Raw genomic sequence first — 142757 nt, 5'->3', positions numbered from 1 at the left:
AAGTCAAAGCAAAATATAACATTACGACTATAGAAGCTCACCCCAGGAGCCTCTCTGAGGCAGCTGGTTGAATTTCTGACATTTCAATTCACTCATTCTCTTTCTTCTTTAAGAAAAAAAAATCCTTTTTTCATTTTACCGATAAGCTCTTACTGAGCACTAACTGATTTCTGAGCATTGTGCTAACTGCTGAAGATATAGAGAGAAACATAAAATCTTTTTATGTCAAAACAAGTGAAATGTAATGAGAATAAGCACTACGTGCCACAAGGTGAAGAAAGTGTGTTCCTAAAGTATAGTGAAGTAAGTAAGTGTGTTGCTAAAGCAGAGTGAAGAAAGAAAGTGTGTTCCTGAAGCAGAGTGAAGAAAGAAAGTGTGTTCCTAAAGCAGAGTGAAGAAAGAAAGTGTGTTCCTAAAGCAGAGTGAAAAAAGAAAGCATGTTCCTAAAACAAAGTGAAGAAAGAAAGTGGGTTCCTGAAGCAGAGTGAAGAAAGAAAGCATGTTCCTAAAGCAGAGTGAAGAAAGAAAGTGTGTTCCTAAAGCAGAGTGAAGAAAGAAAGTGTGTTCCTAAAGCAGAGTGAAGAAAGAAAGAGTGTTCCTAAAGCAGAGTGAAGACAGTGTGTTCCTAATGCAGAGTGAAGACAGTGTGTTCCTAAAGCAGAGTGAAGACAGTGTGTTCGTAAAGCAGAGTGAAGACAGTGTATTCCTAGAGCAGAGTGAGACAGTGTGTTCCAAATGCAGAGTGAAGACACTGTGTTCCTAACGTAGAGTGAAGACAGTGTGTTCGTAGAGCAGAGTAAAGACAGTGTGTTCCTAAAGCAGAATGAAGAAAGAGTGTTCCTAAAGCAGAGTGAAGAAAGAAAGTGTGTTCCTAAAGAACAGTGAAGAAAGAGTGTTCCTAAAACAGAGTGAAGAAAGAAACTGTGTGCCTAAAGCAGAGTGAAGAAAGAGTGTTCCTATAGCAGAGTGAAGAAAGAAAGTGTGTTCCTAAAGCAGAGTGAAGAAAGAGTGTTCCTAAAGCAGAGTGAAGAAAGAAAGTGTGTTCCTAAAGCAGAGTGAAGAAAGAAAGTGTGTTCCTAAAGCAGAGTGAAGAAAGAGTGTTCCTAAAACAGAGTGAAGAAAAAACTGTGTTCCTAAAGCAGAGTGAAGAAAGAGTGTTCCTAACGCAGAGTGAAGACAGTGTGTTCCTAACGCAGAGTAAAGACAGTGTGTTCCTAGAGCAGAGTGAAGACAGTGTGTTCCTAACGCAGAGTGAAGACAGTGTGTTCGTAGAGCAGAGTGAAGACAGTGTGTTCCTAGAGCAGAGTGAAGACAGTGTGTTCCTAGAGCAAAGTGAAGACAGTGTGTTTCTAGAGCAGAGTGAAGACAGTGTGTTCCTAGAGCAGAGTGAAGACAGTATGTTCCTAAGCAGAGTGAAGACAGTGTGTTCCTTGAGCAGAGTGAAGACAGTGTGTTCCTAGAGCAGAGTGAAGACAGTGTGTTCTTAGAGCAGAGTGAAGACAGTGTGTTCCTAATGCAGAGTAAAGACAGTGTGTTCATAGAGCAGAGTGAAGACAGTGTATTCCTAGAGCAGAGTGAAGACAGTGTGTTCCTACAGCAGAGTGAAGACAGTGTGTTCCTAGAGCAGAATGAAGACAGTGTGATCCTAGGCAGAGTAAAGACAGTGTGTTCCTAGAGCAGAGTGAAGAGAGTATGTTCCTAGAGCAGAGTAAAGACAGTGTGTTCCTAATGCAGAGTGAAGACAGTGTGTTCCTACAGCAGAGTGAAGACAGTGTGTTCGAAGAGCAGAGTGAAACAGTGTGTTCCTAAAGCAGAGTGAAGAAAGAGTGTTCCTAAAGCAGAGTGAAGAAAGAAAGTGTGTTCCTAAAGCAGAGTGAAGAAAGAGTGTTCCTAAAACAGAGTGAAGAAAAAACTGTGTTCCTAAAGCAGAGTGAAGAAAGAGTGTTCCTAAAGCAGAGTGAAGAAAGAAAGTGTGTTCCTAAAGCAGAGTGAAGAAAGAAAGTGTGTTCCTAAAGCAGAGTGAAGACATTGTGTTCCTAACGCAGAGTGAAGACGGTGTGTTCCTAGAGCAGAGTGAAGACAGTGTGTTCCTAGAGCAGAGTGAAGACAGTGTGTTCCTAACGCAGAGTGAAGACAGTGTGTTCCTAGAGCAGAGTGAAGACAGTGTGTTCCTAGAGCAGAGTGAAGACAGTGTGTTCCTAATGCAGAGTGAAGACAGTGTGTTCCTAATGCAGAGTGAAGACAGTGTGTTCCTAGAGCAGAGTGGAGACAGTGTGTTCCTAGAACAGAGTGAAGACAGTGTGTTCCTAGAGCAGAATGAAGACAGTGTGTTCCTAGAGCAGAGTGAAGACAGTGTGTTCCTAACGCAGAGTGAAGACAGTGTGTTCCTAGAGGAAAGTGAAGACAGTGTGTTTCTAGAGCTGAGTGAAGACAGTGTGTTCGTAGAGCAGAGTGAAGACAGTATGTTCCTAAGCAGAGTGAAGACAGTGTGTTCCTAGAGCAGAGTGAAGACAGTGTGTTCCTAGAGCAGAGTGAAGACAGTGAGTTCCAAGAGCAGAGTGAAGACAGTGTGTTCCTAATGCAGAGTAAAGACAGTGTGTTCATAGAGCAGAGTGAAGACAGTGTATTCCTAGAGCAGAGTGAAGACAGTGTGTTCCTAACGCAGAGTAAAGACAGTGTGTTCTTAGAGCAGAGTGAAGACAGTGTGTTCGAAGAGCAGAGTGAAGACAGTGTGTTCCTAATGCAGAGTGAAGACAGTGTGTTCCTAGAGCAGAGTGAAGACAGTGTGTTCCTACAGCAGAGTGAAGACAGTGTGTTCCTACAGCAGAGTGAAGACAGTGTGTTCCTAAAGCAGAGTGAAGTCGATGTGTTCCTAGAGCAGAGTGAAGACAGTGTGTTCCTAGAGCAGAGTGAAGACAGTGTGTTCCTAATGCAGAGTGAAGACAGTGTGTTCCTAGAGCAGAGTGAAGACAGTGTGTTCCTAGAGCAAAGTGGAGACAGTGTGTTTCTAGAGCAGAGTGAAGACAGTGTGTTCCTAGAGCAGAGTGAAGACAGTATGTTCCTAAGCAGAGTGAAGACAGTGTATTCCTAGAGCAGAGTGAAGACAGTGTGTTCCTAGAGCAGAGTGAAGACAGTGTGTTCTTAGAGCAGAGTGAAGACAGTGTGTTCCTAATGCAGAGTAAAGACAGTGTGTTCATAGAGCAGAGTGAAGACAGTGTATTCCTAGAGCAGAGTGAAGACAGTGTGTTCCTAATGCAGAGTGAAGACAGTGTGTTCCTAGAGCAGAATGAAGACAGTGTGATCCTAGGCAGAGTAAAGACAGTGTGTTCCTAGAGCAGAGTGAAGAGAATATGTTCCTAGAGCAGAGTAAAGACAGTGTGTTCCTTATGCAGAGTGAAGACAGTGTGTTCCTAGAGCAGAGTGAAGACAGTGTGTTCGTAGAGCAGAGTGAAGACAGTGTGTTCCTAAAGCAGAATGAAGACAGTGTGTTCCTAAAGCAGAGTGAAGAAAAAGTGTTCCTATAGCAGAGTGAAGAAAGAGTGTTCCTAAAACAGAGTGAAGAAAGAAACTGTGTTCCTAAAGTAGAGTGAAGAAAGAGTGTTCCTAAAGCAGAGTGAAGAAAGAAAGTGTGTTCCTAAAGCAGAGTGAAGAAAGAAAGTGTGTTCCTAAAGCAGAGTGAAGACATTATGTTCCGAACGCAGAGTGAATACGGTGTGTTCCTAGAGCAGAGTGAAGACAGTGTGTTCCTAGAGCAGAGTGAAGACAGTGTGTTCCTAGAGGAGAGTGAAGACAGTGTGTTCCTAGAGCAGAGTGAAGACAGTGTGTTCCTAGAGCAGAGTGAAGACAGTGTGTTCCTAATGCAGAGTGAAGACAGTGTGTTCCTAATGCAGAGTGAAGACAGTGTGTTCCTAATGCAGAGTGAAGACAGTGTGTTCCTAGAGCAGAGTGAAGACAGTGTGTTCCTAGAGCAGAGTGAAGACAGTGTGTTCCTAGAGCAGAGTGAAGACAGTGTGTTCCTAAGCAGAGTAAAGACAGTGTGTTCATAGAGCAGTGTGAAGACAGTGTATTCCTACAGCAGAGTGAAGACAGTGTGTTCCTAAAGCAGAGTGAAGTCGATGTGTTCCTAGAGCAGAGTGAAGACAGTGTGTTCCTAGAGCAGAGTGAAGACAGTGTGTTCCTAGAGCAGAGTGAAGACAGTGTGTTCCTAGAGCAGAGTGAAGACAGTCTGTTACTAACGCAGAGTGAAGACAGCGTGTTCCTAACACAGAGTTGCTGTGTATGTGTATGGAGCAGAGTGAAGACAGTGTGTTCCTAGAGCAGAGTGAAGACAGTGTGATCCTAGGCAGAGTAAAGACAGTGTGTTCCTAGAGCAGAGTGAAGAGAGTATGTTCCTAGAGCAGAGTAAAGACAGTGTGTTCCTAATGCAGAGTGACGACAGTGTGTTCCTAGAGCAGAGTGAAGACAGTGTGTTCGTAGAGCAGAGTGAAGACAGTGTGTTCCTAAAGCAGAGTGAAGAAAGAGTGTTCCTAAAGCAGAGTGAAGAAAGAAAGTGTGTTCCTAAAGCAGAGTGAAGAAAGAGTGTTCCTAAAACAGAGTGAAGAAAGAAACTGTGTCCCTAAAGCAGAGTTAAGGAAGTGTGTTCCTAAAGCAGAGTGAAGAAAGACAGTGTGTTCCTAAAGCAGAGTGAAGACATTGTGTTCCTAACGCAGAGTGAAGACGGTGTGTTCCTAGAGCAGAGTGAAAACAGTGTGTTCCTAGAGCAGAGTGAAGACAGTGTGTTCCTAACGCAGAGTGAAGACAGTGTGTTCCTAGAGCAGAGTGAAGACAGTGTGTTCCTACAGCAGAGTGAAGACAGTGTGTTCCTAATGCAGAGTGAAGACAGTTTGTTCCTAGAGCAGAGTGTAGACAGTGTGTTCCTAGAGCAGAGTGGTGACAGTGTGTTCCTAGAGCAGAGTGAAGACAGTGTGTTCCTAAGCAGAGTAAAGACAGTGTGTTCATAGAGCAGAGTGAAGACAGTGTATTCCTAGAGCAGAGTGGAGACAGTGTGTTCCTAGAACAGAGTGAAGACAGTGTGTTCCTAGAGCAGAATGAAGACAGTGTGTTCCTAGAGCAGAGTGAAGACAGTGTGTTCCTAACGCAGAGTAAAGACAGTGTGTTCCTAGAGCAGAGTGAAGACAGTGTGTTCCGAATGCAGCGTGAAGACACTGTGTTCCTAACGTAGAGTGAAGACAGTGTGTTCGTAGAGCAGAGTGAAGACAGTGTGTTCCTAAAGCAGAGTGAAGAAAGAGTGTTCCTAAAGCAGAGTGAAGAAAGAAAGTGTGTTCCTAAAGCAGAGTGAAGAAAGAGTGTTCCTAAAACAGAGTGAAGAAAGAAACTGTGTTCCTAAAGCAGAGTGAAGAAAAAGTGTTCCTATAGCAGAGTGAAGAAAGAAAGTGTGTTCCTAAAGCAGAGTGAAGAAAGAGTGTTCCTAAAGCAGAGTGAAGAAAGAAAGTGTGTTCCTAAAGCAGAGTGACGAAAGAAAGTGTGTTTCTAAAGCAGAGTGAAGACATTGTGTTCCTAACGCAGAGTGAAGACAGTGTGTTCCTAACGCAGAGTGAAGACAGTGTGTTCCTAGAGCAGAGTGAAGACAGTGTGTTCCTGGAGCAGAGTGAAGACAGTGTGTTCCTAATGCAGAGTGAAGACAGTGTGTTCCTAAAGCAGAGTGAAGACAGTGTGTTCCTAGAGCAGAGTGAAGACAGTGTTTTCCTAAAGCAGAGTGAAGACAGTGTGTTCCTAGAGCAGAGTGAAGACAGTGTGTTCCTAACGCAGAGTGAAGACAGTGTGTTCCTAGAGCAGAGTGAAGACAGTGTGTTCCTAGAGCAGAGTGAAGAAAGTGTGTTCCTAAAGCAGAGTGAAGACAGTGTGTTCCTAATGCAGAGTGAAGAAAGTGTATTCCTAAAGCAGAGTGAGACAGTGTGTTCCTAGAGCAGAGTGAAGACAGTGTTTTCCTAAAGCAGAGTGAAGACAGTGTGTTCCTAGAGCAGAGTGAAGACAGTGTGTTCCTAGAGCAGAGTGAAGACAGTGTGTTTCTAGAGCGGAGTGAAGACAGTGTGTTCCTAGAGCAGAGTGAAGACAGTGTGTTCCTAAGCAGAGGGAGGACAGTGTGTTCCTAGAGCAGAATGAAGACAGTGTGTTCCTAGAGCAGAGTGAAGACAGTGTGTTCCTAATGCAGAGTGAAGACAGTGTGTTCCTAGAGCAGAGTGAAGACAATGTGTTCCTAGAGCAGAGAGAAGACAGTGTGTTCCTAGACCAGAGTGAAGACAGTGTGTTCCTAGAGCAGAGTGAAGACAGTGTGTTCCTAGAGCAGAGTGAAGAAAGTGTGTTCCTAGCACAAAGTGAAGACAGTGTGTTCTTACAGCAGAGTGAAGACGGTGTGTTCCTAACGCAGAGTGAACTCAATGTGTTCCTAATGCAGAGTGAAGAAAGTGTGTTCCTAAAGCAGAGTGAAGTCGATGTGTTCCTAGAGCAGAGTGAAGACAGTGTGTTCCTAGAGCAAAGTGAAGACAGTGTGTTTCTAGAGCGGTGTGAAGACAGTGTGTTCCTTGAGCAGAGTGAAGACAGTGTGTTCCTAAGCAGAGTGAAGACAGTGTGTTCCTAGAGCAGAATGAAGACTGTGTGTTCCTAGAGCAGAGTGAAGACATTGTGTTCCTAATGCAGAGTGAAGACAGTGTGTTCCTAGAGCAGAGTGAAGACAGTGTGTTCCTAGAGAAGAGTGAAGACAGTGTGTTCCTAGAGCAGAGTGAAGACAGTGTGTTCGTAGAGCAGAGTGAATACAGTGTGTTCCTAGAGCAGAGTGAAGACAGTGTGTTCCCAGAGCAGAGTGAAGACAGTGTGTTCCTAGAGCAGAGTGAAGACAGTGTGTTCCTAGAGCAGAGTGAAGACAGTGTGTTCCTAAAGCAGAGTGAAGACACTGTGTTCCTAGAGCAGAGTGAAGACAGTGTGTTCCTAGAGCAGAGTGAAGACAGTGTGTTCCTAACGCAGAGTGAAGACAGTGTGTTCCCAGAGCAGAGTGAAGACAGTGTGTTCCGAATGCAGAGTGAAGACAGTGTGTTCCTAACGTAGAGTGAAGACAGTGTGTTCCTAGAGCAGAGTTAAGACAGTGTGTTCCTAAAGCAGAGTGAAGACAGAGTGTCCCTAAAGCAGAGTGAAGAAAGAAAGTTTGTTCCTAAAGCAGAGTGAAGAAAGAGTCTTCCTAAAACAGAGTGAAGAAAAAAACTGTGTTCCTAAAGCAGAGTGAAGAAAGAGTGTTCCTAAAGCAGAGTGAAGAAAGAAAGTGTGTGCCTAAAGCAGAGTGAAGACAGTGTGTTCGTAAAGCAGAGTGAAGACATCGTGTTCCTAACGCAGAGTGAAGACAGTGTGTTACTAACGCAGAGTGAAGAGAGCGTGTTCCTAACACAGAGTTGTTGTGTATGTGCATGGAGCAGAGTGAAGACAGTGTGTTCCTAATGCAGAGTGAAGACAGTGTGTTCCTAGAGCAGAAGGAAGACAGTGAGTTCCTATAGCAGAGTGAAGACAGTGTGTTCCTAGAGCAGAGTGAAGACAGTGTGTTCCTAGAGAAGAGTGAAGACAGTGTGTTCCTACAGCAGAGTGAAGAAAGTGTGTTCCTAAAGCAGAGTGAAGACAGTGTTTTCCTAGTGCAGAGTGAAGACAGTGTGTTCCTAGAACAGAGTGAAGACAGTGTGTTCCTAACGCAGAATGAAGACAGTGTGTTCCTAAAGCAGATGAAGACAGTGTGTTCCTAGAGCAGAGTGAAGACAGTGTGTTCCTAAAGCAGAGTGAAGAGAGTGTGTTCCTAGAGCAGAGTCAAGACAGTGTGTTCCAAAGAAGAGTGAAGACAGTGTGTTCCTAGAGCAGAGTGAAGACAGTGTGTTCCTAGAGAAGAGTGAAGAGAGTGTGTTCCTAGAGAAGAGTGAAGACAGTGTGTTCCTAGAGCAGAGTGAAGACAGTGTGTTCCTAGAGCAGAGTGAAGACAGTTTGTTCCTAGCTCAGAGTGAAGACAGTGTGTTTCTAACGCAGAGTTGCGGTTATGTGCATGGAGCACAGTGAAGACAGTGTGTTCCTAGAGCAGAGTGAAGTCAGTGTGTTCCTAGAGCAGAGTGAAGACAGTGTGTTCCTAGAACAGAGTGAAGACAGTGTGTTCCTAACGCAGAATGACGACAGTGTGTTCCTAGAGCAGAGTGAAGACAGTGTGTTCCTAGAGCAGAGTGAAGACAGTGTGTTCCTAACGCAGAGTGAAGACAGTGTGTTCTTAGAGCAGAGTGAAGACAGTGTGTTCCTAGAGCAGAGTGAAGACAGTGTGTTCCTAGAGCAGAGTGAAGACAGTGTGTTCCTAATGCAGAGTGAAGACAGTGTGTTACCAGAGCAGAGTGAAGACAGTGTGTTCCTAGAGCCAGAGTGAAGACAGTGTGTTCGTAGAGCAGAGTGAAGACAGTGTGTTCCCAGAGCAGAGTGAAGACAGTGTGTTCCTAGAGCAGAGTGAAGACAGTGTGTTCCTAGAGCAGAGTGAAGACAGTGTGTTCCTAACGCAGAGTGAAGACAGTGTGTTCTTAGAGCAGAGTGAAGACAGTGTGTTCCTAGAGCAGAGTTAAGACAGTGTGTTCCTAAAGCAGAGTGAAGACAGAGTGTCCCTAAAGCAGAGTGAAGAAAGAAAGTTTGTTCCTAAAGCAGAGTGAAGAAAGAGTCTTCCTAAAACAGAGTGAAGAAAAAAACTGTGTTCCTAAAGCAGAGTGAAGAAAGAGTGTTCCTAAAGCAGAGTGAAGAAAGAAAGTGTGTGCCTAAAGCAGAGTGAAGACAGTGTGTTCGTAAAGCAGAGTGAAGACATCGTGTTCCTAACGCAGAGTGAAGACAGTGTGTTACTAACGCAGAGTGAAGAGAGCGTGTTCCTAACACAGAGTTGTTGTGTATGTGCATGGAGCAGAGTGAAGACAGTGTGTTCCTAATGCAGAGTGAAGACAGTGTGTTCCTAGAGCAGAAGGAAGACAGTGAGTTCCTATAGCAGAGTGAAGACAGTGTGTTCCTAGAGCAGAGTGAAGACAGTGTGTTCCTAGAGAAGAGTGAAGACAGTGTGTTCCTACAGCAGAGTGAAGAAAGTGTGTTCCTAAAGCAGAGTGAAGACAGTGTTTTCCTAGTGCAGAGTGAAGACAGTGTGTTCCTAGAACAGAGTGAAGACAGTGTGTTCCTAACGCAGAATGAAGACAGTGTGTTCCTAAAGCAGATGAAGACAGTGTGTTCCTAGAGCAGAGTGAAGACAGTGTGTTCCTAAAGCAGAGTGAAGAGAGTGTGTTCCTAGAGCAGAGTCAAGACAGTGTGTTCCAAAGAAGAGTGAAGACAGTGTGTTCCTGGAGCAGAGTGAAGACAGTGTGTTCCTAATGCAGAGTGAAGACAGTGTGTTCCTAAAGCAGAGTGAAGACAGTGTGTTCGTAGAGCAGAGTGAAGACAGTGTTTTCCTAAAGCAGAGTGAAGACAGTGTGTTCCTAGAGCAGAGTGAAGACAGTGTGTTCCTAACGCAGAGTGAAGACAGTGTGTTCCTAGAGCAGAGTGAAGACAGTGTGTTCCTAGAGCAGAGTGAAGAAAGTGTGTTCCTAAAGCAGAGTGAAGACAGTGTGTTCCTAATGCAGAGTGAAGAAAGTGTATTCCTAAAGCAGAGTGAAGACAGTGTGTTCCTAGAGCAGAGTGAAGACAGTGTTTTCCTAAAGCAGAGTGAAGACAGTGTGTTCCTAGAGCAGAGTGAAGACAGTGTGTTCCTAGAGCAGAGTGAAGACAGTTTGTTCCTAGCTCAGAGTGAAGACAGTGTGTTTCTAACGCAGAGTTGCGGTTATGTGCATGGAGCACAGTGACGACAGTGTGTTCCTAGAGCAGAGTGAAGTCAGTGTGTTCCTAGAGCAGAGTGAAGACAGTGTATTCCTAGAACAGAGTGAAGACAGTGTGTTCCTAACGCAGAATGACGACAGTGTGTTCCTAGAGCAGAGTGAAGACAGTGTGTTCCTAGAGCAGAGTGAAGACAGTGTGTTCCTAACGCAGAGTGAAGACAGTGTGTTCTTAGAGCAGAGTGAAGACAGTGTGTTCCTAGAGCAGAGTGAAGACAGTGTGTTCCTAGAGCAGAGTGAAGACAGTGTGTTCCTAATGCAGAGTGAAGACAGTGTGTTCCCAGAGCAGAGTGAAGACAGTGTGTTCCTAGAGCCAGAGTGAAGACAGTGTGTTCGTAGAGCAGAGTGAAGACAGTGTGTTCCCAGAGCAGAGTGAAGACAGTGTGTTCCTAGAGCAGAGTGAAGACAGTGTGTTCCTAGAGCAGAGTGAAGACAGTGTGTTCCTAGAGCAGAGTGAAGACAGTGTGTTCCTAGAGCAGAGTGAAGACAGTGTGTTCCTAGAGCAGAGTGAAGACAGTGTGTTCCTAGAGCAGACTGAAGAAAGTGTGTTCCTAAAGCAGAGTGAAGACAGTGTGTTCCTAAAGCAGAGTGAAGACAGTGTGTTCGTAAAGGAGAGTGAAGACAGTGTGTTCGTAGAGCAGAGTGAAGACAGTGTGTTCCTAATGCAGAGCGAAGACAGTGTGTTCCTAACGCAGAGTGAAGACAGTGTGTTCCTAGAGCAGAGTGAAGATAGTGTGTTTCTAGAGCAGAGTGAAGACAGTGAGTTCCTAGAGCAGAGTGAAGACAATGTGTTTCTAGAGCGGAGTGAAGACAGTGTGATCCTAGGCAGAGTGAAGACAGTGTGTTCCTAGAGCAGAGTGAAGAGAATATGTTCCTAGAGCAGAGTAAAGACAGTGTGTTCCTAATGCAGAGTAAAGACAGTGTGTTCCTAGAGCAGAGTGAAGACAGTGTGTTCCTAGAGCAGAGTGAAGACAGTGTGTTCCTAGAGCAGAGTGAATACAGTGTGTTCCGAGAGCAGAGTGAAGACAGTGTGTTCCTAACACAGAGTAATGACAGTGTGTTCCTAGAGCAGAGTGAAGACAGTGTGTTCGTAGAGCAGAGTGAAGAGAGTGTGTTCCTAGAGCAGAGTGAAGAGAGTGTGTTCCTAGAGCAGAGTGAAGACAGTGTGTTCCTAATGCAGAGTGAAGACAGTGTGTTCCTAGAGCAGAGGGAAGACAGTGTGTTCCTAATGCAGACTGATGACAGTGTGTTCCTAGAGCAGAGTGAAGACAGTGTGTTCCTAGAGCAGAGTGAAGACAGTGTGTTCCTAATGCAGAGTGAAGACAGTGTGTTCCTAGAGCAGAGGGAAGACAGTGTATTCCTAGGGCAAAGTGAAGACAGTGTGTTTCTAGAGCAGAGTGAAGACAGTGTGTTCCCAGAGCAGAGTGAAGACAGTGTGTTCCTAGAGCAGTGTGAAGACAGTGTGTTCCTAAGTAGAGTGAAGACAGTGTGTTCCTAGAGCAGAGTGAAGACAGTGTTTTTTTAGAGCAGAGTGAGGACAGTGTGTTCCTAGAGAAGAGTGATGACAGTGTGTTACTAGAGCAGAGTGAAGACAGTGTGTTCCTAGAGCAGAGTGAATACAGTGTGATCCTAGCTCAGAGTGAAGACAGTGTGTTCTTAGGCAGAGTTGCTGTTATGTGCGTGGAGCACAGTGAAGACAGTGTGTTCCTAGAGCAGAGTGAAGTCAGTGTGTTCCTAGAGCAGAGTGAAGACAGTGTGTTTCTAGAACAGAGTGAAGACAGTGTGTTCCTAACGCAGAATGAAGACAGTGTGTTCCTAACGCAGAGTGAAGACAGTCTGTTCCTAGAGCAGAGTGAAGACAGTGTTTTCGTAATGCAGAGTGAGGACAGTGTGTTCCTAAGGCAGAGTGAAGACAGTGTGTTCCTAGGGCAGAGTGAAGACAGTGTGTTCCTAATGCAGAGTGAAGACAGTGTGTTCCCAGAGCAGAGTGAAGACAGTGTGTTCCGAAAGCAGAGTGAAGACAGTGTGTTCCTAACGTAGAGTGAAGACAGTGTGTTCCTAGAGCAGAGTGAAGACAGTGTGTTCCTAAAGCAGAGTGAAGACAGAGTGTCCCTAAAGCAGAGTGAAGAAAGAAAGTGTGTTCCTAAAGCAGAGTGAAGAAAGAGTCTTCCTAAAACAGAGTGAAGAAAAAAATTGTGTTCCTAAAGCAGAGTGAAGAAAGAGTGTTCCTAAAGCAGAGTGAAGAAAGAAAGTGTGTGCCTAAAGCAGAGTGAAGACAGTGTGTTCGTAAAGCAGAGTGAAGACATCGTGTTCCTAATGCAGAGTGAAGACAGTGTGTTACTAACGCAGAGTGAAGAGAGCGTGTTCCTAACACAGAGTTGCTGTGTATGTGCAGGGAGCAGAGTGAAGACAGTGTGTTCCTAATGCAGAGTGAAGACAGTGTGTTCCTAGAGCAGAAGGAAGACAGTGAGTTCCTATAGCAGAGTGAAGACAGTGTGTTCCTAGAGCAGAGTGAAGACAGTGTGTTCCTAGAGAAGAGTGAAGACAGTGTGTTCCTACAGCAGAGTGAAGAAAGTGTGTTCCTAAAGCAGAGTGAAGAGAGTGTGTTCCTAGTGCAGAGTGAAGACAGTGTGTTCCTAGAACAGAGTGAAGACAGTGTGTTCCTAACGCAGAATGAAGACAGTGTGTTCCTAAAGCAGATGAAGACAGTGTGTTCCTAGAGCAGAGTGAAGACAGTGTGTTCCTAAAGCAGAGTGAAGACAGTGTGTTCCTAGAGCAGAGTCAAGACAGTGTGTTCCAAAGAAGAGTGAAGACAGTGTGTTCCTAGAGCAGAGTGAAGATAGTGTGTTCCTAGAGAAGAGTGAAGACAGTGTGTTCCCTGAGAAGAGTGAAGACAGTGTGTTCCTAGAGCAGAGTGAAGACAGTGTGTTCCTAGAGCAGAGTGAAGACAGTTTGTTCCTAGCTCAGAGTGAAGACAGTGTGTTTCTAACGCAGAGTTGCGGTTATGTGCATGGAGCACAGTGAAGACAGTGTGTTCCTAGAGCAGAGTGAAGTAAGTGTGTTCCTAGAGCGAAGTGAAGACAGTGTGTTCCTAGAACAGAGTGAAGACAGTGTGTTCCTAACGCAGAATGACGACAGTGTGTTCCTAGAGCAGAGTGAAGACAGTGTGTTCCTAGAGCAGAGTGAAGACAGTGTGTTCCTAACGCAGAGTGAAGACAGTGTGTTCCTAGAGCAGAGTGAAGACAGTGTGTTCCTAATGCAGAGTGAAGACAGTGTGTTCCTAGAGCAGAATGAAGACAGTGTGATCCTAGGCAGAGTAAAGACAGTGTGTTCCTAGAGCAGAGTGAAGAGAATATGTTCCTAGAGCAGAGTAAAGACAGTGTGTTACTTATGCAGAGTGAAGACAGTGTGTTCCTAGAGCAGAGTGAAGACAGTGTGTTCGTAGAGCAGAGTGAAGACAGTGTGTTCCTAAAGCAGAATGAAGACAGTGTGTTCCTAAAGCAGAGTGAAGAAAAAGTGTTCCTATAGCAGAGTGAAGAAAGAGTGTTCCTAAAACAGAGTGAAGAAAGAAACTGTGTTCCTAAAGTAGAGTGAAGAAAGAGTGTTCCTAAAGCAGAGTGAAGAAAGAAAGTGTGTTCCTAAAGCAGAGTGTAGAAAGAAAGTGTGTTCCTAAAGCAGAGTGAAGACATTATGTTCCGAACGCAGAGTGAATACGGTGTGTTCCTAGAGCAGACTGAAGACAGTGTGTTCCTAACGCAGAGTGAAGACAGTGTGTTCCCAGAGCAGAGTGAAGACAGTGTGTTCCGAATGCAGAGTGAAGACAGTGTGTTCCTAACGTAGAGTGAAGACAGTGTGTTCCTAGAGCAGAGTTAAGACAGTGTGTTCCTAAAGCAGAGTGAAGACAGAGTGTCCCTAAAGCAGAGTGAAGAAAGAAAGTTTGTTCCTAAAGCAGAGTGAAGAAAGAGTCTTCCTAAAACAGAGTGAAGAAAAAAACTGTGTTCCTAAAGCAGAGTGAAGAAAGAGTGTTCCTAAAGCAGAGTGAAGAAAGAAAGTGTGTGCCTAAAGCAGAGTGAAGACAGTGTGTTCGTAAAGCAGAGTGAAGACATCGTGTTCCTAACGCAGAGTGAAGACAGTGTGTTACTAACGCAGAGTGAAGAGAGCGTGTTCCTAACACAGAGTTGTTGTGTATGTGCATGGAGCAGAGTGAAGACAGTGTGTTCCTAATGAAGAGTGAAGACAGTGTGTTCCTAGAGCAGAAGGAAGACAGTGAGTTCCTATAGCAGAGTGAAGACAGTGTGTTCCTAGAGCAGAGTGAAGACAGTGTGTTCCTAGAGAAGAGTGAAGACAGTGTGTTCCTACAGCAGAGTGAAGAAAGTGTGTTCCTAAAGCAGAGTGAAGACAGTGTTTTCCTAGTGCAGAGTGAAGACAGTGTGTTCCTAGAACAGAGTGAAGACAGTGTGTTCCTAACGCAGAATGAAGACAGTGTGTTCCTAAAGCAGATGAAGACAGTGTGTTCCTAGAGCAGAGTGAAGACAGTGTGTTCCTAAAGCAGAGTGAAGAGAGTGTGTTCGTAGAACAGAGTCAAGACAGTGTGTTCCAAAGAAGAGTGAAGACAGTGTGTTCCTAGAGCAGAGTGAAGACAGTGTGTTCCTAGAGAAGAGTGAAGACAGTGTGTTCCTAGAGAAGAGTGAAGACAGTGTGTTCCTAACGCAGAGTGAAGACAGTGTGTTCCTAGAGCAGAGTGAAGACAGTTTGTTCCTAGCTCAGAGTGAAGACAGTGTGTTTCTAACGCAGAGTTGCGGTTATGTGCATGGAGCACAGTGAAGACAGTGTGTTCCTAGAGCAGAGTGAAGTCAGTGTGTTCCTAGAGCAGAGTGAAGACAGTGTGTTCCTAGAACAGAGTGAAGACAGTGTGTTCCTAACGCAGAATGACGACAGTGTGTTCCTAGAGCAGAGTGAAGACAGTGTGTTCCTAGAGCAGAGTGAAGACAGTGTGTTCCTAACGCAGAGTGAAGACAGTGTGTTCTTAGAGCAGAGTGAAGACAGTGTGTTCCTAGAGCAGAGTGAAGACAGTGTGTTCCTAGAGCAGAGTGAAGACAGTGTGTTCCTAATGCAGAGTGAAGACAGTGTGTTCCCAGAGCAGAGTGAAGACAGTGTGTTCCTAGAGCCAGAGTGAAGACAGTGTGTTCGTAGAGCAGAGTGAAGACAGTGTGTTCCCAGAGCAGAGTGAAGACAGTGTGTTCCTAGAGCAGAGTGAAGACAGTGTGTTCCTAGTGCAGAGTGAAGACAGTGTGTTCCTAACGCAGAGTGAAGACAGTGTGTTCTTAGAGCAGAGTGAAGACAGTGTGTTCCTAGAGCAGAGTTAAGACAGTGTGTTCCTAAAGCAGAGTGAAGACAGAGTGTCCCTAAAGCAGAGTGAAGAAAGAAAGTTTGTTCCTAAAGCAGAGTGAAGAAAGAGTCTTCCTAAAACAGAGTGAAGAAAAAAACTGTGTTCCTAAAGCAGAGTGAAGAAAGAGTGTTCCTAAAGCAGAGTGAAGAAAGAAAGTGTGTGCCTAAAGCAGAGTGAAGACAGTGTGTTCGTAAAGCAGAGTGAAGACATCGTGTTCCTAAAGCAGAGTGAAGACAGTGTGTTACTAACGCAGAGTGAAGAGAGCGTGTTCCTAACACAGAGTTGTTGTGTATGTGCATGGAGCAGAGTGAAGACAGTGTGTTCCTAATGCAGAGTGAAGACAGTGTGTTCCTAGAGCAGAAGGAAGACAGTGAGTTCCTATAGCAGAGTGAAGACAGTGTGTTCCTAGAGCAGAGTGAAGACAGTGTGTTCCTAGAGAAGAGTGAAGACAGTGTGTTCCTACAGCAGAGTGAAGAAAGTGTGTTCCTAAAGCAGAGTGAAGACAGTGTTTTCCTAGTGCAGAGTGAAGACAGTGTGTTCCTAGAACAGAGTGAAGACAGTGTGTTCCTAACGCAGAATGAAGACAGTGTGTTCCTAAAGCAGATGAAGACAGTGTGTTCCTAGAGCAGAGTGAAGACAGTGTGTTCCTAAAGCAGAGTGAAGAGAGTGTGTTCCTAGAGCAGAGTCAAGACAGTGTGTTCCAAAGAAGAGTAAAGACAGTGTGTTCCTAGAGCAGAGTGAAGACAGTGTGTTCCTAGAGAAGAGTGAAGACAGTGTGTTCCAAGAGAAGAGTGAAGACAGTGTGTTCCTAGAGCAGAGTGAAGACAGTGTGTTCCTAGAGCAGAGTGAAGACAGTTTGTTCCTAGCTCAGAGTGAAGACAGTGTGTTTCTAACGCAGAGTTGCGGTTATGTGCATGGAGCACAGTGAAGACAGTGTGTTCCTAGAGCAGAGTGAAGTCAGTGTGTTCCTAGAGCAGAGTGAAGACAGTGTGTTCCTAGAACAGAGTGAAGACAGTGTGTTCCTAACGCAGAATGACGACAGTGTGTTCCTAGAGCAGAGTGAAGACAGTGTGTTCCTAGAGCAGAGTGAAGACAGTGTGTTCCTAACGCAGAGTGAAGACAGTTTGTGTTCTTAGAGCAGAGTGAAGACAGTGTGTTCCTAGAGCAGAGTGAAGACAGTGTGTTCCTAGAGCAGAGTGAAGACAGTGTGTTCCTAATGCAGAGTGAAGACAGTGTGTTCCCAGAGCAGAGTGAAGACAGTGTGTTCCTAGAGCCAGAGTGAAGACAGTGTGTTCGTAGAGCAGAGTGAAGACAGTGTGTTCCCAGAGCAGAGTGAAGACAGTGTGTTCCTAGAGCAGAGTGAAGACAGTGTGTTCCTAGAGCAGAGTGAAGACAGTGTGTTCCTAGAGCAGAGTGAAGACAGTGTGTTCCTAGAGCAGAGTGAAGACAGTGTGTTCCTAGAGCAGAGTGAAGACAGTGTGTTCCTAGAGCAGAGTGAAGAAAGTGTGTTCCTAAAGCAGAGTGAAGACAGTGTGTTCCTAAAGCAGAGTGAAGACAGTGTGTTCGTAAAGGAGAGTGAAGACAGTGTGTTCGTAGAGCAGAGTGAAGACAGTGTGTTCCTAATGCAGAGCGAAGACAGTGTGTTCCTAACGCAGAGTGAAGACAGTGTGTTCCTAGAGCAGAGTGAAGATAGTGTGTTTCTAGAGCAGAGTGAAGACAGTGAGTTCCTAGAGCAGAGTGAAGACAATGTGTTTCTAGAGCGGAGTGAAGACAGTGTGATCCTAGGCAGAGTGAAGACAGTGTGTTCCTAGAGCAGAGTGAAGAGAATATGTTCCTAGAGCAGAGTAAACACAGTGTGTTCCTAATGCAGAGGAAAGACAGTGTGTTCCTAGAGCAGAGTGAAGACAGTGTGTTCCTAGAGCAGAGTGAAGACAGTGTGTTCCTAGAGCAGAGTGAATACAGTGTGTTCCGAGAGCAGAGTGAAGACAGTGTGTTCCTAACACAGAGTAATGACAGTGTGTTCCTAGAGCAGAGTGAAGACAGTGTGTTCGTAGAGCAGAGTGAAGAGAGTGTGTTCCTAGAGCAGAGTGAAGACAGTGTGTTCCTAGAGCAGAGTGAAGACAGTGTGTTCCTAATGCATAGTGAAGACAGTGTGTTCCTAGAGCAGAGGGAAGACAGTGTGTTCCTAATGCAGACTGATGACAGTGTGTTCCTAGAGCAGAGTGAAGACAGTGTGTTCCTAGAGCAGAGTGAAGACAGTGTGTTCCTAATGCAGAGTGAAGACAGTGTGTTCCTAGAGCAGAGGGAAGACAGTGTATTCCTAGGGCAAAGTGAAGACAGTGTGTTTCTAGAGCAGAGTGAAGACAGTGTGTTCCCAGAGCAGAGTGAAGACAGTGTGTTCCTAGAGCAGTGTGAAGACAGTGTGTTCCTAAGTAGAGTGAAGACAGTGTGTTCCTAGAGCAGAGTGAAGACAGTGTTTTTTTAGAGCAGATTGAGGACAGTGTGTTCCTAGAGAAGAGTGATGACAGTGTGTTACTAGAGCAGAGTGAAGACAGTGTATTCCTAGAGCAGAGTGAATACAGTGTGATCCTAGCTCAGAGTGAAGACAGTGTGTTCTTAGGCAGAGTTGCTGTTATGTGCGTGGAGCACAGTGAAGACAGTGTGTTCCTAGAGCAGAGTGAAGTCAGTGTGTTCCTAGAGCAGAGTGAAGACAGTGTGTTTCTAGAACAGAGTGAAGACAGTGTGTTCCTAACGCAGAATGAAGACAGTGTGTTCCTAACGCAGAGTGAAGACAGTCTGTTCCTAGAGCAGAGTGAAGACAGTGTTTTCGTAATGCAGAGTGAGGACAGTGTGTTCCTAAAGCAGAGTGAAGACAGTGTGTTCCTAGGGCAGAGTGAAGACAGTGTGTTCCTAATGCAGAGTGAAGACAGTGTGTTCCCAGAGCAGAGTGAAGACAGTTTGTTCCGAAAGCAGAGTGAAGACAGTGTGTTCCTAACGTAGAGTGAAGACAGTGTGTTCCTAGAGCAGAGTGAAGACAGTGTGTTCCTAAAGCAGAGTGAAGACAGAGTGTCCCTAAAGCAGAGTGAAGAAAGAAAGTGTGTTCCTAATGCAGAGTGAAGAAAGAGTCTTCCTAAAACAGAGTGAAGAAAAAAATTGTGTTCCTAAAGCAGAGTGAAGAAAGAGTGTTCCTAAAGCAGAGTGAAGAAAGAAAGTGTGTGCCTAAAGCAGTGTGAAGACAGTGTGTTCGTAAAGCAGAGTGAAGACATCGTGTTCCTAATGCAGAGTGAAGACAGTGTGTTACTAACGCAGAGTGAAGAGAGCGTGTTCCTAACACAGAGTTGCTGTGTATGTGCATGGAGCAGAGTGAAGACAGTGTGTTCCTAATGCAGAGTGAAGACAGTGTGTTCCTAGAGCAGAAGGAAGACAGTGAGTTCCTATAGCAGAGTGAAGACAGTGTGTTCCTAGAGCAGAGTGAAGACAGTGTGTTCCTAGAGAAGAGTGAAGACAGTGTGTTCCTACAGCAGAGTGAAGAAAGTGTGTTCCTAAAGCAGAGTGAAGAGAGTGTGTTCCTAGTGCAGAGTGAAGACAGTGTGTTCCTAGAACAGAGTGAAGACAGTGTGTTCCTAACGCAGAATGAAGACAGAGTGTTCCTAAAGCAGATGAAGACAGTGTGTTCCTAGAGCAGAGTGAAGACAGTGTGTTCCTAAAGCAGAGTGACGAGAGTGTGTTCCTAGAGCAGAGTCAAGACAGTGTGTTCCAAAGAAGAGTGAAGACAGTGTGTTCCTAGAGCAGAGTGAAGATAGTGTGTTCCTAGATAAGAGTGAAGACAGTGTGTTCCCTGAGAAGAGTGAAGACAGTGTGTTCCTAGAGCAGAGTGAAGACAGTGTGTTCCTAGAGCAGAGTGAAGACAGTTTGTTCCTAGAGCAGAGTGAAGACAGTGTGTTTTTAACGCAGAGTTGCGGTTATGTGCATGGAGCACAGTGAAGACAGTGTGTTCCTAGAGCAGAGTGAAGTCAGTGTGTTCCTAGAGCGAAGTGAAGACAGTGTATTCCTAGAACAGAGTGAAGACAGTGTGTTCCTAACGCAGAATGACGACAGTGTGTTCCTAGAGCAGAGTGAAGACAGTGTGTTCCTAGAGCAAAGTGAAGACAGTGTGTTCCTAACGCAGAGTGAAGACAGTGTGTTCCTAGAGCAGAGTGAAGACAGTGTGTTCCTAATGCAGAGTGAAGACAGTGTGTTCCTAGAGCAGAATGAAGACAGTGTGATCCTAGGCAGAGTAAAGACAGTGTGTTCCTAGAGCAGAGTGAAGAGAATATGTTCCTAGAGCAGAGTAAAGACAGTGTGTTCCTAGAGCAGAGTGAAGACAGTGTGTTCCTAGAGAAGAGTGAAGACAGTGTGTTCTACAGCAGAGTGAAGAAAGTGTGTTCCTAAAGCAGAGTGAAGAGAGTGTGTTCCTAGTGCAGAGTGAAGACAGTGTGTTCCTAGAACAGAGTGAAGACAGTGTGTTCCTAACGCAGAATGAAGACAGTGTGTTCCTAAAGCAGATGAAGACAGTGTGTTCCTAGAGCAGAGTGAAGACAGTGTGTTCCTAAAGCAGAGTGACGAGAGTGTGTTCCTAGAGCAGAGTCAAGACAGTGTGTTCCAAAGAAGAGTGAAGACAGTGTGTTCCTAGAGCAGAGTGAAGATAGTGTGTTCCTAGAGAAGAGTGAAGACAGTGTGTTCCCTGAGAAGAGTGAAGACAGTGTGTTCCTAGAGCAGAGTGAAGACAGTGTGTTCCTAGAGCAGAGTGAAGACAGTTTGTTCCTAGCTCAGAGTGAAGACAGTGTGTTTCTAACGCAGAGTTGCGGTTATGTGCATGGAGCACAGTGAAGACAGTGTGTTCCTAGAGCAGAGTGAAGTCAGTGTGTTCCTAGAGCGAAGTGAAGACAGTGTGTTCCTAGAACAGAGTGAAGAGAGTGTGTTCCTAACGCAGAATTACGACAGTGTGTTCCTAGAGCAGAGTGAAGACAGTGTGTTCCTAGAGCAGAGTGAAGACAGTGTGTTCCTAACGCAGAGTGAAGACAGTGTGTTCTTAGAGCAGAGTGAAGACAGTGTGTTCCTAGAGCAGAGTGAAGACAGTGTGTTCCTAGAGCAGAGTGAAGACAGTGTATTCCCAGAGCAGAGTGAAGACAGTGTGTTCCTAGAGCAGAGTGAAGACAGTGTGTTCGTAGAGCAGAGTGAAGACAGTGTGTTCCCAGAGCGGAGTGAAGACAGTGTGTTCCTAGAGCAGAGTGAAGACAGTGTGTTCCTAGAGCAGAGTGAAGACAGTGTGTTCCTAGAGCAGAGTGAAGACAGTGTGTTCCTAGAGCAGAGTGAAGACAGTGTGTTCCTAGAGCAGAGTGAAGACAGTGTGTTCCTAGAGCAGAGTGAAGAAAGTGTGTTCCTAAAGCAGAGTGAAGACAGTGTGTTCCTAAAGCAGAGTGAAGACAGTGTGTTCGTAAAGGAGAGTGAAGACAGTGTGTTCCTAGAGCAGAGTGAAGACAGTGTGTTCCTAATGCAGAGCGAAGACAGTGTGTTCCTAGAGCAGAGTGAAGACTGTGTGTTCCTAGAGCAGAGTGAAGATAGTGTGTTTCTAGAGCAGAGTGAAGACAGTGAGTTCCTAGAGCAGAGTGAAGACAATGTGTTTCTAGAGCAGAGTGAAGACAGTGTGATCCTAGGCAGAGTGAAGACAGTGTGTTCCTAGAGCAGAGTGAAGAGAATATGTTCCTAGAGCAGAGTAAAGACAGTGTGTTCCTAATGCAGAGTGAAGACAGTGTGTTCCTAGAGCAGAGTGAAGACAGTGTGTTCCTAGAGCAGAGTGAAGACAGTGTGTTCCTAGAGCAGAGTGAATACAGTGTGTTCCGAGAGCAGAGTGAAGACAGTGTGTTCCTAACACAGAGTAATGACAGTGTGTTCCTAGGGCAGAGTGAAGACAGTGTGTTCGTAGAGCAGAGTGAAGAGAGTGTGTTCCTAGAGCAGAGTGAAGACAGTGTGTTCCTAGAGCAGAGTGAAGACAGTGTGTTCCTAATGCAGAGTGAAGACAGTGTGTTCTTAGAGCAGAGGGAAGACAGTGTGTTCCTAATGCAGACTGATGACAGTGTGTTCCTAGAGCAGAGTGAAGACAGTGTGTTCCTAGAGCAGAGTGAAGACAGTGTGTTCCTAATGCAGAAGGAAGACAGTGTGTTCCTAGAGCAGAGGGAAGACAGTGTATTCCTAGGGCAAAGTGAAGACAGTGTGTTTCTAGAGCAGAGTGAAGACAGTGTGTTCCCAGAGCAGAGTGAAGACAGTGTGTTCCTAGAGCAGAGTGAAGACAGTGTGTTCCTAAGTAGAGTGAAGACAGTGTGTTCCTAGAGCAGAGTGAAGACAGTGTTTTCCTAGAGCAGAGTGAGGACAGTGTGTTCCTAGAGAAGAGTGATGACAGTGTGTTACTAGAGCAGAGTGAAGACAGTGTGTTCCTAGAGCAGAGTGAATACAGTGTGATCCTAGCTCAGAGTGAAGACAGTGTGTTCTTAGGCAGAGTTGCTGTTATGTGCGTGGAGCACAGTGAAGACAGTGTGTTCCTAGAGCAGAGTGAAGTCAGTGTGTTCCTAGAGCAGAGTGAAGACAGTGTGTTTCTAGAACAGACTGAAGACAGTGTGTTCCTAACGCAGAATGAAGACAGTGTGTTCCTAACGCAGAGTGAAGACAGTCTGTTCCTAGAGCAGAGTGAAGACAGTGTTTTTGTAATGCAGAGTGAGGACAGTGTGTTCCTAAAGCAGAGTGAAGACAGTGTGTTCCTAGGGCAGAGTGAAGACAGTGTGTTCCTAATGCAGAGTGAAGACAGTGTGTTCCCAGAGCAGAGTGAAGACAGTGTGTTCCGAATGCAGAGTGAAGACAGTGTGTTCCTAACGTAGAGTGAAGACAGTGTGTTCCTAGAGCAGAGTGAAGACAGTGTGTTCCTAAAGCAGAGTGAAGACAGAGTGTCCCTAAAGCAGAGTGAAGAAAGAAAGTGTGTTCCTAAAGCAAAGTGAAAAAGAGTCTTCCTAAAACAGAGTGAAGAAAAAAATTGTGTTCCTAAAGCAGAGTGAAGAAAGAGTGTTCCTAAAGCAGAGTGAAGAAAGAAAGTGTGTTCCTAAAGCAGAGTGAAGACAGTGTGTTCGTAAAGCAGAGTGAAGACATCGTGTTCCTAACACAGAGTGAAGACAGTGTGTTACTAATGCAGAGTGAAGACAGCGTGTTCCTAACACAGAGTTGCTGTGTATGTGCATGGAGCAGAGTGAAGACAGTGTGTTCCTAGAGCAGAGTGAAGACAGTGTGTTCCTAGAGCAGAAGGAAGACAGTGAGTTCCTATAGCAGAGTGAAGACAGTGTGTTCCTAGAGCAGAGTGAAGACAGTGTGTTCCTAGAGAAGAGTGAAGACAGTGTGTTCCTACAGCAGAGTGAAGAAAGTGTGTTCCTAAAGCAGAGTGAAGACAGTGTGTTCCTAGTGCAGAGTGAAGACAGTGTGTTCCTAGAACAGAGTGAAGACAGTGTGTTCCTAACGCAGAATGAAGACAGTGTGTTCCTAAAGCAGACTGAAGACAGTGTGTTCCTAGAGCAGAGTGAAGACAGTGTGTTCCTAACGCAGAGTGAAGACAGTGTGTTCCTAGAGCACAGTCAAGACAGTGTGTTCCAAAGAAGAGTGAAGACAGTGTGTTCCTAGAGCAGAGTGAAGACAGTGTGTTCCTAGAGAAGAGTGAAGACAGTGTGTTCCTAGAGAAGAGTGAAGACAGTGTGTTCCTAGAGCAGAGTGAAGACAGTGTGTTCCTAGAGCAGAGTGAAGACAGTTTGTTCCTAGCTCAGAGTGAAGACAGTGTGTTCCTAACGCAGAGTTGCGGTTATGTGCATGGAGCACAGTGAAGACAGTGTGTTCCTAGAGCAGAGTGAAGTCAGTGTGTTCCTAGAGCAGAGTGAAGACAGTGTGTTCCTAGAACAGAGTGAAGACAGTCTGTTCCTAGAGCAGAGTGAAGACAGGGTATTCCTAATGCAGAGTGAGGACAGTGTGTTCCTAAAGCAGAGTGAAGACAGTGTGTTCTTAATCAGAGTGAAGACAGTGTGTTCCTAGAGCAGAGTGAGGACAGTGTGTTCCTAACGCAGAGTGAAGACAGTGTGTTCCTAGAGCAGAGTGAAGACAACGTGTTCCTAGAGCAGAGTGAAGACAGTGTGTTCCTAAGGAGAGTGAAGACAGTGTGTTCCTAGAGGAGAGTGAAGACAGTGTGTTCCTAGAGCAGAGTGAAGACAGTGTGTTCCTAGAGCAGAGTGAAGACAGTGTGTTCCTAGAGCAGAGTGAAGACAGTGTGTTCCTAGAGCAGAGTGAAAACAGTATGTTCCTATTGCAGAGTAAAGACAGTGTGTTCCTAGAGCAGAGTGAAGACAGTGTGTTCCTAGAGCAGAGTGAAGACAGTGTGTTCCTAGAGCAGAGTGAAGACAGTGTGTTCCTAGAGCAGAGTGAAGACAGTGTGTTCCTAACGCAGAGTGAAGACAGTGTGTTCTTAGAGCAGAGTGAAGACAGTGTGTTCCTAGAGCAGAGTGAAGAGAGTGTGTTCCTAGAGCAGAGTGAAGACAGTGTGTTCCTAATGCAGAGTGAAGACAGTGTGTTCCTAGAGCAGAGTGAAGACAGTGTGTTCCTAGAGCAGAGTGAAGACAGTGTGTTCGTAGAGCAGAGTGAAGACAGTGTGTTCCCAGAGCAGAGTGAAGACAGTGTGTTCCTAGAGCAGAGTGAAGACAGTGTGTTCCTAAAGCAGAGTGAAGACAGTGTGTTCGTAAAGGAGAGTGAAGACAGTGTGTTCCTAGAGCAGAGTGAAGACAGTGTGTTCCTAATGCAGAGTGAAGACAGTGTGTTCCTAGAGCAGAGTGAAGACAGTGTGTTCGTAGAGCAGAGTGAAGACAGTGTGTTTCTAGAGCAGAGTGAAGACAGTGTGTTCCTAATGCAGAGTGAAGACAGTGTGTTCCTAGAGCAGAGTGAAGACAGTGAGTTCCTAGAGCAGAGTGAAGACAATGTGTTTCTAGAGCAGAGTGAAGACAGTGTGATCCTAGGCAGAGTGAAGACAGTGTGTTCCTAGAGCAGAGTGAAGTGAGTATGTTCCTAGAGCAGAGTAAAGACAGTGTGTTCCTAATGCACAGTGAAGACAGTGTGTTCCTAGAGCAGAGTGAAGACAGTGTGTTCCTAGAGCAGAGTGAAGACAGTGTGTTCCTAGAGCAGAGTGAAGACAGTGTGTTCCGAGAGCAGAGTGAAGACAGTGTGTTCCTAACACAGAGTAAAGACAGTGTGTTCCTAGAGCAGAGTGAAGACAGTGTGTTCGTAGAGCAGAGTGAAGAGAGTGTGTTCCTAGAGCAGAGTGAAGACAGTGTGTTCCTAGAGCAGAGTGAAGACAGTGTGTTCCTAGAGCAGAGGGAAGACAGTGTGTTCCTAATGCAGACTGATGACAGTGTGTTCCTAGAGCAGAGTGAAGACAGTGTGTTCCTATAGCAGAGTGAAGACAGTGTGTTCCTAATGCAGAGTGAAGACAGTGTGTTCCTAGAGCAGAGGGAAGACAGTGTATTTCTAGGGCAAAGTGAAGACAGTGTGTTTCTAGAGCAGAGTGAAGACAGTGTGTTCCCAGAGCAGAGTGAAGACAGTGTGTTCCTAGAGCAGAGTGAAGACAGTGTGTTCCTAAGTAGAGTGAAGACAGTGTGTTCCTAGAGCAGAGTGAAGACAGTGTTTTCCTAGAGCAGAGTGAGGACAGTGTGTTCCTAGAGAAGAGTGATGACAGTGTGTTACTAGAGCAGAGTGAAGACAGTGTGTTCCTAGAGCAGAGTGAATACAGTGTGATCCTAGCTCAGAGTGAAGACAGTGTGTTCTTATGCAGAGTTGCTGTTACGTGCATGGAGCACAGTGAAGACAGTGTGTTCCTAGAGCAGAGTGAAGTCAGTGTGTTCCTAGAGCAGAGTGACGACAGTGTGTTTCTAGAACAGAGTGAAGACAGTGTGTTCCTAACTCAGAATGAAGACAGTGTGTTCCTAACGCAGAGTGAAGACAGTCTGTTCCTAGAGCAGAGTGAAGACAGTGTTTTCGTAATGCAGAGTGAGGACAGTGTGTTCCTAAAGCAGAGTGAAGACAGTGTGTTCCTAGGGCAGAGTGAAGACAGTGTGTTCCTAATGCAGAGTGAAGACAGTGTGTTCCTAGAGCAGAGTGAAGACAGTGAGTTCCTAGAGCAGAGTGAACACAATGTGTTTCTAGAGCAGAGTGAAGACAGTGTGTTCCTAGTCAGAGTGAAGACAGTGTGTTCCTAGAGCAGAGTGAAGACAGTGTGTTCCTAAGCAGATTAAAGACAGTGTTTTCCTAATGCAGAGTGAAGACAGTGTGTTCCTAGAGCAGAGTGAAGACAGTGTGTTCCTAGAGCAGAGTGAAGACAGTGTGTTCCTAGAGCAGAGTGAAGACAGTGTGTTCCTAGAGCAGAGTGAAGACAGTGTGTTCCTAGAGCAGAGTGAAGACAGTGTGTTCTGAGAGCAGAGTGAAGACAGTGTGTTCCTAACACAGAGTAAAGACAGTGTGTTTCTAGAGCAGAGTGAAGACAGTGTGTTCCTAGAGCAGAGTGAAGAGAGTGTGTTCCTAGAGAAGAGTGAAGACAGTGTGTTCCTAATGCAGACTGATGACAGTGTGTTCCTAGAGCAGCGTTAAGACAGTGTGTTCCTAGAGCAGACTGAAGACAGTGTGTTCCTAGAGAAGAGTGAAGACAGTGTGTTCCTAGAGAAGAGTGAAGACAGTGTGTTCCTAGAGCAGAGTGAAGACAGTGTGTTCCTAGAGCAGAGTGAAGACAGTGTGTTCCTAGCTCAGAGTGAAGACAGTGTGTTCCTAACGCAGAGTTGCGGTTATGTGCATGGAGCACAGTGAAGACAGTGTGTTCGTAGAGCAGAGTGAAGTCAGTGTGTTCCTAGAGCAGAGTGAAGACAGTGTGTTCCTAACGCAGAGTGAAGACAGTGTGTTCCTAAAGCAGAGTGAAGACAGTCTGTTCCTAGAGCAGAGTGAAGACAGTGTTTTCCTAGAGCAGAGTGAAGACAGTGTGTTCCTAGAGCAGAGTGAAAACAGTGTGTTCCTATCGCAGAGTGAAGACAGTGTTTTCCTAGAGCAGAGTGAAGACAGTGTATTCCTAGAGCAGAGTTGTGGTGTATGTGCATGGAGCAGAGAACCACGCATTCTCCCACACTGATGCCTTTCTGGTGTCTCACAGTTAATTCCCTCTTGTTTTATTATTTTATCTTCTTTTAAAATCTTATATGTTCAAAATACATGTTTTTTATCTTCTTTTACTTTGTCTGTTCTACATCACGTCTCACAGATGAATATAACCTTTCCTTGCACCAGCTGGGTTTCTTGGAGATGTCGACATTGGAGGAAAGAAAGACCTGGAGTGCTTGGTACTGTAACAGCTGGCTGAGCTCACAATGTGAGGCTCAGTCAGAGTCCTGAGGCAAACAGGCACTTGTGGCACACACCCTCAGGAGAAAGGAACAGCAAATGAGCCAAGGGTGGACAGAAGAGGGACCCTCCCCTTCCTGCTACAAAAAGACAGACAGAGGAGGCCTGGAAGGTAGAGGGTCTTATTAACAAAACCCCCAGAGAAGAACAGCTCCTCCCAACCACAGGGACCTCAGAACTCCTTCACTCTGGTTATTCCCACAAGTGATCGACTTCAGAGTGCCGGCGGGTAGAAAATAGGACAAACAGAAGCAGAAAGGAAAGCAATGGGGAGGTGGCTAGCAAGTGTACAAAATGTCACTACCACTTTAACTATGACTTAAAAGAAGCAAGTAAAAATAGCATTTGTGTTCTTCCTATATGTCAGGAAACACAAATAACACTCCAGTTTATATTTAATTTTGAACTTTATTGCACTATAATCTTAAAATATTTTTGCTACTTTTCAATTGTAGAATTTATCGAAACATTTAATATATTCTATTAAAGTTTTGTGTGATGGTTTTAAAACAAGATGCACCATTGAGTTTTATACTGAAGTAATTCATCTAGTTCATTGCTGTATCCTTAGCATCAAAATTTTTCTGGCCCATAAGCAGCAGTTAGTGGGTATTTGTAAAATTAACGAATGGATTCACCAACACCCAAAAATAGAACATTGCCTGGTGAACATCTTGGGGAAATTGAAACGCATTATATATTTCCTAAAGAACGAAAATGTCATATTAATGGGAAGTTAAATTTATTTTCTTTCAGACTATTGCCAGTGAAAGATTAACCGTGGCCCGCTGCTTAGCATGTGCATTTCACATTGGGATAAAGTTGCTAACGTGATATCCAAACTAATATTACACAGGAAGTTATGACCATGGGCCACAAGGTCCTGGGACACAAATCCATCAAGGCGGATGTGCACTTGGGCTCAGAGGGCTGCTGGTACAGAGATTGGTATGGGGTGGAGGCATTGCTGCAGGACAGAAGCAAAGGGTAGTCAGCGATCATTGTGCTGCCTTAGCTTGCCTGTTCATCTAAACATACACTAGTGAGCCCTGCACTGCACACTGGGAATATGGAGCAGAAAGAGAACTGTGAGACACACTCAAAGGCCTACTCATGGTGCCTCAAAGAAATCATTGAGTGCATTGATGCACTGAGTCTGTGGACAGTCACCCATTCAAGTACAGAGAGGCTCCCAGCTCAGCCTGAAGGGCATTAAGAGGCTCACGTACACTTGAGCTGATCCATCAAACAGAAGAAGCAGGGTTGACTTTCAAGAGACACAAGACACAGAGGTCATCTGAGAGGATGTGGTGAGAGATGCTGTTTTCATTTCCCAGTTCTGCTGAAGCAAAACATCTCAGGGAGAGTGGCTGAACAACAGTGTTGAAGCTCCATGTCCCATGGGAGGTGCTAGGAGGTCTGGTCTCCTCTGAGGCTTTCCCTTGGGGACAAGACAGCTAAGCTCTTTCTGTCACCTCCCTTCTCGCGCATGGCCTGGCATCAGTGTGTTCTAACCACATCTGCTTTTTCAGGTAGTACTGTGGCCTAGAGCATGACAGGCAAGCTCTCTGCCTTTGACCTCTATGTTCTAGGCATGTGCTTACCTTGAAGTCACTCTCTAGTCCAGGCAAGTCTTGACTTTGTAATCCCCTGCTTTGGTCACTAAGAGCTGCATTTCTGTGCTTTACTGTCTAGCTGCTCCTTTATATGTAGATTATTTTATATTCACGGTCTTTCTCTTTGTAAAGGAGGGTCTGTGTGTGTCATAGTTATGACAATAATCTGAAATCACTGTTGAATTTGTCTAAGTAAAGAAAGCATGCACCGAGCGGGTAATGTTTCTGTAAACTTTACAGTCTCACCAACACAAAGCAGAAAGACGTGCAGGAAGCATCTCAGTTGTCACAAGGTTGTTACCTTGCCCACTCAAGGGAGCTAAAAAGTGTTTTTTGTATTTTCTAATTTTCTTAAATAAACCATAGATCATAAAGGACAATTTTTATCAAAATGTATATTTCTTTGATGCGCTTTGAACTGTTCCAGAAAAAAGAGAATCTCTAAAACAAATTAATAAAAAATTAATTTTAAAATTAAATTAAATTAATTAAAAAAAGAGACTCTCTAAAAGCAAATTAACTAAAAACATGTGCAAATAAAAGTATTAACAGACGGTTATTTATAGTGACAAGAATACATCAACCACTCACAGAACACAAAACAGATTTATATAAATTTGGGAGGTCAGGGTCTGTGAGGATAAATTACTGTTCTTCAGTATGTGGGTGTGATGTTTACGTTTGCATGGGAGATGTGTTATACCAATCAAACATAAACTGAGTAAAATTACTGTACCAGTAATTTTTGTACTTGACCTTTTGCATCCTGACTTGACAGCTGCGGCATAGGTCACACACCTGTCAGGAGCCAATTTCCTCCTAAAATCATTACAGGAACCATCACCCTGGGAAGTCGGCAGAGAACCCCACACCCATAATTGTGTTAGGAATCAAAGCCTACCCCACACCCAAATTGGCTGTTAATGAGAGCTATCTGTTAGCGGAACCCACCCCGCATTCCAAACTATCTAAAGATCTAGGTGTGTCGACTCGTGACTTCTTGGCCTACAGTGACTTGACAGAAGATAACCTCCTGCCTACAAGACCAACTCGGACCATGTGACCAACGTGAACCACGCGGCAAGAGACCAGAACCCTGTGCCCATCCCCCAACTCCTTACCCTATAAAAAGTTGTATCTCGTCCCTAATAAAGGGAGGCTCTGACAAACCTTGCATAGCCTTCTTCCTCTTTCTTAGCCCATTTATCTTCCAGGTAGTGCCTCTCCGTGACCCTGGAATAACTGAACTGCCAGGCGGGCTACTAACCCTAGACTAAGTAGCCCGCCAAGGCAATCAACACACACCCATCAGTGTTTGGTGGGAACTACAACCTTTTACAGTTTTCACATGTAGAACAGCACTTCCTCTTGTCATGTAAACCATATACTTCACATTGCCATTTTCAAGTGGAAGATATAATGCTCATGGCTCAAGTGGAAGGAAAATGCATTGAGAATAAAGACCTCCTTTAAACAGAAAGCAGTGTAGTGCAGCTGTGATGTGGGATCCCCTCTGTATGCTGTGACTACAACTGGTTAATAAAGAAACTGCTTTGGACCTATAGCAGGGCAGAACTTAGTTAGGTGGGGAAAACTAAACTGAATGCTGGGAGGAAGATGGAGAAGTCAGAGAGAAGCCATGGAGCCGCCGCTGGAGACAGATGTGCTGAAAACTTATTAGTAGACCACAACCTTGTGGTGATGCACAGATTAATGGAGATGGGTTAGATTAATATGTAAGAGTTAGCCAATAAGAAGCTAGAGCTAATAGGACAAGCAGTGTTTTAATTAATATAGTTTCTGAGTGATTATTTTGTTCTGGGTGGCTGGGATGAACAAGTGGCCTCCTTACTACACAGTAGTAAAAAAAGAATGGTTTGGGGCCAAGTTTTTTGTTGTCTTTGTTTGTTTGCTCTCTAAGACTCAAAAAGTAGGCAGGGTGCCATCCTGACACTCCCTTGAACTTCACTGTTCACGCAAGTACCCCCAAAACTCACGGTTGAAACCTAACCCCATACTACTCAACAAGTTTGTACACAGCAAGAGGTAGCATCTGGAAAGGACACAAAGCCCACCATAGAGGGATAAGGAAGCACTGACATCTCTTCTGGTGTGTACGAGATCACAGTTCCCAGTTGTCTGCCCCAGCAGCTCGTCCCCACTTGAACATTTGCAGCAGTGGCCTCGATGGAGTTATATTAAGGAGGCTGCATTTTGTTTGGTTTTGATTTGTTTCCTAAATCATACAAGGAAAGATACTGAAAAAAATCTTCTTTAAAAATATCAACTATAGTAAGTTCAGTAATAAAAACATAAAATAATAAATTTTAGAAATTTAAGTTTTTTGTTTTCTTGTGCCTGTGGGTTTTGTTTTGCTTTGGACAAAGGGTTTGGATACAGGCACAGTGCAGGATCTGCTAGCAAGTGTGTGCTTCACAATGAGGGGGCTTTGTGGAATTAGGTCTAACCAGCAGACACAAAAGCAGCCCTCGGTATGGTGTCAAAGACATCTGAGAAGCACGCCAGGACACGGAGGGCCTGGTTTCTGGGTTAAGTTCTGACCTAATGTTCTCTTTTTAATCCCTTTAATAGATTCACCACCCCCTCACACACACACACACACACACAAACTGGCAATGTAGATCCTAATTCCTCCACCTCCACTCATTTTCCTGACTACAGTCTGCCTCCAGGTCTGTCCCCTGACATGAATAAGTCCAGCTTGACTGCTTTCTTTTATTTGTTATTACTTTTTTTTTCAGTGCTGAAGATGGAACTCACTCATTCTAGGTAAGCACTCTACCATTGATCTATGTTCCCAGTCCTGGTTTTTCTTTTTATTTTTCTAAATTTATTTTTATTGCACTTATTTCATCATTTATTCATCTAGGGTGTGCACATGTATCTTGGCACATGTGTGGAGATCAGAGGACAGTTCGTGGGAATTAGCTGTCGCCTACCAGCATATGGATTCTGTGGGTCAAACTCAGGTCATCGGGTTTGGCAGTAAGCACCTTTATATACCAAGCCATCTTGCCAACCCGGGTTTTCTTATGACATTTACACACATATATGCATGCATTTTAATCCTGTTTACAGGCTGTTACTGCCTTGTCCCTGTCCCACTCCCCACACTCTTCATCTTTCCGAATTCTTCCACTTCTACTTTCATGTTTTTAAGAAATCATTTTTATTTTTGGTGACCTAATGGGTTCATTAGGGCTGCTTGCAGGAGCATGGAGGGGTTGACTTACGGGAGCACGGGCACCTTACCCGTGGGTACACCGTTGAGGAACACCTCCCTCTCTCTCCCCTAGAAATGATTAACAGCGTATCCATCCATAGGGAGGGACAGGCCCAGCGGCCAGGTCATGCCTGGAAGTCCACATTCCACACCACCCCTACTCTTTCCTCTGACTCTAGTGGCTGCCATCAACCCCAGGAATTTTTCTGTTGTTGCCTTTCCAGTGCTGGATCACGAGTGTGTCCTGTTTGCTCTTTTTTTTAAGACGAAAAAAAACCAAGTATTTTAATTAAATTAATTAAATGTACAAACATCATAAGCTTTTATACTGAATAAATAGGGCTAATTAGAGCTAGTAGCAAGTCTGTGTCACTAGTTCGTCTCAGGCTCATCTTAGGTTAGGCTGTGTTCCAAGGACTCCCACACTATCTCACTTATTAATAAGAATTCTAATGTACGGTCTTCAGACTCAGAGGTGGTTCCTTTGTTGGAAGGTCTGCAGAGGTGGGTTGGGACCCTATGGCCTGGCAAATGACTAACCATTGAGGTTGGTCACCTGAAGGAACAGATTGTTGGACTGACACCTGGATGGTGTCATGTGACAAAGGGTTGCCCGCTGGAGCACCCACTGGTAAGTCCCCACACCTAGAGAAGGTGTGGTGTCTTGCGGTGAGCGAGGGTGAGCACAGGGTTGAATCTTACAGGAGGAAGACTTGCCTCTGCTATGGAAATGGTAGTGCTTCTTTCAGTCCCTGTTATGGCAAAGTTCTGGTCACAGCCGTCAGATTCACTTTAGAAAGGCTTTTCCCATGCAGGAGCACGCCTGTGGATCTTGAGTTTCTCGAGACCGGAAAGACTGTGCTGCAGGCTGGGAACCAGTGGCTCTGTGATTGAGGGGTTTGTACTTGGCCTTGACGGGCCTCCCAGAAGCAGATGTAGTTGCTTTGTGCTCCAGGCACTTGGTCTCCTCTTCATATGAGGACACAGGTGACTGGAAGAGGGACCACCTTAAGGGTCTCTTTTAATCAATTTCTCTCATAAAGACCCTTTCTCTACATACTGGTGCATTCTTAGATGGAAGGCTTTCAGCTGAAATTGGCAGTGATGCGATGAACGTGATTTGTAATGCAGTGGATCAGTACTTAGACCTGCAGAACTGAGCGGCCAATGATGCATGTGCCATGCCCATGTCCTGAGACCCCCAAACAAGCCCACCACAGAGCTGAATCCAATGCAAATACAAGGGGTTTATTGATTGCAGGCCTGGGCTTGGTTCGCTGTCCGGCACTCCAGTGCAGCGGTGGAGGAGAGCGGTCCTCGGCATTCACTGATTGGGGTTTATAAAGACAGAAACCACAAGGCAAAACCACAGGTGGGTTTTGTCAGAGGGTCTCGGGGTAGCTGACATTTAGCCTGATTGGTTATGGCAAGGGGAAGTGGAGAACTGAAAAGTAAAGTAGTTAAAAATACACCAGGCCTGCTGTTAGTAGCTGTCACTAGTCATGTGGTGAGTAGCTGCCATCAATAATACCCTCATCAGTCATACGCAGGGTGGAGTTTGACTCGTGTCAGGAACTTGGGGGAACCTGGGATCACAGAGAGGGCATAAGAGGGGTGGTCTTAGTTTAGTTCAAATCTGACCCTCACATTCCCTCTTGATTTGTAACCAGGGCACCAATCAGTCTTCTAATTCCTGGGTGGTCCCCCCCCACCCATGTTAGGGAGGTTTTTTCTTTGACTTAGCACTTTCACCAGGGTGCACATGATGACTTATTCTTTTCTGTAACTTCTTCTAGCTGACTGTTGTTGTCAGGGGCCACGAAGGCTGAAGTGCCAATCAAAAGAAAAGAGGAAATTCAGGTGATGGGGTGTTCACCAGAAGCATCCAGCAGGAACAGCTGTGAGCCAGATGTCAAGTTGGAAGCACAGGCCCCAGTCCCTCACATCTATCCCAGCCCGTAGGCCTGGTCTGAACTCCAAATCCCAGCAGGGAGGGGTCAGGACCACTCCCCAGGGTACTTAAGTGATCCCCCAAAAGAAGAACAAGTGGTCTCCCTTTCTTCCTTCTGGGGGTCGCGTTGGAACCCCAAGAGCACAGATCTCCCATTAAACCTGGATATTTCTTAATTTGGCTTCTTTTGATTCGGCTTGATTGGGAATTTTGCATCGGTAGAGAGCTAATATTAAGAAATATTCCTAACACCAGATGCTTTTGATAAACATTTTTAACAATGTTTATAACAATGTTATTTTAAAGACAATTTTAAAATGCCATATTCTGCAGATCTCTGACGTATTTGATGGCTGCCTAGGTATGTCTGATTAGACAAACCATGTTATTTGTTTTAAACTTGACTTTGAAAACACATGCAGGGGACTAAGTGAGTACTTTAAGGATATCTTGCAATTAATATACATATACATACACACATACACTTACATATATATACATACACATTTTAACAGTCTACAGTAAGTTAGCAGCTTTTATAAGACTGGAACTGTACATTACATTTTTGTTGGGTTTAGCTTTAGCTTTAACAATAATAATTTTGAAGTGAAGCTAATAAAGAACTAAATTGGCCATTCTATGATCAGAATACAACAAGGTTGTATCCAGCTGCTAAGACTGTCTCCTGGGAAGGCAAGGAAAAGGTCCCAGGGGAAATGGGAACAGGAGAGGCCCAGGGACCAGCATTACCCCGGACAAGTTCTAAGGCATCACAGCCATATGTTAGTAGAAGGGTCACAAGTTCCTTTTAACACAATCCATTGGTTCTCTACATTTTTGATGCTGTGACCTTTTAGTATAGTTCTTTGTTGTTCTTTTACAACTGAACTTTTTCCATTGCTATGAATCTCAGTTTAAACATCTGACATGCAGGTGGTCCTAGGCTTTCCCTGTACAACCCCCAAAGGAGACCCATGGGCTTAGAAGCTGTTTCAAGCCCTTTGACAGACTACTTAGGTCATTGTCCTGCTGCATCGCAAGAGATGAACATCCCAGTTTCTGGTTAGCATCTGGTGCTTATGGCTATGACTTTAATTTTTAGCTTTTTATTTTAAGCTCAAATCTCAACCATATAAAATATTTTATATGCTCAAATGTCACACAGCTTGCTCCATTTCACTGTAGCTGGTGCTTTTGGTTATTATCACCTGGCATTGACATTTTTAAAACTGGTACGGCCCATCCTTGTAACTGGACTTTCTTTGAAAGTGTAATCTCAACTGTCTCAAATGATTTCTCTGTGTATTTAAAACCATCATTACCTGTGCGACTCTTAAATCGCAAAATTTAGTTGCTAAAACAAGGTATATTCTCTAAAAATAGAATCATGCCAATTTTTGTTACTGATAAACTTTTTAACTAGTTTTATTTTGTACCTGTACGCCAAATTCAAGTTTTTTGGCTGTTCTGCTTTGTTTTCATCTCCTTGTCACCGTTCCAGGGCTCACACTGACAGAGTGACAGAGGAAACTTTTAAATAAGCGTAGGTCTAGTGAAGGAATAGCCATAATCCAACTCCAGAGCCAGCTTTTCAATAAAGAGCGTCATAAAACAGTACATTAAAAAGCATCTGAATTCCTGCTAGTCTGAATCCAGTGACCAGAGCTCTGAGATCTGAGTCATGTCCATAAATTTGGCCACAACAGTAGAGGATGCTGACTGGCTGCTGTTGTTGCAGAGACAGCAAAATATCCAAACCACTTTTTCTCCACTCCATGCTTGCAACAAAACTTACACGCACACCAGAAACCACAGACAAACTGTTTAACAAAACAAGCATACATAAATAAACAAATCATTTTTTACCAGAATTAACCTTAAAGTTAAAAATTTTAACCCATGTTTTTTTTAATTTAGTATATGCAGGTATGAAAAGCCTTAGCAAAGATATTTTACATCCCCTAATCTTCTGCAACTTTCCATAAACCTTCAGTCCGTTTCTCTTTAGTCTTCTGCCCTCTTTTTCATTTTTCCCTGCCTTTCTTTTGAAGACACACCCTCTGCCTCTTCCGCCCTTCCCTTTCCTTTACTAAAACTGCACATCCAAGCTCTGTCGGGATGGCATACTCTCTCACCGCTGCTCCAACTGGCCATGCGGTAACAGACCTGCCAGAGGCGACAGGTTGAATCAGAACTGGCAGAGTGTGAGTGCATGTGCTCATGACCGGGGAACGGGCTAAGAGCAGATGTGGTGGGGAAGACGCTGGCTGCCTTACTGTGTCCATCTCACTCAGAAACAGTAGACAACACACAAGGCCAAGGGCACGCAAAAAGACTTTGCCCTGACTAGACAAGCAACAGAGTTTCAAAACCAGTGATGGCTTGGTGCTCTCAGAAGGGAGCCATCCTTTAGGTTCAATCACACCAAAAACTGTCCAGACATGAAATGTCTTTTCGGATACCCATGATCCCTGCCCTCCAATGCATCCACTGATGGTCTCAGCAACCCAGGTGGGACTCTAACCCACTTTGCCTTTGACCTTGCTGTCAGAGGGTCTTGGGGTAGCTGCCATTTAGCCTGATTGGTTATGGCAAGGTGAAGTAGAAAACTGAAGAGTAAAGTAGTTAAAAATACATCAGGTGTGGTTGAGACATGTGGTTAGTGGCTGTCATCAATCATGCCCTCATTGGTCATACCCAGGGTGGAGTTGACTCCTTTCAGGAACTTGGGGGAACTTGGAATCATGGAGAAGGCATAAGAGGGCTGGTCTTAGTTTAGTTCAAATTTTGCCCTTACACATGCAAGATATGCTAGGGATAGAATATCTATTCACAGTACAAAATTGGCCCAGAATTAGTGTCACCAAGAGGGGAACTTTAGACTTACACAGTTTCAGACATCACGTTAAAACTAAACCTAACAGATTGCTATTGGTCTGCTTTTGATGACATTTCAAACATCTGAACTACGTAGGGAGGATAGGAAAATTCTCCTCGTTTCAGAGCACATCATCTACGTGAGATAATTCTTCTAGTGCTCAAACTGGAACAATACATTACAGCAATTAACTGTGAAGATTCTGCGGCTGCAGCTAGTAAAGCTGATAGCAACGAGATCTGCAAAAACAGAAAAAGAAGCCAGGCGGTGGTGATGCACATCTCAAATCCCAGCATTCGGGAGGCAGAGGCAGGCGGTCTCTGTGACTTCAAGGCCACCCTGGTAGACAGAGTGAGTTCCAGGACAGCCAGGGCTACACAGAGAAACCCTGTCTCCAAAAAAACAATATAGGCCAATTTCCTTAGTAATGTTTTATGTTTTGGAAAATATAGATATTTTCATTAAAATGCCATTGATATTAGTATTCAAAAATGTATGGTTACTCTTAAATAATTTAATAAATATTTTTGTTAATTTCTAATACATCCTTAGGATATATCAATATTTGGAAGAATACACTGTTCAGAACTTATTTTACAAGATAAAAAATATCATCTTACATTGACACATAGCATTTTTTAAAAAAATTTAACTTCTTCACTGATTCTTTGGGAGTTTCACATCATGTACTATAATTCTGTTCACCTCCTGGTCACCCATATCCTCCCCTCACCCCTTCAGTGTCCCCCCAAAAGAAAGCAAAACAAGCAAGCAAAACAAAAATAAGAACAAAGCAAAAAACAAACAAAAACCTCTTTGATTCTTCTTCTTTTCCTGGTGGGACTGGGAGCCTTGGTGTGTCATATAGAACTTCCCTTTGTCCCATCAGCTTTTCTAGCAAATGCTCATTGCAATGAGTCACTGGTCTGGCTCAAGACCTTTGGTTTCTGGTGCACAATCATCACTGGAGCCTCACCAGAATTCCTCTGGGATATTCCATGAGGCCCAGAATCTTGAAGATCCTGTATGTTTTGTTCTACAGGACCTGTCCCTCTATCAGCTGAAGCAGGTCCTAGATGGGGTAGATGCTAGGGTGGACAACCCAAAGCCCCTCTGTGGGTCTGGGCGGTAGCTGAGCTGGTCAGTCTGGGGCACTAGGGCCACCCACCACAGGCAAGGGGGTGGAGTCAAATCCAGTCCACCCATGCCCTCAGGATCAATTCACCCTTGCCTGTGGTGAGGGGTGGGGCCATCTCTCCCAAGTGCACAGTCCAGCTTTCCCAGGAGGATTGGGGCCAGTTCTATTGCTGTAGTGCCCAGCAAGAGGCAAGACCAGTTTTCCCTAAACCACTGAAGTGTGGAGCCAGCTCAGCATGACCCTCTGATTTCATCTCTCATGGTTCCTAAAGCCTCCTGGAATGATGCAGGTCACAGTCATCAACACAGACCAGCTGCGGATAGCTGGACCATGGACCCAGACATGGCCTTTGGCAGCAACTTAGGCCCAGATTACATCCTACCTCTGGGTGGAAACGCTGTCGACTCAGGTCAGGATGGTTCTGGCAGCAGCTTGGCTCCCAGACACCACCAAGGCCTCAGGTTGCAGTGCCAACCCTAGGCTTCTTCTATAGGACCTTTGGTGGCAATAGGGGACTCGGACACCAATCTGAATTTAGGTGGCTAACCTGACCTTGGCATCCTCACAGCCCTTGGCAGCAATAGGAGCCACACACACACACACACACACACACACCCAAAAAAGAAATCCAGACCCTGGCCTCTATAGGGCCACAGATCCAGACACGGCCCTCAGCAGCAGCCCCGGGAGGCAGATCTGTATGGCCCCTGCTATGGCATGGTCCCCAGACTCTAACAAGGCTGCAGGCTGTGGTCCAATTCCTGGAGTCTCTGATGTGGGCCCTAGTGGCCACCTGGGCCACAGACTTCAACAAAGACCCTAGCTGCAACTGGACCAGGGACCCAGACGTGGCCTTGGCCATAGCCTGACCAGATACCGCCACGGCCCTGAGTGGCCCAGACCTCCCTGACAGCCTGCTCCTCGCTGGTTTCATTCTTCCACAGCGCACGAACCATCCCGCTTCTCTTTCTCTCCCACTTCTCCACCACATACTTGCTTATCATACAGGACCCATGGATGTCTTCCTGCCAACGAGGGCCTTGAGAACCCCGGCTGGCTAGTCCCCATCTGAGCAGAATCTGCCCACGGTGCTATTCTTAGCAGAACTGGCCTTCTTTCTATTTTCTACTCGTTGCCCTCAGAACAGGCTTTCTAGCATTGGAGAAACCGCGGAATCCCTTCAAATATTCTTTTTGAAATACTCCCCACCCCTGCTGGCAACATGGATCGACACGATTCTGTCAGCCTGTACCTGGGGAATCAATAGTTTGATTCTTGATCAAAATTCATACAGGTTGAGGTGGGGCGGGGGTGGGGGGGACGGGACTGGAAAGAACAGGTTTGCAAGTGGCGCTCCACTTTATCCAGCCCTTCCCAGACGCCTAGCAGATGTGCTGCACAGCTCTAAGAAAGGTCTTCGGGACCAATTAGGTCCCTTCCCTGTCACCAGAGAGTGGTGTGGGCGGGGCTGGCCTTGGTGGTTTTCCCTGGCACCTGCTGCTTGTAACTGAAGCTCCAGGCCATAGGGTACCACCTCCCTTTCCCATCACTGGGCTGAGGCTCACTGGTCAGGAGACTCCTGGGTGTATTTCAAGTGTGAAGAACTGTGTGCAACCAGCAGCCAAAGCAGCATTGTCTCCCACCCCTGACCCCTTTGATTTATCTGATCTTTTTTCCAGATGAAATTTCGGTTGACTAATTAAAACTGAATGCATTTTGAACATATTAGGGTGCAAACACAGACACCTCAAAAGGAGACCGGCTGTTGCAATCCACCTACTCAGGGAGCTACATGGTGCCTGAATGGCTCCCTTCTAAGGGATCCCAGAAGTTTCTATGAAACACAAATGGGACCAGACCAGAAAAAGACACTCAGAACTGTAAAACACTCGGCCCTGGGTGGCTGTGACATAAGCCTGCTGCTAATAGGAGACCTCTGAAGCCACCGAATCCCAGCTGGGTTCCCACTCTGCCGTGCATACCTAGGTCCCGGGATCAGAGGTCGCCAAAGAAAGGGGCTATTCTGTTCATGAGGGCTGCCGGCAGGACCAGGAGCAACACTGGACATTCCTTGTCCTGTTTGTACTTCTGTCTTTGGATGGGTGCCTGGCTCTGGTTGATGCCACAGTGTGTGTGTGGGGGGGGGGGGGTAGCTGACAGGAGTAGGTAGCTCATGTCTGCCTTACATGTTATATGGACCATGTCCCACTTGCTAGAGTTCAAGAAGCCTGTCAGGACTGCATCCTCCGACCCCCCTCACAAGACTCACGTCGAAAGGAAGGTAAACCCTGCTGATCCTCCCCCACACAGACCATGGGCACCACCATCATGTTTCAATCTGCAGCCCATGAAACCTTGTGTTCCCGAGGTCTGGAGGGTCACAGTGTCAGGGAAGGAAGACCCACTTAGGAGGACAGTACTGAAGGAAAGATTCATGCCCTGGAGTGGGCTGGAGGCCATTTCAGCAAAATTCCAAATCTTTGGACTTATTGAGCCAACAGCCAGCAGAACCCTGTGCCCTGTGCCCTGTGCCTTGTGAACCCTGTCTCTGGCCCTGCCCTAACCCATGTTGGCTAAGTGACTTCAAGAAATTAATGCAGGCCAGTGAGATGACTCAGCAGGAAAAGGCGCTCACTGCCAAGCCTGGCAACCTGACAATCCCTGGGACCCACACAGCAGAAGGAGAGGACTAACCTTTGAAAGCTGCCCACTGACCTCAATGCACACACACACAATAAATAAATATAAACAAACAAACAAACAAGTAAGTAGGAATTATGATTTTTTTCAAGACAGTGAGCTCTTTCACTAGACTGAGTTGCTAGTATTCATAAAACAGGGCTGCCCCGCACATTTGACCATCTCTCAGTTGCTATTCACTTTTCTTGATCGTTCCTGTCATGTTGGCTACCAGAAATCCAGGTCACAAAGACCAGAAGACCAAAGAAGAAAGAGAAGCCAAGGAACAAAACATTCATCCAGCAAAGACAAACCCAGAAAGCAGCACCTAGACTTATAATCATTCCAAACCCAGATGCCTAAATACCAATGTAAGAATGCAATCAGCAATAGCGAGGACAATATGGCACTACCAGGGCCCAGCTATCCTACGACAGCAAGACATGCACATTCCAACAAAGCTGAAGCATAATAAAATGACCTTTCAAGGTCATTTTAAGGTCATAAACAACTTTATGACCTTGATGATAGAAGCCCTTAAAGAGAAAATTAATAAATCCCATAGAGAAATCCGGTAAAACACAAATGAACAAATGGAGGAAATGAATAAATCAATCAAAGAAATAAATCCATGACAAGAAATTCAAGAACAAACAAACAAACAGGCAAAAGAAATGGTTCAAGGCCTGAAAATGTGAATAGAAGCAATAAAGAAAACAAAAACTAAGCAGATTCTGGAAGTGGAAAAGCATCACCAACAGAATACAAGAGATGGAAGAGAGAATCTCAGGCATATCATATAATAGGAGATACGATAGAAGAAATGGCTACACTGGCCAAAGAAAATGTTCAACATAAAAAATTCCTGGCACAAAGCACTCAGGAAATCTGGGACACTATGAAAAACCAAACCTACAACTAATAGGGGAAGGAGAAGAATACCAGCTCAAAGGCCCAGAAAATATTTCCAGCAAAATCATAGAAGAAAAATTTTCTAACCTAAAGAAGGACATGCCTAAAGATACAAATAGCTTACAGAACATCACATAGATTGGACCAGAAAAAGAAAGCTCCCTCATCACATAACAATCAAAACACTAAACAGAGAATAAAGAACATTAAAGGCTGCAAAGGAAAAAAGACCAAGTAACATATAAAGGCAGACCTGTCAGAATTACACCTGACTTTTCAATTTCAATTTTCAACTTTTCTCAATTGAGACTCTAAAATCTAGAAGGGCTTGGAAGATGTGCTGCAGACTCTAAGAGACTACAGATACCATCCCAGACTACTATATCCAGTAAAAGTTTCAGTCACAATAGATGGAAAAAACATGATATTTCAAGACAAAATCAAATTTAAACAATATCTACCCATAAACCCAGCCCTATAGAAGGTACTAGAAGGAAAACTCCAACCCAATGACATTAACTACACTCAAGAAAACACAGGCAATAAATAATCTCACACCGGCAAAACCCAACAAAGCTAAACACACACCACCACCACTACCACCACTATCACCAAAATGACAGGAATTAACAATTATTGGTCAGTAATATCTCTCACTATCAATGGGCTCAGTTCCCCAAACAAAAAGACATAGGCTAACAGAATGGATATGAAAACAGGATCCATCTTTCTGTATGGAAGAAATACACTACAACATCAAAGACAGACATTACCTCAGAGTAAAGGCTTGTAAAAAGATTTTCCAAACTATAGACCTGAGAAGCAAGTTGATGTAGCTATCCTAATATCTAACAAAATAGACTTCCAACCAAAATTAATCAAAAGTGATGTAGAAGGGCATTTTATACTCATCGAAGGAAAAATCCACCAAGATATTTCAATTCTTAACATCTATCTGTAGGCATATTTCTCATCAGGACCATCTGCTTCCCAGTAAAAACACAGTGACTTTTTATTAATTATGAAAGCTTAGTCAATACCTTAGACTTGTTTTTAATTAACTCTTGTAAATTAATTTAATTAAATCAATCCATTTCTTTTAATTTACTTTCTGCCTTGTGACTTTATTACCTCACCTCTGTATTGCCCATTCTGCTTGCTCTGCATCCCTGGTGTCTCCACTGTCTTCTACCCAGAATTCTCTCTGACCCCAAAATCCTGCCTAACTCTGGCTAATTAGGTTTTTATTAAAGCAATCAGAGTAACACATCTTCACTGTGTATGAAAAGATTATTCCACAACATTTCCCCCATTTGGTCTAACTAAAAAGTAAAGGTTTTAACTAGAAAATAGTAAACTATATACAATAAGAACAATTATCAAGTATTGTCTAAATAGAAAGGAAAGGTATTAACTCTAACAAATAAAATTATATACAATAAGAACAATTATTAAGTAAGATTTACATTTACAATGTCCTGTCCATTTGTATTTGGCATATTTGGAGGAAATACTTTATTATTTATCTTATACTGATAAATTTAAAGTTTTAAACATTTTTATTATAACCTATTTTTATTACCAACCCAAAACTATCCCTTAGACTTCAAAACATTTTTAGATAAACAATTTAAGCTTTTATGTCTCTCAATCTTATAAACAACAAAAGACCCATAAACTCAGGGAAACTGAATAACTCCCTACTGAATGACTACTCTATCAAGGAAGAAATAAAGAAAGAAATTTAAGAATCCCTAGAATCAGTGAAAATAAATGTGCAACACACCAAAAATTATGGGACACAGTGAAAGTGGTGCTAAGAGGAAAGTTTATAGCACTAATAGCTGACATAAAGCAAACGGGGAGATCTCACAGGAGCAAATTAACAACACTCCTGAAAGATCTAGAACAAAAAGAAGCAAACACATGCAAAAGGAGTAGATAACAGGAAATAATCAAATTGACGGCTAGAAAAAATAAAATAGAAACAAAGAGAACAAAAGATGGAGGTTTCTGTCCCATTTGGACTTTCAATAAACACACAGAAGCTATATTATTTACAATACTGTTTGGCCAACAGCTTAAACACATTTCTAGCTAGCTGTTATATCCTAAACTAACCCATCTCCATTAATCTGTGCATCACCACGAGGTCGTGGCCTACCAGCAAAATTTCAGTGAGCTCTGATGGAGGCATTTGTCTTCTGCACACAGCTACATGGCTTCTCTCTAACTCTGCCTACTCTCTCTATATATCTCTTTCAGCCTGGCCTTACTCTGTTAAGCCATTGGCCAAAAGCAGCTTATTAATCAATAAAACATATTCACAGCATATATCACCTTCCACATCACAGAACAATATGAAGAATCAATGAAACAAAGAGTTGGTTCTTTAAGAAAATCAACAAGATAGACAAACCCTTATTCTAACTAGCTAAAAGACAGAGTGAATAACCAAATTAACAAAACCATAAATGAAAAAGAAACATAACAACAGACACTGAGGAAATCTAAAGAATCATTAGATCATATTTCAAAAACCTATACTCCACCAAATAAAATTCCAAAAGAAATTAATAATTTTCTTAATAGATACCACTTATCAAAATAAAATCAAGGTCAAATGAACAATTTAAATAGATCTATAATCCCTAATGAAAAGCAGACATTAAAAATTTCCCAACCAAAAAAATAAAAGCACAGTGCTATATGGTTTTAGTGTATAATTCTACCCAACTTTCAAAGAAGAGCTAATACCAATACTCCTAAAGTTGTTCCACACACTAGAAACAGAGGGAACATTGCCAAAATAATTGTATGAGACCACAGTTACCCTGATACCAAAACCACACAAAGATTCAACAAGGAAAGGGAATTACAGACAAATCTACTTCATGACCAATGATGCAAAAATACTCAATAAAATTCTTGAAAACAGAATTCAAAAACCCATCAAAAAGATCAACCAAAATGATCAATTAGTGTTCATCCCTAAGATACAGGGACAGTTCAATATACAAAAATATGTCAATGTAATCCACCATATAAACAAACTGAAAGAAAAGACACATAAGCAAATCATTAGACACTAAAAAGTCTTTGACAAAATCAATCACCCCTTCATGATAAAAGTCTTGGAGAGATCACAATACAAAGAGCATATCTAAATATAATGAATGCAATTTACAGCAAGACTATAGCCAACATCAAATTAAATGAAGAGACACTCAGTGCAATTCTACTAAAATCAGGAACAAGACAAGGTTATCCACTTTCTTTGTATCTATTCGATATACTACTCTAATTGCTAGCTTAGCAACAAGAAAAATAAAGGAGATTAAGTGGAAACAAATGGGAAAGGAAGTAAAATATAGCAATTTGCAGATGATATGATGGAATAAATAAGCAATCCCAAAAATTCTACCAGGGAACTCCTACAGTAGATAAACATGTTCAGCAAAGTGGATGAATACAAGATTAACTTGAGAAAAATCAGTAGTCAAACAGGCTGAGGAGAAATCAAGGAAACAACGCCCTTTACAATAGCCACAAATAATGCAAAATATTTTGGGGTAACTCTAACCAAACAAATGAAAGTGCTGTATGATTTAAAAAAATACTTTTTGAAGTCTTTGAAGAAGATAGATTTTCTATGCTTATGGATTGGTAGGGCTAACATAGTAGATTAAAAATGGCCATCTTATCAAAAGAAATCTACAAATTCAACACAGTCTAATTAAATTCTAACACAAATCTTTACAAACCTTGAAAGAATAATACTCAGCTTCATGTGGAAAATGATAAAAACCTAGGACAGTTAAAACAATCCTGTATTATAAAAGAATTTCAGGAGATATCACATCCCTTATTTCAAATTATACTATAAAGGTATAGTAATAAAAATCACATGGTATTGGCATAAAAATAGACAAATTAATCAATGGAATCCAATTAAAGACCTAGGCACAAATCCACAAACTATGGACACTTGATTTTTGATAAAGAAGCCAGAAATATACAATTGAAAAAAAGAAAGCATCTTCAATAAATGGTGCTGGTATAATTGGATGTCTGCATGTAGAAGAATACAAATAGATCCATATCTATCATCCTGCACAAAACTCAAGTTCAAGAGGATCAAAGACCTCAATATGAAATGATATTCACTGAACCTGACAGAAGAGAAAGTAGAAAAAAGCTTTGAATGAATTGGCACAGGAGACAACTTCCTGAACAGAACACCAGTAGCACAGATACTAAGATTAACAATTAATAAATGGGATCTCATGAAACTAAAAACTTCTGTAAGGCAAATGACATCATCAATAGGACAAAACAGAAGCCTATAGAATGGACAAGATCTTCACCAACCCCACATCTGACAGAGGACTCAAGAAACTAGAAACTAAAGAACTCAAGAAACTAGAAATCAATAAACTAAATAATACAATTTAAAAATGGGGTACAGATCTAAACAGAAAATTCTGAACAGAGGTTACTGAAATTGCTGAGAAACACTTAAATAAATGTTCAACATCTTATCCATCAAAGAAATAGAAATCAAAACGACTTTGAGACTCCTTCTTACATCTGTCAGAATGGCAAAGATCAAAAACACAAATGACAACCCATGCTGGAGAGGGTGTGGTGGGAGTATAAACTTGTACAGCCACTTTGGAAATCAATACTTTTGTTTCTCAGAGAGTTGGGAATCAATATACCTCAAGACCTAGCTATATCTCTGCTGGGCATAAGCCCAAAGGATGCTTCTGTAGACAGAAATTTCTGTCCTGCCTGGTTCCACAGCTGTTTAGTCCCAAAGAAACACACACAGGCTTATGCCAATTATAAAATGTTTGACCTATTAGCTCAGGCTTATTATTAACTAGCCCTTACAACTTAAATTAATCCATAATTCTTGTCTACGTTTAGCCATATGGTTTGGTACTTTTTATCAGTGAGGCATTCTCATCTTGCTTCATCTGCATCTGGCTAGTGACTGACTCTCTGCCTTTGCTCTTCTCAGAATTCTATTAGTCTTATTGCCCTGCCTATACTTTCTGCCTGGCAGCTGATCAATCACATTGTATTAAACCAATAAGAGTGACAAATCTTTACAGTGTACAAAAGCATTATCTTACAGAACTCTGTGTCTGTGGGATAAAACAAGAACTCTGAATCTAATATCCTTTGTTTAGTTTTCCCTGATCATTATTCATAACAACTTGTAGCCAACACTATAAACAAAGACAAACATGCATAATCTAATTTTTGGAAATGTGAGAATAGTTTTTAGGCGGCTTCCTGCTGATTTGGGGTACTGATAATCTAAGGGGGATCCAAAGAAAATTTAAGGTTATTGCCAAGTCATGAATGGAGTAGTCTGTGAGGCTGGATCATCTCAGCCAGCAATCTTGAAGATGTTCTCGATGTAGAACTCAGAGGAAACTCCAACAGAGGTGTTCTGAAACATTGGATTGGTGTGGGATAATTGTATTCTGTCAATTATATTTAAAGTAAATGCTGACTGGTCAGTAGCCACGCAGGAAGTATAGGCGGAACAACAAGACAGGAAGTAGAGGAGGGTCAATAAGAACAGTATTCTGGGAAGAAGGAAGCTCTTTCTGCAGTTGTGAGCCTGCCACAGAAGAAGCAAGATGTGAATGCCTCGCTGAAAAAGGTACCAAGCTATGTGGCTAGCACAGACAAGAATGATGGGCTAATATAAGTTATAAAAGTTAATAAGAAGACTGAGCTAATGGGCAATCAGTTTATAGTTAATGTAGACCTCTGTGTGATTTCAATGACTGTGGGAACCAGGCAGGACAGAAAACTCAGACAACATTGGATCATCTGGACCATCTGCTCCTATCAGAGATTTTTCATGAGCTCTTCCTTGATCAAACCTCATTTTTCTTAACCCAGAATGAATCCACAGTCTCTTATTTTCTGTGGAAACAAAAGCCAAACCTTTTCTCCAAAATAACCTATCATTTTTTTTCCCCCTGAGACAGGGTTTCTGTGTAGCTTTGGAAGAAAACAAGCACCTGGGACGGTGCACAGCGGTGGGTGTGCACTACCTGGGACGGTGGACATGAAAATCAATAGCACAGTAAGTGCCAGCATTCAGGCATCTGTACTGGCCTGCCCTTGGGGTCCTCTGCTTCAGTCACTAAGAGCACCTTCTGTGCACATTTTCTATAATCTCTTTTAAAGGTTGGCCTTACCTACCTCCTGTCTCTTTCTCACTCCCTTCCCCTCTCTCTTCCTCCCTCTCCCTTTCCCTCTCCCTCTCCCTCTCCTCTCCTCTTCTCTGTTCTTTTCTGCTAGTCCTGTCCCCAGAAGCCCGTCTCCCCCCCCCATTTCCACATTCCCTTTCCTCCAAGAAAAAGCACCTCTATGTGAGCCCTGTCTCATGGCGCCCTTCCTTTACTCTCTGTTTTTTAAATTATGATATTGGTTCCCTGATAGGGAAAGGATTTCCTGGCACTTCCTCCTGCCTGCAGGCGGTTTGAGACATGCCAGGACTCTGGAACCTGGTTCATAAACACAACCTCACTTGTCTGGATCTCTGGGTCCCTCCATCCAACACCAGCACAATTGGTAAGCCCCTCCCCCTTCCCCCGCATCTGGCTATTTCCCATGAGTGAGTGCTTGTCTCTCAAGCATGGTTTCTCACTTTTTGGCCTTGTTAAGCCCTGGTACAAGGCAACCACACTCTCTCAGACTCAGAGCCCTCTGCTCTGCCCTTTGCTTGACAACTCTTTGGGCAGCCTGTGCCTTTCTCCTTTCTCGGACCCTCAGGCCCTTTGGGCTTTGGCCTTGCATTGACGAACCACTGAGCAGCTTGCGCCTTTCTCGCCTGATTCTCACTTGATAAAAGTCGTTGGATCTGGTTCTGCCTCATTCATGGGGAATAAGTCTACCAAAAATCTGCTTCCTGGCACTTTATAACTTTATTTTATGGGACCTTTGCAATATTCTGCCAGTGATCACGATAGAGGAAAGGAGGTGTCACCCTTTCACTCTTCTGCCTTCTCCTCCCCCAATAAACCTCTTTCATAAATTCTGCTGTGTGCATAAAGCTAGTCACTTTATGCTGTGACCTCCCTGCTACACCCTCAGTAGATCTACTCTCAACTACCTGCAACAAATCTGTTCTTTCACTGGAGACTTCGCCTTCCATTCAATACCAGCAACTGGTTCTTTGCCTCTGACCATTCCTCTGGATGTGAGACTACATTTCTCCAGGTCTGTCTTCTCCTGGCCCTCTGGCTTTTCTCGAAGTCCTGATACCAGGTGATTGTGTCTCTGTTGTGATCAGAGCCCTCAGCACCTGCTCTGTGTTTGAGGAATCTCTGAATTCCTGGGACACTAGGAACTGCAGACCTTTGGAACTGTCACCATTTGTATCTCTTTGCTCCCATTGGGATGGTTTTTGGAGACTCACTATCCCTAATAGCTATTGTTGCAGGACTACCAGCTGTTGACCACGGAGCTAGAGGTACAAGACTACCAAACATGTCCAGGTGGTGAGAACCAGCAGCACCCCAGAGGTACTAACTCTACAAAAACTGCCCTCAGTAATCAAGCACCTGTGTTTCCCGGTAGAATGGATAGAAGGAGGGTGTCCAGGTGATGCTGTGGTGGTAGGAAAGGATCGGATGCTTTAAGCCCTAAGAAGTAGACTTGGATCCACCTTGAACAGCGTTTTGCCAGGGCCAAGCAGTGTTCAGAGTCTGGAAGTGAAGCAGCCAGATACTCCAGGACGTGACCAGCATCCCAGATTTCTCAGGCTCCCCAAAGATGAATGACAACGCCCAGGTTAGCAGAAAATACTCTTGAGAACACGACATCCTCATCCCTGCCTCACCTGAAACCCCATTCCAGCTCCTCACCTTTTTATAAAAGATACAAAAGGGAAGGATGCCATGCTTTTTCAGACCCAGGCCAGCTGGCCTTGGTGAGTTCCCAGTAGAATATCCCCATTGTCTCAGTGTGTGGGTGCATCCCTCGCGGTCCTGAGTTCCTTGCTCGTGCTCCCTCTCCTTCTGCTCCTGATTTGGACCTTGAGATTTCTATCCAGTGCTCCAATGTGGGTCTCTGTCTCTGTCCCCTTTCATCGCCTGATGAAGGTTAATATTGAGGAGGATGCCTACATGTTTGTCTTTGGATTCACCTTCTTATTTAGCTTCTCTAGGATAGCGAATTATAAGCTCAATGACCTTTATTTATGGCTAGAAATCAAATATGAGTGAGTACATCCCATGTTGATATAAAACCGGACTTGCTGAACATAGCAGACAATGAGGAGTACTGAGAACTCAAGAACAATGGCAATGGGTTTTTGATCCTACTGCACGTACTGGCTTTGGGGGAGCCTAGGCAGTTTGGATGCTCACCTTACTAAACCTGGATGGAGGTGGGCGGTCCTTGGACTTCCCACAGGTCAGGGAACCCTGATTGTTCTTCGAGCTGATGAGGGAGAGGGACTTGATCGGGGGAGGGGGAGGGAAATGGGAGGCGGTGGCGGGGAGGAGGCAGAAATCCTTAATAAATAAATAAATTTAAAAAAAAATAAAAAAATAAAAGGGAAGGATGTTAGTATTCAGGCATCTGTACTAGCCTGACCTTGTGGTCCTGGAAGGATATGTTCCCATTTAAAAGGTGGGCCTTACCCACCTCCCATCTCTTCACCTCTCTATCTCTCTCTCTCCCTTTACCTTGTCCCTAGGAACTGGTCTGTTTCCCCTTCTCCGCCCCTTTTCTCTCCTTTCTCAATAAACCTACCATGTGAGTCCAGTTGTATGATATGGCTTTTCTTCCAAGATCTGGATCTGTAGATGGACAGAACTGGACAACTGAGTGAATAACCAAGACTCAGAAAGAAAACCATCAGGTGTTCTCTCTATTTGGGGGCTCCAAGCTCCAAATAGTCAGATGCAAGTACACATTCTGGAGGAATGCAGACACTGGGAAAGCAAAAAGGGACTTGTGTTGGGGCAGGTGAGTGAGGGAGCAATGGAGAGAGGAATAGCAGAGTACAAGGGGAGAATGGAAAAATGGAGAACTCTAATTAGGGAGAGGGGAGGGAGACAAACAGAGAAGAAAGAGGGAGGAGGGTAATAACAGGATACTGGGAAAGTCATAAGGAATCATAGGATTAATTGTCAACCTAAAATACCTATAATACATGTAAGTCGGTATATAAATATACATATATTTAAATGAAATTTTACCATCCAGACTGACAATATTCCCTCCAATAGCCAAAGTTCATCTGACAAAAAGCCATTGTGGGATATTTGTACACTATGTGAAGACACATTGCTGTGATTGGTATAATAGAAAGCTGAACAGCCAATAGCTAGGCAGGAGGTATAGGTGGGACTTCCAGACAGAGAGAATCCTGGGAAGAAGAAAGGCAAAGTCACCAGCCAAATGCAGAGGAAGCAGGATGTGCAGGAGGAGAAGTAACAGCCACTAGCCATGTGGCAGGACATAAATCAATAGAAATGCATTAATTTAAGTTATAAGAACTAGTTAGAAACAAGCCTAACCTATAGACTGAGTGTTCATAATTAATAATAAGTCTCTGGGTCATTATTTGTGGGATAACGATCCAGTTTGACAAGAAAGCCTGCTGCAAAACAAAGCTCAATACCAGGGATGAGAATCCTCTTTTAAGTTGTTGGTCAGAGTTGTCCAAGAGACTTCCAAAACACACAACCAATTGCTATTGACCTGGTTACCTCCCAGAGATGGAATGGAAGTCCCTATTGTTGAAGACACCATACACTTTAGATGTAGGTCCCACAGGCCCCTGCACTGGAACTACCCTGAAAGTCTTCTTCCTGAGGACCAGCTTTCAGGGTACCAGAAGGCACCAGAAGGAGGGAAGCAAGCCAAAAGTCCTACCCAGCTATGACTCCTATGGACCATAACAATGACCGATACTATGTGATAATCTTAAGTGTCTAATAGTGTCACAAATTCCTTGGTGGTAACCAGCAGATCATTAATTGGAGATAAGCCCTGCTCAACAAGAGGGAAACAGTGCCTGGTAGTGGAAATCTAGCCAACTCTCCACAGATAGTGAAGTCATGGATCTAGAAAGAGAACCTACAAATGACCGCTTTACCAAAGCAGCACGATGCCTAGCAACAATATTTGTTCTTATACCCTCATATAAGTGTAGTCTTCGTTCCTCATCAACAAAACTTCTCTATGAAACAGACAGAGACCACTACAGAAAACCACAACCAATCAAAATGCAGAGTTGTGAAGCTCACTCCCAACAGATACATCTAAAAATATTCCTGCACCTAAGACTCAGGCAACATTGCAGAAAAAGGTACAGAAAGACTGTAAGAGCCAGAGGACCAGCGAGTTTGCTGTGAGGTTGTTTCTTTCAGGAGTGTGAAAAGTTACATCCATAAAATCTCACCAACACAACTGCCCAAATATGGGATGAATGAGGATGACGAGGCATGCTGAAGTAGAGGGGGATGCTCGTGAGGTGTCAGTCCTATACAAAGAACAACAGGCAATGAAGGAGTGATAAGAACAGGAGAAATAGTCTTCCTCAGCGCTGACTGCCGCATGGTCAGTACCGTATATACATACACACCATACATACATACATACATATGTACATACATACATACATACATACAAATAGCATTATACAGCCTAAGTAAGTTGTACTTATGTATTTAAGAGTGTGTGTGTGTGTGTGTGTGTGTGAGAGAGAGAGAGAGAGAGAGAGAGAGAGAGAGAGAGAGAGAATTTAATATGAAAGAAAGCAAGGAGGGTACAGGAAATGAAAGGGGAAATTGATGTACTTATATTACTCTCAGAAATAAGGGAAATGCTTCTAAGACCACAATAAGACACACTTCATATCCACCAGGACAGCTGCTATTAGAAGGAAATGGGAAACGGCAAGTGTTGTCAAAGATCTGGAGAAAAGGAGACCCATGCACACTGCTGGTATGGATAGAAAATGGTCTAGCACTATGTAAACAATTTAGCAATTCCTCACAAAAGTCAACATAGGTGTCTCATTGAGTTAGGTCCCCAGAAATACACACCAAAATACTGAAACAGGTATGTAAGTTCTTGTACACAATGCTCACAGTAGCACTGCTAACAATGGCCAAAGGGCAATATAACTCACACGTTCATCAACAAGGTAAAAGAATAAACCAAATATGGTTTATATCATCGATTCCTGGCTCAATGATGGTTTGATAAAACACTATGTGTGTATACATGTTCATATAAGTACACACACATGTGAGGGTGTGTGTGTGTGTGTGTGTGTGTGCATGTGCATGCAAAGGCTGGAAGTCAATGTTAGGTGCCTTCTTCAGTTACTCTCCACCTTATTTATTCATTTATTTATTGGGACAGAGTCTCTCAGTGAAATTGGAGTTTGCCGGTTGGTCTGTACTGGCTGGTTGCAGGCCCAGGGACCCTCCTGTCTCTCTTCGCTTCCCCAGTAGAAGGATTACAGGTGTGCCACCATGGCTGGCTTTTTATGTGAACGGAGGGGAACCGAATTTAGGTAGTCATGCCTACCAGGCAGTCACTCTAGCCACTGATTTAGGGTTTTAGCTCTAGTGTGAAAGCCACACGCATCCATCTAAAAGCCTGCGGATGTGGAGTTTTCTTCTTTCCCAGGCTTATGTGCAGGAAGATTATCTCTGAAGCCGCTGGGCAGATGCCCATGGCAAACTGTGTAGCACAGCTATGAAGTTATGTACAGTCCAACATTCACGTTCCACTTCATAGAATTCTCACCTTACGGTGTACTTATTGAGACATGGCTGAACTAAAGCTGAGCATATATGTGTACAACACTGTAGTATAAATGAGCTACAGCATTTCAGAGCCTCACGCTGTACTTGAAATCTCAGCAAACCTCAAAAACATGTTAAGAGAAAGAACCCAGATTTAAGATGTTACCTAATGTAGGATTCTGTTTATACAGCCCATCAAGAGAGCTAAACTCTGAAAGCACAAAACCATTTCGAGGCTGGCAGGAGCTCAGGCTGGGTGGCGTAGGGACCAGCTCCTGAGTGGGTACAGGTTTTCACTAGAAATGATAGCAGCATTTTGAACTAGGTGTAGATATCAGGTTGTTGTACTACAAAGGGTGTGTACGAAATTGCCATTCAATTCTACACTTTAAGTGGTTCCTATGATGTTGTGTAATTTTTACCTCTTCTGGTAGTTTGGAAGGAAATGACCCCCAAAGAAAGTGGCACTATTAGGAAGTGTGGCCTTTCAGTAGGTGTAGTGTTGTTGGAGGAATTGTGTCACTGTGAGGACAGGCTTTGAGATCTTTTCTCAAGATTCACTTAGTGACTCTGTGTGGCAGACAGTCAGTGATGCTTTCTGGTCATCATGTAGCCAGCAGCACGTCTGCCTGCACACTGCCATGTTCTCCGTCATGCTAATAATGCACTGAGCCTCTGAAGCTGTAAGCCACCACACCACCTCAATGAAATCTTTTCTTTGTAAGAGGTGCCGTGATCCAAACTAAGACAGAAGTTGGTGACAGGGACAAGTTACTGCTGTGCTAGGCCTGACCATGTTTTGTTTAGAGGAATACATATGGACTTTGGCAGTTTGGGTTAGGAAAGCAGTGGAATGCTTTAAACATTGACTAATGGGCCACACTAGCAGGAGCATGGAAGACAGAGGTACTGAGAGTCATTTGAACTGTCAGGGCTCACTCAAGAGTATTCAGAGAAGAATTTTAGTATGTTGTCTAGAGATCATTCTTGTGATATTTTGGTGAAGAAAGTTGCTGCTCTTGTCCTAAGTCTGTCTGAAGCCAAAGTGAAGAGTTTTGGATTAATTCCATTGGCAGAAGAAATCTCAAAACAGCCTCGTTTAGACTCTGTCATGTGGTTTTTACTTTTTAACGCTAATGAAAATTTGTAACGAAAAGGAGCAAGCTCAGCAAAGTAAACTGCAAAATGTAAATTTTGAGAAGAAAAGGAGTACCAGGAAGTGGAATGGAGCTATCTAAATCCTGTCTATGTTCGAGGAGATAAACTGATGGGATAAGGGAGTACTGACCTCAGAAGATCAAACCCAGCTAAGTTTCCAACTTGCTTAGATCTGGGTGTGGTGGAGGCACACTTTAATCCCAGACTGGTAAAGCAGAGGCTGGCAGATCTCTAAATCTAAGGCCAGCCTGGTCTAGAGATCCAGTTTCAGGACAGTCAAGCTAAGGCAGTGAAGGACAGAAAGCTGGGGAAGATGTCATTGAACAAGGGGGCCATGTTCCAGTCCCAGGAAGCAGCAGAACCTGGCAACTTCAGACACATGGTTCTGGCTTTAGACTTAAGGATAGAAGAAAGAGAGTTATGGAATAAACTGAGGCCAGGCATGTGTAAGGGGTGTCCCCGAATGGAGGCTTACTAGAGAAGCCATTGTGTGAAGCTATGGAGTTGGAGCTGGATTGCCTTGGTGAACCCAAGATGTTGGGGATACCTGCCAAGGAGAATGTCTGCTAGCAGGGAGTGGAACCAGCTCAAGAGAAAGAAGCTGAATGGAGCTGGGGACCTGAAGAGCATCTCTATATCAGACGTGAAGATACAGAGTTTGGAATTTACCTACCTGGTTTTTGGTCTTGTTTTCATCCAATATTTTCTCTCTATACTCCCTTCCCTGTCTCTTATAAGGGTTAATGTATATATGTTAGAAGTATGTGATCTGCTTTTTGATTTTAGTTTTACAGGGAGTACAGTTAAGAGATTGTATGAGTCTCAAAAGAGACTTTGGACTTTGAAGCAAGTTTGGAACTGTTATAGACTATGGGGACTTTTGAAGTTGGACTGATAGCATTTTTGCATTAGGATAAGACTACAAGCCTTTGGGGGTCATGAAGTGGACTATGGTGGTTTGAAAGAAAGTGACCCCAAAGGGAGTGATACTATTAGGAAGTGTGACCTTGAAGTAGGTGTGGTTATATTAGAGGAAGTGTGTTACTGTGGAGGCAGGCTTCGCAATCTCTTCTCTCAGGCTTCCTCAGTGTGAGAGTTAGTCAGCTTCCTGCTGCCTTCTGGTCAAGATGTAGCCAGCACCATGTCTGCCTGCACACTGTCATGATGATAATGGACTGAACCTCTGTAAGCTGCCATCTCAATTAAATGTTTTCTTTGTAAGAGTTGCCATGGTTATGGTGACTCTTCATAGCAATAAAAACCCAAACTAAGATACAGAAAGAAATACTGTGACAATCTGCACCAGGTCCTTGCCCAATCCCAAGTACTGGGCTTTGGGCTTAAGTATGACATGCGGAGCTATCTGCATAGACACAGCCTCCCAGCTCACAAACTCTCAGTGGAATCTTTAAAATCTAACTCGTGTCTCTGTGTGCAGGAGATCTGCCTTGTCTTGCTGTTTACTGTGGCTTAGGAAAAGGTCACACATCTCTCTGTCTCCCTTCCCACCTCTCCAACCTTTTGTTATAGGTCTTCATGTGCAGCACTTGCCTGGGTTAAGAAATTTGCAGAGTCTCACAGGATGAAATTGTGAGACTCTGTGTGAATAACTGGTCTGCCTGTTTTATGCCTGGGCCATACTGTTTTTATCCCCACAGCTCTGTAATTTATCTTGAACTCTGACATAGCCTTCCACCAGATTGTTCTTTTTACCCAGGATTGCTGTGACTGTCCATCTGTAATCTTTTGTGATGCACTATAAATTTTAGGGTTTTCCCCCTATTTTCTAGTCTATAAATAATGTTGAAGGGGATTTTGATAGGGATTGTATTGAATCTATGCAGTTTTTGGTAGAATGTTCATTGTCATAATACTGATTTACCAATCCATAAAAATGGAAGGTCTTTCTATTTTCTTTTTTTTTGGAGGGGGAGGGGGGTGTTGTAGAAAACATATGGTTCTTTTTCTTTTCTTTTTTATTGTTTTTGTTGAGCTATACAGTTTTCTCCACTCCCTTCCCCTCCTCCCCTTTCCTCTTCTGCCCTTTTTTATGACCCCCATGCTCCCAATTTGTTCAGGAGATCTTGTCTTTTTCTCTCCCTATGAGCCATGTGTGTCTCTCTTAGGCTCCTCTTTGTTGTCTAGTTTCTCTGGGATTGTGGCGTGTAGGCTGGTTTTTATTTGCTTTATGTCTACAAGCCACTTTTGAGTGAATACATATTAGATTTGTCTTTCTGTGTCTAGGTTATCTCACTCAAAATGATTTTTTTCTAGAGTCATTCAATTGCCTGCAAATTTCAAGATGTCAATATCTTTTACCGCTGTGTAGTACTACAGATTAAGAAAAGGTCTTCACCAACTTCACATCAGACAGAGAACTGATCTCCAAAATACACAAAGAACTCAAGAAACTTGCCATCAAAAGAACAAATAATCTAATAAAAAAAGTGGAGTACAGACCTAAACAGAGAACTCTCAACAGAGGAATCTAAAATGGCTGAAAGATACAAAGGAAATGGTCAACATCCTTAGCCATCAGAGAAATGCAAATCAAAACAATTCTGAGATTCCATTTTACACCTGTCATAATGGTCAAGATCAAAGACACTGATGACAGCTTATGCTGGAAAAAATGTGGGGTAAGGAGAACACTCCTCCATTGCTGGTGGGAGTACAAACTTGTACAGCTGCTTTGGAAATCAGTATGATGATTTCTCAGAAAATTAGGAAACAACCTACCTCAAGACCCAGCAATACTGATGTTGGGTATATACCCAAGGATGTTCAATCATACCACAAGGACATGTACTATGTTCATAGCAAGAACCTAGAAACAACCTAAATGCCCCTCAACCAAAGAATGGATAAAGAAAATGTGGCATATTTACACAATGGAGTACTATACAGTAGTAAAAAAAATAACGATATCTTTCCATTTTCTAGTGCCTTTCTCAATCTCTTTCTTCATACATTTAAAGTTTTCATCATAAAGGTCTTTTACTTCTCTTGTTTAGCTGATTCCCATTTTATTTTCTTTGAGGCCACTTTGAACAGTAGTGTGTCCATGATCTCTTTCTCAGAATGCCTATTGTTGGTATATAGAAAAATTATTGATTTTGTAAATTGGTTTAGAAGACCCAAACATGAGTATACATAACTGCAGCTGTATGATACTTAAAATGTATACTGGAGAAAAGGGAGGCTCTTCAACAAATGGTGCCAAGAAAACTGAATGTCCACATGCAGAAGAATGAAATGATAGCTATATCTATCACCCTGCACAAAAATTGACTCCAAATGGATTGAAAATCTAAACCTAAAACACTGAGATTGCTGAAAGAAAACATAGGAAGTACCCTACGTGACATAGGTGAAGGAAGGACTTTCTGAGTAGGAACCCCTTTGCCTAGGAATTAAGGCCAACAATTGACAAGTGGGACCTCATAAAACTAAAAACTTCTATACTACTAAGGAAACAGTCAATTAAGTAAAGAGGAAGCAACAGAGTTGAGGAGAACCCTTGTCATCTATACATGTATAAATGAATATACATACATAGGTGATTAATGTCTTAGTTCAGGTTTCTATTGCTATGAAGAGATATCATGACCACAACTCTTATAAAGGAAAACATTTAATTGAGATGGCAGCTTACAGTTCAGAGGTTCAGTCCATTATTATCACCGTGGATAGCATGGCAGCATGCAGGCAGAATGATGCTGGAGTTGAGTGTTACATCTCACAGGCAATAGGAAATGGACTGAGGATCACACTGAGCGAAACTTGGGCATATACGAGCCCTCAAAACCTGCCTCCACAGTGAAACACTTCCTCCAACAAGGCCATATCTATTCCTACAATGCTACACCTCCCAATAATGCCACTCCCTTTGGGGACCATTTTCTTTCAAACCAACACAATTAGTATCCAGACTATACAAAGAACTCAAAGAACAAAGAAACAAGAAAACAGAGACCCAGTTAAAAGGCGGGATCTGCAGACATTGCACAGAGATTGAGACATTGGAAAAGCTCTAAATAGGATTGCCCCACAAAATCCGTCTCCATCAGAGCTCAGGGAACCCGGAGGAAGAAGAGACATAAAGAGTGTAAGAGACAGTGTGCGTGGAGGACACTGGGAGAACAAGAACCCCTACAACAGCGGTTCTCAACCTTCCTAATGCTATGACCCTTTAATACAGTTCCTCATGCTGTGGTGGCCCCAACCATAAAATGATTTCGGCGATACTTCATAACTCTAATTTTGCTACTGTAATGAATTGTAATGTAAATATCTGTGTTTTTTAATGGTCTTTTGGGACCCCTGTGAAAAGGTCATTTGACAAAGGGTTGTAACCCACAGGTTGAGAACTGCTTCTCTAAATCAACTAAACAAAGCTGAGATGATCTCAGAGACAGAAGCAGCAAGCACAGGGCCAACATGGGGCTGCACCAGGTCCCCTGCATGTATGTTACAGCTTTCAGTTTAATGTTTCCATGGGACTCCTGAGTATGCCAACAAATGGGTCTCAGGTTCTTGTGCCTTCTCTTGGGCTCTTTTCCTTCTGTTGGTTTACCTTGTCCAAATTTAATATAATGGTTTTTATTTAATTTTATTATATTTTGTTGTTTTTTCTTAAAAGTCTGTTCTTTTCTAATGACAGACAGAAAGGGAGTGGATCCAGATTGGAGGGGAGATGGGGAACAAACAGGAGGAGTAGAGGGAGGAGAAACTGTAATCAGGATCTATCATATGAGAAAATAATCTATTTTTAATAAAAAGGGGAAATAAAGATAAAAAGGGCTATGCATCAGAACAGATAGTTCTCAAAAGAAGAAATAAAAATGACTAAGCAGTTTCTTCAAAAGTGCTCATCATCCTTAGTAATTAAGGGAATGCAAATCAAAGAAACTTTGAAATTCCGTCTTACCCCAAACAGAATGGCTAAGATCAAGAAAACAACTTAAAACCCATGTTGGGAGGATGCAGGGAAAGGTGATCTCTCCTTCACCATTTGTAAGATTGCTCACTGGTGCAGCCACTATGGAAACCAGTATGGAGAAATCTCGAAGAACTACACATGACTCTTGCACAGGACCCAGCTATACTCTTCCTCACCATACGCCCAGAGGACTTGACATCGGTTCTAGAAATACTTGCTTAACCGTGTTCATTGTGGCTCATCACAACAGCCAGGACATGGAATCAACCTAAGCAGAAGTTCTTTAGGTGACTGGATATTGAAAATGTGGTTCATATACACAGCGGAATACTATTCATTCATTAAAAAATCCTAAAATTTGCAGATAAATGAGTGAAAAATATATTGAGTGTGGTTAACTGAGACCCAGAAAGACAAATGCATGTTCTCTCTTATCTATGAACTCTAGGTTCAAGTCTTCACATGTGAATGTGTAAACTGGAGTAACCAAAGAAAATAGGGACCACATGCAAGGGGCGGAGTAGCATGTTTGGGGCATGCTCAAAATAGGGACATAGTAGGATGAAGGTGATATGAGAGAAAAATGGGGAAAATGGGGAAGCTTTAATGGGGGGAGAGGAAAATATTGAAGAGAGAAGGGAAGGAAGGATAAATAACACTAAGGATGTTTGAAAAGCCATTGGGAATCATATTATTGTATATTACCTAATATTGCATATTTATAATATATATTTTTAATGAAGTTATACCACGAGGTTTGGTTTACCGGGAAGATTCTAGCCTATGTCCATCTTGGGCTGGAGCTTCATCACATCTGCCTCACTTCCCTTCTTCCCAGCATTCTGTTCTGTCTACTCCACCCACCTAAGGGCTGGCCTATCAAATGGGCCAAGGCGGTTTCTTTATTAACCAATGAAAGTAACTCCTCCATCAAGTAGTCATCTCTGAAAACATACATACATACAAGCAACACTAAACAGACTCAGCAGGTTGTATATGTATTTGATTATATATGTGTATATGTATATATGTAATAATAATGCATGTTTTGTTTATATATGTAAGAATAATTAAGAAAAGGAGGAAGGAGTCATGAAAGGAGTTGGAAGCAGGAGGGAGAAAATGATGTAACTACATTTTAATTAAAAAGAAATTAAAACTTATTAAAACTCCAAGATGGCATTCACAGAATCTGTTCCCTGGTTTTTGAGACAGGGTCTCACATACGAGAGGCTGACTTCAAATTCATCACAAAGTCTGTGTGGTGTCAAAGTCCTGGTCCTCCTGCCTCAGCTTGCCAAGAACTGGGGTTACAGGTGTGCACCACTCTTCCTGGCCTCATTGGCCTAGTGTGTACTGCTCCCATGCCCTGTGCGCCTCTCCTTGGTTTCCTGATATGCTCCGTTGTCTTGACCTCTGGGGATGACTGGCCACGCCACTGTCCTCACACAGGAGCCCTCTGAACCAGGCCAGTCACTATACCCCAGCCTTTCTCCTTCACACTTCCCTCCTGTTGCTTCTAGGAATTGGTTCACAGGAGCTCCTGTGGAACTCCAGCCTTGACCCAGAACTCTGGTGACTGGAGAGCTTGCTTACACAAATGAGAGTCAATAGTGTAGGCCCAGGACCTGCACCAGCTTCCTGCTCCCTAAGGCCCTCCCAAAGCCCGGTGCCTTGCAGCCCTGTGCTTTGTCAAGCTAAAGCAAGCAGTTATCTCTCCTCCTCAGAGGGGTAACAAGGTCAGGCTGCTCATTCATTTGCAATTCACTTATCACTTGGGGAAGTTTGACTGTGGACAATGCTGGCTCAGAGACTCCTCCTACCTGCTGGACCAGAACTGTGCTTTCCTTGTGCTGCTGGCTGAGTTTCAGTTTCCTTTCCTTCCCACCAGTTAGGTTTCAGTTCTATTTCTCAGCATATTCTCTTTCCCTTTTCTGTGGTATTGATTGCTCCCATTAGCTGTCGTTGTTCTTGTTTGCTTTTTAACCTGGTTAAAACAAACAAGTTATTTCAAGGCAGATGTTACCAAACAGGAACTTTCAACATATTGGAAGCTCAGTCCCCTGTCTATCTATTCTAGATCAACCAGAATCCATTACTTTATTAGACTATGTACCTGTCTGTGCACATACTGACTTGCCCTGGGAAACTCTACAGAGTGGATGGGTCACCAAGAATTTCCGGAGAATTTAAGGGCCCCACATGCAGTGTTTCTGCCGTCTCCTGGACAAAGGACTGAGTGAGAACTCCCTGAGATGGACCAGATCCTTCTCTTGGTGACAGTGAGTCATTCTACATTCTGCAGAGATCCAACCTGTCCCAGGCTCCCATTTTTGAAGTTACACAACACTCTGTCCTAGCTGTGTATTTGCTCAAATGATATTTTTGAACATTAATATAAAGATAATCTTACCATGAATATGTTTTCATGTGAAGATTTATTTTCCTTTCCTTTCATGATTTAGAATTATTTCCTCAAGGTGCAACCATATTTACAAAGTTATTTTTAAAAAACATTTGTTTGTTTGTTTGTTTTTATTTTTAGAGACAGGGTTTCTCTTTTCTGGCTGTCCTGGAATTTACTTTGTAGACCAGGCTGGCCTCAAACCCGTGAGCTGCCTGCCTTTGCTCCCAAAGTGCTGGTATTAAAGGTGTGTTCCACCATGCCTGACTACAAAAAAAAATGTTTCACTGCTGACTTTTAAATTTTTTAAATGGTGCATGTGCATCACGGTGCATATATGGAGTCCAGAGAACAATCTGTGGGAGCTGGTTCTCTCCTACATGTGAGTCCCAGGGACTGAACTCATACCAGCAAGTACCATTACCCACTGAACCAACCACCTTGCCAGCTCTCAATATTGTATCCAGAGACTTTGTTTCTCGGCTGCCCAGACTCAATTAATCACCCAGAAACTATATTAATAACAACACTATTTGGCCAATAGCTTAGGCTTCTTATTAAGTAACTCTTACATCTTAAATTAGCTCATTTCTATTAATCTGTGTATCACCACAAGGGCCTACCAGTAAGGTTCTGGTGTCTTTCTCCTTCAGCAGCTACATGGTGTCTCTCTAACTCCACCTTCTTTCTCTCTGTGTCTTTGTTTGGACTTCTGGCCTAGCAGTATTCTGCCCTGCCATAGGTCAAAGCAGCTTCTTTACTAACCAATATAATAAAACATATAGACAGCATACAGAAGGGACTCCCACATCACATTATGATATCTCAGTTTTAAAATTCTTCACACCTATTTCCATTACTTCACAAAATGGATCCAGCAGTGTACAGCCTAAAATGGCCATTTAATGTCAATGGCCCTGGAAAAAAAGAGAAATATTTAATCAAAACAAGTTTGCACATTTAATTTGTCCAAAAATTCCTTAGCTTCACAGATGGACACCACTAAATTTAAAAATCAAGTTCTAATTGGTCTATTTTCACAGAGGCCTAATGAGAGTAAAAGTTATAGTTCAGAGAGTTGAGGCTTCCATGTGACTGTGCATACACTGAGTTTAGATGCTCCATTCCCTCAACTCAAAGGAGTTACTCACACAATGTAGTGTAACACAAATTTCTCAAAGACCCTAACAACTATTCAGCTAAGTATTTCCCAAATAGTTCATTTTTCAGAAGGAAATGAATGTGAACAAAGGGTTAAAAGGCTTATATCTTTAGCCCAAGGACATTGCTTCTTCTGCTGGTGCCTTAGAACTAACCCAGGACACTCAGATGCTTTCCCTGGTGTACGTTTAGACAGACAGACAGACGCGCACCTATAACCCAGCTCTGTGCTGGGAAAAAAGCAGGACTCTCTCTCTCTCTCTCTCTCTCTCTCTCTCTCTCTCTCTCTCTCTCTCACACACACACACACACACACACACACACACACACACGCCAAAAGATGAAAAAAATTCTGAAGAGAATCAAAAAAATAATGGTCACTGGTCAAGGGGGCCAACGAAGAATGATTATGCATATTTGAAAAGATATCTTATTTTTGAATAGCTTCAAATGTTACTTCCATGTCTCTACTACGTTATTTTATGTAGAATGATGAATAATATAACTAAACACTGGGAATATTATCATTTAATCTGTAAATGTATGCATCATATCCAATCTACTTTCTCTTGAGCTTTTTGTTTGTTTTGTTTTTTACTTCACATAAATCGCCCTGTTGAATTTTATGAGGAAGCAATAAACAGTAAGGGGAGAATGTGCCACACAGTTTATCTACATGAGTAAAGAAGCAATGAGTATAGACAACTTTTACACAGTGTCTGCACCCTGATCAGAATGTTAAAAGAGTGGACACTCAGTACTGCTTGCTAGGACTTGGGAGGCTGAGACAGGAAGATTGCCACACATTCAAGGCCAGCCTTGGCTACAGAGTGAGCTCTTGTTTCAAAATTTACATAAATTAGGGGAGAAAAGACTGGACCATTCTCAGGTGGAATGGCCTGTGGGCAGCGCCTGCATGAGTGTGAACCAAAGCAAGGATGGCTCAGGGTTAGAACAGGGATGATGTAAGAACTATCCCAGACAATGAATAAAAGAAGAGCCTGAAGTGCCTATTCTTGGCAAGTTAGATAAACACGTTCTCTAGTTGCTAAAAATTAACTTTCTAAATGTGGTAGAGCCAGCCACATAGCATAAAATAGCATTTCCTCCACATATTATTAACACACATACATACATAACTTAAAATTAGCAGTACCCTTCACCAAGAGATAATTGTAGGGCAAGAGAATAAAATGTATTCCAAAAGATGACATGTAAATTATATATTCTCTAAAAAGTAAAATAATCAACTCTAAACAAATAGACTTAAAAATTGTGTCCCAACTGCTATATACTAGCCTAGTCAGAGTTGGGAGATGCACACTTCTGAGGGATGGCAGTGACTGGTGGTGACATGGCTGTGGAAACCACGATCAGGGAGGAAAAGGTATGTAGGTTCAGTACTGCACAAGGCACAGGTGTTTCATGTGTATGTGGATCACTCTGTCTATACATGATATCCTTACCACAAATAAACACCTGTATACTGCACACAATGAAAGAATTAGACCCATTATTCTAAGTACTCCTCCATAAAATATGAAGGCTTTATTTCCTGTTTGGAGAATTCACAGTGCTGTCCACAGATGCAGAACACTTGTGAAAGATTTTATTAGAACTTTCTCTTTCTCCTGAAGGCAGTCCTGCTTGGGAAGGAAACCAGGCTCTATGAATGTTTAACCCAAATCCTAGAAGCTGTTCATAGATGTACAAGACGTGATAACTATAGCATAAGGAACAGGAAGTGGGCAGTTTTTATCACAAGTGTTTTCATCAAGGAGGGTTTATATTTTGCATGAAGCAGAAGCAACATTAACTAGACTATGAGCAGTTGAAGAGATATATGTCTAAAGAAACTAATATTTGTGTATGTGTGCGTGTTGGTGTATGTATTTGTGTACATACAGATACACACATGTGTTTGTGTGTGCATGCTTGTGGAGGCCAGAGGTCTATCAGGCATGGTCCCTAAGGAGCTGTTCTTGTAGTTTGATTTCATTTCTTTTTAACATTTCTGTGTGACACTTTGTGTGTCTGTATGTATGTATAAGTCACACACTGTGTTGTATGTATGTGTGGAGCCAGAGGACAGCTTTGTATTAGACGGGTCTGGTACTGAACTCATTATGTATCCATAGTGTGTGTGGATGTACACACAGCATGACTGTGGGAATAGGCTCTCTCTTTGTATTGCATGGGTCTGGTACTGACCTCAGCTCACCTGGCTTGGTGTCGGCTTTTTGTTTCAAATTTTGAGATTAAAACATAACATTTCTTCCTCTCCTCTGCCCCTCTCATATTCTTCCTGTCATACGCCCCCTCATATTCTCATACTCTTCCCGCTCATATACCCCCTCCTCACTCTTCTATAAAGTTATTACCTCTCATGTACCCACCTCTCTCACTCCCAGAATTCCTCAGTTGCCTATATTTTGTAGTTAGGCTGAGACTTCATGGGCTTTTCACTGTCCACTGCAGCATGCCCATTGGTGTCGTCCTTGTTCAGTTCACATTTGACAGCCATGCTGGTAGAAGGTGCAGGCATAGCTTCTGAAGTTACTAGGAGACACAGTCTCACAGCAAACCCTAGTACTCTGGCTCTTACAATCTTTCTGTCCCACTTCTGCCATGTGCCCTGAGTCTGAGGTCCAGGACAATTGCATAGATGTATCCAATGGGAATGGTCTCCACAGCTCTGCATTTTGATTGGTTTATAGATGTATCCAAATGGGAATGGGCTCCACAGCTCTGCATTTTGATTGGTTTATAGATGTACCCAATGGGAATGGCTCTGTATTTTAATTTGTTGTCATTTTTATAGTGAACTTCATCTGTTGCCAAGAGATGTTTCATTGATGAGAAGTGAAGACTACACTTATCTGAAGGCATAAAGGCAAATGCTTATAGATTATTGGTAGAGAATATGCAGGTTTGGTAAGTTAGTGGTTGTAGATTCTCCTCCAATATCCACGACTTCACGAGCACTGAGAAGTTAGCTATGTTTCCAGTACAAGACATGATTTCTCTTTTATTGTGTGGGTTTTAAGTCCAATTAGAGAGCTGATGGTTACCACCAAGGTATGTTGTCACTGTTTAGGGTCTGAGCTGCCAGTAATCCAAGAATCAAAGTCTGCCTAACAGAAACCTAACACTGGACACAAGAAGCCCTCTTTGGAGTAGTTTTCCAGGGCTGTCCAAGATACTCCCTGAACACACAGCCTATTGCTGTTGCCCTTGGTTGCTCTATAGAGATGGAAGGAAAGTTCCTATTGCTGAAGACACTACACATTTCAGAAATAGGGCCCAGAGATCCCTGAGCTAAAACTGACCAGAATGCTTCCTCACTGAAGACTAATTTCCATGTATCAAGAGGCACCAAAGATTTTCCAAAGGGGTAAAAACCAGCAGTCCTCCCCAATTCTGATGCCAGTATAACCATAACAGTCACCAGCAAGGGAGTGTTTTCTAAGACACTGGGACCTAGGGCATGCTGAATAAGCTAAGTGGGTGAGCCAGTGAGTACCAAGGATCCACAGTCTCAGCCTCCCTAGAGCTGGGGTTGTGAAGGCACACCACCATGGCCAGCTGTTCATATGGGCACTAGGAAATCCAGCTCTGGTCTCCACACTTACACAGAAAGAACTTACTGACTGAAATCTTTCCAGCCCCTAGAAACTACTTTTTAAGGCAAATACAACAATGAATGGCAAATCTTTTCTTCAAAAAACATTAAAATGGATAGAATTATCAGAAACAACCATCTGTAAATTGACCAGAATCATACAACAAATTTGAAAAGAATGTCTTCAAGAGAAATGACTGAACTTCAGGAAGATTAGCCTGGAGCTGCCACCTGTCCCTTCCCCATGGCTCCAGTTTGTGGCAGTTCTTCTGGAAAGAGTAGGTCATAAGATGTCGAATATCATTCTGACCAAACATCAGAAAAACAACAAAAAATAAGCAAGCAAACAAACAAACATAAAAATTACCTATACCCAGGAATACTGATCAAAACAATAGAGATCTCAGTGTCAAACAATCAGGGAAAATCTTGCAGCCAGCCAAAGGTGGCACCATTGTTTGGGGTAAGCACCACACCAGGAGACCAAGCAGAAGTTAAACAATGCTCTCTGGGACAGTATCAGCTATGCGGGCCCACAGAGGCTCCTGAGTTTCCCCAGCAGGTCTGAAGACTGCCTGCATGTACACAGTTGTACACATGCTCAGGAGAGACAAGCCTAGGCATTTGTAACTCTGAAGCTACCTGAAGATGAGGCTTTATAGTACAAGGTAGAAATGTGAACAGAGAATGATGTGTTTCAATCCAAAGCAGACCAACCTGTACAGGACAGAGGCTCCATTAAAGCGTTATGCTGAAGTGCGGTCCCTGACCAGATCCTGTTCCATGCTGGCTACTGGCAGTACTGATCCAGGATAACCTAGGAAGCCAGGCTCACAGCTCCAGTAACACTGATGCAAGGCTGAGCACAGAGAAGCAGCTGTTACCTGTTTCTGAAAGGTCAGCCTCCTCAGTCCAGGGAATGTTAAAGATCAGCCTCGACAAAATTCATACATTCCAGGGTAGGAATATGAGGATTACAATTATTAGACAAAAAAGTAATGGTCTCTCCTGTCCCTTTAAGAGACAAGCCCTGAAAATCCCTCTCCCCTTCCAAGGCAAGTGGATCTTCCTTCTGCTTCCAGCCTGAGATGTCTTCTTTTCTGTCTCTCTCCCAAGAGGTAGCTTCTCTTCTCCTCCCCCGTTTCTCTTCCTCTCTCTTTGCCTCTCTCTGCTCTTCCTCTTCTCCCCTTCCCCTTCTCTTTCCTCTCCATAACCCACTAAATAAATAACCACTTTCTCTGCATGGTGTGCATATCTGTCTCTGTCTCTCACTTGCTCCTCATGGGACCGGCTGACCTGCCGAGGTCTCTCACCCACTGTGGGGCTCCCTGGCTGGGACCCGCTGCCCCTCATATCCCACTGCCTGCTGCTGCCCCTCAGGGAACTGCGCCATTTTATTTTTACCATTACACGGAGGCTCATGACTCAACCAGGCTCTCTCCATTCCCTCCCTCCCACCCGCAGACAGACCGGCTGAGGAGATGTGGAACCCTGGGCTCGGGAACCAGGTTTTTTCACACACAGCCCAGCCTGATCACTGACCTCTACGCACACAGCTTCAGTGGTGAGTTTTCCCCTTCCAGCTCCCAACCACAGCCTTCATGGCTATGGTTGAGCCCTTTGCTGACATTCATCTCTAGTTCCTTCCCATAGCTAAAAACATAATTGGACGACCCAGGGTTGTTCTTCTGCGCTAGCACTGCACACGCTGTGTGGCGCATTCACTTTGGGGCCTGGGGTCCCTCGGATTTTTCTTTCTCTTTTCTTTTTTTTTCTTTTCTTTTTGACCACTTGTAGGTGGTCCCTGCTGTGAGAGACTGCTCAGAGTGGCCTCTAGCCTCTCTGGCTTCCGAGTTGCCAGGACCGGGGCCAGCCAGGCTTCATCAGTACCCTACCTGTAGAGAAAAACATTTTCCTATAGGCTTTATGGTACAGCTTTTCTGTAGTCTCTGGCTTCCCAGTCACTCGGACAGGGGCCAGTAGGCTTCATTAACACCTGACCTGTAGAGACAAGACGTTCTTCTAAAGGCCTTGTGATGTTTGTTCATTGTTTTTCCAGGTTTTCATGTTTTCAGCTATAGAATATAAACCCTCAAACTATCAGCCACCCACCTGTAAATGCTCTGCTGGTGATCTGCCAGCTCTGCTTTTCTTTACACTGGGCAGCCTCTTCCCACCCATTTAAAAATGCTTTTTTCCTCTCATTCCCATTCCTTCTATTCTACCCCTGCTACTGCTACCACTGGTCCAAGATTAGTTGGATCCATGGGGCAGCTGTTTTCAATTCCAGCCTTTGCTCCCCACAGAGCTTGTGATGCAATGGTGTGCAACAGGGCAGATCACACTTCTATATCTCTCTTGTTATTATATTTAAAACTCTCATGGCTCAAAAAATGTGGCTTTTCCATACAACACATGACCACTACCATTTTGACTGAGGTCAGGTGACTTTACCACTACCTTAACTGGTGGCCAGGTCAGGTGACCTCACTGCCATCTTAACTGATGGCCAGGTCAGGTGACCAAGTCCCGCCATCTTTACTGGGGTATACCCTGCCTGGCCCCCAGTTTACTTATGTTTTTGTCTCTAAATTCCTCTTGCTGACTATTTCGTGTGTGTTTTGTGCAGTGGCATGCCTTTGGTAGGGGCCATCAAAAGCATCCACCTCACTCAATTTCTGTTCACTGTGTGTGTGTTCACACATGTAACTTAAATATACTTATGTTTACTGTTAAATGTTATAACTGTCTGTTCATTGTATCTCATTACAGACTACAAAAACAATAAATCTCATGTTTTAAACTGGTATGTAGTTTTAAGTATCCTACAAAAATACTATATATTTGATCCAAGCCTGATTTAAAATATATTAAGCTGTTCTCTACTATTGTCAGTTCTACTGTTAAGCTACTACTACTACTTTTCTTCTTTCTGTCTTTTACAACTATGAATCTTACCTGCTAAGTACAGTCAGCTTGGACCCAGCTCTTCAGGCAGATTCTTTACTGTAGTTATAACTTATCTATACCTGATAAACAGCCCTCAACTACTCAGAGATCTGGGGAATATGGCATTTAAACATTTAATTATTAAAAAACTTTTCATAACAAAAAGAGACAGGTTGGCTCCTAGCAGCAGCACTCTACTTCCTCCAAAGAAGACAGAAGACAAATGGGCACACAACAACATCCATCTGCAGTTCGTTTTAACTGTCAAGTGCTGGCCACTGGGCAAAACTGCTTTTCATTTAAACTGAAGATCTCCAGACATGGATAGAATTACTGGAATCAACAGCCTAGCCGATCAGGTCAAGGTAGGCTTGTCTTCCTACAGATTTCTAACCCACAAGATCTTCTAAAACCTTGTAGGCCCTGTGCTAAACAGCAAAAGGTAAATATGACCTTCAGCGATCATGGAGGACCCTGAGGAGTAGCTCTAGGTGCAAAACAAGTAAGTTCTCTGTCGTTTTTTAATCAATAACTCCCCAAGTAAAATTTTATCCTTCTCAAAGATCTCTGATGCAGTTTGATAGCTGAGAGGTTTTGTTGTTTATAAGGACAGCCTCACCAAACAAATTTCATTAAGATACAAGTTAACAAAATTCTCTCTCACGCTGCCTTTCGTAGTCTTAAAGATACTTTTCACTATGCAAAAATATCTGTCACAGTGGCTATTGTCTAAAACTTATGTTTTCATAAACCCAAAAAATTCTTTTGAGTTCCAGGGAGCCAAATTAAAGGATCCACCTTAAACAGGTCAGATACATCCCTCTCGATTCCCTGGTCCTAAATTTTTTTTCTAAACTTAACTTTGTCCTCTGTTCTGTTAATACCTTAAACAGGTCTAAGAGACCCTGGACATTTCCATACCACAAACACTGGACAGGAACAAAGAGACCGGCTACCCTAGGATGTGACCAGCACCCAGCTTTCCCAAGATGATGCCCACAAATAAGCAGGAAGCAGTCTTGAAAATCTGCCATCCCAATTCCTTTAACCTGTTGTGCCTAACCTCCCACCTTTTTATTATAAAAAAAGATGGGAATGTAATGGTCTGTCCTGTTCCTTTAAGAGATAAGCCCCACCTACTCCCTCCCCCATTCACTGAGGCAAGCTTTCTTCCTCTTCCAGCCTGAGCTCCTTCTTTTCCATCTCAAGAGGTAGTTTCTCTTCTCCTCTCCTCCCCTCCCCTCTCTGTTTCTCTTTCTCTCTCTCTCTTTGCCTCTTTCTGCTTTTCCCCCTTCTCCCCTTCCCCCTATTTCCTTTCCCCTCTATAACCCACTAAATAAATACCTACTTTCTCTGCATGGCATGCATATCTGTCTCTGTCTTTCACTCATTATGGCTCCTTGTTGGACCAGCTGACCCGCTGAGGTCTCTTACCTGCTGCATGGCTCCCTGCCTGGGACCTGCTGCCCCTTGTCACCTGATGCCCACTGCCGCCACTCGGGAACCTGTAGTGTTTTATCTTTACTATTACAAAAAGGAACAGAAATATGAAATAAGAGACAGAAACCCTGAACAGCATCAGGAGGGAAATTCAGTGAATACTGAATCCTGAATCTGTCCTCATTTCTTCTCCACATGCTTATAGCCTTCACTCCAAAAGGGAAGGAGGGAGGCAATGGACTTCATTAACATGATAAAAGAAATAGACTTGAATTCTCCAACCTTCAGTCCAGGTAGAGCAGATCCATCTCTACAACCAAAATACTAATTAACACCCTAAGTAAAAATCTCTTGTTTGTAGCCATACCTGTTGTCAACAATTTTGAGAGAGCACTGATAAGTTCAAACTCTCTGACCTCCTGTCAAGGTGGAATAGGTTCACACCTGTGGGTCCTCACTATTTCCTCTTTTTTATTTTATTTAATAAAGCCTGCACTTCTGCTAAAGGACAGATTACTGCACCTGCCTAACGGGTCCTTTCACCATTTTCCAGACTCACCTCTCATCAGTATATACATTCCCTCATGTAAGTCCTGTCTTAGACTGCCTGAGGGAAAAATATCTTACCTGTCTTTGACTGCCAGCCTCTGGAAATAAAGGGTTAAGGGAGAAAGCACCTCTAGGTGCTGTGCAGCTTTCAGCCAATTTTCTGTCAAGAGAAATGATCATATGCAAGCAGACAATGCTTTGATACACATATGTTCCTACAGCTACAGTATCTCCTAGAAAAGGAGCGCAGACAATGCTGTTACACCATGCTCCTATGGCTACAGTATCTCCTAGAAAAGGAGCGCAGACAATGCTGTTACACACATGCTCCTATGGCTACAGTATCTTCTAGAAAAGGAGCGCAGACAATGCTGTTACACACATGCTCCTATGGCTACAGTATCTTCTAGAAAAGGAGCGCAGACAATGCTGTTACACACATGCTCCTATGGCTACAGTATCTCCTAGAAAAGGAGCGCAGACAATGCTGTTACACACATGCTCCTATGGCTACAGTATCTTCTAGAAAAGGAGCGCAGACAATGCTGTTACACACATGCTCCTACGGCTACAGTATCATCTCCTAGTAAAGTATGTCCTGAGGTGAGATCCTTTTTAAATTGATCTATCAGTTTTCAGCTACAGTCAAAACCCAAAATTGACCTTTTAAACATAGCAAATCTAAGAACTTCTTGTGTCAAAATTCTCAGACAAGCTCAAACCTTTTTCTGATCAGTAGCATCTTCATGAACTAAAGCAGTTACAAACATTAACAGGTTAATATCACAATTCTAGCATAGAAATTGACAATAAATCCACACTTTGTCAAATAAAGTCTCTTAAATCCATTCTAATCAAAAGACAAGAAGAGGTTTCTGTGATGGGTGAGTTAAGAGTCTTTTTCCTCTCCTGTTGTCCACCTTTTGCTTCTACTAAGTTTCAAAGGTAAGTCTGAACTGCCCATGCTTTTCCTGACAGGCCAGCATTAGAGGTGGCTGACCATCATTGCTGCAGCAGGTACCATTGCAGCACCATTGCAGGGTGTGATTAAGATGACCTTCTGACCTCCAGTCAAGGTGGAAGAAGATGACATCTGTGGACCTCACGAGGGAAAACATTAGAGAGCGGATGAAGGATCACAGCAGCAACCACACTGCATGTGTTGGAGTCAAATACACTGTTATAATAAGCTCTCTAAGTGTCCAGACTTCAAGAAAATGAAGTGGTATGACTCAAATAGAGGAGAGAAAGAACAGACGACAGGGACAACCACTGAGGGGACTCAGATGTTAGAGATAGTGGACAAAACAAAATACAGTTAAAAAAGGAAACAATGCTGACAATAAATGAAATGACAGTACTATCCCAACCAACAGAAAATATTAATAAAAGTATAGAAATTCATTAAAAGAACCAAAAAAAATTATAGTTGAAAAGTGAAATGAATAATTCACTGAGGAGTCTCAGTAACAGAATTAATGTTACAAAAGAATAAATGAATTTTAGGATGAGCCCAACAAGATCATTCGATGTCAGTATTTCAAGGGAAACACTTTCAGTGAAATAGAGAGAAATGTATCAAATGTAGGGGTTGTAGCTAAGGCAGCATGCAGGAGAATGCAGTGAGAGGTAGCACTGCTCACAGAAAAGAATAATCATCTTCAAAACAAAACAAGACAGAGAAATGAGCTCAAACTAATAAAAAGAGGGAAATAATAGATTTGAGAAAGGGAGTCAATGAAAGAAAACAGAAAAGCAATGGAGAAAATTTGAAGGCAGAAAGGTTTTGAGAGATATCAGAATATATAAAAACTGAAGGTGGAGGGGCTGGAGAGATGGCTCAGAGTTTAAGAGCATTGCCTACTCTTCCAAATGTCCTGAGTTCAATTCCCAGCAACCACATGGTGGCTCACAACCATCTATAATGGGGTCTGGTGCCTTCTTCTGGCCTGCAGGCATACACACAGAATATTGTATACATAATAAATAAATAAATATTTTAAAAAAACTGAAAGTGGATTCATGACAAAAATAATGAGAAGTCAGACAGACACACACAAACAAGAATGAAGGCGTAGCATTACTACTGAATTTATACACTTTAAAATTAAATTTTAAAGGAAGCCAGCCAGCAGTGGTGCCTGCTTTTAATCCCAGAATTCAGGGGCAGAGGCAGGTGAATCTCTTTGAGTTAGAGGACAGCCTGGTCTACTGAGGAGTCCCAGAACAGCCAAAGCTACATAAATAAGTGGGGAGGGTAAAGGAAATATAGTAAAGAACTTTATGGAAACAGATCATATAGCTAAAATGAAGTGGACAAATTCCTATGAAGAAAAAATTAACCATCTAAATTCCACAAGAAATAGAACATTTGAACAGTCCCACAGTGAAGTAATTTAAATTTGTAATTTAAAATACTCTCACAGTTAAAAGGCCTGGTTACTTTTCCAGGGACAGTTTCTACAAGTCATGTACAAAAGAAAAATAATATCAACTTTCCTAGAAAACAGAGCAAGAGGGGGATATTTTCAAGTTATTCTGTGATATTGTTAATGTGTACCCAAATCGAAGACAGTAAAATATCCACACATACACACAACTTCAGAGGAACTAATTATAAGGGAAAAATTGTCCATTTCTATGCTCCTCAGCAGAATATTAGCAAAGGGAAAGCAGTAATGTACAAACAGACTCTACCAACTGAAGTTTACCCCAGGAATGCAAGGCTGGTTTAATGGATGTCATTCAACACCATATACCATTTAATAAAATAGAGTTTTAAAGACACACAGTCATGTGAACAGAACTAGAAAGCATTTTCCCCCCAAATCCAACATCACTTAGGATTAGAAAACAGGCTGGAAAGATGGCTCGGGGATTCATGAGCACTGGGTGCAGCCTCCAAAGGACCACATGGCTGCTCACAACCAGAGGGTTCAGAGGGTCTCGTGCACCCCTCTTCTGGCCTTTGAGAGCAGCAGGCACTCCTGTGGTCCAAAAAAAAATACCCATATATACAAGTACAAATTTTTAAATATTAGGGGAAGCATAAAACCCTCTGCGTTTCCCCTAAGTCAGAAGGTCCATTGGAGCTGGACATGAAAGCTTCAAGGGAAAGGCCTGCTGCTCCTCAACCCTGAAGACTGACTGGGAGTCTGTGACAATGGCTGAGCTGGAAACCTTTTCCACATGGAAGGAAAGACACAAACACACAAAAGAAATGAGTACAAAGTCTCAGAAACATTATAAGGACTCCCAAAATGGTAAAACATTACATGTTTCTCCTGGTAACATTGTGCCTAAGGCAAAAGTATCAGTTCTTATCATCTCTGTTTGCTTTGTTCTAGACATTCTAGGAAGTTCAGGGAAGGCCAAAAAAAAAAAAAAAAGGCATAGTGATGAGAATTTTAATAAAAACAGCCTTATAGACTTACGATCCGGTATGTGAAACTGAAGGAATGTATGTGCATGAATAACATTTGCACATGTGCATGCGTGCATGCACATATGCACACACACACACACACACACACATGGAAATACTAGAACTATTGAAGAAATCAATAAGGCTGCAGAATAAAATTTTAACATGCCAAAATCAATAATATTTCTGTATATTAACAAAAAATCCAAAATTGAAACTAGAAATCTAATTTTAAATGAAAAATGTGGTACCTCCAAACTATAGAGGAATATGTATTCTACAACTAACCCTCGGGGGCTTGCACGATGGCTCAGTGGGTAAGAGCCTGGAACCCACACGGAGAGGAGAGAAAATCAACACCCACAAGTGGCCCTCTGACCTCCACAGGCAGGCCACGACATGCATGTGTACATGCACACACATAATAAATAAATGTAAAAAAGAAACACAACCAGTCAGCTATGTATCTCAGTGGTAAAGTGTTTTCTAAAGTGCAAATCCCCAGAAGCCTCTACAAACTGAGTCACAGAAAAGCATTGAAAAGGTCTTGTGGGCTGGCGTACCACTCAGTGGCAGGTGCTTTCCTACCTGTAGGAGACCCTGAGTTCACTTCCTGGTACCATGGGGATGAAATCCACAGGAAACTACAAGCAGAGGAACTGTGGCTGATCTAATTTTTTGCTCTTTTAGTTAAAATTTTAGTAGTGAATACATATGGATTTTATAGTCAGGATAAATGGTAAACACTAAACTTTTTGATTTCATTGAAAGTATCTTACACATCATTGACAGGGTAGTAGCTGAAGCTTGGTTTTAAGGGGAATCAGGGTTTGGATACCTGGGTTACTTTCTAGCATAAAACCCAGGGAAATGACCTAACCTCACAGCCTCCATTTCCTCATCTACAATGCACGTGTCTGAAGAGTGTCATGAAGATGGACGGGAGGCCGCACAAATTCGCTCGTAAACTGACACCGTTCGGCATTCTGCATGTGGTCATTCATGCCACTGCGGTTGCTCTATTCGGGAAGTCGTTTTCCTATAGGAAATGATTGTTTTCCCTTGGCCGTCATTTCCTTCCTTTCTGTGACTTCTTCAACCCACGAGAGTAAAGAACACACGGGCCCGAAGGGCTGGGTGAAGAAAACAGAAACCATCAGGGCAGCACATCGGGTGCCATCCAGGGGAGATGTGGTGCCGCTTTTACCGCAGCTATTGCAAGCAGGAAGCTGGCAGCATCCCTTGACCTTAAATGCTTCTGGGACCTGGCAGCCAAAGTGTGCTGGGGTGGGCTCTGGAAGAGCTGGCCGTGTACGTGAGGCTGAACTTAGCACCACGTGGTCATCTACTTGTGACAGGCTTGCCTGAGTCATCCGCTGCAGCCTGGACTCAGAGGTCAGAGGCCAGCAAATGACCCAGCGTTCTTTTGCCACTTCTAACTCTTCTTGCACCATTTCCAGCGTCTTCTGACAGAATCAGAATGACTCTGCAGGCCACCCAAATCGCAGGGCAGCAAGGACACCACCGTGAGCTTGCTAACCATGTATTTGCAGTTAAATCTGAGAACCAGTAGACGGCTGTAAAGTAAAAACCTTTCATCTTACAGCTGTCTCATAAAAACACAAACAGAAAAAGCAGTAAGACCTTTGAGATTTAGACTGAAAACTCAATCAACACTGCAAAGAGTGACGGAAAATTTAAAATACCACTATGGCCTATAGAAAAATGAACCTTGATCTGAGGCTTAGCAACAAAATAGGTATCTATTAATCTTTCAAATATAACCAAACTGTAAAATCAGTGTCACATGTTAAACTAAACTTTTATGTGAATACAGCAAGAATATGGTTTATGTTTACTTAGCTTATGTTTGCAGAGCTTCAGCTGATTATAATAATCAGTTGAGTATGTAGAATATATCTTCCTAAATAATAAATTGGCTGACTTTAATTTCCAAATGAACTAAAATAAAAGAAATAATTTTAAAAAGTAAGTCTAATTACTTTTTAAAATTATTACAACTTAAGTAAATTTATTTGTATTATCTTTGTGCAAAGGTTTGCAACCATTCCTTTAAAATTGATAGGTAATATTAAAAAGATATAAAAACTATTTTTATAAAATAGGGCTTTAGGCTTGGTGTGGTCTCAGCACTTGGGAATGTGTTCAAGGTCAGCCTTATTTGCATACTGAATTCCAGGCTAGCCAGGGCTACACAGTGAGACCCTATCTCAAGAAAAGGGAAGGGGTTCATGTGTCCTAGACTGGCTTCAAACTTACTATGCAGCTGAGGATAACCTTGAAAATTTGGTCTTCCTGCCTCCTACACATGCTAAGGTTACAGCTAAGTGTCACGATGCAGGATTTTATGCAATCCTGGAGATTGAACTCAGGTCTTCATGCACGATAGAGAATTACTGTCTCAAGTGAGCTACAGTCTCAGCCTGTTCCAACTTGTCGTATTGTTATAGTATCATTTGGGATCAATCGTATTTACTATGCTATATAATTTGAAAGAACGTGAACGGCAGTCTGCGTCATCACTAAGGCCATGTGACTTCCCCCAGCTGGTAGTACTCAGAGGGAATGGTCACTTTGACTTACATATAAAGATCTGGTAAAACAAAATGCTATTCAATTCCAATATGGGAATATCCCTGTCACAAAGATAGGACACAAGGCTGCCTCCACTGCTCAAAGTAAATCACAGGGACACTGGAATCTTAGTCAAGACTAATTCTGAATTAGAATTACAATGTGAAGATTTGACAGAGGAAAGATACTTCTTCATGAAAGTAAAAGACAGACCAAAAGAAGGAACTCTTCTCCAGGGCAGAGGGGGTGTTTACAGGGACAGAAAGTTATATCCACGGATGTAGGAGCTGTCCACACTGAGGTGTGTGCCATCTACTGTTGAAGGGAGTGTGGGCCCTTTGTTCTGTCCCACAGAAACTGTATCAATTAAATTACTGCTTGAACATTAACTCCAGCCTTCCGTTGGCCGACTCTCACATTTTGGTTTAACCCATTTCTAATAATCTGTGTTCACCATGAGGTCGTGGCTTACCGGGAAAGATTCAGCATGTCTGACCTGGCAGCCCCATGGCGGTTCCCTCTCTTTCTGCTTTCTTCCTCCCAGAATCCAGTTCTGTCTTCTCCACCTACCTAAGTTCTGCCCTATCAGGCCAAGCAACTTCTTTATTAATTAACCAATGAAAGCAACACACAAACAGAAGGACCTCCTACACCATTTCCCCTTTCTGTTTAAAAAGGAAAGAAAGACTTAACATAGTAAAATTACATATAACAAAACAGTTATATGTAAGTAAAAAATTACTTACAATATTTATATCTATTTTATCTTTTATCATAACAAAAGAAAACTATAACTATCTATCTATTCTTTAACTCCATCAAAGACTCCAGAAGAATATAATATTACCTAAGTAAATGAGAAGAAACTTCCAAAACTCTAGAAGTGACAGAGACATCTGCCTGTACAGTCACCCAAAGTTCTTCTGTACCACTGGGGCATCCATCTTAAGCCTACAGGCCCATAGTATCCAGCAGTCTTTTCCACGAAGCAAGAAATTTTAAAGACAGTGTTGCCTATATTGGCAGTTTGTCAGTCACTTTCTTCTGTGTCCTACAGAATGTCTTGGGACTTTTTCATGAAGCAGGAACCTTGAAGGACCATCTCACCTTTAGGCAAGTTCAGCAGTCATCTCTCTGTGGGTACTGCATGCCAGTTTATGCATCAGTCCCCCAAAATGAGACTATGGACATTTTCCTTTGTTTAAAAAAAAGAGGGGGAAGTGGTGTGGGATAATCATCTATATTCTGTCAATTATATTTTAAATAAACGCTGATTGGCCAATAGCCAAGCAGGAAGTATAGGCAGGAAAACCAGACAAGAAGTAGAGGTGGGGCAATGAGAACAGGAGTATTCTGGGAAGAAGGAAGCTCTTTTGGCAGTCTTGTCCAGATACTGAAGAAGCAGGATGTTGTGACCTGTCCCACTGAAAAAGGTACTGAGTCATGTGGCTAACATATACTAAAATAATGGGCTAATATAAGTTATAAGAGTTAATATGAAGCCTGAGCTAATGGGCCAATCAGTTTATAACTTATGGAGACCTCTGTGTAATTTCTTTGGGGGCTTCCTGGCTATGGGAACTGGGCAGGACAGAAACCCCAACAAGCAGGACCTCATGTTACAATCTACCGTACTGTGCACACGCTATCCACTTTCCTAGTTGCAGATGACAAGCAGCCTCCTGAATCTCTTTTGAAAGAAGGCAGATAAGACCTTCAACTAATGAAGATAATTTCATTTTGCTAGTCCAAACAGGATGGCAGCCACTCAGCACTCGGCTGGGCATTTGAGTGCTATGATTTTTCTCCAGCCTCCCTTAAGGTTTCTGCTGAGGGTGACCTTGCTTGGACTTGGCTCTGTCTCAGGGTTTTTTTTTTTTTTTTGTAACAAGTTGACAAACGTATTCTTGGGACACCTGGTGAGTCTACAAGCCATGACCAGTTGGTCTGACAAGCTTTACTCCCTACAGGTTTAAAAGGTCAATAAGTTGAGGTAACACATTCAGAAAAACGGTTCTCTGTTTCTAAACCTTTTTACAAATCTTATATCTTAGTTTTGAAGGGACTTTGGATAATGCTTTGTCCCATTTAGAAAATCAGTTTATTAAACAACTCTGTATGTGTTAAACTGTACTTGCATATTGTATACTGTGGCAAAGCACACTTAACAACAAAGATAATATTCTGAAAAATGCATGGCTAGCTGATGCTACTGTTTACATGCCATGGAATGCATTCAGATGACTTCTTAATACAACCAACAGCCGGGCGGTGGTGGCGCACGCCTTTAATCCCAGCACTTGGGAGGCAGAGGCAGGCGGATCTCTGTGAGTTCGAGACCAGCCTGGTCTACAAGAGCTAGTTCCAGGACAGGCTCCAAAACCACAGAGAAACCCTGTCTCGAAAAACCAAAAAAAAAAAAAAAAATACAACCAACAGACACAATAAGCATGAGTCTGGGGCGAGTGTGTCATGGTACTCTTTTTATGTGTAAGTAGGGCATTCCAAAGTAACTAAAAATTACAGTACAGGAGCAATCACTTATCATCATCATCAAGTGCTGGGCACACTGCATACATGTGTTACCCTTTCGTATGGTGAGCAGCACCATGGGATTATTACACCAGAATCATCACAAACAAGTCAGGAATGCATTGTGTTGCCATTACAACAGCAATGACATTCCTAAATGGTAGGAAGGGTCCCACTGTGTTACAATCACATGGACTGTTACTGAGTGAATTGTGTGGACATGGTGTGCGGCCTCGTGCAGTTTTCAGAAATCCTCTGGGATCTCTAGTTTTTCCATTTTTTTTGAAAAACTTCACACCGACAGAAAACTGAAACAGTACATTGTTTACCCCTCTTAGATTGAGTTAATGTTTTATCAGATTTACTTTGCCTTTTCTACTATTTTCCTGAGCTATCTGAAGATAAATTGTACATACCACAGCATTTCAACCTTCGGTGTTTCTGTATATATCTCTTGCAGATTTTCCCCTATAAGCCACCATGTTATTACTTTACCTAAAAAAGTCAGTATTGTGGCAAAAAGTGTCTAATAAACTCATAGTCAAATTACCTAATTATCCCCAAATTCTTTTAGGTTTTTAATCTAAGGAACCAATAAAATCAATTGTTATATCTCTTGAGAATCCTTTCATCTAGAAGAGTATCCTATAGTTGCTTTGATGGTGTTGATATTTTTAAATATCGAGGTGATCCCAAATAATGTCCCAAAGTCTAAGTTAATCTTATTTCCTCACAATTAGATTAATTTTACATATTTTGACAAAAATATAAGATATGTGTATTTCTAGTAGCACCCTTGACATGACAAAAAATAAATATTAGTTTTCCATTGTTGCTAATGCTGTCTGTGACGTCCTGGCTTTGATGGCATTCCTTAGATTTAGTCCCATAAGATCTATTTTCTTTGTTTTAAAGTAGTTTTTAGATTTACTTACCTATACAAATGTTTTGCTTCTATGTCTGTCTGTGCTGCACGTACCTGGTGCCTGTGGAGGTCAGAAGGGGGCATCAGAACTTCCACAGAAGTTATGGAGACAAGTAAGCTGCCATTGGACGACAGAGACTGAGCCTGCGCCTTCTGCAAGCACAAGCAGTGTGAATTGCTGAGCCTTCTCTCTAGTCTTTTTCTGATTTTAGCTGAGGTGATGCTGAACCAATAATCACAATAATGACAATTACACAATGTTACCTAAGATTGCTTTTCCCAGCGCCTGCGCCTCCTATACTCCCATGGGCTAGATTTTTTTTAAATCTATTAATATTATTGCATTATTTTTGACACTCAAAGTCTCCCAGACTTAGTAAGTTGGAGTTCATCTGTCCTGTGACATGACTGATTTCAAACTAAGTAGCAGAATTTTAGATTTGTGGATTCCTAACAGAAGTCAGTAGTTTTGAGAGCTTTTCCAAACCAAACCATTTTAGAATCAAGTTTACTTCTCAACAGTCAAAGATAACAGATTTAATTTCCCCAAAAGTTCTAGTGTGTGAGAACATAGTTATTCTTATCGAGTTAGGCTCACAGAATCCTTCTGACAAACAGAATTTAAAAATCCAGGGATACAGAGTTCAGTTCAAAGCTAGGCTCCCCACAAGGGTGTCTTCCACCACAGTGAGACACAGAGTCCCAAGCTACCACTGAAAATACCACCACAGAAACAATACTTGTGATTTTTTTCCTCAACTGCCTTGTATTTTTGAAACCCTGACAAAAAGTTATAAGTAATTTTAAGATGTATCTCAAGAAATAATTGGCTTGTATTATTTTCAAGATCTTTTGATCAACTTTTCAAAAATATTTTTAAAATTAACATCCAGGTATAATGCTGTGTGTGGCCTGGTCAAACAGAGCATTGTTTCTGAAATATACTTATGACAATTTATATGATAAAAAGGGCAGGCTAAAGTGACACTGCCGTATGAATTTGCTTCCTTGGCACCTATGCTTCCCTTCCTCCTTTGGCAACGATCCTTGCTGTCTTTTCTGGGGATCCTTATAATTCTGAAGAAACTTACTCCACATACCTGGACCCAGGAATTGATCAAGGGTAGACACACAACTTCGGCAAGGGGAGTAAAAAACAACCTGAGGCCTGGCTTGAAGATGCTGGTATGTACGTTTTGTCTTTCCTGTTAGACATGGAAGAAGGTTCAATGCCTGAGAAACTTCTGAACTTTACATCTGTTTTACTGTTCATTCATCTGTTTATTTCATAATCATTTAGAAACATCTAACATGTGCTAAGTGGGAGGAGCATGTTAACAGCTGGTAAAATATGAAGCTGAATAAAACATGGCCAGTCAATTGACATTTACATCCTACCCAAGCGTGCTTGGTGACTCACTTATAATCCTACTATTTGTGAATTCAAGTCCAGCCAAGCTACATAGTGAGAACAAGTCTTTAAAAAGATATCCAGTGGAGGAAGAAACATGTTAGAAGATCAGTAGGTCAATATTCTTGATTTACACGACTTTAGATATGAGTCAGACTGGATGTTTTGGATAATATCTTAGTCTTAGCTAGGCAGAGTGCTTAAACATACCGTCCTTTAAATTACAGGTACATATATGTCTGTGCATGTGAGCATAGTCCACATGGAGGACTGAGGCATCAGATCCCCTGGGGCTGAAGTTACAGGCAATGTGAGTCTCCTGATGTGGGTGCTGGGAGCTAAACTCCTGAACTTGGGTCCTGTGCAAGAGAAGTACACACACTTAGCTGCTGAACCATTCAGACCCCAATATATCCTTTTATAGAGCAGAAAATGTCAAGTATTTCAGTTTATTCTGAACCACTCAGCTATTTGGGGTTTGGGTAAAATTACTAGCTGTAACCCAACTGTGAAAGGTGGGATTTAAATGTCCTTCCATCATTGCTAGCATCTAAATTCAAAGTACAGCCTTCCCTTAAAGCCTAGTTTCTTATTGCAGAGAAATACAAACTTGAATGATGTGGGATGTCTTTATGTATATGTGTTTCTTTTATTGGTTAATAAGTAAAGCTGCTTTGGCCAATGGTAAAGCAGAATATAGCCGGAAGAATATAGCCAGTCTGGAGAGTAGGCAGAGTCAGGGAGATGCCATGTAGCTGCCAAAGGAGACAGACAGACCCTTGCCAGTAAGCCACAGTCTCGTGGTGATACACAGATTAATAGAAATGGGCTAATTTAAGATATAAGAGTTGGTTAATAAAAATCCTGAGCCAATAGGCCAAGCAGTGTTATAATTAATATAGTTTCTATGTGATTATTCAGGAGACAAACAGTCTCCTTTTATAAAATTATATCCAACATTCCAGAATGAACATCCACATAAAGCCTAAGAAAGCTTAAAAAAAAAAGTACTTCTAGACTCACAAAAATGGGAGCCATGCACAGCTTCTTGGTAGCCACACTTTTTTTTTCCAGATAGGCCCTGTTTGTAGGCTGCAAGCAGAGGCACGGCTCCTTTAAGAAATGGCTTCCTGGTTCCCTGGTTTGTGCTGGCAGCAAATAACTCTGGCTCTTTCCAGAGGCCAAGCACTTGAATGGGTTTTGTGAGCAGCACGCTGCACCTGCTGCATCCCTGATGCTGAGGTGGAGAGCATGGCTCACAGAGGCAATGAACATGCCTCTGCCATGTTGGACTAGGTAGAGCCAACAGCCGAGCTGGTCCAGCCAGACTCGTTTAGCAATTAAAAAAAAGACACTCCTGGTCAGAAAATTATTACAGATATGCAATAAAGACAGATTCAAACAGAAATAAACCTCTGAACAGGTCATAGTGTGTTTTAAAAAAAATGTATGTAGGCTTGGGAGAGAGAAGAAAAAGAGTACAGAGGTTTACAAAAATAGTTTTTAAAAATAAAATCTTTAAAGAGACAGTAGAAGTAATATAAAAGAATACAGGCAGTCAGAGATTAAAGGAGTAAAGAAAAATAAGCCATGTAAAGATGGGATACACATAGAGAATCTGGATTACATAGATTATTGTGTTTTCTTTGAACTTTTTGACTGCAGAGAGACATTTGATTCTAGAGACTGCTAAGTTAAACCAACATAAAGGTATCTTGACTTCAAAATTTGAGTCAAAGGATTTGTTGCTTTGGAAACAACAAATCCACACGTTTGTTTCCACAGAAGATGAGAACTTGTGGATTCCTTCCAGGCTAATGTGGTTTGATGGAACAAGAACCCCCAAAAGGTCTCCGAGAACCCTAAAAATACTTTGCCGAATGATGTGGGATTTCCCTCTGTATGCTGTTATTACCATTAATAAATAAAGGAACTGCTTTGGAGCTATAGCAGGGCAGAACTTAGGTAGGCGGGGAAGATGGAACTGAATGCTGGGAGAAAAAAGGGTAGAGTCAGAGAGAAGCCATGGAGTCACCGCCAGAGACAGACACTGGAACTTTACCTGGTAAGCCACAGCCACATGGCACTACACAGATTAATGGAGATGGGTTAAATTAATATGTAAGAGTTAGCCAATAATTCATACAGTTTCTGTGTGATTATTTTGGGGCTAAAAGGCTGGGAACCAACAAGCAACAGGACACAGTTTGAAGAAAACGATGCCCAATTCCCAAAATGATTGTTTATATAAGTGTTTGTTTTTATTTAAAAGGAATTGGGTATAGTTAGATGGTACTAGTCAATTTCTAAATAATAATAATAATAAGGGGGCAATGATATAGAGATGAATAGTTTACATTGGGGGATCTTGGTTTATTAATTCTAACAACATCCATTTTGTTATGTGTATATTTCTACTCTTGTTTAAGGCATTATGTTTATGCAGCTCATTAAAAAATGTAATGTAGCCAGGAGATGGTGGCGCACACCTTTAATCCCAGCACTTGGGAGGCAGAGGCAGGCGGATCTCTTCTGAGTTAGAGACCAGCCTGGTCTACAAGAGCTAGTTCCAGGACAGGCTCCAAAACCACAGAGAAACCCTGTCTCAAAAAACTAAAAAAAAAAAATGTAATGTATAATTAAAAACTACAGATTAATAGTCATTTATAATGGTCAAACTTGTAGTCATGACAGTTTGGTTTTCTACATAATCTTCAATGCTTCCAAGACCTACAGAATATGGCATTTAAAAGAACTCAGACTTTTTTTTGACAATGAGACATGTCTGCTTCTGGAAGCACCAGTTTACTTCAGAGAGGTTGATGGGCCTCGAAGAAACATGTTATGGAATTTGCCTTCAATGTGACAAGGCTAACCATTTGGGCAAGAAACTGCTCTTGCCTGGACTGCTTGATGTTATGCTGTATCAACTGAACATGCAGGTCCCACAGAAAAATGACTGCTAACCTTGCCTAAAGAAGGTGAAACAGCCCCTCGGGGTTCCTGCTTCATGAAAGAAACTGCCAGACATTCTGCAGGACACAGAAGAAAGTGACTGATGAACTTCACCATTATAAGATAAAACAGATCTTCAAATTTCCTGCTTCATGGAAAAGTCTGCTAGATACTATGGGCTTGTGGGCTGAAGATGGATGCCTCAATAATACAGAAGAACATTGGGAGACTATCCAGACAGTGAGATTTCTCTGTCATTTCTAGAACTTTAGAAGTTGCTTACAATGTACTTCCTGTTTATTTAGGTAATATTATATCCATCTGGGGTCTTTGAAGAGTTGAAGACAGAGAATTATAGTTTCCCTTAGTTGTGATAAAGAATAAATTAGATACAAAACTTTAGACTCACAAAGATAGGCTAGATGATAGAGTATTTTCCTTAATTTGATAAATGTAAACTAAATATTGTAAGACTAATTCTTAATATCTGTTTTGCTATATGTAATTTTTACTATGCTAAAACCTTCCTTTTTATTTAGACAGATAAGGGGAGATGATGTAGGATGTCCTTCTGTATATGTGTTGGTATTATTGGCCTATGGCAGGGCAGAATATTGCAGGTTGAAAGATATATATATATATATATATATATGGGCTGGAGAGACGGCTCAGTGGTTAAGAGCATTGCTTGCTCTTCCAAAGGTCCTGAGTTCAATTCCCAGCAACCACATGGTGGCTCACAACCATCTGTAATGAGGTCTGGCGCCCTCTTCTGGCCTGTAGGCATACAGACAGAACATTGTATACTAAATAAATAAATAAATATTGGAAAAAAATATATATATAGAGAGAGAGAGAGTAGGTGGAGTCAGGGAGATGCCATGTAGCTGCTAAAGGAGACAGATGCCAGACCCTTGCCAGTAAGCCACAGTCTCGTGGTGATACACAGATTAATAGAAATGGGTTAATTTAAGATGTATGAGTTAGCCAGGCGGTGGTGGCCTTTAATCTTAGCACTTAGGAGACAGAGGTAGGCAGATCTCTGTGAGTTAGAGGCCAGCCTGATCTATAGGAGCTAGTTCCAGGACAGGCTCCAAAGCTACAGAGAAACCCTGTCTCAAAAAACAAACAAACAAACAAACAAACAAAAAGAGATGTAAGAGTTAATTAATAAGAATCCTGAGCTAATAGGCCAAGCAGTGTTGTAATTAATATAGTTTCTGCATAATATAGGTCTGGGTGGCCAGGAAACAAACGAGCAGTCTCTGTTTACACTTGAATGTTAAAATATAATAGCACTTTCATGTCATACTAAATGAGTATCAAGAGCAACTTAAGGACAAGACACAATAATACCATGTGACCTGAAAACTGCTTTTCAGGGGCTAACCCCTATTTGTCAGGGTTCTCCAGAGAAACAGAACCAATAAAATGTGTACTAAAACATTTACTGGACTGGCTTATACAGTATGGCATTACCAGATAGTTAACGACTATCTCCATGCTGGAGAGGCTAAGAAGCAAGTAGTTTCTCAGTCCAGAGACACATTGCTCAGCAGTCCCAATCTGGCAATGAAGTACTAGAATGCCTGGAGAGCTGCTGATCTTCATTTCCCACTAGAAGGGTAAAACTGGACTCAGGTGTCAGGGAAGGAGACAGCAGCAGTGGCGGGAGTAGAGGAGATGCTCAGCCAGGAAAGGCAGGCAGGCAGCGATCCTCTCAATCCACTTTTTCACAGGAAAGGCAGGCAGCGATCCTCTCAATCCACTTTTTATCTGGGTCACTTTCTGGCAGATGCTGCCTCCCATAACCAGGTGCCACCATAAGGGAGGGTCTTTTCCCTTCAGTCAGTCTTGAAGAATTACCCTGAAGGACTGGTTCAGAAACACGTCTCTGACAAACAAGTTCCACCATCACAACCACACACTCACCATTACTATGTCCCATCTGACCTGATTACACCTGGAGCATAAAATAACTGGGAATTTAGAGCAGGTCTTTGCAACCAGGTGGGAGAAAGTGTTTCTACAGTGTCATTAGCTTCTCCTGGGTAGTTTCCCCGTGAGCACACTCCTCTTTTGCCCGGGGCTCTCCCTTACAAGTATGGCAGCCATCCTTCACCCTTGCTCAGTGTGTTCTATTATTATCACTGGGTGGAAGAAACACTTAGACCCGTCAGTGTGTGATTTACACAGGGTGACAGAGAGCCCTGAAACACCCTATGGGTAGAAAATCCTCAAGCCGGTGGAAGATAAACTGAATCATTAAACTATCATATATGCTACTTATAACTGTTATTATCAACTGTGTTTTCTAATGCTGGCCAAAGCTAGAAAGATGAAAGTCATTGTTACTAATTACAAATTTAACTCTGATGAAAACATGGATTGGGCTTTGGGAGTTGATACTAAGTAGCTTTTTGATGCCAAGGAAAATGTAAAGATGTAAAAAATGCAAAGCCTTGGCCACATGTAAAACTCAATATGGAGGCCCAGCATTTGCTCATTACAGAAGGCATCCAAAGCAGTGTGTGTGTGTGGGGGGGTGTCTCACACTATTCATCACTTAAAGCTTCTCATCCTAAGCTTCAGAAATGTGACCCAGAGCACGAATAGTAGATTGGAGGACAGTTGATAGTTGAAGTCGACATTTTACTGCATTTAAGTTATACCCAGGAAGCTCAAGGAAACGGAAAATTAGATGCCAGGATGGCTTTTGGTTATTCTTGACAACGTGAAGATGTGCTGTGTGATTCTCCATTTCCCAGTTTTGCCACTGAAGCTGACTCAGGGTTACTGCAGGTTTGTTGGGAATGGTAAAGTTGCGGAGCTGCCAGACAATCAAGATTCTACCCTGTAGGTGTCCCTGCACTCTGATTAACTGCATTTTCCTTTCCTCGCGCCCTTACCAAGGCTATATAGTATGAGGTCTTAATTTAAAACAGTACGGATTTAAAAAAAAACTTGCTTTCTTATTAATACTTAAAAAAATTCCTGATTTTCCCCTTCAAGGCCACAAGATTTATTTACAGCCATGGGGTAGACAGCATGGCAGGAACTCTGAGGGGAGTTCAGGCCCCAGCACCGGAGAGGTTGCATGGGAGGATGGCTCTGAAGCCTCTAAGCAGATTTAAAGCTCCTTGATGGTTTTTTAGAGCAGGGTTATATACATACGTGTGTGTTTGTGTGTGTATACATGTGTACGTATATATGCATGATGTATGTATGTACATGTATATGCATATCACCGTTAAAGAAACATTTTAGGGGACTCCAACCCTTAAAAATGTAGTATTACTTAAAAAGCTAAAAGCCTTGTCAAGATCTATCTTATTAAATTTTTTGTGTTATGGAAAACTCACACCAAAACAAGAATTTTCAATGTTCGTGGATAGGAACAAAAACGTAGCCAATACATGTTTCTGAAAAATCATAGACTTGGGGCAGGAGGGTGTTCTTATACTGAACCTTACAAGCCAGAAGCAACCATTAGGCTTAGGCAACCCTCCCCTCCTCCGGATAACCAGCCGGTCCAAATCAACACCTTGCAGCCAGCCTGGGCGCGGCGCTCACCGCCCCAGACTGCTTCGCAAGGCAGCTCAGCTCCCGGATCCGCGTTTCAGCGTCCACACCGATGGTCCTGGTAAAGTTTTAGAAAGTGAGAATTTCCAGGGGCTGAGATTCGCCAAGTTCACCAGGAGGCCGAGGCTGGGAACCCGTGTGGGTCCTGCTCCCCGGCAGCGGCTGACGTGAGATGGTCAGCAGCCAGGACAGGGGCCAGATCCCTCAAGAAAAGCCAAGCCGCTGGTCGCCGATCTCGGCTCACCCCGCCGCGGTCCCAAGGTCCCAAACCCCGTCTCCAGCCCGCTGGAACCCACAGAGCAATAGGACCGCTCGGGAGCCGCCGGAGCCCTGCAGTCTTGCAGGACCTGGGCGTGGCTTCTCAGAGAAGGAGGCGCCCGGGAGAGCTTACGTCACTCCGGCTCTGGACGTCGATTGGCTGGGGTGCAGTGCGCGAAGCCCGCCAGCGTCTCCGCCTAGTCCCGCAACTCCTCCTCCTCTCCAAGCCGCTGTGCCCCCCGCTGGCTCGAGAAGGAACCGCTCAGGCCGTCGCCGCCAGCCCAGTGCGGACGCGGAGAAGGAGGCGGAAGACGGACGCGCTGGTCGGCTTGCTCCTCCCGCACCCCGCTCCCCAGCAGGCGCGGCGGCCAGGGGCGGAGCCGCCGCGGGCACGCCCCGCCTCCGGCCCGGGACGACGACGCTAGCCGGCCACCGCCCCCCTCGCCGGCGAGACCCGCCCCCGGCCCGCCCCGCCCCGGCGGCATGGAGGGGCCGCGCTCTTGACCGCCGCGCCGCCGCCCGGGCTCTCGGCTCCTCCCGCCGCCCCCGCTCCCTCGCTCGCATGTCCGCGCCGCCTTAGCCGAGGATGCTCAGGATGAAGCTGCCGCCGAAGTCGACGCACCCCAGCGAGCCGCCACCCGACGCGGAGGAGCCCGAGGCGGACGCGCGGCCGGGGGCAAAGGCGCCGCCGCGCCGCCGCCGCGACTGTCGCCCGCCGCCGCCCACGGGCCTGTCGCGGGGCCCCCCGCCGCCGCCGCCGCCGCCCCGGGGGCTCGAGCCGCCTGTTGCTGACGGGCCGACGGCGGGCGCGGGCATGCCGGGCGGCGGCGGGCACGCGGCGGCGCTGCGCGAGCAGGAGCGGGTGTACGAGTGGTTCGGGCTGGTGCTGGGCTCGGCGCAGCGCCTGGAGTTCATGTGCGGGCTGCTGGACCTGTGCAACCCGCTGGAGCTGCGCTTCCTCGGCTCGTGCCTGGAGGACTTGGCGCGCAAGGACTACCACTACCTGCGCGACTCCGAGGCCAAGGCCAACGGCATCTCGGACCCAGGGTCGCTGGCTGACTTCAGAGAACCCGCCGTGCGTTCGCGCCTCATCGTGTACCTGGCGCTGCTGGGCTCGGAGAACCGGGAGGCCGCCGGCCGCCTGCACCGCCTCCTGCCCCAGGTGGACGCGGTGCTCAGGAGCCTCCGCGCGACTCGGGCCGAGGGCTCGCGTGGCAGCGTGGAGGACGAGCCGGGTGGCGATGGCGAGCAGGACGCGAAGAAGGACGGCCTCGGCCCGGAAGGCGGCGGCTGCGCCGAGCTCGGGACTGGAGGCGGGCTTGGCTTCAGGGCCCAGGAGGAACTGCTGCTGCTCTTCACCATGGCTTCGCTGCACCCGGCTTTCTCCTTCCACCAGCGGGTCACCCTGAGGGAGCACCTGGAGAGGCTCCGCAGCGCGCTCCGCGTGGAGCCCGAGGACGCGGAGGTGGAGGCGTGCAACTTTGCGGGCTCCAGGGCCCAGGTAAGGCTCGGAGACGCGAACCAGCGGCCCCGCCCTCGGAGGCCCCCGAATCCAGCTCCGACCCCAGCCTCGTGTAGGTGTCCCGGAATAACCACGCCACGGCTCTCGCCACGGCTAACCTCTTAGTTTTCTTGGGCGACTCCGCTCCAGTCACCCTCATACACAAACAAGCCGCCCGCCATAACAGAATGCTCTAGAAGTCTCTACGTGCACGAGTTGCCACCGAAGACGGGGAGCTCTCTGACCCGAGACCTCGGATGAGGAGGCTTTGTGGGACTCTTTGGGCTTTGAGCATTGTGGGCACTACGTGCAAAAGAAAAAGGAAGCGCTAGAAGGGCCTGTCAGCCGCAGTCTAGCCCTGGGTGGGCCGTTTCCTAGTCTGTCAGCCTGCTTAAAGTCTATGCCATAAGGGACTTTTCATGCTTAGTGTGTGCCAGTTAAAAAGTTCGAGTAGGTCTTTTGGCTCCTACTTAGAGAACTTTGTATTCTCAGAAAAAAAAAATCTATGGAGACCTATTAATTAACTGACCTAACACTGGTCATCTGGGTAAAAGGCCTGGGATCGCCTGGCCAAACCTTTAACAAACCACGAAAAGCTTTCCTAAGGGGCTTGACTTCTGCTTCCAGAGTTGGGTCTGGTAATCATAGGTCTTTACTATAGGCCTTAACGGTGTCTAAAGGAGTTATTTAAACACATATTTAGTACATAGGAATCCACTTGTCGCAAAAATGGAAGAATTTTTACGGAATTTTGAGAGCAGTTTAATTAGGCCCAATGAGCCGGTTAAGGAAGGTGACTTAGTGGAGGCTGGGGCTCGGTTTCAGTTGCAGTAAAACTAGATTAAAAGCTTATTTTTGTGGATCAGGTCTTTTAAAAGATATTGATTAGGATGTCAGGCTTTTCCACTTTAAGAAGGGAGATTTCCCTTTCCTGGGAGATTTCCCTTTCCTCCTTGCTTGAAAGTTAACAATGTCTTGCAGCATCCTAGAACTCAAATTGAGCATTGTGATTCACTGATGATTGGATATACCCAAAGACTCAGGGCATTTAGGATCAATCACAAAGGGCCTTTGAGATAACCTAGGCCGAGTGCTTCATGTTTTTTTTTCCCCCATGAGGCTTTTGTGAAGTGACAAGTTCATGTTTTACTATAAACCTTAAAAATGCAGATGTAGTAAAGCTAGTACTTTGCATTCTCTTGGTGATTATAAAATCATACCATCTTCTAGTGTCTCTACTATCAGCATAGTGTGTAATGATAGTGAAAATTAATTCACCCTTCAGCCTACTCACGAAATAGACCTGAAAAGGTACACCACTCAGCTATTAAATTTAGAGAAGAAAGCATGAATTCAAGATGAGTGTGCACCTGTTTTAACACGCTTTCTTGTGACTAAAGATAACCTTGAATTTGGTCTGATGAAAAGGCTGACAATGGGACAGTTTGCGTGATTCCTTTCGTACTACACCAGCGTGGGTAGTCACTGCAGAATTTTAACTGTCAGGAGTCTCCTCCCTTACTTTTAAGGTGAGTGTCCTAAAGCAGACTGAAGGGGATAGGTATGTGCTAATCAGAGGAATGAGATTTTTTTTTCTTGCCTGCAGTGCATGGCCTTTTCTGGCCACCAGTGAATGCTGGGGAGAGTGGACAGACATTGGGCACGCTGCCATTAATTTTAGCACGCCATCACTTCTCGGGAAGTGGGAGCAGGGACTAAATCTTACTGCAGGGATTTGTGAGTACTACACACGACCCTGGCGCTGTTGCTTAGCACTTGCTTTGGCATGCTGAGCATATTTCCCAGCTGTTGAGGATTGATGAACAAACCATTGCTGTCTGATGAAACTACGAAGATCCCACCTTTTGGAGGCGGGCGAGTTTCTGTGTGGTCTCCAAGCCCTCCAGCTGATGCTCGTTTCGGGCTGTCACTCTAGCGGCTGCGGTGCAGGTGGGCTGTTTTAGTGTCCAGCCCAGCGGTCGCTTGGCCCTCGGTGACCTAAGCACTCGCCAGGTAGGGCGCGGGCGCAATTCCGCCCGGACAAGGCTGGAGCGCCGGCGGCTCGGAAGCGGTCGCGGCCCACAGACAGCAGCCAGGCTGGGCCGCCCCTCCTCCGCCCGGCAAGATGGCGGCCGCGCAGCACACGTGACGAGGGCTGGCCCGCCCTGGACCCGAGCCTCGGCCAGGCTTGGTAGTGGAGGTGGAGAACCACGTGGGCCCGGTAAAGGGGAGGTTCGTGGGGGTGCAGGCCATTGCCCCGGAAGTAACTTCGGTTACAGGTATGCAGCTTCTCATTGCTTAGGAACCATATTTGTCTTTTATTAGTGTGTGTGACCAGGGGAAGCATATTTACCTGCCCTCAGCGGATGAGGAAAAAGAATGAACTCTTTAATTTTTTGAAAAGTATACAGATCTGGAATACTGTACCTAGTTTTATAGTTGTACCTAATAACTATGTAGCGGATTTGTCTAACATTTTTTAAACCAATGACATTTATGGGTAGAACATGTGCTTTAGCCAGCTTTCTGTTCTGTGCCTGAAGGTGACCAAGGCCAGCTCAGTGTCTTGCCATGAGCTCTGTAAGGACTTGATGACTAGTCCACAAGCTATCCCCAGAAAAACAAGTACACGTGTGGTTTTACTCCTAGAAGTGACAATTTGTAGTTTTTAAGATGGGATTTATATAATTCTGTAGTGTTACGTGGCGTTCCTTTTAGGAGACTTGCACATAAATCTCATTTTCTTCCCTGCTGCAGTAGACTGCCATTAACTTGTCTGTGATTCCACAAATAGGCCGAAGAACAGCAGTAGGAATGCCCATTAGCCGTGTCCTAGGAAACCTGTGTAGCTCTTTGTTAGAGTTCTTGTAAGTGGAAAATAGCTGAAAACACCTGACGTTTAACAGGCCTCTTCCTGTTACTAGGAAGGTAAACCATAAAGACTTAGGAACAAACCCCCATGTAGCTTGAGAGGTATTAGCCTTATTATTAGTTCATTGAAAAGACATGTATCCTCCGTGTGTGAGTGGTTAAAGTCACTCAGACTATTCATGAGATGCACTGCTTGGTTTTAGGTTTATCCCTTACTAGCAATGCAAAGGTATAAGCATTGGTTGTCTCCAGAGTCCATAGTGGTAGTTCTTGGAGCTTGAAGAATGGTTGTTTGACCTGACAAATAGTATTAATATTTGAATAAAAGATTAAAATATAAATACCGAGACACTTGATCTGTGTCTTAGTGTCACTTGAACTCATCAAAAGTAAGTGGCTGTGAGTTCTTTATTTACTAAAATTACTAAATTTACTGGGGGGAAACTTGTAAAATTGTTTCTTTTTCTGTAAACATGTAAATTAGCTGTATTGTCTTTGACTGACCAAATATTTCTACTCATTTTGAAATACAGATTATGAGAATTGAGTTTTGTTGGAGCCTGAGAAACAAAACTCTACAATGAGTTTTAGCAAATTCTACTTCTCCAAGAAAATGAGTTTGTGCCACCAGAGTTCATAGAGAAAGCAGCTACCCAGAAGTTTAGATGCCAGAATTCTGTTGCAGTATTAGGCACAAAAATGCTTTTTTAAGAGAGCTGTAGAAAAGAATAGTGTTTTATTGTTTTTGAGACAGCGTTTCACACATAACCCAGGCTTGCCTCAAACTGAAAATCCCACTTCCATTGCCTCAGAAATGTGGAATATAGATATGTGCCATTTCATTGGGTTAGAAATTGTTTTTAAAGTTCACCGGGAATACGTATTTGTATTACTTTTGAGGCATTGCTAGAATATATCTTTTAAGGCATTGCTAGAATATATCTTTTTTTTTTTTTTTTTGGTTTTTCGAGACAGGGTTTCTCTGTGGTTTTGGAGCCTGTCCTGGAACTCTTGTAGACCAGGCTGGTCTCGAACTCACAGAGATCCACCTGCCTCTGCCTCCCGAGTGCTGGGATTAAAGGCGTGCACCACCACCGCCCGGCTTAGAATATATCTTTTAAGGCATTGCTAGAATATATCTTGCTGTGACGAGTGATGGTCAGAGAGTGGGACTTGCCTGAGGTTTCCCATGTTGAATGGTCTTGTTCTAGGAGCAAGTATTTGAGCTGGGTCTGCCTCCTGGAGGTGGAAAGGGAGAGCAGGTGTAGCACAGCATCCTGAGGTGGAGGTAGGAGCAGGAATAGCCATGTCTTCATGTCAAATGTTTGGCTGCAGCAAAGAGTAAAAGCAGCAGCTGTGGTATAAGAACTCTTGTTCAGAGAGCCTTTTTACAATCAGGTAGTCACTATTTTAGTTAGCAGATAATTACCAAAATAAAGCACGTGGTTTCCTGTTCAGTGATTTTTCTCCTGGGATGCAGGTGTAGAAGGAATGCAAGTGCTCTTCCTCCGGCTAAGACCACTACGCACCTGCACAGCCTTCTCTGTGGACAGGTTGGTTTTTGTGTGGTAGAGATCTCTGAGTGAGAGTCAGACCTGGGAAGAGAGGGCGGGAGCAGGAAAGCATGCTCCAGGAACAGTTTACCGGGCAAAGGTCCTACATGGCAACTCAAAACCACCTCTAATTTCAGGGAATCTGATGCCCACTTCTGGCCTCCAAGGGTACCAGGCACACATGGTGCCCATACATGCATGCAGATGAAACACACATAAGACCTCAAATAAACTACTCCTGAATGAGCACCAAACACTGCTACTGAGTCACTGGTAGCGAACCAAAGGTCAAATACTCGCTAGAGCACAGGAACCAAAAGAACAGGCCACCTCCCTTTCACACTGTCCGTGTACAGAGACAGACTAGATTATCACAGGAGCAGAGAACTCTATAAAAGCAGGAAAATCTTGTTTATTATCAATGTTCTCTGTCTTTATTTTTTTATCAGCATTGCATGTATTATAATTTTCTCAGCCATAATTTCTTAAGCCTAGACTTTCAAATATATAGAAGAATTGTTGTTAGAGTGGAAGCAGTGAACAGTGATTTTTTTCTTTTTTTTTTTCTTTTTTGGTTTTATTTGTACGGAGGCGCAAATGTGTGCAGACCCGGAAGTGGTGGTCTACCAGTAGGAGAGGTCGTGATTATGAACTGTTGTCTTACTGTTTGGGTAACTGACTATACAGAGTGTCTCCTTCAGTGTTTGAGCTCCAGTGTTTGTGATTGGCATGAGAGGGGGAGGGAAAAGGGGGACGGAAAATACCTTGCTTGTGCTTAGAAAGTTAAAACTTTACTTTGGTCACTGAAATGACCACTCAGAGAAGTCATTAGGCTTATTATTAATGCAGTCTAAATTGGGATAGTTTTCTACAGTAGAATTGGTTTTTGTTTTGAATGGTCCTGGAGAGGAAAGTGTGGTGGAGTTTAGAGTCCCACTTCAGAACAAGCCCGACCTGAAGCCCTGCAACGGTGAATAGAAAAGCTCTTGCTTTAGTCATACTGGGGTAAGTGGCTGTGCTCACGGGTGTGCCGAAGTGTACACTCCGGATACTTGACCAGTGCTGCGTACATTTAACTGCCTGTGCTTCATGGTCAACGCCCCCCCCCCCCCCCGCCCACACACACACACACTTAAATTTCTGCATGGTTCCAAGAACTCACCTGGACTGAAGGTCAAGCTGTGGCTCTGCTGAGGTGCCTAGAAGGCTGCTGGGACCTGGGTTGTCATGCTTCCTGCTTAGGACTCTGATCTTGTTGTGCATTCTCATCTCCTGGGGTATGATTGTAAAAATGGAGATGGAACGTAGGTGTAGGCTAGGGAGGGTGTGTGTACATGTCTAGGTCCTTCTGTACCCCTAAGATTGTTCTTGTTACCTCATTCCGAAACACCGTGCTGTGGGGATTGTATTGATTGGCACAGGAGTGAAGCAAACCTTGGCCCTCCTTCCTCATTTCTTCAATAGCCGAGGACTGTTTGGTTCCTGCGTCTTTGGCATTTTGTGTCCAATATAGAGTGTTTTCCACCTGCATGCACACCTGCCATCTTAATAGCCGACAGTGTTTAGATTGAAGGAGCAGAAGCATGAAGAGATACACAAGGCCAGTTCGCAGGATAAAACCTGCTGCCCTTATTTCCCACTTCTCGCCATAAACTTCTATAATAGCATTATTGTGCTACAGCTTTCTTAATGCTTAGTTGAACACATTCAGTCTCACTTCTCCCCATGGCATGATATCAACATTCTTAATATCTCTCTCTCTCTCTCTCTGTCTCTCTCTCTCTCTCTCTTCTGATGAAGAGCATTACATTGTTTCTAGGTCCTGACTATGACAAACAATGCTGCTATGAACATAGTTGAGCACATGTCCTGTGGCACGGTTGAGCATCCTTTGGATATATACCCAAAAGTGGTATTGCTGGGTCTTGAGGAAGGCTGTTTCCTAATTATCTGAGAAGTTGCCACAGTGATATCCAGAGGGGCTGTACCAGCTTGGACTCCCACAACCTCTCCAGCATAAGTTGTCATCAGTGTTTTTGGTTTTGGCCATTCTTACAGGTATAAGATGGAATCTCAGAGTTGTTTTGATTTGCATTTCTCTGATAACTAAGGATGTTGAGCATTTCCTTAAGTGTCTTAAAGCCATTTTAGATTCCTCTGTTGAGAGTTCTTTGTTTAGGCCTGTACTCCATTTTTATTGGATTATTTGTTCTTTTGATGACCAATTTCTTGAGCTCTTTGTATATTTTGGAGATGAGCCCTCTGTCTGATGTGGGAGTGGTAAAGATGTTTTCCTGTTCTGTAGGCTGTTGTTTTGTCTTGTTGACCGTGTCCTTTGCTTTACAGAAGCTTTTCAGTTTCAGGAGGTCCCATTTATTAATTGTTTCTCTCAGTGTCTGTGCTGCTGGAGTTATATTTAGGAAGTGGTCTCCTGTGCCAATATATTCAAGTGTACTTCCCACTTTCTCTTCTATGAGGTTCAGTGTGGCTGGCTTTAAGTTGAGGTCTTTGATCCATTTGGACATAAGTTTCACTAGAAACAGATATAGACACAGAAATTCACTCCTTCACATATGCAGGAACCCCATTAAATCACTAAACTGGAAGTCATAACGTCTGCTAGTTTTCCCTAATTTCTCTGTTAATCTTTTATCACACTGACCTTTCCAGTGGTGAGAGTGGTGTGTTGCACTCTTCCACTATTAGTGTGTGGGGATTAATGTATAGTTTAATCTTTAGAAGTGTTTCTTTTACATATGAGGATACCCTTGTATTTAGGGCATAGATATTTGTTATTGAGATTTCCTCTTGATGGATTTTTCCTGTGACTATTATAAAATGTCTTTCTTTGTCTCTTTTGATTAATTTTAGTTTGAAGTCTATTTTGTTAGATATTAGGATAGCTACACCAGCTTGTGTCTTAGGTCCATTTGATTGGAAATATTTTTCCCAACCCTTTACTCTGAGACGATGTCTGTCTTTGAGGTTGAGGTGTGTTTCTTGTATGCAGCAGAAGGATGGATTCTGTTTTCATATCCAGTCTGTTAGCCTCTGTCTTTTTATAGGTGAGTTGAGTCCGTTTATATTAAGGGATATTAATGATCAGTGATTGCTGTCTCCTGTTAGTTTTCGTTGCTGGTGATGTTAATTTGTGCGTTTTCCCCTTATTTGGGATATGCTGTTTTGAGATCATCAATTGTCTGTATTTTTGTTGATGTAGCCAACTTCCTTGGGTTGGAGTTTTTCTTCTAGTACTTTGGGTTGGGCTGGGTTTGTGGCTAGGCATTGTGTAAATCTTTTTTTTGTCATAGAATATCTTGTTTTGCCCTTCTTTGTTGATTGAAAGTGTTGCTGTGTGTAGTAGTCTGGGCTGGCATCTGTGGTCTTTTGATGTCTGCAGAAGACCACGACCTTCCAGCTTTCATTGTCTTCAATGAGAAGTCAGGTGTAATTCTGATAAGTCTGCCTTTATATGGCCTTTTCTTTTGCAGCTCTTAATATTCTTTCTTTAATTTTATGTTTAGTGTTTTGATTATTATGTGATAAGGGGACTATTTTTTTGATCCAGTCTATTTGATGTTCTGTAAGCTTGTATCTTTAGAGGCATAATTTTCTTTAGGTTGGGCAAGTTTTTTTTTTATGATTTTGTTGAATATATTTTCTGTGCTTTTGAGTTGAACTTACCCTTCTATACCTATTATTCTTAGATTTGGCTTTTTCATGGTGTCCCATATTTCCTGGATATTTTGGGTTAAGCTTTTGTTAGATTTAATGTTTTCTTTGACTGGTGAGTCTATTTTCTCTGTTGTATCTTCAGCGCTTGAGATTCTCTCTTCCATCTCTTGTATTCTGTTTCTATAATTCACTTGGCCTGTGTTTTCTTGTCACTACTTCAGTTTTCAAGACTTGAATAGTTTCTTTCATATGTTTGATTGCTTTTTTTTTTTATTTTCTTTGAGGGATTTGCTTATGTCTTCCAATTTTTTGTTTGCCTTTTCCTCCATTTCTCTGAGGGAATTTCTCATTTCCTTTTTAAGAGTCTGAAACATTCTCCTGAAGTCATTTTTAGGTCATTTTTTTTTCTGCTTCATCTATATTTGGTTGTTCAAGTCTTGGTGTTGTAGTGTCTCTTGATTTTACTGGTGTTGTGTTGCTCTTTGTGATGTTGCCTGTGTTCTTGTCTACTCATCTTCTCCTCTAATGGGTGTGGTTGGGGCTGAATGTGATTCTGATGATCAGTCTTCTAATCTTCTAGGTGCCAGTGGATCCAAGGCTCCGATGGTTGTTCCTCGTGGTACAGTCAGTGCCACAGTTCTAGTTGCCCCCTTGGTCACTCTATGTTCCTGGAGGTCGCTCAGTGCTCCTGGAGTGTGCTGTGCTCCTGTGGAGTTTGCTGTCTAAGGCCTGCTCTGGTCTAGGTTGCCAGCTCAGACCTGTTTCTGTAAATGTCCCTGGTCTGGATCTGCTCCTGCAGAGGTTTCTGGCTTGGGGTTGGTCCTGCAAAGGCCTCTGGCTCTGATCTTCTCCCTTGGAGGTCCCCAACTCGGGTGCGCCTGGACCTGCAGAGGTCCTGGCTCAGGGCTACTCCCTCAGAAGTTCCAGATTCACACCATGACTCGCAGCAGTCTCTGGCCCACTTGCTCAACAATTGCTTCCCTATACCTGCTCCTGTTGAGTTCACTGTCTCAGGTCTGCTGTGACCTAGGCCAGGTGGCTGACTCAGTTCTGCCTCCGCAAATATCTCTGTTCTGGATCCGCTCCTGCTCCTGTGGAGCTTGCTGTCCCAGGACTGCTTCCACAAATGCTGCTGCTCCCAGGAGTTCACCATCCCAGGCCTGCTTCCACAAATGCTCCTGCTCCCAGGAGTTCACCATCCCAGGACTGCTTCCACAAATGCTGCTCCTGCTCCCACGGAGTTCACCATCCCAGGACTGCTCTAGCAAAGGTCACTAGTTTTAATTTTTCAGTTAGTAAGTTTACAGAGCCCCCCATAGTGACAGTTTCCCTGCCATGTTGTTTCCCCTCCAGCCTGCATACTTTGCCATTGTTATCCCAAGTATCATATTAAGAAGAATATACATATAACAAAGCTGTTGTGGCCTTGTCTGGTGTGGACTGTTGGAGCAGAGTGTATGTAGTCCATAAATACCTCTCATACACTCTTCAGTCAAGCTTTAAAGTGGCCTTTTCTGCCACCCCCTTGCTGAATCATCTGTGATCCACATTTCTAGTTAGTAAGCCACCAGAAAGACTCCATAGTCATAGCAGACCTCCATATCATGCCTGTTCTGAGATGTGTCCATTTTATGGTTACAGCTCAATTAAGATACAAGATATGTTTTTCTTAATCTGGAACTTGGTTGTGTCAGATGCTCTGGGTTAATTCTCAAAACTTTGCCTTTGGTTGAGCTTAGAGCCTCTTGTGTCATAGTTGCTATAGAACCGAAACTTCTTGGCTGATTTCCCCCACAAAGGTGGGAACCAGAACTTAATGGGAAGGTAGATGTCATTCCTATATAGACAGTGACATCAAACATCATGGCATCTTTCCTCCACTGAATATCATGGTGTGTGATATGTGCAGACGGGGGCAGCATGACTGACAGCCTTTCCCATTTGGTGATAATAAACTCCACAATTATGTTCTTCATAGCTCTTTGTGAATTCTAGAAACAGTTTCTAAATTCAGTTTGAACAGTTTCACAGTACTGCCAAAACTGCTGAGCCTTGGGATAAGAAATGGTTTGCAGGTGTTTTATGGTTGGTGGACTTGGGGCCTAATTTATTAAACAGGTTGCTGCATAGGCCCTCTCTTACTTATTATTCAGCCCATTTCTCTTCATTTTGGGGCAGAATCTTGTTAAGTTGCTGGTCTGGCCTTGAACCTGAGCTCCTTGTGCTTCAGCCTCCTGTACAGCTAGGATTACTGGCGTGTGCCGCAATGCCCAACAGTTTTGTTCTTAAAAGTAACTTCAGATTTGTGATTTTGGTTGTGAAGCAAACTACTTCCCCATGGTTTGAATATGATGCTTGTGGAAGCAGTGTTATTAATTAACTGTGGTAAGGTATTGTAACATTTGCTGCTTTACTCTTTTTAGAGTATTTGGTGGCATTGATTATACTACTTCTTCAACTTTTCTCCCCTTATTTTGGACAATAACCATTCTGTTAGACGTAAAGTGATCTCATTGTGCTTCAATTTGCATTTTTATAGTAATTTGTTGCATTTTTTCATTTGTTTACGTTTGAAGGTATATAGTTTTAAACTGAAATCTTATTTTGGCTGCTATAAGAAACGGAGTAAGGGTGGAGAGATGGGTCATTGGTTAAGAGTACATACTGCTCCTTCAGAGGACCCGGGTCCCTGTAACTCTAGGGATGTCTTTAGACCTCTGGCCTCTTCAGGCCCCTGTTCTTATGTGCACGTACCCATGCATAACAGACATGTAGTTAAAAGTAAAAATGGAAGGAATAAAAAGAAAAAGAAGTGATTGAAACCGAAAGATTCTTTCAGATAATAGCGGTTTGGGAAGATTGGAACGCTTCATTTCTGCTTTTGTTTTTTATGGTACTGGAGATGAAACCTAGGACCTTGCACTTGCTAAGCAGGTACTCTGCCATTGAGCCATATTGCCAGCACTGTGTTGCTATTAATTTTTTTTTGCTATTAATTTTTTTAAAGTACTTAGAAAGGTGTTGAATTTTTAATTAGCAGACCCTCTCTGGCAAATGTTGGCTGCAAGGAAAAATTATATGATCTGAGTTAGGATAAATATGAGTTTATTGTTAAAAATTGATAATATAATTAGTAGCATCTGTGAGGCCAAATGTGTCAGCCGTTGGCACTGAAGAGATCTGTGCTTTCCTCACCACAGGGTGCTTTATCACTCCTAGTGTCTTGGATGTCCGGAAGGTGGATGTAAGGCTTAGTTCCCAAGAGTATTTAATGGAGTTTATTCACATAAGTAGAATTGTCAGCTAGAATCCCACACTCATTGTCATTGGACAGCAGGATACCTTACGTGATCCTTGGAAGTTTAAGGTCCTCTATTTGTCATTACACAATTGAAAAGTCAGTGCGTTATTGACAAGTGGCCTTGATATGAGTGGTATTTGAGTGTTATTGAGGTTCTGGGTGAGAGGAGGAGATAAAATGTTAGGATAGAGAAATGACAGGGCTATTTTCTGGTTTTTAACTTACCCACCATCTTATAATAACAACATAACATAACACTGCTTTAATTCTGGAGAGCTGTAAGCTTGGTGTGCTTTTTATTATTGTAAACATCCAACCTTTGGGGTGCACACCCATAGTTACTAGTGATGGACCGAGTCGACTCAGTCAGGATTCCCAATAGTTTCTGAGTGGCTTGGCTTTAATGGTAAGCTATCCATACACAGTGTTTCTTAGAACGATTTGGTGTGTGTTAATGGTGCTGTTGGTAACACTTTTTCCTAACAGAGCATCCTAATAGATTGTCAATAAACCAGTCAGTAAGTAAACTTTATGTAGTGATTAACATACAAAGTGCTAATGCACTTACTTGGGAAATTAACATAAAGTGTACCATTCCCTTTATATATCATTTTGATTCCGGTTCACCTGGTATAAAATGACACTACTGGCAACTCCAGTTAGCAAGCAATATTTGATTTTTGTGTGTCAAAATAGCTGGGAAAGTAAATGTTTGAAAAGATTATTACTGTTAAATAAAATAAACATTTATACTACTACTTGTGACTCTTAACACTTGGTTTCTCTCCACCCTTAATGTCTAGTCATGGTAACTTAAGTACAGTTACTCAGACTGCAGGACTTGACTCATAGAAACTCTCTGCTCTGCTGTAGATTAACACATTGTCTTCTCTTCTAGAACGACTCTGCTTGTGGTGATTATATACAGAATAACGAGACTGGCTTAGTAGAACAAGCCCAGATACCTCAAGATGGACTCACTCTGGCCCCTCACAGGGCTCAGCGAGAAGGTATGCTGTATTTGAACTTAAGACAAGGCATTGTTTACACTCAAGGTTTTTTGTTGTTGTCAATGCTGCTGGTGGGGTTTGTTGGTTGGGAGATAGGTTCTCACATAGCCCAAGGTGGCGGCAGACTTACTATATAACTAAAGCTGGTCTGGTGCCAGACACACACTCTTGTCAGCTGAGCTGCGTCACTAGCCCCAGTGCTATTTAACTCTTCACTCTTGTTTGTAGAGAAATCCTGTTGGTACTAGGCTTTTGCCCAAAAGCAGTGTTCCCGTTGTTGTGACTTCTGTGTTCTGGATTGTCCTCTCACGTGTGGGGCCTGTGTCAGACAGTTGTGTTTGGGGTTGTCTCTTAAACCTCTGTGTGTTTCTGTAGGGCAAAGATTTTATCCTGTTTTTCAAGTACTTTCATAGTGTTTTTGGCTATAGAGTGTGGTCATGCCTACTAAAAAGAAAGAAAAGGAAATGAGCAGAGGTCATAGTAAGAGGATGAAGAAATTGTTCACAAATCCATTTTCCATGCAGTTTTAAAGAGGCACGGCACATGGGATGCAGGCACAGTGTCACCTAGAAAGGATTGGGCTTGAGTGTTCCCTCTTCTTTGCATTTGGGGTGTCCATAAGCCCGTAATGAGAAGACTTGAATCAAAGTGTGGGCTGCTGTGTAGGTTGTAGATGAGCCAAGGATGCATAAGACACACTGGGTTACAGCTCTGAATTCGTGTCAGTATGCCTCCTTTGAGTCAGAATCTTTTTGATGTGTAGTTTTCCTGGATAGAAGTGTGTCTGTTTAGTTAGGAAGAAATGTAAACTCCTTCTGTTCAGCTCCTTGAACTCAGAGTAACCTGATGCAGAGCTTGGTCTTATGTTCGTTTTCATTAAAAAAATTAGAAAAGGAAGACTATTTCAAATGATAGCAGTCAGTTTTAAGGTAGGAATATGTGTGGTTCTTCATTTCTAACTGTTAAAAACATGGTATGTAATACTGCTCTCTGGTTTTAGTTTATGAGGGTTAAGACAGGTAGCAGCAGGCATAACTTCAAATCCAGGATGAAGGTAAAGCATGTTCCCAGCAAGGAGCAGCAGCATCAAGTCATCTCCCTCCCTCCCTCCCTCCCTTCCTCCCTCCCTCCCTCCCTCCCTCCCTCTCTCTCTCTCTCTCTCTCTCTCTCTCTCTCCTCTGCTAAACATGGAACACTAATGGTTTGGGAAATAGATTGCTCAGTTGATAAAGTGCTTTGCAAGCTTGAGGACTTGGAAGTCAGATCCCTAGCATCCATGCAAAAGGCCAGGCACAGCAACATGTGGGACTATAATTCTAGTGCTGGAGAGATGAAGGCAGAGGAGGCTCCCTGGGGCTCGCCAGGCAGTCAGATATTTTGCTGAGTCAGTGAGTTCCAGGGTCAGTAAAATAAAATTTCAAAATATGGTAGGGAATGATTAATGAAGACAGCCCACATTTGACTTCTGGCAGGCACGCACACACACACACACACACACACACACACACACACACACACACACGCACACGGAGAGAGGGAGAGAATGAGAGACAGAAAGCCAAGAACCCAGCGGTTTGCAGGATGGAAGTGCACATGCCTCTGTTCTTGTCTTGTTTCTTTTTGAAACAGATCCTGCTAAATGACCCAAGCTGGCCTTGTTCACAGTTCACATGCCTTTGCCTGTGCTGTTCTGGGATCAACCCAGAACTTCGTGCATTCTAGACGGGCACTCTGCCAGTGCTGCTCTGTTTCTCAGTATAGCAGCTTTTGGAAACCCAGGGCTTCTCATCCCTCTTTGGTCATTGTAGCATTGCACGGGTCTGAGAATCACCATCTGGTACTTGAGAATTTTTGTTCCTCCCTTCTCCCTCAGTATTTTTTTTTTTTGATTTTTCGAGACAGGGTTTCTCCGTAGCTTTTGGTTCCTGTCCTGGAACTAGCTCTTGTAGACCAGACTGGCCTCGAACTCACAGAGATCCGCCTGCCTCTGCCTCCCGAGTGCTGGGATTAAAGGCGTGCACCACCACCGCCCGGCTTCCCTCAGTATTTTTGAAGCCCAGAGAGGCTGGCTGAAGCAGCCCAGAAAGTAATACATTGTGGAAGATTGCCAAAGTGCTGTTAGTACTCTCTCCCTGCTTGTTCTGAATGCATTTCCCTGCTGCATTTCTGTGCCTCGTGTCCTCTGGTTGCTCATCTTCCATGGTTTGTAACAGTCTTACTCTCACGGCTGTGCTTTCGCTACTTACACTTCTTCTAGAGCAGAATGAGTCACCCTTCCTTCTTTGTCATCATTCCCCTGAATCCATCAGTGGTCCTCTCTCCCCACCCCACCCCACCCCACTGCATTGCTTTCCCAACCTCTTTTCTGGCACCATTATCAAGTTCATTATTGTCAGCCTCTGATGCTGCCACCTCAGCTCAAGTAAGTATGGTTTCCCTAGTTTGCACCCCGAGCAACTATCTGTTGTCTTGAAGACCTTGTGTTACAGTTTGTAGAGCGGCCTTTTTAGATTGACTTTCTCCCCCCAGTTTTTCTTTTCTATGACAATTTACTGAGGGAGCTATAGAGTGAGTGGCTGGGGCTTTCATGTTTGCTTAGTTTGTGAATAGACTGCTTGTTCTCATGTTTTCACTATGTCCACCATTCCATCCTTGGAACTGTACATATGGTGCTTTTACAGCGAGACTTCAGGGTCCCTTATGGTGCTCAGTTTATACTACATTTTACCAGCTCCAGGAGATACAGAATCTCCTGGCCTCTGTGGGCAGCAGGCATGCATGTGATACACATATATACATGTAGGCAAACACTTATACAAATTAAAAACAAGAAGATACTTTCTAATTTATTCCTATTATGTATAAATAATTGAACAAGCCTTGTGTAGTAAGTTGACACCAAAGTGCTGTATTGTGATAATCTGTGTATATGCCTGCACGCCAGAAGAGGGCACCAGACCCCATTACAGATGGTTGTGAGCTACCATGTGGTTGCTGGGAATTGAACTCAGAACCTTTGGAAGAGCAGACAATGCTCTTAACCTCTGAGCCATGTCTCCAGCCCCTGTGATAATCTGAATTTTCATTGTTATCCTGCAGAGAAAATATTCAGTAAAGTCTCTTTGCATATTTCGTTTTTGTTGTTGACTGCTTAACCCTCTTGGGCATTCAGCATCTAACATATATAGGAAACATCCACTCATGCATGGATGAGTGGCATATTGCTGTGTATCCGTTTGTTAAGTTTAGTTGTGAAGAGTAAGTAAATAGTTTAATTACTAGCATTTGTCAAGTTATAAGATTACTTTAGGTAACTGAATATGTGTGTAATCTCTAACACAGTCAGCATGTGTGTTTTTTCTTTCAGCTGTACACATTGAGAAGATAATGTTGAAAGGAGTCCAGAGAAAAAGGGCTGACAAATATTGGGAGTACACTTTCAAAGTAAGCTATTCTTACCCCCAAAAGATGCATCATTTACTACAATAAGTGATCTTTAGAAGAACTAAACTGCTAACGGGTTTACTACTTTAAAGATGGTAGGTATATAGGTAGGTAGGTAGGTAGGTAGGTAGGTAAATATGGTAGTTTTTAAAAACAAGAACCTTAGACTTGGGGACACTATTAAAAGTGTAAGGTATAGCCTTTAAAAGTAAAGGCAAATGTTTTCAGAAGTATTTGCAGACCACTGACCTTCTCTGTCCTGGCATCACTGCCCTGCTTCCCTGTTCCTCATGGGGCTTTTTCACCCCCGCTTTGTGGCTTTGTTGTCTTGTTGCCTGAGAACCCCAGGGTCCGGTCAGATTCTGTTACTGTCAGGGTAAGACTTTCCACCCGCTTCTCTCTGCTGCAGCTTCACTGTTGAGCCTGCTAATGTTGGATCACACATACTATACTCTAAACCTCCGTGGAGTGAAGCCAGGGTTCTCTGCAGCCTCGCGTCAGTTCTTCCAAGAGCCACTGCTTGCCAGGTTCTAGCTGTCCTCTCTCCCGAAGACTCTTGTAACCCTCTGGTAGAATGTTTTCTCCTTCCTCTGCAGACTGCTACCACTCACTATAGCTTCCACTGATCCTTGAGTAGATCATCTTCAGCCTCTGCCATCCTACTGTGTCTGCCTTGCTCAGTACATTCTTTGAATGAATTTTAAAACTCTTTTAACTTCTACTTTGAAGGAGAATACTCCTTGGCTTTGTGGTTTCCGTTTCCAGTTTCCATGTGTCTCACTTTTGGCATATTTGACTCTTTGCCCTTGAAACTCTGCATGCTGGCTTCTCCTCTAGTTGTCGGAGTGCACTGCTTTTCTGTAGACCTTTTTCCTTACCTTGGACCAAAGCACAGCTCATCTGGCTCAAATGCTTCCTCTCTACAGAGCCTTCTTAACCCCTGGCTGCTCTTGCTTCAGGCCGAAGCCCCCATCTTTGAGGTGATGGTGACTGTAGAAACTCTTAAACATTTGTTTGGTTTGTGTGACTGTGACACGAGACTAACTCAGACTTGAGTTGTCATGTCTCCTCCAGTATCCACCTACCCACGGAGATGATTATCATGTAAGAATGGTACCAACCAATAAACAGGGTTGCTAGGCAGAATTTTGTGTGCTTTATCTAATTGTTATATGTTTAATTGATAAGACTTAGATATTAGCATATTTCAGGTAGTTACTTAAATCAGATGTACAGTAGAAATTGAAGTTCACAGAATTCTTAGTGTCTAGGAGCCAGCATAGTCCTGATCCTGTGTTCATTCTGGCTCACACTTAGCTCATTCTCTCTACCTGGAAATGGAGGTGATCAGACGCACTGAAGCATTTTTCTAGGATTTAAAACGTCTGAAATCAAAGTGATAATCTTTTCAGAAGCTAAATCTCCCTCACCTGTAAAATGGTACTACCAAAGAGGGAAACACTGCCCTGACTGTTTCTCTTGGAATTGTACATTTAGTGAGCAACAGGGGACAGGATTTTATCTTTTGGCTCTACCCTGTCATAGTATCATTTTTGTATTTAACCAAAAAAGCAAAACATTTCTGAAAAATTAGTTCCTAAAAATTACTAAAATGCTGCTTTTTAAAGTGTAATTTGAAACAAATTATTGAAAAACTTTTGAGTAGAATGTCAATGTAAGATTAAACACATTTATAGAAGCTATGATAACGCTAGAAGAACTTTATATTTCTGATTGCTAATCTTAAATTTTAAGTAAGGCCTTTTGTTTTACACATGGCTTTTTCCCCAACCAGTTCCTGCCTAAGCAATAACCATGCAATCTGTGTTTTCTTAAATCAGGTAAATTGGTCTGACCTTTCAGTCACAACAGTAACAAAAACCCACCAAGAGCTACAGGAGTTCCTACTGAAGGTAACATTACAGATTTCCTTGTTAAGATTTGTGTATGACAGAAAGATTCCAAAAGTTTCAGCATCAAAGCAGCGAGGAATGAAAACACACAGAGTTGGCTCCAGACACAAGGAATGTGAGCAGTAGGAAATGTTACATTGTATCTCTTACGGAACATTGTATCTCTTACGTGACATTTTGCTGGCATAAGTGGCAAAGGGATTCTCTTTAGAAAATGGGTCCCCATGCTTAGCTCCTAGCAGAGATGTTTCTTTTTAAGGAAGGGCTCTTCCCCCGGGACAGTGTCTGTAGTGGTATGAGGCTTATTTCCTGTGCTACCTACCAACTGTGAAGCTCTGCATCTGTGGGCTTTTCCTAAATCTTGTTTTCCTCGGAGCCTGACCTTCTCCCACCCCATCCACAAAAGGAGAAGATGATGGAATTGTCAAAAGATTGTTGTGTTTTTGTTTTTTCTTTTTGTTCTTTTTTTGTACACATCCTTACCTGTTCCCTTGAGTAAATAAAGTCTTCTAGTTAGATTTAATTAAAAAATGAAAGAAACAGTAAAAGGGGAAGCTAGGTCTACATGATCAATAAATTACTATTGCACAGTAAGCAAATACTTCACAGCTTATTGTTAACAGAGAGATAAAGCTGCAAAATCCAGAAACAGGAAATATTCATAACTCAGTTACCAAATTTCATATTAGAGTGTCCTTACTGAACTGATAGCACCTGGCATTTGCGGATTTGCACTGTGTGCCTGCCACTATATGTGTCTTCTGTTGAGCTCATGTCTGTGACTGTTGATTCTTGAAACTGCAAGGGACTGAGTTTTCACAGTCTGGGGGCTTGAGCAGAATGCGTAGCTGATGCTCCATACACTGGCGAAACGGTGTCTCGCGGGATTTGTTAGTCTGTCTGGATTAAGGCAGTTGAGTAGTGTCTTTCCTGTAGCTTATTTTAAACTGAATTTTCTCTTTTTTCCCCTTTTTTTTATTAAAAATAGATTCTTTTTTTCTCTCATATCCTGATTACAATTTTCCCTCCTTCTATTCCTCCCAGTTTTTCCTCATCTCCCCTCCTATCCAGACTTACTTCTTTTCTGTCTTTCATTAGAAAAGAACAGGCTTCTAAGAGATAACAAAATAAAAACCATCACACTGAAGTTGGACAAGAGTTCCATGGGAAGGCACCAGACTCAGGAATCCCTGCGAAACGTTAAACTGAAAGCTGTAACATAATGCAGAGGACGGTACAGACTTGTGTTGGCCCTGTACTTGCTGCTTCAGCCTGAGTTCGCATGAGCCTTGCTCAGCTATTCCAAGGGCCTTTCTCTCATGTCCTCTGTCCCCTCTTCAGTGGGGTTCCCTGCGCCTTGGAGAGAGATTAGATGGAGGATATTCCATTTAGAACTGTGTATTCCAAGATCTGTGTGTAGAATGTCTGGCTCTGGGTATTAGTTCCCATCTCCTGCAGGAGGAAGCTTCTCTGATGACAGCTGTATAAGGCTCTCATCTAGGAGTGTCAGAGACCAGTTTGCATACCAGGGTAGGAGCATGGGGATTAGAAAAATAAAAGAGAACGAAGATGTGAGTAAAAGTAATAAAATAGAAACACAGGAAAGTACCGGGAGGGAGTTCACTGAATACTGAAAATTGCCTGCCTTTAATTTCCATTTGCTTAAATACCCCAATCCTAAAAGGTAGGACAGGAGTTAAAAAACAAAAAACAAAAAAACGACAAATGGAAAACAAAAAAACCACATCAACATGATAGAAGGAGTGAACTGACTATTTGAAGATTGTGGGCTACATTCCTAGTTAAACATTCTGTAGGCAAACCACTTCCTGGAAAGAATCCCTTATCTCCATAAGGGAGTAGGAATTTAGTTGGATCCTTAGACTTTGTTTGAGGTAGAAACATATCTACTTCTCTATTTCAGAAATACAAGGTCTGGATATTAGCCACACCTGTTGACAATAACCTTGAGTGAGCCGAACTCTCTGACCTAAATCTAGGTGGGAACTTTGAGGTAGAAACAGAAAATAACCTTGAAAGAAAAGAAGTAAGTTCCAACTCTGACCTTTGGTCAGGGTGGGATGGCAACAACTTTGAGCCAGCTGAAACTCCCTGACCTTCAGACAAGGTGGAAATAGGCTCACATTTTTGGGCCTCCACGTAGGTGTGTAGTAGAATGTCCTTAGAAGTAATTTTATTGGTGTGCGTTTGTTTATTTTGGCCGGTAGTGTTTAGTTTTACATAGGTTTTTGGGTTCTGTCGGTTAAGGGCTGAGAACTCCTTGACCCATTCAGGTTCCTAACTGCCTGCCCATCAAGATGGGTTGAGCCCCTGTCTCTCCTTAACCCATCAGTCCTCCACAGTTTGATGGAAAGAAGACCAAGATAGAAGAGTAGCATTCTGAGCATGGGCCCTTTTCTGCCAGACTTAAGGAAATAATGGGAGGCATCAGGGAAATGAGTGGCTGTGACCCTGCCAGGTGCTGAGGAGCCAGGCAGCATTGCAGCAGGGAGAGCAAACGCTGGCTGGCTTCTGATGATAAAGCCAAGTTGCATCTGCCCCTCTTTCCTTTGCATACCTCTGTGAACCTTTTCTGCTTACTGCTAGCTCATTTGTGTCTTGATAGGGTACATTTACCAGCGTTTAATATAAGTTAAATAAACAATTATGAGCAGCCACCAGGATTTGGGAGCAGGGTGTTCTTGTTTCCTCTGTCTCCTGTTTTCTTCAGTACACAACTCCAGTGCTAGAGAATGAGCTCCACAGGATACAGTGCCACCCATCGAGGCCAGCTTGTGTGTGAGACTGCCACCTCTATGTCTCTCTTCCTCTGAGAGTTCAATGAGCAACACAGAGCCCTCTGCCAGGCTGTGGCCTGGCTTCTAGCAGTCTTCTGTGTCTACCTAAACTTGAGCAGTGCTGTATCTTAACAGATTACATTTCTTCTATCACATAGTTTTTCTAAAAGATAAATGCTTAACAACAACAAAACTCCCAAATGCCTAACTCGTTCTTTAGGGTCATGATAATTAACCCCTCTGCTTAGCCAGCATTTGACTAGAGCACTTTTCCTTAAATGTATGAACACCACTCTTACATGGGGTAATCTTCACTGTCTTTCTAGAAAGAAATTGCCTCTTGTCAAGTATTCTTCAGGTTGCCTGCTTCTATCTTTAACTTTATTTGTAGAAATCCAGAGCAGAATCTGTCCATCTGAGCACCTGTGCAGTGGTGCTGTGAACGGGTATGGTTGGTGTTGAGTTGCACTACAGTTTCCAGAAATAATAGGGGCTTGGAGTTGCTGAGTTCTGTCTTTGGGAGAACAGCAGCTTCTGCCCTCCATGCCCTAGCCTCCTCCAGTTTTGTTTTCCATGTTGCCACAGCAGCTCTGTGAATTTTTATTTCCTCCTCTGCTGTTTGTGAGAACAGAGTAGGATTTTGGAAGCTTGGTAGCTTCTTGAGTGAATGAAATGTACTGTACATTGTAGGGAGGTTTTATGAATGACTGCATAGGAACAATTGTAGAGATGACAAACTGAGTAGGATTTTGGAAGCTTGGTAGCTTCTTGAGTGAATGAAATGAACTGTACATTGTAGGGAGGTTTTATGAATGACTGCATAGGAACAATTGTAGAGATGACAAACTGCAGTCCCTCTTAAAGCGTGTGCTTCAAAGACTCTGTCTTAACATTAGAATGGAGCAGCTGCTGGTGCACATGGAGTGTGCCCATGGCTAGCTGTGTTTTCTGCAGCTGGACAGCAGTTTCCAGACCCGGCCATGTCTAGTCGTGAAGAGTAAACTACTCTATGGCATCTGGAGTCTACTTTAGCTACCCCTGAGTTGAAGAGCAAGATTGGCAAGTCTGCATTGGATCTAACTTACTATGGCTCAGAAAGCAAACCAGCATCCCGTGGTTCAGCTGACAGTGTTGCAGTGGTCTCTTCATGACAGTCAAATTCAGGGTCTTGACATCACAAGTGTAAGCCATTAAAGTGTGAAGACAACAAATCAGTAGGAAAGACAGGTTTGGGATTTATAACACGGTTTAAGTTGATTGGCTTCTTTTCAGAGTAAAGAACTTCTTCAATGAGGGGCTGCCTCATGGCGCCCTACTTCATGAAGTAAGGGAAGAAGATACAGGCTTTTATTAATATGAAGGTAGAATGATCAACTTAAGTTGTTGTGTTCATCAAGATCCTTGGGTACCAAGGTCTTGATGAGCTAGTTCCATCAAAGCTTCTGAATCTTTGCAAGTCGCTAATACACAGGAGAGGATAGCTGATCGCACTTGCAGAGACTATCAGTTGACAAGACTCTGCCAGATAACCCGCCAGTGATGTCAGTGGTGGTGTCGATGCTTCCAGTCGAGATGTGTGTTGACCAAGCAAGTTGTCATCAAGGTTAGATCCAAAACCACACAGTGGGAGCTTAAGATGGTTACAAATAAGGCCATTTCGTTCCCACTTGAGTTACTGACCCTTTTAGGAAACTCCTTGAGGTGAAGGCTGCAACTCCCTATTGTGAATCAACAATTTATTCTTGCTAACCTTATTAACAAGAAAAATAAAGATGAAGGTCTGCTTATTAGGCTTTGGCCTTTTTAAGATAAATTTGTATCTAGATACAAAACTTTTCCTTACTCTGAGATTGTTTGGAGGCTGACATAGGACTAGATCTGTTATAACTAAGATGCAGAGAGGAGAAAGTCCAGTATAAAATAGAATATACACGAAACACCTGAAAGCTCCCAATTGAGTGAGCCCTGGAAAAAAGGCAAAAACAACATGAAAATAAACTAGATTGCACACTGACTGCGTGGCCACACTCAGTCCAGTAATGTGAACATTGCATTAACTTGGTGGCACTTTGCATGGTGGGCCTCAGTTGTGTAAAGCAACTATCAGGGGCTTGAAAATTGAAATAGACTTCTCTGCCACAGCTTCTTTGTCCGTGTATTACTTGTAGATGTGTTTGCAGTACACCCATGTAAAAACTACGTGAAGTCCAGCGTGTCTGTGGCCCTAGTACTGGAGTGATGAATGACAGGTGGATCCCCTGAGATCACTGGCCAGCCAGTCTAGCTCATCAGTGAACTGAATTCAGTGAGATGGACCCTGTCTCAAAAGATGAGCTGGGAAGCAATGGTGGGAGATACTTGGTGTCAACTTCTGGTCTCCCCGACGTGTGCAGACACACATGTTCATACATATACACGTGCACACACTATATACACTAAATAATATGTTTTACTAATGTTTAAAGTTAGTAATAAATACCTACTGTCAAAAATCTATATTAATACGCTGATGTCAAAGTGTCCATTTTGAAATTAATAGTATTTTTTTATTTGGGCAATGTGTCAATTCAGAATTCATTTCTTCAGGCTGGTGTTGGAGGACATGGTTTTCGTGGTAGAGTGAAGATGCCATTTTGTGATCTCCCCAGATTGATGAGCAGACATTGTCCAAATCACTGTGCCTAACCTCAGTGCCATCACTTTGCCCTCGTGTTTGAGGACTGTGTTCACTAAAGGAATTTTAGTGAAAGCGACAGTAATTCAGAAGTTAATCCCAAAAGTCAAAATTGAATTCTTGAAAAGCTTAGAAAGTTAGTTTTAGAACCCATTTTCCAGGAATATTTTTAATTAAGCAAGTTAAATAATATGATAAGAGTTTGGCTTCATTTCAAATTTTTCTTGGCCAAATGATTCATTCTTACAGATTCTAGCACATTGCTCATAGGACACGTCCATCATGTTGAGGGAAAATCTGGAGGGTGGTTTTTGTTTTGTTTTTATAATTACGGGTGTGGCTTGTGCAGGGTCCATGTAGAGGTCGGGGGCAGCCTTGAGAGTCACTTCTCCCATCCACTTTGCCTGGGTTCTGGGCTTTGAACTTGAGTAGCAAATACTGAGCCATCACCAGCTCTGATGGGTGTTTTTGGTGTAAATAAAACTCAAAAGAATTTGACCGAGCCTTCATAACTTTGTTCTTTATTTGGTGTAGAGCATTTAATTGTCCAGCACTGCTGAGATTACAATGTGAGCGGCAGGAAGCACAAAACTGATAACTATGGAGATGGAGACAACACTTTTCAGAATAGTGTTCCAAGATCACAGTGCCAGCTGTCTATGCTAGTTTAGCTTGAAGCTCTGTATGGATGCCATCTCGAAGGGCATAGGGCCTCACATGTGCGAGTCATGTTCTGAACACATGGTGTCCAGTGCATCTATGCAAGCCCCAGGAGATCTGAGTCTTAGAACAGACCTGTACCACGTCAGCCTTGGAAAGAATGCTGTGGGCTGGCTGAGGAGAAGGCAGTTTTTTTTAAGTCTGTTTATATTTGTTCATATGTTTGAAGAACTCAGCATTGGATACTGTTTTTCTCTTGTAGCTTCCAAAGGAATTGTCTTCTGAGACCTTTGACAAGACCATCTTAGGAGCCCTAAATCAGGGGTCTTTAAAAAGGGAGGAGCGGCGACACCCTGACCTGGAGCCCATCTTAAGGTAACAGCCACTAGTCTCTGGCCACGAGTGCTTGGGACAGGCTGTGAGGGAGAGCAGAGGCCTTCTTCCTCTGGATAGGCCGGGGCTCACAGTAGAATGTGGCAACTCTGTGTCACAGTCTTCCTTCTTTCTTTAACAGCATAAATTTGGTTCTTTTAACCTGAAAATATCGTGAGTTAAACCTCTTAGGTTTCTGCTGCTGCTGTCGTTGTTTTCCATAAAGCTGTATTGAGGATGTCCTTGTCCAGTAGCTGGGCTGCGAGAGACTGAGTCGTCCAGAGAATGGGAGCATGGGGCACACGCTCACTGCCATTTCTTGGAGCCCAGTGCTGGTTAAGGTCAGATCTTTGCCCTTGTGAAGTTGTTGCACCATTGGAGATGTTTGTGTTGCTTAGATGAAGGTTAAATGTGGTGTCTAGTGTGTTTAAACACCCTACCTTTGTTTTCTCCCAGAGCCATGCCCTGGGGGGCCAACAGGGTAATGGGTGCTACAGGTCCTCCTCTTCCCTCACAAATCAAGTGTGGGTATAAAAGTCTTTTCAGCAGTTCCAGTCTAGGTAGAAAGAAAGTTGGGTGGTTGATGTGTCCTGAATGGAGGCTTCCGAGGTGGAACGGTAGGGAGGCAAGGGGTGTAGGAAAGCAGGTCGGGGTTGGAGAAGTGAGCAGAGTGGCGTAGTAGTGTGATTGGGAGCTCCAGGTACGTCTTAACAGCACCAAGAATCCCCTGTGGTTGACGTGGGATATCTGAGACATCCTGGGCTGAAGCAGCTGCTCACGTGCGGGGGTTAGAGTGTGGGCATGGTAGTTATCAGTTGGTGTTTCGCTGGAAATTTAAGCTTACTAAAAGGCTAACTGTAAATATGACCTCAGGGTCAGGCTTGTGACACCCTTCTAATTTGCCCTCCTAAGGAAACTGTGTCCCAGAGTGTTCTTAGGATCGGCGTTGCCAAGGAGGGGAAGGCAAGAGTGCTTGCTCCCCTACAGAGATAGGCAGGGATCTGGAATGGCACCTATTGCCAGAGTGTGACTGGGAGAAAATGAGGACTGAGATGGAGCCCAGCATGACTCCCGCTGTAGACCCAGGTCATTACCAACTGATCCATGACTTGGGGTGGGAGAGAACTGAAGCCGGTTCCAAAACTGAGCGTGGATGTGGAAGGTGGATCTAGAAGTGGGTAGGTGACAAGGGTGTACAGGCGCATGCGTGCATCTTCCACCAGGGCAGTGGTAAAGAGTTGGAGTCTTGAGTTTAGTAAGAATAAGGACATACAAGCTCTACAGCTAGTAAGTCTCAGATGGCACTGTGGAAGGGTCTAGTAGAAAGGATAAGAGGGGAGCAGAGAGCAGGCCAGGTAAGAACAGGTGAGTAGAGGTATCAGACAATTGAATTCTTGAGTGCCTGTGTGCTCAGACTTCAGAGAGCCCTAATACTTTTTGGGGACCTTGTGAAAGTGGCTCCTTACTCTCCAGTCATGGGATGGGCAGAGAATTCTGACACCAGTAAGGTTCAGGAGGTGCTGATGGTTCATACAGGCCTCTGCAGCTGATTCAGTACTCAGAACTACATCCACCTGAACTGTAGGGCTAGGGTATATCTAGCAGCATGAACCTAGGGCCTACCTGGGAGTGATAGAATATGACCCTTAAATGAACCAGAAGGTCAGTGTGCACTGGTCCCTGTCTACATTAGCTTCAGTATGTGCTTTGAACCTAGTCTGACCATCTATACTCAGTAGTAATGGACTAAACTCCACTGTTTTGCCTCTCGGTGGGGAGAGATGCAGTTTCCTAAGCTTAATTTGGTATGCCTTAATGTGTAGTGCTCGATGTTCAATGACAATTATATTTGGGTAGCCTTGTGTTTCATGATAAGTATACCAAATAATCAAGACCATGAGGTAATTCAGAAGAGAAAAAAAAGATCCATCTTGTCCAGATAATTTTTTATTTTTGTTGATGTTGTAATTTTTTCTTTGCCTTTAATTAAGATCTACAGTTAAGTTACCTCTCAATACTATTTAGTCCTTTAAAATTGTTTGTTTTGTTTGTGACAGTCATATAGTGTAACCCTAGCACTCCCTCCTGCTTCTCAGGTCCCGAGAGGCTAGGTAGCTCCAGCACGTCTGTCTCTAAAGTCTTCACGTGCTGAGGAGAGGTCGTCATGTTCAGGGTAGGGCCTGCTTCAGAGTAGGACTCCCCATAGCCGGGCAAGTTTTGAACCCCAGTGTTTAGAACTGACTGGTTGGATGGATGAGTCATTGCCTTCCTGCTCAAGTTGGCTTTCTTCCTCTCTTCCTGTAAGATTGCCAGTTTACTTTATGAAATGATGAATTTTTATCTATATATGTTTAGATTTTTGTGGCTTTCTTAGCTCTTTGAATGGAATAAGAATTAACAGTGACGATTTGTCTTTGTGTTATGATGTGCTGTGATGGTTAGAATGGAATCCCAGTCTTTGCTTTTGTGTCCCATCTCTGTCTCCCTTACGATTGGACACAAACATCCAGAGTGTTGGTAACTGTCAGGGTAGCTCAGTGGACATGTGGGAAAAAGAACATTTGGAATGTTATGCCGTTTCTTACTTCAAAATTAATTATAAAAGTGGGACGTTGATGGTATGCACCTCTAGTCCTCAGCCCTGGGACCCTAAGACAGGAAGATTACTGAGCGCAGTAGTTCGAGACAAGCATAGGCAATACAAGACCCCATCTCCAAAAAAGTACTTAAAGTAGTTTGTTGGTTTTAATTAGCTTCTAAGAGTCAGATATTGAAAACAGACTCTAAATAAAGCGAAAGCAAGTGGATCCTTGGCCTAGCAGTGCGGCGCTGCAGGCATGCATGCCAGCGTGAGCTGCGGGAGGTCGGGGCACTTCTGGGCTGTTATTGCCTCAAAATAAGAATTAGGAAAAATTAGTAAAGTGAGGCTGGGGACAGCTCGGTGACAGAATTCTTCCCTAACTGTGAGGGTGCTCCTTTATGATCTTTTGTTTTTTATGGTAAATTAGACTTACCATGCCTTATGATGTGGCAGTAACTTGCCTCTGTGCTCCTAACATCACAACCCCACATACTCACTTCAGCACAGCCAGATGGAAGGAAGACAGAGGCTTTGCAGGCCTTTTTCTGAGTGGAAAAGCAGCTTTTGGACCATCTAAACAAACAGCTGAAATAAGACCTTTATTTGGGCTGGGGGAAGCTTGAAACTTCCCCAGAAAAAATAAATTTGTTTAATAGATTCTTGCAAATAGGTTTTGTTAAAAATTTATTCAGTCCTGTGGAAATACTTCAGAAAATGTTTTCTTTGGGGAAAGGTTTGACCCCCCCCCACACACACACACGGGTGTGTGAATGCAGCAGTCGCTCAGTTGGTTTATTGTCTGAATGGAGACTAAAATACGCACTCCGGTAGGTAATGTAACTCTTGTTCCTGCAGGCAGCTATTCTCAACTTCATCCCAGGCTTTTCTTCAGAGTCAGAAAGTCCGCAGCTTTTTTCGGTCAATATCATCGGAGTCTCAACATAGTCTCAGTAAGTGCCCTCTGTCCCTCTGTAGAAATCTGGGAAATGTTGTTTTGTTTTGTGTTTTGGTTTTTTGAAGGGTTTGGTTTTTGTGTCTTACTGTGCCATCTTGTTGTTCAAATTTGAAAAATTTTAGTTAAAAGTTAAGGAATAGAGATATGCAATTAAGAAATATTTGTCATTTTTAGTGAACTTTACACTGCACCTTTAAAGATACTGGTACAGCTGGGGCTGTAGAACTCTGCCCTTCAGTCCTTCAGAGCTGTCTTACAGAGCTGCTGGCTGCACCTGGCAGGGTGCACAGTGTCCCTTCCTCCTGGAGTGCCATCTACTGCTGACTTTTGCAGTCCCTTAGCCTGACCGCCCCATGCGACCTCTACATAGTCAGAACTTAAAGACCAGCCTCTGCTAGACAAAGGTTGCTGTATTTTTTTTATCCCTTCCCAGCCTTTCTGTGGTTTTGGGTAAGCTTTTAGTTCCTAGAGTACTGCTTAAAAATGCTAGCTTATCTTGGGACTATTCTGGGAATAAATTTTATTTGTTAATTCTTTGATAAAAAATTTAAAAGTTTGATAAATCAAAATGTTAAATGAAAGTCCTTGAGCTTCCCTTGGACCCCTTGGCTGTAGCTACTTGCAGGTTCCGCTCTTCCTAGAGCCTGTGACTCACTGTTTGGTGTCTCCGTCTCTGCACCCATCACGTCAGGGCTGTTAACCCAGACTGAAGTATGGCCTCTTCAGGAACTTTCCCCACTCTTGCTTCTATGTGTTGTTTTGCTTTCCTGTTTCAGTGTTCATCAATCCTGTCTTGTGTCAATTTTCTACAAATTCTCCTCAGCCTGACTTTTAAACAGATGTTTTGCCAACAATGCTGATATATTCCATAGATATTTTTTACTCACTTCAAGCACAGACATTATTTTAAGGAACTTTTTTCTTTATTTTTTTTTAATTTTCATTTGTCTTTGTTTTATACCTAAAAGAAAAGGGAAATACACGCCTCCTAAGTTTGAGGTATGTAAAAAGATAAGAAATGGGATTAACTGTTGAGCGTGATCCTTTCAGAGTTTGACTAACTGCTGAAGGGGTCCGTGTGCTGTGCGCACCTGCCGTAAATGTTGGGAACCTGGTTAGCAGTTAGGGTCGAAGTGTAATTCTGGGAGTAGCTGACTGAAATAAGATGTACAACTGCAGCTCCGTGGCTGAGCTTATGTCTGAACAGTGATGGTGCTTTTTAAAGTCATGCTTATTCACAGTCAGCACTTCTCCCCAAATCAAAGTGTGAGATTTTTTTTTAAATAGTATCTGCCAATAGCACCTGGTTCATTCTAAAAAGGCGTTGAAGCAAAGTTAAGCTTTTATCCGAGATTATCACCCTGCCCAGGAAAGCCACCCACATGGGAATTATGCATATACATAAGGCAAAGTCTGAGGGCTTGGCAAGGTTTTCAGTTCACAAGCAATGCTAAGGAGCCTGGCAGATCTTATCTGAAGATGGAACATGTACAATACTGTTGAAAGTACACATCTTGGCTTGTGGGTAAACATGTCAGCAGTCTATACATGTGTGAGTTGTTTTGCTGAAGAATAGTACAGTGTTGTCAGGGTTCATTTGCACACTTAAAAACTCTATACTTTTTGTTACCCTGGGGCAAAAAACAGTATCCCATATGCTGATAGCAATGGGATGCTCTTGAGCAAGCAGTCTTAACACTCTTAACCTTGTCTGTGGTCCACTGCCATCAGAGTGTGTTTCGTGGGTTAGTGCTGACCCACAGTCGCTGCTCTGTGACAAAACAGAAAGGTGGGGTTTACAACAGTTCAGTATCCCACAGTGTTGTTAAGGGGTTTAAACAGTAACAATGTACTTTAGACAGTAGATAGTAGAGACACTCTCCATCTGGTCCTTCTTCAGGGACTGACAGGTGTGGGATGACTTGCTCCAGCCAGGTGGTACCTTGAGGGAGCAGCTTGCTCCAGGACTCCGCTCAGATAGACCTGTGCATCTTCAAGGTCCTACCTTGGAGAAAGGTTCTTTCCCTAGAAACCCTTCTCTCTCCTCTTCTTGGGGCAGAGGGATAATCATTATACTTATTTTCTTTTATCTCACTATTATAATTTTCCCAGAGTTAGTAGTATTGAATTATTTCCTGCAGATAACTTACAGTCCTCTCTGAAGACTTCTAAGATTTTAGAACACTTAAAAGAAGACAGCTCAGAAGCTTCAAGTCAAGAAGAAGGTAATTGTAGACTAAGTCTGCACACACTGACACAGTCAGCACAGAGGAGAGAGAGCCGAATGGCACCTCAGTGCAAGGGCAGGGAAGAGGTCGCTCGCTCCATTGCAGTGGCATTTCATCTGTATTTAAATAAATAAAGCCTGCCTGAAGATCAGAGTAAAACAGCCCCACTGCTCAGCCTTACAGATCAAGCAGTGGTAACACACACCTTTAATCCCAATAACCACACTAGTTTGGCATAGAAACCCGGCAGTAGTGAGTGGTGAACACCTTTAATCCTGGCACTAGAGAGGATTATAAAACCAGAGGAGACAGCCCTCAGACTGTCTCATTCTGAATTCCTGGAGGCAGGATTGCCATTTTGGACTGAAGTAGAGGTAAGAGCCTGTGGGTGACTGTTTTGCTTTTCTGACCTTCAGGCTGAACCCCAGTTTCTGTCTATGGGTTTTTATTAATCGAGCTACACTCCATGGTGTTGTCACCATGAATTGACTTCCTATATGAAGTATGGGTTAATCACATCCTACCATATGTTACACACAAAACTTTCAAGGGAATAACAACGATTTGTAAAATCTTAAAGTTTTATATATAAACCTGGGGCAAGAAGGCTTTGTTTAATAAGGCAGATCTAATCTTTTTTTGTTTTTAGAGACAGTGTCTCTCTGTAGCTTTGGAGCCTGTCCTGGAACTAGCTCTTCTAAATCAGGCTGGCCTGGAACTCACAGAGATCCACACGCCTCTGCCTCCTGAGTGCTGGGATTAAAGGCGTGTACCACCACCACCTAGCTAAGGTGGATCTAATCTAAAGCAAGAATTTAGTATATGACCAAAGAGCCCAGATACTTTTAGAAGACAGTCAGGGAGTTGACTGGAAGAAGACTGATTGCTCACAGTTAAAGGATCCTTCTACAGAAATCAGTGAAAAAGTCGTCCTAACAGAAATGTGAGTAAAAGGCATAGTTAGCAAACACGGATGACGAAACGCTGGAGGTGATTAGCGTGCAGGCTTGCAGGTAATTGAGTATTTGAAGGGAAGGACAGTGAGAACAGTGCATATTCCTCAGACGGGTGAATCATTTTCAAGTCTGACGCCACACATGATGGCAAAGAGCACAGACGTAATCAATGAGATGTAAATTTGCAACGTGTTGGTCCAGAATTTGTCACGTTGCAGTGAACTGGAGATGATGGCTGCTGCCTGCTCATTCTTCATCTGTGAAACTTGCCCATGTGCTGTCTGTGCTATGTGTGCTGGGCAGGAGTTGAAAGGGTATTTGTAGCGTATTGAACACTCCACAGCCCCATATAAGCTTATGAATGCACGTCCAGATGCAAGTAGTTAGAGTGGAGCTCTGACTGGAGTGGATGAATGAAAGGTGACCCTTAGCCTTATCTCATACCTTGTTTCTTTTTATAACATCGAGAGAGTGGTCTGCTACAGGAGCATATGTGTTTCTTACAGACTTTAATAATACGGACATCCTTTTTTAAATGCAAACAAAGAGTAAAACTCTTCATTTAAATACAGTTTGAAGTAACAGACTCATTAAATTTGCATAACTTTGGGCAAGACTGGTATGCACATCTGAGGTAATCTGGTAGCTTATTAGGTAATTGAAGATGTGTTAAGGTGTCTTCTGTAAGTTGCGTACGGTGCTGCACACTGTAGTCTGCACCCGAGGGTGAACAGGAGTTGGAGTCTGAGGTCACCCTGTACTGTATACGAGATCCTGTCTCGCAAAAACAAGCACAAACTCCCCTTGTCAGGGACCGCCACTGCTGATCTGCTCCAATGAGTACAGCATATAGTGTCCTGAACTAATTCTAGTTTTTTCTGCCCTAGATGTGTTACAGCACACCATAATCCACAAGAAACATCCTGGGAAGAGTCCCACTGTGAAGTAGGTACCTGGTTTCTAAAGCATAAATAAATGTCTCTGTGCACCTGAAAGTCATTAACGTTTAGTTGAGCTTCTGTATCTATTGACCATGACCCTGCATTTTGCCCTTTGATTTTTTTTTTTTAGTTGTATTACCTGCTGTTCTGTTTTATCTCTTTCCTACCACCTTTTATGGGAAGTTCTCTGTGGCAGCCATCATAGTGACACACTGTGTTTCGTTCTTCTGGTGGTTACCTCAAAACTTGTGCATCTCCCACCTTCCGCTTGCAGCATTCCTCAGACAACCTAAGGAACCTGGAGTACTGCCGCTTCGTTGTTTTCTGAGTTATAGATCACGATCGTCATGCGTTTTCATTCTCCTCATAGTTCTGATATTTTTGCTTTTTTTTTTTTTTATTGAGAAAAGGAAAGAAAAGAAAAAAAGTTTCCGCCTCCTCCCAGCCTCCCATTTCCCTCCCCCTCCTCCTTCCCTTCTCTCCCTCCCTCTCCAGTCCAAAGAGCAGTCAGGGTTCCCTGCCCTGTGGAAAGTCCAAGGTCCTCCCTCCTCCGTCCATGTCTAGGAAGGTGAACATCCAAACTGGCTAGGCTCCCACAAAGCCAGTGCGTGCAGTAGGATCAAAACCCCGTTCCATTGTCCTTGGCTTCTCATCAGCCCTCATTGTTCGCCATGTTCAGAGAGTCCGGTTTTATCCCCTGCTTTTTCAGTCACAGTCCAGCTGGCCTTGGTGAGCTCCCAATAGATCAGCTCCACTGTCTCAGTGGGTGGGTGCACCCCTCATGGTCTTGACTTCCTTGCTCATCTTCTCCCTCCTTCCGCTCCTCATTCGGACCTTGGGAGCTCAGTCCAGTGCTCCAGTGTGGGTCTCTGTCTCTATCTCCATCCATCACCAGATGAAGTTTCTATGGTGATATGCAAGATATTCGTCAGTATTGCTATAGGATAGGGTCATTTCAGGTTCCCTATGCTCAGCTGCCCAAGGAACTAACTGGGGACATCGCCTTGGGCTCCTGGGAGCCACTTTAGGTTCAAGTCTCTTGCCAACCCTAAGGTGGCTCCCTTAACTAAGAATTGTGCTTCCCTGCTCCCCTCTCCAACCTTCCTTTATCCCAATCATCCTGTTTCCCCAAGTTCCCCCCATCCTCCCCTTCTCACTTTTCTCTCCCCATCTCCCCTTACCCCCATCCCACCCCACCCCCAAGATCCCAATTTTCTCCCTGGCAATTTTGTCTACTTCCCATAGGCAAGAGGATAACTATATGTTTTTCCTTGGGTTCACCTTCTTATTTAGCTTCTTTAGGTTCACCAATTGTAGACTCCGTGACCCTTATTTATGGCTAGAAACCAATTACGAGTGAGTACATCCCTTGTTCATCTTTTTGGGTCTGGGTTACCTCACTCAGGATAGTGTTTTCTATTTCCATCCATTTGCATGCAAAATTCGAGAAGTCATTGTTTTTTACCGCAGCGTAGTACTCTAATGTGTAGATATTCCACACTTTCTTCATCCATTCTTCCATTGAAGGGCATCTAGGTTGTTTCCAGGTTCTGGCTATTACAAATAATACTGCTATGAACATAGTTGAACAAATGCTTTTGTCATATGAACGGGCATCTCTTGGGTATATTCCCAAGAGTGGTATTGCTGGGTCCAGGGGTAGGTTGATCCCGAATTTCCTGAGAAACCGAAACACTGATTTCCAAAGTGTTTGCACAAGATTGCATTCCCAGCAGCAATGGATGAGGGTACCCCTTCCTCCACAGCCTCTCCAGCAAAGGCTATCATTGGTGTTTTTGATTTTAGCCATTCTGACAGGTGTAAGATGATATCTCAGAGTTGTTTTGATTTGCATTTCCCTGATTGCTAAGTAGGTTGAGCATGACCTTAAGTGTCTTTTGGCCATTTGAACTTCTTCTGTTGAGAATTCTCTGTTCAGTTCAGTGTAGTTCTGAATTTTTTGACAACCTTTTCCGTGATTCATTTTGGTCCCTTTTTGCTCCTTGTCCCTAAGCACCTATCTATGACGGTTTTCCTTTTAAATGAGAGCACTGTTTCCTGAACTATATCTGTACATGGTGAATGTAGTTAGGCCTTGTGGTATGTGTATATACATTTCGTATTACTAGATATTGGACATAGGTGTTCACAAATACTAGGTAAGCCCTCTCTACCACTGAGCTACACTTAACCCTGAGTGCTATTTAAGTTTTTAATCTGAAGGAGAAAAGTATAGCTTGCCTTCATTTTTTTTTTTAAAAAAAAAATAATAATTTTTTTCATCATTTGCCTTCCTTTTTTTAAGCCTTTTTGCTTGATCTGTGGTTCTAGGTTGGCAGTTATTTCCTGTTAGCTCTTCGAGTTTGTGTTTGGACTGTCTTCTGGTCACATAGTTTTTACCCGTTGTGCAGGGACGCCATCAGCCTCCTCTGATGTCTCTGGCAGATCACATAGAATCATTGTGTGATGTCTAGCTCACACAGCAATAGTTAGCCCCACTCACTCAAGTGCCGCAGGGCTTCCTGCTTTCTGAACCGGAGCCCTTGCCGATTCTGTGGGCATCTGCTTCCTGTTTTTTGTAGGTCTTGGAGCTCCTTTGCGTATGGCAACCCTTGTTCCTCCTCTCTGAGATCCCCTCTGAGAAAAGACTGTCACTGTAGACTGCTCTGGAGTCTGAAGCCATCACTCCTGTTGTTGAATCTGTCTCTGCTGTTCTTTTGGTAGTTTTTCCTTCTGCTTTTGGGTTTTTCTCAGTTGTCTGCGATAGACTTTGTAGCTGTTTTTGAATTAATTCTGTTTCTGGGATCTGTAACTTATGCCTTTTGATTTTACAAAATTCCTAACTTGTGTCTTCAGATGTTCTGTTCTTCTGCGTCATCTTGTAAGAGTCACTGAGGTCCTGTGAGCTGGGCTGTTCATACATCCCGTTTAGTTTTTATATTTTTGTTAGTTTTTTTATTCTCAAGTATATTTTCTTCAGACTTCTCACCTCAGTTTTCCCCATCAGCTTCCATCCTCTGAATTTTCACACCATTTTTGCAGTTGAAGACTTCCGGTGACTTTGCAGAGTCCTCTCAGTCTGTCCCCGGTGACTTCATTCTCTGGATGCGTTTGGCCTGTAATCTTGTCCGTATTTTGAGGGTCCCTCCCAGTCACTCTGGATTGATCATCCGTGTGCCTGTCCATACAGTTCCTCACACAGCAGTTCTTGCCTGATGTAGGCTGTGCAGTGTTCCTGTTGAGCTGACTGACAGTGGAGCAGGGGCACCTCAGTCACACAGACACTAATGATAAGTACACTTGCTGATAAATTACATGTTCACTTACTTCATAGGGTATACTTGTTTCTGTATGCCTATATGCTGATCACTAGACCCTCCAAAGGCAGAAACTAAGAGGTGAGAGGAAGCGTCCCTGTAGCTTCTTCACTGAGGTGGTAGATAGGTTAAGTTAGGGGACAGACTTCACACTTCATGTGCTTTCCTTTCACCAGCAGTGTTGGTACGAGCTGCTCTCCCCTGGACGGGCTTACCATGCAGTATGCAGAACAGAATGGAGTTGTGGATTGGAGGAACCAAGGTTGTGCCACCATCCAGCACCCAGAGCACTGTGTGACCTCGACTGACCAAGTATGTGTCAGGTTGGCTTTGGTGCCGTTTGGTTAAAGTGTGGCCACTCTGTGTTTCCTAAGAAATGAAGTGTTGTGTCAGGTGGCTTATCTGGTAAGAAGTGAGGAAATATCTCTGTGTGAGGCTTTCTCCTTGTACGTAATTGAAAAGGTGTATCTAGATGACTTTGATCGTTTGTGCAAGACTGATACAATTTAATAAGGCACTTAGTGTCTTTATTCCTAGTTCTACATGTTCATTAAATAGTTCCAAATTATTATTCTTATTTATTTGGATCTCAAAGGATTATTCATCTGTGAAATCACTATCTTATATGACGATGGGAATTTTCAAACTGGTCTTTCCTTGTACGTGTCCACAGAGGTAATGTTTCCAGAACGTTGAAGAATACCTGAAAGCCCTGTCTCTTCCTGTGCATTAATGCTGAGCTGTGGTGAACTTTCCAAGGCTGACCACAGTGACTACTGCTATAAAATAAGTTGTAGCTGTATAGTATCATAGCGTGTGTGGTTGTGTTGATGGCTCAGCTGCTCTCACACAGTAGTGAGTGTGGCATAGATGTGCTGGACACTGGGTGGTTGTGTCCCTGGAGGGTGGAACAAAGCGAGATTTCACTCTGCTCAGAAACGGGAATTTAGGACTAGGCCGTGTTCACTTGTAAAAGTTCCCATTAGTATACTTTGGACTAGTTGACTTTGGAAGGTCAAAGTGCAATGAGGAGACCTGCAGTCAGGTAAAGGAAGCATGGAGATGTGTTTTAGAGCAGTTTTCTCATGATTACTGTTACGTGTTTGTCAGATTATGTACATGTTAGTGCTCCTGCGGTAACTGGAGAAGTGGGCTGGAGATGGAGAGCTGTTAAAGTGAGGATCCTGTAGCAGTGTGCTGTGGCTGAGGTCTGTTTGTTCTCTCTACTAGCCCTCTGCTGAAAAACGGAGCTTATCTTCAGGAAGTAAGAAGAAAGGGAAGCCACAAATAGAAAAGTAGGTTCAATTTAATGTTTCCAGTAATAAAAAGTAGGAAAGACGAGCATGCAGTGTTTGGATATGGATGTATTTAGTGTATCTATATAAATAGTATATTCCGTTGATGTTGCTTTGCCTTTTTGTTTTGGGATTGACGTTTGTAGTTGAAATTATCACCGTGCAGGTGATGGAAGCAAAGCTGCTGTAAGGTTGTGCTCAGTGTGGAGGGCGGAGCTCAGAAGCACGCTGAGTGCCGACTTGCTAGGTCTTTGTTAGAATTTACTGTTAATTATTATGGAGGGTTTTAGTGATACTGTATTTAATGTTTTTGATAGAGGGCCTTACAAAAGTGTTGATTTCATATGCATATCTGTTTGGTTTAGGGAGAAAATGAAGAAAACCGAGAACAGACCGAATAGTAGACTAAATGGTATTAGATTCTCAACTCCGCAGCACGCTCCTGGAAGTGTGGTGAAAGGTAAGGTTGGCTTCTCTCCTCAAGTGTGGCGTCTTGGCGGATGCTGACCTGTGGTGTCAAGCCGTCGCATGCCGTGTCAGCAGTGGCCTGCTGCGGAGCTGGCCGGCTCTGACGTTATGGCAGTCTTGTCTCAGCTTTGTGGGCCGCCCTCTGGGAAATCTCGACGCTCTTGTCGGAGTCAGTTTTAGAAGGTTACTGACATTTTTATAATTTGATGACTGACTTACGGAGTTTTGTTAGACTGGGTTGTTTAGCTTGGTTAGCTTCCATATCTACCATCTTTAAGGTAGGGGCTTTAAATCCCTCTGTTAAGGTTAAGGTTCATCTGATGGAAAAAACCTTTTTTTTCCCTAGTTCATTAGTTGCTTTTTTGTGTGTGTATTTGCATGCACTATTAATTAATTGTAAAGATAAAAATAAGTAAATAAAAAGCCACCTCTAGAACATTCTGTGTGCACCTGACATTAATTAACTAGCTAATTTCACAAACAGTTGTTTTTGTTTGTTTTGAATCTTACTGTCCTGGCAACACATTAATTTATGACCTAACAAAAGTAACAGTAATGCTTCTTAATTAAGGTATATTTTCAACCAGATGTTCATAGAGAGAGGCTAAATAGTATAGAAAGAAAAATGATTGTATTTTAAATCTCAAATCATGCCAGTTTATTGACTTAGCTAAACTGAGAGTGAGTTTTCTATTGCTGTGATAAAACACCATGACCAAAGCAACTTATGAAGGAAAGTCTTTATTTAGGGCTCACAGTTTCAGAGGATAAATCAGTGACCACAGAAGCATGGCAGCCGGCCAGCAGGTGTGGTGCTAGAGCAATAACTGATAGTTTGTTTACATCTTGACCCACAAGCAGAATCAGAGAAAGCTAACTTGGAATGGTGTGGACTTTTTGAAACTTCAAAGCCAGTGACACACCTCCTCCTGCAAGGCCATGCCTCTTCATTGTTCCCAGACAGTTCAACTAAGTGGAGTCTAGGGGAGCGTTCTCATGCAGACCAGGTGCCGTCCAGGAGCGTGTTGGAGCCCTTTGATATCTGATGTTCCAGATGGTTTGTCTGCTGACGGCTATCTGGAAATCACTCCTGCCAGGGCTTCATGTCTTTGTTCCCCTGGCTCATTTTCCATATTGCTTCCGTGTTTGACTTCGAAGAACATATTTAGCTGAGTCACTCTCCTGGGCAAGTCCCGTGTGTACCACCCTCTGTGAGGTTCCACTGCCCCTCATTTCACACACTCCCGAAACTCCTGCTCCCCCAAGGCGCTTGTAGCTGCTAAGTTTTTTAATCTCAGATATCCAGAAAGCATCACATGGACTTCATTGCCGTTCAGGGTTTGTTTCCATGCCCCTCGTTTCTTAGATGTGTGGCCTCTCAGGTTGTATTGTTGTGTATGAGGCAGGAATAATGCCTCCCGCACGCTATTGTAAGGACAGGTAACAGTTTGTGAGCAGACTGAGCAGCACCGAGTGAAGGGTGCAGTCATTTACTTCTTGTTCCTTGTGCTGCTAAATGAGAAGACAGGACACAACTCTAGGCCTTCACAAGCTTTGTAGATTTTCAACTCCAGTTCCCCTTCCCTTCATCTCTTGAATTTTCAAATTTTATGATCATAATCAGACTTTTTGAGTAAGTCAAACCTTGCCCTAACTGGGAGTTGTTTGTTTTTGATGTTTGTGTATCTATCTAGATACAGATATGTGTAATTGGCTCCTTTTTATCAAAAAGAACTATGAATAGAGTGTACTTTGAGAGCATCATGTCTCATTAATGCCTTAATGTAATTCGGATGCATGCTAACCCCAACCTAAGAAAACCTCTAAAATATTAAAGTGTCAATGAAGAACAGCCTTTAAGTCTTCAGTAAACTGGAAATAATTGTTTTCTTCCCATATGGAGCAGCAGCTATTGTGAAATGCAGGTGTTAGAGCTGAGGTGCTGGGTCCTTCTGATTAGTGCATTGTTCAGCTTTAAACACACTGTAGCCCATCTAAAGATAGGTATCATTTACTTTTTAATTTTTAAATTTTTATTTTAAATTCTAATTTCTCCTTTGACTGGTAGTATATTCATATATCTCAGAAATATGAAAGGGAACAAAATAAAGATCTTTCACTGCTCCTTTCTGTTTTCTGCTTCCGGGAAGCAGTGTGTGCTGTTAGTCATCGCTGTTGACATTGAGTTTTCTTTGAAAACTTGATGTCTCAGTAGTAGGGATGGTGGTGCACTCCTGAAGTTTCAGGACTGTGGGGGCTGAAGCACAAATATTATCAATTCAAGGCCAGACTAGACTACTCAGTAAAACCATGTCTTAAAAAAAAATCCTTTTATACTTCTATTCAAAAGAGATGTATGCAATGCCACACAGAGACCATTAAGAACTTAGCTTTGGGGCTGGAAAGGTGGCGCAGTGCTTAGGAGCACTGGCCGCACAGTCATGAGAACTTGTTCATACTGCAGCACCTACAAAATGAACTGGTGTGATCTTGCAAGAGCCTTTAGCCCTGGAGCTGGGGGCTAGAGGCAGCTGCAAGTTCTAGGGAGACAGAACTCAAAGTGGGGCTACTGGGCTGATTCTACAAGAAACAAATTCTGATTAAGTTAATAAAATTGACTTGTTCTTCTTTGCCTTTGTTTTAAATATGTATTTATCGGCTACTTAATAAATTTTAACATAGCTCAAAGACAATTTTTAAGTGTTGTAGGAAAACAAATAATTTATAGCTACAACTAATTTTTAATAGTTCCCTTTGAAAATTAATTAACTATTAATATAAATTAATTATATTATAAATATAATTATAATTTATAAATATATAAATAAATTAAATAGAGTTGTTATTTTTAGATATGAATTTGGACATTGGATCCGGACATGACACATGTGGAGAAACGTCCTCAGAGAGTTACAGTTCTCCGTCTAGTCCACGACATGATGGAAGAGAAAGTTTGGAAAGTGAAGACGAAAAAGACAGAGGTTTGCTTTTAGCAGAGGGAATAGAAAGAAGTGGGGGCGGAAGAAACTATTACCTCTTAAACCACCTGCTATAGACTTAGAGTTTGTTATTAGGTGTTTAAAGACTGCATAGGAAATGAAATATGCATGGGATGGGATGATAGCACGGGCTTGTCTGTGGACGGAGACTGGCGGGGCGAGCACAAGGCCGGGCTTGTGGAGACGGAGTTGGGGGAGCTCTCCTGCGTCTCTAGTGATGCCTGGGTCTGTGGACTGGTAAGGATCTGGGCTTAGGATTAAGGGGAGGGCAAGGTAAAAGGTTGTAAGGATCTCTGTTCTTAAGAGGTTGACCTATTTCTCTTACACACGCTATAAGGCTCCAGGCCTTTAGTTCATTTCCACCTTTCTAAGGGAGTTGATTTTGACATTTTCTGCTATTGTTCTCATTGGAGAGCCTTACTCGCTCTTCTGGTCTGACAGTAAGAGCCCCTGGAAAGTTTGTATTTACTGAGGATGCTCTCCTTCATGTGTGCCATTCACAACTGCTGGCTGGCGTGGCAGTAAAGGCACTGTGTATAGAGCACAGTCTCAATTCCCTGTTAAAATTCTTACGCTATGGCATTTCAGCCAGAAGTGGCTTCTTGCTGCGCAGTTTTAAGTTCGCTGGGACTTCAGGTTCTGTGTCACTGTCATAGCCTGAATCACACATACCTGAGGGTGAGGCTCGTCCACACCCTGTGCCTGTTGCATAGTCAGATCAAACGAGGCCTGCAGCGGTCAGTGCTGCTGACATGAAGCCACTGTGCTTCTGCAGTTTTCTCGGTTATTGTACAGATAATTCTGAGTCTTGAGCGGACGTCACCTAGTTGTCAGATCTGTGGGTAGCTCTCGTAGCACCCCTTTCTTGCTCTCAGAGCTCTGTTATTAGGCCTGTGTAGAGGACTTTGTGTCCCCAAAGACAGAGTCCCTTAGAGTGCTCCCAGACGCACACTGGGATGGAAAGCTTTGAACGCTTTCCAAGTCTTGAGTACACACAAAGGCCTTCAGAGGTGTGTGGCTTTGTTGTTGTTATGATGCCTTGCGACTTTCTGCTTCCCAAAGTCAGCACAAAAAGCATGACCCCTATAGTTCTTCAAAAACCATAGGGTTACTACTGTGACTGCAGACTTAAAGCTTTAATTCGTATGAAAATTTAGCTGACCATCTATATGTAAGATGGCTTCCTTTTTTTTTCTGACTTGATTTTTGTTAACGCTTCACTGATGGATGGTGAACATCCAGTGGCTTGAAGAGGTTATTTAAAGTTTAGTAATAAATAGTGTGATACTTTACCTATTAGGGAGATGTTTGCTATAACCGTTCGGTCATTAGTGTAAGTGCCCCTCTAATATCAATTGAGACAGTTCAGCTAATAACACTTGATATTCTGTGTTTGGCTTTTCTTTAGGAAGGTTACTTTTGATATACTTGTTTCAAGGATGTTTAGCATTGTCAACTACCTAGAACCACTTTTTGCCTTAGTGAACTCTAAGCGCCAAGTGTAATGCTGCTTAGTTGATGAAGAGAAAGTTCTTACAGTCGGTGCGATGTCTAACTGTTGTGTAGACTGAAGCGCCATGTTCACCATATATACACAGTGCACCAGTTAGTACCGTGGCTGCTCTGCCGTGTCTGGAGGCGGGAGTGGCTTCTGTGTGTACCATGGTATACACAAGTGCAGGGCAGTTCTGTGTTTTGCAGTATAGTTGTCAAGAAATAGTGGTGCTTGCTTTCTTACCCTGCACTTTGTGTTCCGGAATGTTCATGGTAGGACTAATACAAGTAGTTTTAAGTGTTCCCTGCTGAATATGTAGTTGTACAAATTCTTAATCTGTTTTCTACCTTAAGCATTTGAGTTAAATATTGTCCTGATCATAGTTCTTAAATTAAACATTTGTAAGACAAATTTAAAATCAGGTTTATGATAGTACAGAACTAAGTAGATTACCTAGAAGTGCTACGTAATGCTTTTCTCAGTAGTACAGTCGTAGTGCGTGTGTGTGTGTCACCCTGGGTGACCTTTGTCACTGTGAGAGATTAAAACATGCTGAGAACGTCAGCGTGGGCAGTTGACACCTGCAGACTTAAATTCATCTTAGATATACCTGGATGGTAGTTCTAGTAAGGAAAATAGGAATTGAGCCTGGGTTAATCCATGTTTGTATGTTTTCTTTAGACACAGACAGCAATTCTGAAGATTCTGGAAACCCATCAGCAGCCAGGTTTACAGATTATGGCTCTGTCAACCAGACCATTGCTGTCAAGCCTCCTGTCCAGATTATCTCACTGGGGAGCGAGAACGGAAGCCTTTTAGAAGCCCCACTGACCTCACACAAGTACCCGCATATCCCCTTCATGCCAGCGCTGCACTGTGTCATGCACAATGGTGCCCAGAAGTCAGAAGTTGTCATTCCTTCGCCCAAATCTGCAGATGGCAAAACAATAGGGATGCTTGTTCCTAATCCTATGGCTATTTCTACAGTGATGGAGTCTACAAATTCAAGCCCTGCTGGAATCCTAGGCCCAACAGCTTCTGGAGATACAGAGAAGCACCTGGAATTGTTGGCTTCCCCGTTACCAATCCCATCATCTCTCCTTCCACACAGCAGTGCTCCTGCTCTGCAGCTGACACTGCAGAGGCTAAAATTGCCACCTCCGCAGGGGTCTTCTGAGAGTTGCACAGTTAATATTCCCCAGCAGCCAACCGGAAGTCTGAGCATGGGGTCACCAAACACTGCCTTTATTCCTGTCCATAACCCAGGTAGTTTTCCGGGATCTCCTGTGGCTGCCTCGGACCCCATCACAAAATCTGCATCCCAAGTGGTAGGACTCAATCAAATGGTGCCTCAGATTGAGGGAAACACAGGGACAGTCCCTCAGCCTACCAATGTGAAGGTAGTTCTTCCTGCAGCTGGCCTCTCAGCCACACAACCACCAGCTTCCTACTCCTTTCCAGGCTCGCCCCTTGCTGCCAGTGTGCTACCCACCCAGAATTCCAGTGTGCTCAACACAGCCACTTCTGCCCAGCCAACAAGTGGAGGCATCGGTCAAGCCCAGTCCACAGCTCCTCCTGCTGTTCCTACCCACACCCCAGGCCCTGTCCCCAGCCCCAGCCCTGCCTTGACGCACAGTACTGCTCAGAGTGACAGCACATCCTACATTAACGCCGTGGGCAGCACGGACGCCAATGGGACCATAGTGCCGCCACAGCATTTGGGCTCAGGTCCTTGTGGCTCCTGTGGGCGAAGGTGCAGCTGTGCGACCAATGGGAACCTCCAGCTAAATGGTTACTATTACCCCAATCCCATGCCTGGACCAGTGTACCGAGTCCCGTTCTTCACTCTGCCCTCCATTTGCAATGGCAGCTACCTCAACCAAGCACATCAGAGCAATGGAAACCAACTTCCTTTTTTTCTGCCTCAGACTCCATATGCAAATGGGCTGGTGCATGACCCAGTCATGGGGAGCCAAGCCAACTACGGCATGCAACAGATGGCAGGATTTGGGAGATTGTATCCTGTGTATCCAGCACCTAATGTAGTTGCCAATACCAGTAGTTCTGGGCCCAAGAAGAATGGGAATGTGTCATGTTACAATTGTGGTGTGAGCGGACACTATGCACAGGACTGTAAGCAGTCGTCCATGGAGGCCAATCAACAAGGTAATCACACTAACTCCCAGAGGACTTGTTTTTGAGTTCCCCCATGTCTTCTTTCTTCTTGATTATGTGATTCTGTCTTAGCAGAAAAGATCCGTTCGTGTGTTTGTTTACAGAGGCTGTATTTTCAGTGACAAATCACAATGCAAGCAGAGAAACTGTAGTGTAGATCCAGGTCATGTAGCACAGGGAAGGTTAGAGGAATAAACACCACAGGACTTCTTAAGAGTTAGAATTCTCTTTCATAGAGGAAGCTAAGTTCCCTGAGACACAAGGTTTTCAGTCTGGCTAGAGTCAGTGTGCAAGCAGTTGGCTCACGTGTGCCCGTGCTGTGTCCTTCATTCTGTACGTGGAAGGGAAGAAGTTCAGGAGCAGAGGGATTCGGACAGAGTTAGAAGTTAAGAGTGGAGTTGAACAGTGCCAACACCCAGAAAGAAGAACGTGCACTCAGACGGGTGCAGGGCCAGGTTCAGCTCTGCCTGCTCCTCTCGTGCACTTGGCCTTTGTCGTTGTGCCAAAGTCTTATCCAGAAAAGGTCTTGAGTCAGGCAGATATCAGGTCCTCTCCAAGGGAAATCCAGCTAAATAGCTTTAGCTTGCCATTGCTTCTGGGAGAGAATCACTTCCTTGTCGTTGTGGAGCAGAGTTAGCGCTGAAACAGGGCCTTTGGAAGCATGCCCATTGCAGTCTTGTGTAGTGGTTTGTGATACGTGGAGTCGTAAGCGGTGACTTAGCCGTTCTGTCTTTCCTGTTTTAGGCACTTACAGACTGAGATACGCACCTCCCCTCCCCCCTTCTAATGATACGTTGGATTCTGCAGACTGACCGAGTAAAGCCTGCCTACTTAATGCACTCAAGTGGGGAGTCATGGGTGTGGAGGGGAGGAAAGGAAAGGTATTTTGTCTCTTTGTCTGTCCACTTCCTACATTTCCATGCAGTTGGAGTTTTCATTTCTCTTGTACCAATGTCCAAAATAAGGAAGAATGCAGAGCTCCTGAGCCCCTGGTCCCCGGGTCAACAGCAGGCCTGGATGACACGTGTAACGTAAACTTCAGACAGACTCTGGAACGAAAAGCGTTGCTGTGTGCTTTTCTACACTGAATACTTGCTGTGTGCAATGTTTACTGAATCTGAACTGTGTCGACCTTATTTGTCCTCACAACACTGGCCTCGGCCTGTGCTGCTCGCAGCTTTCTCACGTTGACTCTGGCCTGCTGCGGGAGTGCTCAGCACGGCGCCTGCCCGTCGTGCTTCTGTGACCTGCTCTGTATGACAGGGAACATGTCCCACCATTCATTGTAGAAGTCAGATCCCCGAGAAGTATGTATATATGTCATAAAAAGCGCCACGTAAATACATATATGCAGCACTTACCCACGTACCCTGGGAACAAGTGGGAGAGCGAGTCAGGCTGGGGAGCTGGAGCTGCAGCAGACGGCTTTCCTTCCATCATACAGGCAGACAGGGTGAGCGCACCTGTGTGGATGGTGTCTGTACGCTTGTGTCTGTGATGACTGTCAACAGCCAGTTCTGCTTGTTGTCTACACCTCGACCTGCTGAGACACTGCTTGAGTGGAGGTGTCCTCTTGTGCTGCACCAGCTGTGACATGTCACATATGTTTACATGTGTGTGGGTTGTCTGGTCTGCTCCCCAACCCGCTTCCCACGATGCCGATGATAATGTGAACGACTGGACTGAGTGGGCTGAGACAGTTTAACCGTGGCAGTGTCATGCCGCTGAGGTTAATGCTGCTGGGGTTTGGTTTGTGTTGTTTTTTTTTTTTTTTCAAAAAAAAAAGCCAATCTGTGTACTAAATTGCTTCCAGGTAATTTTTGATTTCCTGAAGTGCACTGAGGTTATCTGGGAGAGTGGATGTGTCTTCAGTGACTGCTGCATTCCACAGTAGTGAACAAGTACGACCACGTGGTTGTAAGCCTGAGGGGTAAGAGGGCTTCCATTCCTCAGTAAACGTAGAGGCGATTGACTTGTGTTGTGGGGAATACAGTTGGGGTGTGGCAGAGGCACTGAATTGTTTGGTCTGGGTTCAGAAGCCAGACATTGTGAGACAAAGAAAAAAAAACTTGAAGAACAAAGAAGCTAGTTCAACACTTTAAAGTAGCGTTTATATTTATAGCCCAATGTACATTCTGAGACCTTCAGGGGAGAGGAAGGGGGGTGTGGCTGCGTAGGTAAGAGCTTTAATTTAGAAGGAAATTATTTTGATTAAATATATTTTATTTGATCTGGGTATTTTTGGACCACATTATTAATTGCTAAGCTGCGGTTGAGTTGTTCGGGGAGAGTATCTAAGCCTTGTCCAGGTGACTGGAGCTCCTGTTATGATTTCCAATACTGTACTGTACATAGGAGGTGTGCTGCCTTCTCGTTTGTACGTTTACCATACACTTTGATATTGAAATGTTATGTACTGGAAAGGCCACTTATATTTCTAGGACAGATTGGATTTTATGCAACCTTTTTCCTTGAAGTAACAGCAATAAAAAAAATGAAAACAGCTTAAGAATTGTGCCTTATTGCAAGTTTTATAAAACTAAAAATGGGGTTTTGTGGGGATTTTTCTTTTAAAGAATCAGTTCGTTTCCCCCCTCACATGGCAGTGTCTCCCACAGGACTCCTGGCCTGCCTGGTCTCCATCTTCTCCTAGTGTGGTTGTGCTTCGGCCTCTAACGGAAGGGAAACCCCTGTCTTCCGAGAAACTACACTTCTGATTTAGGGTCCCCCTCACCGACCCCATAGCACAAAGGATCCAAATTTAGCATTTTGTTTTCTCTCTCTTTGGGTTGGGGGGGGGGCTGTTGGAGGCACACAGCTATCATGGTTCAGTATTGGGTCTTTTTCTTGTCTTTGGTTCTTGTGTAATCTGGCTTGAGTAGACATGTCTAAGACATTGCAGGCCAGTGGGCCTGCCGTGGGCCTGCCTCCACTGACACACTTCTCCACCAAGGCCACACTTCCGAAGCCTCCCCAAACTGTCGCCAGTCACCAGTCGGGAACTAAGTATTCAATGCCCGAGACTGGGGGACATTTCTCATTCAAGCTTCAGCAGGCACCAGTTTGCCCATCTCCCCTGTGGGTGTGCTGCTCCCACCCCACCAGTCCCCAGCTTTTGTTGCTCACCTGTTCACTGACCTCTCACGGCCCGCTGGGGCTAGGCCTGCTCATCTGGTCCGTGACCCGTGCTGCGTTCCGGTGCTCACTTTCACACCTTGAAATAGTCTCAGAGGGATGAGTATGGATAAATGCATCCATGTTCTTGCTTCTCTCTTTCCACTGACAGGGGTGCCAGGAACACTTTTTGTGCTGTTCTGGTTTGTGTGTGAAAGTTTGTTAGGGCAGCGAACGAGGCATGCAGTCATATGATTCAGGTATGTTGGCTTTCCAAGACGCGCCACATCTCCTTCCAAGTGATCCATCACTGTCTGCACTAAGGGCTCCTGGCAGTCTCCTAAGAGCTGTCACAGAAGAACAGGACATGACTCCAGAGGGCTTTTGTAGGCCTGTGGAAGAGGTGAGACGAGACCAGGTTCACGGTGCGACAGGATTTGTGATCACCGCCTGGGGAACAGGAAGCATGTGGCAGAAGAAGAAATGGCTGTGTATGGTGAGGAAAGAAGGGGACGGAGGTAAATGGTACTGGTTTGCATGGCTCGGGTTCCTGGAGTCACTTGAGCACCAGCGCTTGTTGTTACTGTGTGTAACAGTTATTGTTCCAACTCCTGGAAATCTCAGTTTATATAATTCCCTAGTGGCGCAGGGGTGCGTGGAACTTGGAGGGCGACAAGGCCTTCTGTGAAGTGCTGTAGGCCAAACACACCTTCCTTCCACAGGCCCTTCCTTCCCTCAGAGTCACAGCCAGCTGCTCACCTTTGTCACTAGAAGCTCTTGGCCCACAAATCCCTTTTCAGTGTTCGTGGTGTGGGTTGGGAGATGAGGTGGGGCAGGAGTGTAGGGGTTGGGAGGTGAGGTGGGGTGCGGTGGACTCAGGTGGGGTACTTTTTCGTTGCTCTTGTCTTTTCCTCTGTGAGCTCTAATTTTGAGCCACTGTTAGAGGGGGTCCTGGGCACCAAGCACAGAAAAATATTGCATGTTGGAAAGTCACGCCACCTGGTGGGCAGCCAAAACAGTGCAAGCAGACAGAAGCCGCTTCCTGTTGAGCTGTTTTGAGAAACTGGGAGTAGAGCATCGGACAGTGGAGTGGCGGCTCTGTCGGCCGCGTGTGGCGGCCCTGCTGGCAGTGCAGACTCCACGCTAGTGGAACCTGAGGTTCAGGGATGACATGAAGTACCACAAAGTGAAGGCCAGGCCTCGACGTCAGGCCACTGCCCACCCCCACGGTGACACTGAACTGAAACAAGATGGTATAAATCCTGCAGGACTTCCTGTAAGAGGCTGGGCCGGGTGATGAGCAGACCTGCCGCACGGGTCATGTCCTAGTCCAGCCAAACGTCTGCTCCTGTGCTGAAGGATTGGAGGACGTGAGCTAGAGAAACGTCCACGACAACCAAGCTTTACGCATTTGCATTAAATTGCCACAATGTCAAGGTTCCCCCAACTGAAAGTTGTAAATGTGTGCAGGCCTCTACTACCAGAGGACTGCCTAACTCTACAAAGGGTTTGGTTGTCCTGTGTGTTGTAGGATATTTGTGAAACTCCCGAGTCTGTGTTAATAAAATTAACCTTGCATGAGGGGGTCAGAGCCAGAGACAGGTTGACAAGAATTAGCCATAGAGAATACGGAAAGATGGAAAGAGATGCACAGGAAGGAGTAGGGAGGGACTTAGAGAGTTGTCGGTTTGATTTGGGAGGACAGAGAAATGCTCTTGCTGCGTCTCCGGCTGGAAAGGAAGGTCACCTGGTTGTTTTCTTGGCTTCTCTGTTCTAGCAGGTGTATTTCAATTTCTGACTCCCGAGTCTATTGGTAGATAGAGACTTAGTTAATGCTACATTCAGTGGCAGTTGGCACCAGGACAGGAAATCGCACTAGGACGGAGGTGGCCTTAAAGGCAGAGCACTGGCTGCGGGGCAGCTGGGCTGCAGATGCGGCTAAAATACAGGTAGGCTCAGGTGGAGCCACTCAGCTACTACAGCACCTGTGCATCTTAAGCATGAAGCGAATATTCCGTTAAGACTTAAGGTATTGTAAACATTGAGGTCAGATGTAACCTCTTGCAATGCCAGCACTCGGGCAGGGCGGCAGGAGCAGGTTCAAGAACTGGTCTACATAGTGGTCCCAGGCCAGCCAGGGCCACAGAGCAAGACTGTTCCAAAGAAGCAAACTGTTTAACAGTGAAGTGCTACAAGCAGGAAGAACAAGTGGCTGCTCCGTTCCAGATAACTATAGAGGGTCCCCCGGACATTCGAGCCCAAGATATGGGGATGACAGTCACTCCACCCCACCCCCAAAGGCCTTCTAGATGGAACTTAACTGTACCCCGAATACAGACACGAAGTCAGCTTGTGTCAGAGGCGGTCCTGGTCAGCACTTTGTTCCGAGTGCCCACGCATGCCACGTTGGGAATGGCGGCACTCACCTAACACTCAGGTTCTGACGCAGCTTCTCCTTCGGATGCGGATGCTCAGCTTAGGTCGGGCTGGCAGTCACAGCCACACTTCCAGGCAGGACTGGGCTTCCATTTTATAGGAATGGAGCCCAGGCAGCGAGGTGTGTGGGTGCTATCCACTCATCTGTGCACATGTTAGAGATAAGTTAGAGGCACAGACAGCCCAGCTCTGGGATCAGGCCAACAGGATGTTTTAGGCAGGCGAACTTGAGTGTGGCCATCTGGTGCAGTCTGTTCTTCCTGGGCCTTTTGTTTTACTAGACAAGGTTTCAGGCCTCAGATGTGTAAACACCAGTCTGCACTCTCCCCTTCTTCGCCAGTGCTGGTGACGGAACCCAGGGTCTCCTGCATGCTAGACTCATTGAGTTCTGCGCAGGTGATCAGAAAGGGCGGAGGGAACTGGGTGGCACAATCTCCGGAGTCCCCTTCAGCTCCAATGTCGTGTGGCTTCAAGCTTGACTTCCCCCTTTCAGCGATTCATTGAGGTTTGTGGTTTGTGCTCCTAGGGTGATGTTGGCTCAGTGACTTCACGGCAGGAAGACTGGCATTGGGAAGGACAGCCAGTAGGTGGCAGGACAGACTGCAGACTGCGCACCACCAGCTTCCTCTGCCATTTTCTAGGCCTTTCTCAAAGTGTAGTTTTTATTTGGGAGGAGAGCTTAACGCTCACATGAGACTTGAGGATTGACCATAAATGCCAAACTCAGAAAAAAAAGGCCTCAGTTCTGCAAGCTAAGATGGCTTACCCGCTAAATAATCGAAATACTGATGCAGGTGGATTGAGTTTAAGGGCAGACATAGTGAGACCCTGTCTAAAATGGAAGAATTTGGATGTGTGAAGTAATACTTCCGTGTCTATGATAAAGTGTTTTAGCGTAGACTCACTGGTTTACATCGCCTACTGTTCCCCACCTGGGACTGTAAACCAAGTCATTGTCTCACGCACCCACGAGCTAACGTGGGTTTGCCTTTTTCCTTACAAAAGAGGCTGGCTGAGCTGCACATGAAGTCTGCTGACTTCTTCTTGGGAAATGAAGATGTGTTATCTTTAAAGGCCTGCCGTTCTGGAGCAGGAATCTGAGCCTGTCTTTAATTGGTGCCTAACACACGTTACATCCCTCAGCAAACACTGGCAGGGAGCTCCATCCGGTGGTGGGCACAGTCAGCACTCCAGTCATGGCCCAGATTCTCCAGGACTGGAACTGAGCACGGAACTGGGAAAGGTTCACAAAGACCACATTTTAATTAGACTAGGAAGGGAGGTTTCCAGAGTGGAGACTTGGAGAAGGTGGCCGAGAGTGGATTAATTGATGCTGGGTTTCAGGACACCCTGGGAAGTGTTGGGTGGTGAAGATAAGAAACAGGAAGGACAGGCTGAGAGAGTCCAACCCTAGGGTGGAGGGGCAGGAAGCCTCTCAGCTTTGTCAGAAATGGCTTCCTTTGACTTCTGAGTTTACGGCAGAGCAGTATCTAGGGCTGTTCCCTTCAAAGTGTGCTGCTTTGGCCTCCTGCAACATAACTCCTACAACTACCCACCCCACCCCACATACAAGGCATTCTGGGAGGAAATTTCTAGAATACAGACTCTGGAAAGCAAGAGGCTGTTCCCTGAAGACAAAATAAATACATAATAAGCAGTTAAAGAATGAAATGGCACCACCATGTACAGTGGGGTGAGGGATGCTTCCGTGAGGTCGCCGGAGCATAGGTAACATGCTGGGCAGGGCACTAGGTGGAGCCGGAGAAGCCTTCAGGCCCTGTGCACACAGCGCTGGTGGAGTCAGTGCAGGGGGAGGAAAATGACCCAGACCCCCAACTACTGTGCAGAATTGGCTGTCCAGAAGGAATAGGTAAGAGGCCTGGCCCACCTCACCCTTGCCCCAAGGGTCGACTTTAGGGATCATTTTTTGTTTTTCTCTAATGATAGGAAAATGGTTCAGGGTTAAGGGTAGAGATTTGTGGACTCCCCGGAGAGTCTGTGTTGATTTTAGCCTTGGAAGTCATCAACCTCTTTTGGGCCTTCCAGCTTCCCAATTCATCACTCCCCCAGCAAACCCCCTTCTCTTCCCTTTACCTCTCAGAATGCCTCCCAGAGGGAGCTGCTCGCTGCTGGAGCCTGCACCTGAGCAGGCTTCACTCTCTCTCTAGATCTACCTGCTGTCCTCTGTGGGGAGAGACTCACTTCAGGAGACCCAAACCTTGCCCCCTAGTTAGTGGTAAGCCTCTATGGATTCACACCAGTAAAGCAAACCACGGGCAGGAGAGTGGTCCTGGTGCTATGATTGTCTTATGTCTAGACAGAGCTTGTGTACACAGCAGGCCACACGCTGAACTCCACATGTGTCCAGCAGAACTCATCTGGACCTTGCTAATATGGATTAGGGAGGTATGGAAAACTGAGCGAGTGGAATTGGCCTCCTGCTGCCAGGAGGGCAAGGAACGGCAAGCGGGTTCCTAAACATGGAACCGTGAATCTAATTTTAGGGAATGTGTGGAACCCCAAGATAAGCTATTTCCCAAAGGCCTGTTAACGAACATAGTCTGGGGTAAATTTTTAAGCAATAGTTCATAGGGTTATTGGTGTGAGGGTTAGAATAAGCTGTTCCAGATACTCCGCCTCCTCTTCCCCCTCAGCATCTTTTTAGACGGTTTGTCCACGTGACTTCAGGCACAGAAGCGGGCCTGTCCCGTGAGTATGCACACGGGCTTCCTTCATGCCCCCTCCTCTTGTCTTTGCTGGTAGAGGACCCTCTTCCCGAAGATGACCGTGGAGGGTTGTCACCTGTTGTTCTGAGGGCTTTCCTCTGAGAAAGCACGTGCTAAGAACCTTGCCCTTCGCATGGGCCTTCACCCGGCGGGGTCTCCCAGTCCTATGCCCCTCTGCACAGAAGATCTGCAGTCTGCTAGACTGTAGTTGAGTCTCAGATTTTGCTTGGTTTGTGTGCTCTTGCTCACATCAAATGGGTATGCAAAGTAGTCAGTTTAGCTCATTGACTCAAGCATCAAACCAGAGACTAAAAGGAACTTTCTTTAGGATGCTAAGTCCTGAGCTTCCTAGCCTGCCAATAGAGATGGCAAGTGGCCGCATC

At 43.7% G+C, this 142757-nt stretch overlaps 2 protein-coding genes across 9 annotated transcripts; one reads left to right on the top strand and one right to left on the bottom strand.

Annotated features, from left to right (window-relative positions):
- Positions 1-80664: 80664 nt before the first annotated feature.
- Positions 80665-89480, bottom strand: LOC142858446 (uncharacterized). Of its 2 annotated transcripts, XM_075987638.1 has the most exons (4): positions 89050-89480; positions 82332-82480; positions 81811-81915; positions 80665-80771 (listed from the first exon to the last, which is right to left on the bottom strand). In XM_075987638.1, the coding sequence occupies exons 1-4, from the start codon at positions 89478-89480 to the stop codon at positions 80740-80742; spliced, it is 717 nt and encodes a 238-aa protein (XP_075843753.1). In that variant the 3' UTR covers positions 80665-80739. The 2 variants fall into 2 exon arrangements, with proteins under 2 accessions (XP_075843753.1, XP_075843752.1); XM_075987637.1 differs by lacking the exon at positions 80665-80771 and having other exon boundaries at positions 81321-81915.
- Zcchc2 (zinc finger CCHC-type containing 2) lies at positions 89386-136601 on the top strand. Of its 7 annotated transcripts, XR_012912027.1 has the most exons (15): positions 89386-90417; positions 102716-102827; positions 106195-106271; positions 108113-108184; positions 114579-114691; positions 118125-118219; positions 120366-120449; positions 122296-122353; positions 125843-125978; positions 126897-126961; positions 127327-127421; positions 130282-130410; positions 132605-134089; positions 134843-134979; positions 135912-136601. XR_012912027.1 is itself a non-coding variant. In XM_075987630.1 (14 exons), exons 1-14 carry the CDS (start codon positions 89503-89505, stop codon positions 134908-134910), a joined length of 3501 nt encoding a protein of 1166 aa, XP_075843745.1. In that variant the 5' UTR covers positions 89386-89502; the 3' UTR covers positions 134911-136601. The 7 variants fall into 7 exon arrangements, 6 of the variants coding, with proteins under 6 accessions (XP_075843745.1, XP_075843744.1, XP_075843746.1 ...); XM_075987630.1 differs by having other exon boundaries at positions 125846-125978; positions 134843-136601; XM_075987629.1 differs by having other exon boundaries at positions 134843-136601.
- Positions 136602-142757: the final 6156 nt, after the last annotated feature.

This window comes from Microtus pennsylvanicus, chromosome 10 (assembly GCF_037038515.1).
Source record: "Microtus pennsylvanicus isolate mMicPen1 chromosome 10, mMicPen1.hap1, whole genome shotgun sequence".
Classification (NCBI taxonomy): Eukaryota; Metazoa; Chordata; class Mammalia; order Rodentia; family Cricetidae; genus Microtus; species Microtus pennsylvanicus.
Note: the sequence above shows the minus strand (reverse complement) of the source record. Positions and strands in the feature narration are given on the sequence as shown.

Coding starts and splice junctions, on each gene's coding strand:
- LOC142858446 (XM_075987637.1), bottom strand. CDS start 89,480: ATGCGAGCGAGGGAGCGGGGGCGGCGGGAGGAGCCGAGAGCCCGGGCG. Junction 82,481..89,049: donor ACGTCCAGAGCCGGAGTGAC/GTAAGCTCTCCC, acceptor TCTCTTGCACAG/GACCCAAGTTCAGGAGTTTA. Junction 81,916..82,331: donor TACCTGTAATTTAAAGGACG/GTATGTTTAAGC, acceptor CATGTCTAACAG/GAAAGACAAAACGTACATAC.
- Zcchc2 (XM_075987629.1), top strand. CDS start 89,503: ATGCTCAGGATGAAGCTGCCGCCGAAGTCGACGCACCCCAGCGAGCCG. Junction 108,185..114,578: donor TACAGGAGTTCCTACTGAAG/GTAACATTACAG, acceptor TTTCTCTTGTAG/CTTCCAAAGGAATTGTCTTC. Junction 126,962..127,326: donor GGGAAGCCACAAATAGAAAA/GTAGGTTCAATT, acceptor TGTTTGGTTTAG/GGAGAAAATGAAGAAAACCG.